This window comes from Lichenostomus cassidix, chromosome 1Aa (genome assembly GCF_008360975.1).
Source record: "Lichenostomus cassidix isolate B80296 chromosome 1Aa, HeHo_3.0, whole genome shotgun sequence".
In the NCBI taxonomy this organism is placed as follows: Eukaryota; Metazoa; Chordata; class Aves; order Passeriformes; family Meliphagidae; genus Lichenostomus; species Lichenostomus cassidix.
Window position 1 is genome coordinate 35,974,748 of NC_139480.1, and position 125,314 is coordinate 36,100,061.

The 125,314-nt window shown below is 38.6% G+C and overlaps 1 protein-coding gene and 1 long non-coding RNA gene across 13 annotated transcripts; one reads left to right on the forward strand and one right to left on the reverse strand.

Moving 5' to 3' along the window:
• Positions 1–12,025: 12,025 nt before the first annotated feature.
• Positions 12,026–108,708, reverse strand: KCNC2 (potassium voltage-gated channel subfamily C member 2). 12 transcript variants are annotated; one of them, XM_085045131.1, is made up of 6 exons: positions 108,568–108,708; positions 107,112–107,869; positions 21,482–22,412; positions 18,957–19,124; positions 14,195–14,289; positions 12,026–13,148 (listed from the first exon to the last, which is right to left on the reverse strand). In XM_085045131.1, the coding sequence occupies exons 2-5, from the start codon at positions 107,742–107,744 to the stop codon at positions 14,228–14,230; spliced, it is 1,794 nt and encodes a 597-aa protein (XP_084901257.1). In that variant the 5' UTR covers positions 107,745–107,869; positions 108,568–108,708; the 3' UTR covers positions 12,026–13,148; positions 14,195–14,227. The 12 variants fall into 12 exon arrangements, 11 of the variants coding, with proteins under 11 accessions (XP_084901257.1, XP_084901281.1, XP_084901240.1 ...); XR_014847647.1 differs by having other exon boundaries at positions 13,094–13,148; positions 14,195–15,112; XM_085045155.1 differs by lacking the exon at positions 18,957–19,124.
• Positions 33,416–36,573, forward strand: LOC146443468 (uncharacterized). Its single transcript, XR_014847673.1, has 3 exons — positions 33,416–34,845; positions 36,177–36,283; positions 36,403–36,573. It is a non-coding gene; the product is annotated as an uncharacterized LOC146443468 (long non-coding RNA).
• Positions 108,709–125,314: the final 16,606 nt, after the last annotated feature.

Here is a 125,314-nt window from a genome sequence, read left to right on the forward strand (position 1 = left end):
CATTCAGATGTGTTTTCTTATGCCAGATAGTATTTCCAAATGCTATCAATATTAACATTTCTGGAGCAGGAGCAATCTTACAAGAGAAGAAAAATAATTAGGTCCAGAATGTATGTCTGTTTTAATTTATAGACTTTAAATACATTAAAAGCATATATTATTTTTCCCCCAGATCCATTCCACAATATCATTTTCTGTGTCTGTTTATATCCTCAAAAGCAGTAGGAAAGACTGAATTTTCAAGTTAAGTCCTGAATTATTAGGTTGCCATTTATTCCTTTACCGTTTTTCACTTTCAGGGTTGGGCAGATAATCTAGCTTTCCTTTCATAGTTACATTTCTAGGACATTAATCTTTTCAGGGGCAGACTTTCGATGAGTGGATTGCAGCAAAATTTCGATACTCAGCATGTTATTTTTCTTTTGCTTCTTTGCTGTTTTTTCCTGGTCTGTACAAAGACCCCTTCATACTTCAAAAATGCCTGCTCTTGGCATACTACATATTAACCAGTGGCTTCTGATGTTTGTACATGATGGCATTCACTAGGGTTTTCTCCATCAACTCTATTTTTCTTAATCTTCAGGTTCAATCTTCTATTATAATTAATAGATATTTACTTCACTTTGCATTACTACACTTCACACATTTGCAATTTCAAAAGACAGTTTTCACAGGGTCACTCTGGTTTGAAAATCTGAAGGTAGATGCCATTTTGATGCTTTTTTGAGAAAAAGAACAAAAATGTGCTTGAGGCCAACCTGCAAGCCATGAGCACTTTCATGTGAGCTTTTGGGAAAAGCCATATTTCTAAACTTATCTTGCTGCTGGTGAGGAATACATGAAATATGGGCAGAAGCCCAAAGATTTCACGTAAAACAATATGGAGAATTCACAGCCCATCAGTCTGGCTGATTCTATCAAAACCATTTATATCTTTCTCTGGTGGCCAAGAGGGCTACATTTTTAAGTGTCTTCCCTGTTGGGAGGCAGAGTGAGACATAAAACCACATAAGTGGTAGAAGGGTTATTGTCCTTGTACTTCCACTTTATATTTCTTGGTTTTTCTTCCTGCAATTCAGCTTTGCTCTGACCATGAGCAAGATGCCACACAGTCTGTGTCTTCTCACATCTGCAGTTAGAGGCCAAAGAAGGAAAGGAACCATGGACATCCCATGTCAAAGGCAGGGAGGACCTTATTCTGATGTGTCTTTCAACTGGTCTCGAAGATTTGTAGTTTATCAGCCACCTCTTTACACTGGCCAAGATTCACCAGCTTTTTCATTCATCAAACTGCAAATGAGCTCTTGCTGTAGCCAGTTTGCAGAACACAATGTTCATAAAGTTGTGAGAACAAGCTGCACTGGGACCTGGGTAAGGTCAACAGAAAAGCAAATCTCTCTAAACTTTATCACAGGTGGAGGAGTGGGGTTTACCTTTTACTGTTTTTACCCCAGACTAGAAAGGATTGTTGACATTGCTCCATGGGAACCCCACATATGGTTGATTTGGGATTTTTGTTCTCCCCTGTCAAGTACTCCCCTCATCTTTCATCCCCTTTGTAACTGTGCAATGGGCAAACACTGTGTGCTCTCATGGTTCTCATAGCACTTTCATCAGCAAATTTCAATTCCTTAGTGTGAAATTGTACTCCTAACCCTACTTGGCAGGAAGAAACATCTTCCCTAAACTGAAATTGGCTATAATATCAAAAGAAGAACATAAGAGAAATTCTGTATTCATGCCAATTAGGAGTGTTTGAACAGTCTTTATACCATTTGGGTTTGGTTGAATATTTTAATGCCTACTGGGGTATTCTTGTGAGCATGTTTGTGTGTGTGACACATTTGCAGCAGAAGAACTTATCTCAGATCTGCAGCACCCATTGTCTGCTCAGATCCATCTGGCATGGAGGGTCAGTGTGACAAGTGACGTTTAACCTCTGCATGCTGAAACAGGACTGACGTGCTGCTCCTCTTCAGAATGGTGCATGTGCTTGCAAGGGCTACCATGTCAGAAACAGCTTACCCAGAAGCTAAAGCAGATTCAGCAAATGTGTATTAAGGACAGCTGAAAATGGTCTCAGTGAAAAGGATGAATAGATATGGAATCTGAAAATAACTTCATTGAAATGGAAATTTGACAAAGACTTTTTATGCAAGGTATTTCTTTCAGCTTTTCATCACAACTTAAATTAGTTCTGTTAAAATAACTGTAAAAATTAATTTGTGGTAATACCACCTTCCAATGGCTTTCACTAAGTGTTTGATGAACACGGGAGGAAAGCCAAAAGGTTAAGAACCCTTAACTCTGAACAGGACCCACACAACACAGCTGCTGCCATAATCTCTTTATTATTGTCCAGTAAAGACACTCTGTTATCACTTCCCCCCATGTTAGAAGTTAAAAACTAGTTCTAGATAAACTGTACCTCTCCAGCATACAGCAGTCTCTGTACTCCACAAGAGGAAGTCATATTTTGAGTAGGTTAAATATTAAAAGAAAATTTAAAAAATATTTTTCTAATTTTTATTTAGATGGGAAAAAATTAACTCAGTGTGATCAAGATGACAAACACACAGTATCAATCATTTGAGATGATTATTGAAAAGAGTTACTTTTGTTATTACTGTAGTTTTATTGTTTGTAAACAGTAAATAGGAATTTTTCTGATGAATGACAGGAGACAAAAAGTAAGGAACTGCACTAATGGACATCCATTAAACGATATGAATTTTTCCAAAGTAATTTTTTTTCTGGGATTTCCATATCAACATCATTTTAGGACAAGTATTATATTAAACAAGTGTTCTAAAACAATACAGTACTGCTTTGTAAGTATAACTTTTCATCTTTGTTCCTTTTTCTCCATCCCTGTTCATTTTTCTCCAGAAAAAAAAAAAGAAAAGAAACAAAAAAGGGGATAAAAAGAGAGTGCTGGTAAATAAATTTGCAATCCCCTTCCACTTTCCCTTTGCAGAGTACCTTACACATAAAGCAACTTTCAAATGCTCCTGAGATCCTTCCTTGAATATTTAACAAGTCTGTTGTCCACGAAGCTCCACTGTGCCAATGAAAGGACAGAATTTCTTCTGTATTTTTTCTCAGAATCCTTTGCAAGTGGAAGATGTTCACTTGTATTATTTTGTATTGCAATTTATTTGAAGTTATGTAAAATTTATTCAGAAACAGTGGTGGCCTTGTGATCCCATGAGGTTAAAGACCACATGCAGCTATGAATATTGTGAGCCAGCACTTGCATTTCAATGTCAGCTGCTGTGCTTTTGATGTCTCCTTAAAACTGCCTTAAGTTGGGCTTGAAAGAGAAAATAGTGTTACAAGAAAAGGAAAAAATTAATTTCCTATGTATAATTTAAGTTCAATAATTAAGCTTAATTGGAGGTAAAAAAATTCAAGCAAAACAAACAGGCACTCTTATCACCTTAAACACAACCATAAACAGGCTCTGGGAGTATTATGTAAATTGGAAAAGCTCATGGTTTGAGATAGACAGTTTAGTAAGTAAAATAAAAACAAAAAGGGAAAACAGAGCCAAGAAAAAAAACCCACAAATATTGCTCACCACCAGCAGACCAATGCTGAGAGACTCCAAGCAACAGCAGCCCTGGAAAGGTCCCTTCCTTACAAGCTTTTTCTACTGAGTATCATGTCATATGGTAGTCTTGGACACTCCTTTGGTCAGTGGGGGTCAGCTGTCCCTGCTGTGTCCCCTCACAACATCTTATGCACACTCAGCCTGCTCACAGTCTGGGAAGCAGAAATGGCCTTGAATCCTGTGTAAGCAAGGTTCAGCAATAGCTAAAACATGGGAGTGTTATCAACTCTGTTTTGTTTGAAGATCCAAAAAATATCCCACATGAGCTGCTATGAAGAAAATTAACACAATCCCAGTCAAAACCAGTATAATCCCTTAGGCAAAATGCATAATAACAGCTGCATCTCTAGGTGTCTAGAGTCTACACCAAGCCCATGGAGCCATCTAACAAACCTTGACTGCACTATTTTGGGCTGGTTGTGGTGACAAACATATTGAAGCCACCTTCATTGTGACAATGCATTACATAGAGCATCAGGAATAAAACTTCATTACAAATGCAGAGTGGTTTCTCAGTTTCCAGCTGCTGGGGATGCATGAGGTGCAAGGTGGGTCAGGAAGGAGAGAAACTGGTGGCTGAAATGATGCCCAGGAAACGAGGATCTCCCCACAACTAGGACACCCAAGGAGCAAATGTTTTTCTGTGCATGCATCCTGGGGGATGCTCTGTGATTTCCCTTAGTGTGTAGGAGCCAAATCAAGCCCTAAAAGAGAAAACAAGGGGACTGGGGAGGAGCGAGGTAGAATGTTGTGACAATGGGGACAGTGTCTCTGGCTGTGAGCAGGAGAGGACATGCAGTGGGTGGTGCTGCACCCCACAAGCCTGCCCCATACTTGTGCCCAGGTCCTGGCACAGCTCTCCCCACTGATCTGCCCCTCTGCAGTGTCTGTCTGTCTGTGCAGCACAGCTCATCCCCTTCAGCTCACACCTGGAGCACCAGCAGATGAGGATCAGCAGGATTTGGCCACTGAGACTGATTTGGCGTAGCCCTCACAGCATGGTCCACATCCAACAAATCCCTTGGATCTTGGTGCAGACAGGCCAGTGCGTGGACACAGGGAACATCCAGTCCACATCTGTCCTCCTCTCAGGCCCACCTGGAGCTGCAGAACACTCCAAATCCACCCACCTACTCAACGGGCAAAAGCACGAACTCCTCTATCTCTGAAAATAAAATCACCTACAGCTGAGCTCCCAAAGGCGTGCTCCTACAGAGACATTTGGAGCAGATCCCCTGCCTCCCACTGCCTTGTGCCATGTGCTACAATTTGCAGCTTATACCAAGCACATGATACTGTTAAACACTAAGATGTGGCATTATACAAATATTTCTGTGATGATGTGACTACTCTGCAAAGCCTTGGAGGCAAAGGGGACCACGGAGGGAGCTGCACCATGTTTAGCTTTCGCTGCACAGCTCTGCTTCCCTGTCAGCAGCCCAGTGAGTGAAGCCCACCACAAAAGGAGAAAACGCCCTTGTGAAATCCTCAGGAGAAGGGGACACAGACACATGCTGCAGCACCGTGGCGGCTGTCACATAACACTGCTTCTTGGACAGTTAGTTCCATCTGACTCCGTAAAAATTTTGTCAGGAACTGCAGAGCTGAATATCAACGTTTGGATACTGCTGCTTATCCCACACACCACTGCTGGGTCCTATTGTGATAATAGCTGCAAGTTCCCCACACCCCTTTCTTAACGACTGTCCTTGTCACCTATTGTCCTGCCTTCCCTACTCCACATAGTCCTAGCCACGCCCCCAGTTTTCCCTATTGGTTCCTGTACCCTAACCCCACGTGGCCACTCCCTCGGGTTTCCCCTATTGGTTCCTGTACTCCTAACTCCGCCCCTGTACCTCCCCTGTACCCAGAGGTCACTGGGCCTGTGTGCTGTCCCTGCCCCTCTCTGTTTCCCTATAAAACCCCTTACCCTCTGCCATCTTGCTGTCTGTGCTCCATGTGTGTTTATGCTCCACGTGTGTCTATGCTCCACGTGTGTCTATGCTCCATGTGTGTCTATGCTCCACATGTGCTGAGCATGTGAGGCCTTCGCCCTCGAGGCATCTCTGCCTCGGGGAGGTCATTGGCCTCTGCTGCACCATGCGAATAAACATCTTCCATGAACACAACGCATAGACCCTCCTCGCCTCCTTTATCACCGCCGGTTGTGGAAGCAGATGAACCAGAGCTAGCCTTATGGCTCCCTGGCCGGTGAGAGCGCAGTGTCCAGCCCTGGGACAGAGGGTTTGGAGCACTGAGGCGCTGAACCGGGCTGGGTAGAGAAGCTCTAGGGTAAAGTCTGCTGCAACATCCTCTAAACCGCAACAGGGTCCCAACCAGGGCAGCCAGCTGCAGGGCTGAAATCAGATCCAGAACCCAAAAGGATGTTGGTAGTGCTGCTGGCAGTGCAGCTGTAACATCAGAGCTGTGCCCTGTAGAGGACAACCATACTGCTCAGTGGGCTGGGCTTTTCAGGAAAGCAGCAAATTAAATCCCAGTGCTGATAGATAGACAGATGCTTGCACCCCTCAGCTCTGTGTGCTGAAACTTTTATGGGGAATCAGACAGCTGCAGTTCCAACCCCTTCCTTTAGCTTAGACATGGTAATAACAGCTCCACTGAAACAAAGGCAGGCCCCCAAATCTCTACAAGGACCTGCTGTGAACCACAGACCACAACCTGGAGCATCTCTGTTGCTAAGCATATGCCTGCCTGCCCTGCCAGCTGTTACAAAACATCTCACCTGAAAACTTGCATAAGCATATAACATATAGTTTGTTTTGTATTTTTTAAAAGACATGGGCAATGCAGGAATGATTGAATAAAGAAATTACTTGTTACTGCTCAAAATTCAAATACAGATAAGTGAAACAGGCTTCCTAGTAATAAGGACAATAGAAGTCTAGAAATTATGCCCTATTTGAAGAGTACTGAGGACTACGAATAAAACTTAATTCAGAGCTTCTGTCTAGGACTAGAATATAAAAACATTTCTTGAAGTAAATTCTTGTAGCTACTTTTGAGGGAGGTTTAATTCCTGACATTAATTTAGGTAATGTACTATTTTCATCATATTTATCTTTGGATCTGAAGGAAATTCACTATTACAGTTAGCCTTTAAAAAGGGCAGAAATAATCATGTCAGTATTTGTTATTATTTTTGATAGCTTATGATATATTCAGCACTCCAATCATTCTGCTCAGTACTATTTTATTGATTGGTAAATGAATAGTTCAGTGAATATGTGGTTGGAAAATCTAATTTCTGAATTTGGTTTCTAAACAATCATCTCTGTTTTTTTGGCATGTCCCTCTGCAGTGGCCCAGGCACTGGACATATTCCAGTTGCAAACTGCTCTTCATTGACAGCTGTGCTGCTTTTTAGACAGCATTTTGTGATTCCAGAATTTCATGTTCCCAACTGTGGCAGCTACACAAAAGATGCTGCAGAGAACTGCAAATTCATTCCAAGCTGGGCTGGACCCAACTGCAAAAGGCAACATCTCCAATAAGTTTTAGTTGGCTTCAAAAGGAGTCTCAGTCCTGTACTCCTCTGTCCTTGTGATTCGTGTCCAAATTCACTTACCTTTTCCCTTCCCAGCAGCTCTCAGGGAGGAACCAGCTGCACTGTAATGAGGAGACAGGCAAAGGAGGCATGTGGGTAAGTCCTGAATACAGGATGGGCAGAGTTGAAGCTAGGAAAACTGCAAAAGACAGAGAGCAGTGAAGGCACATGCAGAGAAAACAAGGGAATAATCTACACAGTGGGTTCAGTAGACTGCAGAAGGAAAAAAATAAAGCAAACTGGTAATATGAACTCTCCTTAAAGCTTCTCACATAGCCGAATGCTCTTCGAACACTCTTCAAGTGTTCTTGAAGTATGCCTGGAGCTCTCATGACAGGATGGTTTCACCAGCGTTTTCTTGCAACACCAAAAAATGAGAAGCAAGCTCAGTTATCAGTGTCAGAACATGTCTTTTCCAAGTGCACCTGAGCATGAGCCACCTCCCAGGCAGGCTCTGGTTGCACACTCCTTTGTTCTTCTCAGAAGAATGCAAATACTGAAAAAGAAACTATTTCTGAGGCAGTAGAGGGGAAATTCCATATCTTGGCACTGCACATCTGCAAGACCAAGCAAAACACTGCCATTTGCTTCCCAAGACCTAGTCTTGCTTAAGTAAGGCAAGGACAGTTTTGCAATTCATGTTAGTGAGGTCATTTGATTCTGGAACCTTGTTCAGATAATGTCCTGAATTGAGGAAACACTTCAGTAATTACAGATGAAACTATTAAATTAGTCCATGCATTCTTCTCTGAACACAGACCTCATGCTCTTAAGCTCTCTAATTGCTCCATTATTCACAGATTTAAAGCACAGTTCTCAAAGGTTAAGTAGAGGTTATAAAGAGTAGTAACTAAATAAATTTTGTTGCTGTGATTTCCAAACAAAACTAAGAGGAATTTCAGAAACTGAGTTACAGTCAAACATTGACCTGGGGAAAGCTGTGTATTTTTATTTCTGTGTGGTCACAGCTTCATGTGGCAGATTTCGTAAGAGTTCAAGAAAACCATGTCCTTCACTGCTTCCTCTACCAGTGTTCCAGTTCAGAAAAAAACTCATTTTTTATGCTAGAAAAATGCAAAAATTGCCTCCAAATAATGGCATCATCTGAAGACTTTCAGACTGCCAAACTTCATTGTACCAAAAACATTCATAGGCATAAAGAAAATAAGATTTTCACAAAACCTTGGTGCTGCATTTAGTCACAAGCAAGGAAATCCCTGTAAGGAAATGAAAATCTGTTCTATATTTAGCATCAGCTTAATAGGATAATGTGGCTACAGTTTAATATTCTTCAGATTGATGGAGTTTTTCATTGTTTCACTGAAAAGGCCAGGCTTCTTAAGGAAGTTTGATCTTTCTGTTTTTGCAAATAAGCTGTCTTAAGGTCAAGGGGAACAACTTCCACTTTTTCTTTTTGTAGTTCTTTATCTTATACACGTCGAATGGTGCTCTGAGGAGGCTGACCTAAAATTGTCTGTTTCCGTGTTTTAAAGAAAAGGTGCTCATACCATTCTGCAAAACAAAGAGTTGTTAAGCTACAGCCATCTATTGTAGCCTCAGTATTTCCCACGCAGTATCTTTTTCTGCACAGTATAATTCATGTTTATAATCCCATAAGAATTACAGAATTATTAAGTTTGGAAAAGACCTCAAAGATCATTGAGTCTAACCATTAACCCAGCACTGCCTTGTTCACCATATCCCCAGTGCCACATCCACAAGTCTTTCAAATATCTCCAGCGATGGTGATTCCACCATTTCCCTGGGAAGCCAGTCCCAATTCCAACTTAAAATAGCACTCTCTAACTTGCTCTAGTATCTCCAAATCCCATTTGAGGAGAAAACAGAGAGCTTCATGTGATAACAAAATGCAGCAATGCTCTAACCAGATGCAGAACGCAAAAGGAACGCATCCTAAAAGTTTCAGAATAGCCTAGCTGTGCCCCGGGTTTAAACTGATCTCCAGTCTTCCACCTGCAAATAATACAGGAGATATTTAATGAAATGCATAACATTTTTGTGCCAAATTTTTGAAAAGTGTCCACCTCCAACTTCTTTTTTTTAAGTATGCTAGAATATTGCCATCTGGGAATGTGAAGCTGTGAAAGCATGAATCTGAAATCTGTCAGCTGTTCATCAACATGCTCGTAATAAAAAAATGCAAGTGACAGAAGGTTGGGTTCTGGGGAGGAGGTTGCAGAGGGTGGGGGAAGTGTGCATATTTTGCCAGAAGGCAATGAGTAGATGCACCTAGACCAAACTGGGGATGCTTCTGCAGGCTGTGCTGCAGAGACAGGGGCTCTGCACCACTCACGCCTGGCTGGAGAGCATCCCAGCCTTCCCATGGAGACAGCATGTGACAGATCCCTGTCTCTAGGGCTAGAAATCAGACACCTCTGCAATTTCAACATGTCCCAGGGATATTCACTAAAGCAGAAGAGAAATGCTCATAATGGCACACCAGCTAGGTACAAAACACTCAGCACTACCAGCTCAGCATTTGCTCCTGAGCCAACTCTTGACTTTTAAAACCGACCATTTTAAAAATATCTTGTCTCTTGGGAAATTAAATAAATAAAAACTATTGACAAGGGAAAAATAACGTCTTATAACAATATTAATATTTCTGATAACTTTGACCTTATAGAAACCTTTCTTCTTTTTTGTAATTTCTTCTCATTCAGTTAGTATTCAAAGGCTCTATTACGGAATCGTTCAAGCCACTGCTTGTAATACAGCATATTAATAAATTAATTTTCTCTTTCTAATAGCAGTTTTCCATTCCAATTTCCTTTATCTGACTTCTGCATGATATTTTCAAATGATAAAATGCTCTCTTCTTTCATATAGTTAATTCATTCATGATTTTTAAAATTCATATTTCACATTACAATGCTGGCAAGTTTGCTCATGTCAGATTGATCCCTTCCCTCTACAGTTTTCAGTTACCCATCTGAACACATTCCTTAAATTTCCTATTCTTTTAGCAGCTGTAATTTAATCCAGACCTTTTGTAAGAGGGTCTTTATGAATAGTATTTTTTTCACACATTATGAGGCCCCCTGATTATACACGATTATATTAAACCTCATTAGCTGCATGCTTCTTAGCAATTCTGCCACCAGTTTACTGTTCACACCTATAAATACTCAGAGTGCAGTGCCTCAAAATTTGCTGGAACAAAAACATTTTCTCAGTGCTGAATAAGGCCTCATAAAAACAATAATTGCCTTCAAAGTCCAAACATCCCATAATCTACTCATCTCCACAATATATCACAGCTTTTGATCTCTGCACAAACCCTGCTGTTGCATTAGTATATACAACAACAAAGGGATGCTCATTTTTGACATTTTGACTTTACAATTCTAAAAGGTGAATGAGCAACAGCCTCTCCTAAATTGTCTTAGCAGATACATTGTTAATAAATTCAGTTTGTTTTCTAGTTTTGACTTCTAACCCTAAAGTTATATCAGGATTAAATAAGTTTCCACTCTCCTAAATCAAGCCCAAAGATGGCCACAACCACCCCTTGGTGGGTATTTGATACCCACACGGCATCTTCCTGCTTGCACCAAAACTCCTTTCTCCAGATGCAATTTTGGTTTTGATCATTGCATCTACTTTCCTTTAAAGGATGGCCAAAAGAGGAGGTGAATGAAAACGTGCAGCCCAATCTTTACATTGTATCTGAGACATAGGAGCCACAGTACCCTGAAGAGTGAGGTTTAGGTTCAAAGCCCTCCTCAGCCAAAGAAAGTTAAACCTTGGTGTCCCACCTCTCATGAAAATGCCCTTTCACCCCTTCCTGGGCTCAGAAGCAGGTGAGGAATGGGAATGGGCTGGTGGATAAGCCAGCTTTTCCTCTTAGAATAGTCAGAGTTGTGTTGTAGTTTCAAGACACATGAATAGTTACCAGACTCACCATCAGCTTGTCCTCCAGGTGTGTTTTAAAAGAAAGCATTTAAACATGGGCTTGGTACTCTAGGAGAAAAATACTACTGAGTCCAGGATATTCTGGACTCCAAGTCCTGTGTTGGTGCAGATCCATCCAGGCTCATTACCACCCAGAGACAGTAGAAGATGTCAGACACCATCTGGCCATCAGTGTTTTCTACAGTCTTGACCAACAAAATGCACCCCCTTGTCTGCATGCTTTCTGGGGATCATCACTGTCCCTGTGCAGCACTGAGGAAAAGCAGACACCTCTCTCTAGGTGCTTGGGGCAGACATCTCCCTGTGTGACTGAGCTGTGAGCCTCGTGCTGGCTGACCACGACACCTCTTCTTCACTTGGGTACTGCTCACAATCACAGTACAACCTTTGGGCAAACTCAGCACAGTGAGCTTTTCTGATATATCACTATAACACATTTTCTAAAACTTGAGCACATGCTTTCTGATCGTGTTTTCTGGAACCTTTCTTACATTACAGCACATAAGCCAAAATACTGCATTACAGCCTCTCAGATCATGTGTAAAACCTGTACTAGCTACCTCAACCCTCTCAGACACTCTGCTTGTGTATTTGGGGATTTCTGGTTGCCCCAAATACAGTATAAAATAAGTTTTAAGCAACCATTTATCACCTCCTTTTTAGGTTGACTTCACACTAGGGTGCAACAAAACTCCCATCAGACTTAAAATACCCAGCCTGACTGCAACTTCCACATGAGGCATAGGGTCATTAACAAGCTGAAAGATTTTCAATTGTTGCACAAGCCAGCTCATGCTAGTTTTTTAATTAGCTCCTCATGCATTCCAGGAAGCTGGTTTGAGAACTGGGATGGCCAGTAGCAGGCAGGGGACAGACACAGCTAAAGAAAGCTCATGAGCCAGTTCAGAAGATATGTTCCAAGTTCCTCCCCAGGTCTTTTGCCTTTTATTCTCCAATTCAGGTATTACATTTCCACTGGTTTCCACCAGGATTGTGCATGCACCTTGACATGTTCACAGAAGTTCCACAATACAGAGTTTCACAACTGGGACGGGTCCCTACAATTGGGACACCAGGGTGACATAACAGATTCTGGAGAATTTCCCACTGAATAGAATGGGGAGAACATAATTACCACATCGTAGCACTACAATGTCTCGTAAACATAGAATAGACTAGATCCATTTACCACAAAAATCACAGAAAGTAACTTATCAAAGAATATATATTTTATGCAAAATATACATTTGTAGAATATAATTTTAATACAACTTTTATACTTATTGATGTTGGTTTTGCAACATTTTGAATTAAAAAAAAAACACAAAATAGTCTTGCTGCCAGAATTTTATTTCTGATATACTTATAGTTTGAGGTAACAATGAAAGAAGACTGTGTGCTGTGAACAAAGTCAGTGATGCTTGTCTGCAGTACATTTCTGTTATCAAAGTGAAAAGTAAACTTAGGACTTGGCATGTACACTAGAATTCATAACAATTTAGGTCATGGTAAACCGAGAAAGCAAGGACTTATGAAAACCTACTCTGTTAAAATTTGTGACTTTTGCAATATATGCCATTAGTATGACAGGAGTCAAGACAGATGTAGTTTACATCACTATCATTATTAAGCGTGTGTCTTTGTACGATCCACAGCACAACTTACTGCAGGAACCAGGAATAATAAACACAGGGGTGTGGGTCTTTGCATGGAGCCTTAGCAATGATGACATGAATTCAGCTTTCCTTGATATAGATAAAAACTGATATTCCATGCACACGAATTTTATTTACACTGACTCATCAACAGTGACTAGTCACCCCTTCCTCTGGCAGCAGTAATTATGAGCAGTCTTTCATCTTCTTTAACAACCTCTACTTCGCACGCAAAGTCTCAGTGACCTCCTCAAGGTGTGAGCTGTTTATCAGGGCCCATTCAGCAGCAGCAGTCTCTTTCCAGTACAGTCCTTGGTATGGCTAAATTCCATTGTCCCCTTTTCAGCAGTCAAAAATCCATGATAAATTCTGTACAACACTGTAGTTAATATAACAGCAGCACCAGATATTATATTAATTCATTTGCTAAAAGCTGTTTGCAATTATCTCTCTATTGACAATATTTTACCAAAAGTAAATCAATGTACATCTCTAAATATCAGAAATTTATACTTTGATAAATACATTCTTGTACAAGAATTCTGACATGCAGGTCATGCTATCAGGTTAGGCTATATACAGAAGAACATGTTACATGGTCAACAATAAGTTGTATTTCCTTTCCTAACAAAAAATAAAAAATGACAATCAGGTATTATTCAACAATTTCAAGGATCACTTAAGATTTCAGTCATATGGTCTTCCCCATGTAGTTCTAAAACTCTAGAGTTTAGGGTAATTTTTCCTCACCAGCCCAGAACCTCAAATTTGCCATTGCATTTGTCCTGTTGCATAAACAGAGGTTAATATTGAATGAAAAAGCCACTAGAGGAGATACAGGTTCAAAATTGTAATGAATGCTGGTTGCTAGGAGGAAGATTGATGCAATAGGCAACCGGTCAGTGCTGAAAAGCCACTACTAAATCCCACTCGAAAAATCTTAGGAGTGCACACGAGTTAGTCTAGATGATACTAACTGCACTTGAAAAATACGTATATTTCTATCTATATACAGATGTATAGTCCATATGAAAAAAAAAAAAGGAAAGGAGAAAAAATGTTCTTAGTTCAACTTAAAAGAGGGGGGCATTTTAACAGTATCTCTGTGCTTTATGGAGACAGATGGAGAATACAAGGAGACAAGGTTGCAAAACAGACAGACAAACAACATATAGGACAAAGCACCTCAAAAAACATTGACTGAAGAAATTTTTGAAGCCCATGAGCCAGAGGTATAAGGCTGGTCAAAAACCCAACTTGAGAACTACTACCCTCTTACAATGGTACAAAAAAGCCCCCAATAATAGTTTCAATTTTACTTGGTACTCAGCTTCTGAAAATGTTGAAGAACCCTGGAGTAGATAAATTACTACAGTACCAAGCAGCACTTGCTAGCTTAAAATTGCAAGTCTGGATGGCGTTTACCTTTCTTGCATGTTTTGTGCCTTCCCCAAGCCATTAAGAAAGAGATCTGGCTTCTGCTTGCGTGTAACCAGTAATGACAACCTCTTTGCAGTTATCTGTGTGCAAACAACCGGAGACATTCAGAACTCTGATACAGCAATCCAGTACCGAAATAAGTCAATCACAAAATAAAGTCGTTTTATAAACAAGTAGATAGTTAAAAAATAAAAGAAAAGGTTAAACAAAGAAAAACAATCCCACATGCAGACCAGTTTATCAGTGCTTTCATTTCAGCAGGATGGTAACAATGTGAGAACACACATCCAGAGCTCTCTGTGGTCTCCACGGTCGGCAACACTGCTTGTCAGGTGATGGAGACAGGATGGTCCATGCAAATGAGCAGACCCTTCAGAGCAGACATCTTCAGAATGGATTAGAGTCACAAGAAATGGAGGTTCAATGGAGTGACAATTACTTGGAAGCACATTATTTTAAGTAAATCTCCCTGAAAATATGCTTATTTATTGAATGTACTGGACAACGGCATCCACTAACTGTCCTTTTATTGCCACAGGAAAGTAGGACAATATAGTAGATTAAAGGAGAAATGCTACCTTAAGTAACCTTTAAAAGCCAAGACAAAAATCTTCAGCTACCCAAGTGGCTTTTCTCACTACTGGCAGTTGTATCATGCAGGAGTTAGACCATATTTGTGGACCCTATGCTTAATGCTACATTTATTTCCAATATGTGATAAACAGTATTTGTTTTACTACTCTGTAGCCGATTGATGCCATCTGGTTTACAAGATGGAAGGGATGGGAGACCGAGAGCGCCTTAGAGGACAAGGTGAGCTGTAGGGTGATGTTACTGGAGACAGTCGCAGAGCATTGCCTGTCAAGCCAGCTATGTTGTTTAAGCTTCGAGATTTTTCATAGCCTTGTATGAGAAAATGCACAGACATCAGTTGAATTCAGCCAAAAAATAGACAAAGACAAACAATACAATGTAATGTAATCCAAGGAGCTATCAGGGACTCAGAGGGAATCTGCCTGCAAAAAATCTCAGTGCTGAGACACATTACGGCCAAAAGAAATTAATAAATAAAATTATTTACAATTTAATGCATCTATTTTTTCCCCAAAAAATTAAACAGACCGCCACACAAGAGGTCTGACCTGCTCTTCCACATTCCATCTTGCCCTTAGTATCACTCTGTGGGCTTCAGCAGGGTTGCACAGAGTGCAAGGTAAAGGATCCCACCAGGGTGACTGAGCTATCAGGCTAAGCATAACCAAAAACCCATTTAGACAGACTACAGAAACTGTTAGAATTATATAGTCTCTGCTAAAGTCAATTCCTAATAAAGGACAATTTTTTCTTTAAAATGAATAAACCAGAAACCAGATAAATTTTATACAGTATATGTAAATCACTTTTGCAGAGGACTGAATGATAATATAAGAAGGTTCATCTTCAGAAATATTAACCCTTAGACTTTGTTTCTAATTTTAAAGTCTAGTAAGACAACAGTGTTCAACATATTTGTAAATGCCTCCTGAATGGCAAATTTAAAACATTGAATTTGGGATTCTTTTCTAGGTGATTTGAACAAAATCAATGGTATTAATCCATATAAGCAAGTAGTAAATAATTGATCATTAAATGAGGCAACCACATAATGCTTCACAATTTGAAGGGAACATTGCACTGGCAGACATTTCTGTTCACATACACTGTGGGCTCTAGCTATCAACTTTTTGCCACTGTGGATTGTTTTCACCTTGTAGAGGCTATGCTGTAAAACAATGAAAAAAACCTGCTATTCACTGCATCACTATCTTACTATTCAAGTATTTTCAGCAACTCCCGAATAATCCCATTTGTTCAGAAAAGGATCTTCTCATCAGTCTGATGAGAGGTATCAGCAAGGAAATACATCAAATATTAAGCTGGGCAGGACCTTGCTCCTCAAGTACATGGATGCATGCTTCACTGCAAGCATCAGAAGTCTCACTGATTTCAGTGGCACTACAGATTTCCTTCAAGACAAGTATGCATTTAAGCATTTGTCAGGTTAAGATGTTCAGTGATAAATTGCTTACAGTGAAATAATGAGACTTTTTCCACAGAAACTATAAAATACCAATGACAATAAAGCTAAACACCACATGGAAGATCAGAAAACCTTTTTTTTTCCTGATTGAAATGGTTATTTGCTCAAAGTCCAGATCTCTAGGTAATAGACAGTTAACAGGACCTTTAGGAAAAATCATATCTTGGGCTCTCCCCATATGACAATTAACATATTTCTGACCTACAGAGACTTGCATACTGTAAAACTATACTTAATGCAAATGTATAACCTCATGTCTGCTAAAACATTGTGCAATGTTCTCTCCAGATGGCAAGGGCAGACTAGACTGATACTACACAGAATTCTCATACATTTCTGAAAGAGCTTCCAGTTTCTGAGTTTCTATCAGTATTTACACAGATTAGAAGGAGTTATATTTGAAAAGGGAATTGAAGGGAAGCACAATGCTAGTGTATATATTTAAACTCCCTGTAAAGATAAAGCTTATTTTAAAAATCCCAAAATAATCAGGTAACTTTATTACATAGAAACTAGGAAAGTAGTTTTTAATATTATTTTCCTGCTACTCTTCTAATGATAAAAGGAAAGAACTGATAGAGGAAGATGGTAAAAATTATAAATAAAATAGTAACTCCTAAAAATGAAAAACAGATACACAAGATGAATAGAGAGAGACACATGATCCAAAATCAGTACTTTTCAGGTATTTTAGTGGATCAGCTCTGAATCAGTATCATCTTAGAGATGGAGATAAGGTGTTAATGCAAAAAAGCTTAGAATAAAATATAATTGAACACAACCAAGAAACAACCAAGGAACAAACCAAAAAAGAAGAATGTACCAAAAGGAAGAAAGAAAGAAAGAGAAAAAATAAAATGCAAAACTAGTAGACTTGATGTGTGAATGAAATTCAAGGATTCAAACCCATTTGTATATTACTTGAAGATATTTTCCATTTATGAACTTCCCTACTCTGTATAAAATACACTCCAAAGCCAGTGGCTAGAACATTTCAGCCTCAACTATGATAATCATCAGAGCCAGACAAAGATCACATTGCTCATCAAAAAACTGTCTAATCTGAACTCAAGCCCCAATTTTCCAGTAAAAACTATAAAACCATTTTCTTTTAAATCTAGATTTACAAATTAAAATGTTCCAGGATAAAATATGTTTTATTGTTATATAAATATGTCTTTAGTAGCTGATGGGTAACTTCTTTTATTATTTCTGATCTTCTCTAGTCATGCTTACTGCCATAGCTTGCTGAGTGAAGTCAAAAATCTGATCTTGCAAGACACCATGGCAGTCTACCTTATCCAGGTGTTCTTGACCTCCTCAAAGACTATGACCATTAGAGATATTTTAAATAATCCTAGTTGTTGAGAAGACAGTGTGAAATACACTCTCAGTTGAAAATGCATTAAATCTGTGCAAAACCATGTGTGCAATGAATTTTCATTTAAGCTAAACGTTATATGTGGGAGTATGTAAAATACCGGAGCACAGAGAGTCATACTCCTTGCAAATACCATACACATGGAACTGGTTGCATATCTGCCTTCACAGGTTTAACCTACTGAGCTCATGCTTTGAAGTGTAAAAAAGAGCATTTGCAGAACTACCCAAGAGAATTCCTTAGAGTATATGGCTGGCTGAGACAGCTATGGTTGCTATACACCAAGCAAATAAAAAAAAAAAAAAATCCAGAAAAATCTCAGGCAAAAATGTTTGTCCAGTGCCACATGGCTACTTCAGATGAACTCTGAGGTGAGAAACTACACATTAGCACTCAGGAATGTAAGATCTCTTGGAATGATACAATTTCAGAAGAATATGATTTGCTAAGAAACAAAAGCAGTTCCTATCTAAGGAAATTGGAAAACTACCACTGGCATTGCTGACCTTAGGTCTATGTCCTGATGTTTGCAGCCACAGCCAGCTGTGGCCTGATGGGGTAGAAACGATCAGTCATGGGGGAGACGCAAGTAAGAAACAGTTTTGCAAATCCACATGGGAGCAGCTATCCTACTGAGCAGTGAGCAATCAGACTTGAGGAGGCTGAATAACTAGAAAGGCATTTTTAGCACCTTGCAAGGTCAAGCATTGTTTTACTACATACTTGAATTATGGTTGGGGTAGACAGTAATCTTTTAGTATCAGTGGTGTATTGCCAAGAAAAAAAACATTTCTTGGCATTATAAGCTCAAACTTTTATTCAAAAGAAATCTAAATAACATCTCAGGATATGCTTTTTTGTGTTCAGAATAAAAATGTTGCTTATTCTCACATTTCAACCTTTAAAGTGTATTCAGCTGTAAATTTTATTAAGTTGTTAAGAGCAGACCAAAGTTTTAATATGATTAATTTGTCTTTTAGAATGACAAATTATATTGAATGATGAGTGGTTGAATGAGCAATGTCTGAATTGCAGGCTTTTCCGTTAGAGATTAGACAAATGAAAACACAAGTGAAATGAGGGTCCAACATCAAGCACATTTTTTGAAGACTAAAGGGGATGGGTGTTTCTAAAAGGAAAAGAATGACTAGGAGTAAAGAAAAAAAGATACATTGTGAGTACAGTCTTTCCTCTTAGAGCATTGTGCACATCATTTTACTCTGAGATTGTTTTTCACAAGCACATTGCTGAGTAACCTTTTACGATCTAATGAAAGAAGTCCATACCTTTCCTGATCCCTCCATCAGTAGCACACGTGTAATCACCTGTGGTCAGTAGGAAACATGTTCCCCCTCTTCTGTTTTTGTCTCTTGTACTAGAACGTCTGATGGGAGGGAGCCTTTCACCAGGTGAGAGTGGCTGCTCACTTCCTGCACTGTCTTCACCTGATAACACTGGTTAAAGCACCATGCCCATTTACAGACAATAATGAATGAGGAAATGAGACATCACAAAGAGCTTATGCTGAATGCCAGATATTCCCATCACTCAAAAAATAGCTACAAAATAAATCATTAGAAGAAAACAAGATTGCAATTCATCATTAATCAGTACAAAATGGCAAAAGGTATACGTTTTGTTCAAGAACAAATGATCTTTTGACTTTCCTGTTCTTCTTCTAAAATTTATATAAAATTAGATTAAACTAACATGAACTGAGAAATAGCCAAACCAAGGCTCAGTTAGTCACCTGCTCTGGATGGTAACTTGTCAGAATATAGTCAGCCTTGGATATTTTAAACACTTATTTACTATTTTGGCTATCGTTTTTGCTAAAGAGGAGGTCAGGTTAGGCATTTTTGCTTAGAATATTTTGTTCAATATTTTAAAGACAACCCCTCACCCAGAAGGGCTATATTCAACATTTGGCACTATACACTGTTTAATAACACAGCTTTCATTTCCGTATTTATTACACTTGCACTGCTTGTCATCATAAGTACCCGACATTAAATGCTTTCTTTGGTCTCTGTACTTTATTTTGTCAAACAGCAAAACTTGTACCTCTCCTGATTTGTCACACCCAAAGGACTCTCTTTTAAAATTATCTACTATTCCAAATTCAGGCCACACTTCAAGAAAAAAAATCTCTACTCAGTACAGCACATAACTTCAGCTTTACCTTTGCATTTAAACCTGAGAATGCAAAGGGCAAAATTCAGCTTCGAAGTTTTGCACATAATTCATAGTGACTCTAATAACATTCTCTACCAGAAATAAAGCTACAGTGCATGATGTGAGCGGTGGCACTACTGAAAATAAAGATAACATTTTAAAATGGCTCCTTCTTGCATGTCTGCTTTCTCTCTAGCTTCAAGGATTATAACCCCTTGTAAATAAAGCTGTAGACACAAAAAAAAGTGTCTCTCAGTTCTAATTACACTAAGCCTTCTCCATTCAGAACACGTTTAGTAGGACCTAATGGCATGAAAAAGCTGTTATCATTAACACTTTAAAGATGTTATCTCAAAGTGGGTATCAGTCAAAGCACTGAAAAACTAACTACACTTTACTGTCAGTCTGAGCCTTTTCAAGCATTTCCATCCTCTTAAATATATTCAGGATGTTCAAAAAGCTCTGTTAACTTTGTGAACAGTAACTCGGAGAGTGAAACCAAGCTACTTTGAACATAAATGTTATTCAGTAGCAGAGCAACAGACCAAAGGATATTGTTCAGAGACCGATTTTCCAAGCTCTTCTTTTTAAAAACTAAATTTCAATTACTGAATGACACCAGTCATGAGTGGTTTTGCTCTTGTTATTCTTTAGCAGCTTTACAGCAGGAGTCCAATGACTGGTATCTGAGCTTTATAAACAGATTGTGTTTGGCTTAAGATTAAATATGCTTAAGAAATGAGGAAAAATATTCTTGCTTCTAAAATGTTTAATTACACTGAGTGGTAAAATTTACTCTTTAATTGCAACAGATTTGGAACATGGAGCAGTGGCTTGGAGGAACTGAGGCTGCCGTTTGATATGCAATTTCACTGAGTAAAGCACAAAATACTCCTTATTCATCATTTGGAACTCTAACAAATAAGGTAATAGAAATCACGAAAATCAACTGTAATAGCGATGATGGTGCTAAAGGCTGTCACTTCCTTTTTTCTTGACAAGCTTTACATCAACTATGCTAGTATAATTTAATGAATAGTAAATATCATGCAATGTCTCATCTAACACAGATGAAGGAGGTTCTTTTAGCCAGGGAAGCAGAATGCCAAATGGAAAGAAAACTAGAAAGAAATTTTCTTCCTATTTCCTTTGAGTGCTGGGCTTTGGATGTAAAGCACCTGCTCCTTTTAAATGACTGCTTCTTTGTAGGATCTTGCTTAACAGGCCACGATGTGGCACAGGCAAAGCTGACACAAGAGACAGACACTGAGGCAAAACACCATGGAGTCCAACAGGGTGGGACACGGTGGCTGCTCAAATAGTCACAGTCATGCAGAAAAACAAGAAACATCCATACAACGCAACAAACAACAGGCAAAAGAAAAGGTTGATATCATCAGCAGGAAAGCATTCTCAACAGAGCAAGCAAAACTGTATAGACCAGCTACATAGAGGTTTGGGAACGTCACTATACCTATTTTTTCCTCTATGAGACTGACACACGCAAATGTTGGAGGGGAGAAGGGTGGGAGCTACATCTTCTCCTGGCAGAAAGACTGGCTGCTTTCTGACCCCTACCAAACATACTGGTCTATAAAGTGTTTCCAGAGAACATGCATTTCCAGTGGGGTCCTACCTGATGATCTGTTGTGCTCCATCATCTGGTTGTCCTTGCCCAGGCAGATGTCACCCTGCGTGCTATTGCAGGCCATGTTCAAGTCTGTCTTGCAGAAGGTGGGTGAGCTGGCTTGAGGAGCAGGAGGGATGTGCTTCTTTCGCTTCCTTGGCAGTTTCTGCTTTGCCATGGCCAGGGAGTAGTACATCCCAAAATTGTTAACTATCACAGGCACAGGCATGGCTATGGTGAGCACTCCCGCCAGCGCACACAGGGCTCCCACCAGCATGCCTGACCAAGTCCGTGGATACATATCCCCGTATCCCAGGGTGGTCATGGTGACTACAGCCCACCAGAAGCCGATAGGGATATTTTTGAACTGTGTGTGTTCACTTGCTGACGGGTCGTTAGGCTGGGCTCCCACCCGCTCTGCGTAGTAGATCATAGTGGCAAATATCAAAACACCAAGTGCCAGGAATATTATCAGCAGCAGAAATTCGTTGGTGCTGGCTCGCAGAGTGTGGCCCAGCACTCTGAGGCCAACGAAGTGCCGTGTGAGCTTGAAAATTCGAAGGATCCTGACAAACCTTACCACCCTGAGGAAACCAAGCACGTCCTTAGCAGCTTTGGAGGAGAGCCCACTCAGGCCCACTTCTAAGTAAAAGGGCAGGATGGCCACAAAGTCAATGATATTCAAGAGGTTTTTGATGAATTCAAGTTTGTTGGGAGAAAAAATAACACGCACTAAAAATTCAAATGTAAACCATACCACGCAGACTCCTTCCACATATGTCAGTGCAGGATCTGTCTCAATCTCATACTGTAGCACAGCCTCCGTCCCGTTGATGACCTGCTCAGTTTTGTTTATAATAGTATTGAAAGCCTCGTGTGTTTCCAGGCAGAAGGTTGTGATTGAAACTAAGATGAAGAATAAAGAGGCAAAAGCGATGAACTGAAACACAAAGAGATAAAAGAGACATCAGAACCACACAGCTCTTCACATTAATATTAACTATGTCAGTGTTTATAGTAAAACTTTTACTCATTCATTCCCAAATGTCTGACAAATTCATATGCCTAAAAATTTCCATCTAGGCCAGAGGAGAGCTGCAGACCACTCTTATATGCAGGCCAGGAGTCCAGGAGCAGGAAAAGTCTTGGCAACGGACACTATGACAAAATGCAACTCCCTGAGCAAGTGGCAACAAATTCTTTAATCTGTGCTAAATTGTCTGAATTTGATTCAGTTATCAACGCGTCTTGCAAACAGCCCCTGTACACACCAACCACAGCAATATTTAAAGATATCTACCTCTCACACAGTGGAAAATGGGATTGACCATAAGGGTCTTGAGATAGTGGTTCAGAATTCACACCTGTCTTGAAGAGCACCTCAGAGGGATCTAGGAGCACATCCAAATTCTGGGCTTCGTTTGAATTTTCAACCATTCACAGACACAGGATATTTACGGATAGAAAATGCTTTCTGTGTTACAGGTGGAGCTGGTTACATAGCCTGTTATGTTTGTAGTCATCCACCACTGACTCTTTTGAGCAGCACTATAGTAAATCTAGTAGAACCTCACACCGTGCAGTGGCAGAGCTTTGCCACAGTCTTAGGATCCACAATCCTGCTAACCAAGTTACATATCCAGGACAATCCAAACAAAAAGGAAACACAAATTCAGTTCTGGTAGAGGCATGTGAATTGATAAAATACAGGTAAATAACCTGGAAACAGCTGTCACAGAGGATTGTTTAGGACTTAAAAATCATATAATGCCTGATCTTTAACTCAGCCATCGCGGTCAAGCATTGAATAACAGAGAACATCCAGGACAGCATCTCAAAAATTAACAAGGAGCCAAACAGCTAGAGCAGGAGATAGATTTTCTTACACTGAGTAAAATACACTGAAAGAAAAGGTGACTTGAGGTCAGCTGTTCCTTTGCTAAAATGGTTAACTTCTTTTCAATGACATTACCACCATATCAGCTAGCACTTGAACAGCAGTGTTGTGGTACACAAATAACCATATTTTTAATTTTGAATTTTAATCTTAATAGATATTTTATAGCCAATATTATCCTGAGAGAAAAAAAGCCTCCTGGAACCATGAAGATTTTTTAAAGTGTTAGGGGCCCAAAGAGGCAAAAAGATGCCTAAACATATTTTAAAAAAGACCTAGTGCCTATATGTTACTGCATGGAAATCTTGAATCTCATTGGAAAAAAAACTACTTGCAAGGCAGACTTAATAACAGCCATAAGCAGGAATGCCTCTGTTCTGTCACTTTAAACCAGGATACAACATTGTGGCAAAACTGATCTTGTTGTACTATGGATATCAATGACTGAATTTAGTATTAGCATTCAGATTCAGTGTTATGTGCCACAGGAACTCATTTGGGCTCATACAATACTGAATGGTTGCATTTTTCTAACACAGAACATAGGTTAGACAACAAAATATTGTCTCTAAAACTTGTAGAGAGAATTCCTTTTATTCTGGAAACAAGCTTAAATTTGAAATGTAGGCCTGGCAAATATATTACATTCAGACTCACGAGACGGATCTACAAAATATCCCATATAACTACCTATATCAGATATTTGCAGCTTATTTATGGCTTCCTTTCCTCAGTCAATGAAAAAAAGTTATTACACCATGCCCTACAACTGCAAACACGCTAAATCTGTTACCTTTCAAAAAGGACTGACTCAGGGACTGAACTGAACACTTATCATCCAGTCTGAACTTCTAGACACAAGCTAAGCAAACAATCTTACACTGTCTGATTTTTCCAGAACAGGCTTTTCTGCCTTTGCCTTAACTACAAAATTGCTGTATGTTCATAGCTCACAGCACCTGACACCAACAAACACAAAAGAGCCTCAGTTTTGTGTGAGACAACTAGAGTCAGCAAATACAACCAGATTTATATAACCTAAGTGAATTAATCTCAGCAGATCTTTGCAAAACCTCTCCACAAGATGGATAGAGAATTTATCAGACTCTAAGCCACTGGTGGGTTAAGAATGACCCTTGGGTGTCTCCTAGAGCATCCTCCAGAATCCTTCTACACAGTCAAGGATGGAAAAAGCAAACAAATCTTTGGAGCCTGACAATCACTGAAGCTAAGTTAGCACTGTAGTTTCTAATTTAGGAGGGAACTTTTGACAGATAAAATATTGGGCAACCTCTTCAACAGCAACACTTTTTCAGACAACTGTGATTTTTTTTGTCTGAAATTAAAAGAAAACTACATTCAGCCTAGCCAAAGTAAAATTTACCAACTATATAATTTATCAACAACTTAGATACAATAAGGATTAAGTGTGCATTCAACACTGCAGTGAATCTAACAATATGTAAATAACTATCACAATTGACTGGACTGTATTTCGGGAGGAGAGAATCCATTCAGGTTCAGAACCTTTCTAAGAAAAATGCCAAGTACCAAGAGATTAACTACAGGTAGAACTGCCTGACAAGCTATTTATCGCTGTTTTGCTTAACATTGACACTGCACTGACATTGCACTTGGCACTTGGCACTTGGCAAGGCAGACTGAAATTTTTAGCTGTGCACCTACATTCAGTGTTTTATTATTCCTAAAGGAAAAAGACATTCAGTCATGTCCAAAATCTGATATCATATTCCATTATCCTAAAGACAGTCGTCTTCCAGAGGTTAGAACAAAGACAAGTAAAACTATCAGTATGGTGGTAGATTTCTTGGTAAGCCTGCAAAATAACCATTCATAGAAATGTAAAATAAGATTTACACATTTTGCCACGCATATGCATGATATCACTGATTTTGAGCAAATACACACATTCCTTTTATCTCCCATTGCATTTGGTTTGAAACAGTCAGCTCCTTGGATCAGGACAGAGCTTGCATAGCACCTAGCAAGATAAAGCCTCATACATGAGACCTATGATGTTACTGCAATAATCAGAGTGTTGAGAGAACATGCAAGAAGCAAATGCAAAGATCAATGCAAGAAGGAACATTTTATCAATCCAACAAAAAATGTTTAGGAATTTATTTTACATTAACAAAGATTCTTCCACAGTATTATGTTACAGAATACCAGGAAGTGCACTGAAAAATCTCTACCATGTTTTTCATACACATCTGTGATGATGGAAATTAAATGAAGTCATGTGCTATATTCACTTTATGCTTTCCTTTTCCTTCATCCTAATTCCAGCTTCTCTAAAGTAATCAGCTTCTAAAAATACATCCACTTTTGTTCATGTGGGCAAACACCACATTTCACACAAAGTCAGTACAGATCTGAACTCACAGATTCTCTGGTGCATGTGAGCAACCAAGTTTTGTTCCTCAGTCCCGCAATAGTTCCTTAGTCCACAATAACTGGGGTAACACACACAACTTATTGTTTTGTTTCCTTTTTTCTTTTATGAAGCACAAAAATAGAAAAGGATTTATCCTGATCATTATTTCAGACAGGTTAAGAAAGAGACATTTTTCTGTTTGAATCATTTGCAGCCTTTCACTGTGGGAAATTCTGAAAACTCAGGTTATGACCAGTTGCAAGACAAGTTCAGCCTTGGCATACAATCAAACAGCTTATTCACCCCCTTTTCTAAACCAAAGATTGCAGCATAAATATATAGTTTGAAAGCCTTCCAAAAAAGCTGAAGAAAAATTTTCAAATAATATCTAAGTAATTATAAAATAAAATAAAATAAAATATATCATCCAAGTAATTATAAAATAAAATATCCAAATAATATCCAAGTAATCAGGATCCTTTTCTCCTGTCTTAAAAAGTGGAGCTTTTTAATAAATATTTTTTTTATTGCAATGTATGCAATAAAATTAACTTTCTTCATTTAAAATTAATATTTCTTCATTTTTTTTCCTCCTGAGGGAACCACTTTTCCAAGTGACAGAATGGCTGTAGACACACTCCAGGGCCACCATTTTTGAAACTTAAATCAATACAAATTGAATTAATAAAAAGTTCAGCCCATTTTTGCCAGTAAAAAGCAGTTAAAAGTTACAAAAATGTTCAGTATGTAATACACAGCATGCAGAACATTCCTCATTAAGCAGTTAAAGCTCTCAGTAGGCTGCTGATTCCCTCTGCTCACATTATGAAGACAGTCTGCACCCAATTTTGTTCTCGTGTGTCAGCATCACATGCTCAGACAATAGAGATTCCACATCTCATCTAGTTGACGGGATCACCAGCCAAGCTCTGTCGCCAAATTCTGCTAATGTTCACAGTAAGTGGATTAATCATCTATAACTTGGTTTTCAATGAAGCACACAAATCAACAATGAATGCAGGATGCCTGCAGATAACGTGTTGGAAGTAGAAAACTTTATGATTTGTACTTTGAATTCAGTGTCTCATGGGGGACTGAGTAGCTCAGAGCTTAAAGCAATTTCAAAATTGACAACCAATCCTAGAACACCAAATTAAGCAGTCTGTGGATTAGCAGAACTTTATGAGTCTAAAGTCAAGTTTACCTTGCACATAGCTACTTAAGTGCCTTGAAAAATTAAAGTCACTAAAAATTGTGGCTGCAAATGACCTGACAATGGTCTTATCTCACAGGCCATATCTGGATTTCACAGTAGGAAAAGGCACATGGTCAGAGGATGCTGTGGCTCACATCTGACCCAAGTTTCCTTTCCAAGCAAACCCAGACGTGGGACTGGCCATGGTCCTGTGATGGAGCCAGGGACTTACTGCAACCATTCTAAGGCTTAGCAGCTTAGACAGAGCCCAAAAAAACAATAACAGAGCTAGAAACTGATCCTCACACTCAGGTGTATTATACGTATTCATAAAATCAGACTCATAGTACTCCATATTTAAAATAAGTTTCATCTCTCCATCCCACACCCTTAATAGAGGCTATTTCTAAACAATTATTTAGTGTTCCACAATGGACAGGTCATGGTCAGTGAAGAGGTTAATGCACAGTGAAGCACTAATAGTCACAGTCATCCTTGCTTCTTGCTTCATATTAAAGCATTGAAAAAAATTTCTGACAACATTTCAGTGTTTTCCCCTAAAAAGTTTGTATCTTGTCTGGATACAGCTTGTTCTGGGGCTGGATCTCAAGTCCTCCTCTTTCAACTCCCCTCACTGTGTAATGTATATTTTCTAACACGAGCATTTAATAGCAGCTTTTAAGATTCACTTGGTTTGAGTTACATTCCAGGACACAAAAGGTTTGCCCTTGACACACTTGACAACAGAAAAAGAAAATGACTGAATATTTAATAAGCCCTTGAAAATACAACTCTTATTATTCTCTAATGCAGATACAGAAATGCCTTTAAAGAAATAAGATTAAAATGTTGCTTTAAATAAATATCTTCACAGGCACATTATGAGATTTGATACATGCATGTTGCTAGAATTTAAAACCATTTTTAAAAATCAATATTCCTCCCCACCGCACTCATAGACTAAAAATACAATGATAGAGCATCCAAGAAAAGAGGCTGTGGTGTTTTTTTTTCCCTAAAGAAACTAGCTTTGATGGCTTGCTCACTATTGTAACCCATATCCTGCTCTCATTAAAAAAGATAAGAGGTTACTGAACAACTTAATTTTTCCTGACCAAAAAGAGAGTAAGGGAGTTTCCACTCGAGTTTTTTTGCTTTCCCAACAAATCATTCATGCTAAACAGAACCCTCAAAACAGGGTAACTTCTGTAGGATAACAAAATACTTAAAAGGAAAGCAGTATTTTTTTAATACCATACTGATTTTGAAAAAGTAAGACAAATCCATACTTTGGAGATTGAAAAATTATTTCCAGTGACGTCTGTTCACATTTGTTAGTTTAATCCTCATCTCTTCATATTTCAGAATATGCTACTAATTGTTTGAAAAAATAACTGATTCAGCTTCTTCCTCTTACTAACCCTCTGACCACAAAAATAATCTGAACTATGCATTAAATGCACCCAATCTCACTGACTGCAAGAATTTAGTCATATATATTCACTACAAAACTCTATTTTACAAATTATCTTCACACGTATTTTAAGATTCATCAATCTATTTCTTAGACTAAAACAGTTAATAGTGGTTATACCAAAATTATATATTTCCGTCGTAAACATCATGAGCTGATATTGATTTTTTTCTCTCTCTCAAGGATCAGGAAAGAAAAGTCTTTGTTCCTTTAAATCTTCCGTATATTTGTCCTATAATATTCTCCAGAAGTCTTTTTTATTCTTCCAGGAATTCAGACTGCCAGTGGCTTTATGAAATCCCCCTAGTTCTGTAGGGGGATTGAGTGAGACCCAGTCAAACAGGGAACAAAGCCAAAATCACGTACTGTTTCTAATCAGTCCCAACTAACTTGCAATGCTGATTTTTTAATCTAGTTTTATAGCTGTTTAGTCATATAAAACCAAAGTCTTAAAAAAATCCCATCAAAACTTCAATAAATTTGAGGGATTTGGGCATTCAATGAGAATACAACTCAATTATGATTGTTACTTATGCAAAAAAAAATCTGCATTTGTAAAGTACATGGCATGCGTCACTCAAAGCAACAACTATCATTGGAATGAAATCACAGAATTAGATATCACTTCCAGCTTTAAAGAGAGTTGTCTGTGTTTAGATTTGACAGATTGTCCTAATTTCTGATTTCAACATGATGGATTTTTTTCCCTCTGTTTAATTCCATCTGGCTATCAGGAGACTGTTAAAATCATAAGGTGATTTCAGAATGAGTTCTTGTGATGAACTTATATCTCTATATAGTTTAATGTTCTTTGTGGTGGAACTTAATGTGCATTTTACATAAACCCAAATATCTCACCAAACACACCATCAGTCTCTTCAATACTCTATTTCCCACAGCTGCTATTCTTCCTTAGCTGTAAGTTGCCTTTGGAAAATTATCATTTCAGGAAAAAAAGAAAAGGAAAGGTCACATTTTTATGTGATGCATTTTCAGTGCATTGTATCTGGATATACTCAGCAAGAAAACAAACACCATCAGTAGCTACTAACCAAACTACTGATATTTAAAATATAAACTCAAGGCAAACATACTATCAATTTACTTCACTATTCATAAATCACAACATTGCATTATGTCTCTCCAAAGATTAAGGAATGGGTACAGACATAGCATTTTAAATAAATCATCAAAGGACAAATAAAAACATGATACATGAAGTATCAGGCACCAAGACCAATTTTATGACTCCAAAAATCTGTCAGTCCTCCACCTTCTTTCATAAGGGGGACAAGGTGGAACGTCAGCATTAGAGTGGGTTTTTTAATGTCTGCATACAGATTTAACAGCCCAACCTTGGCATCCTAATTGAGAAAATCTGGCCATCATAATTTCTCAACCAACATCATGCCACAGTTAGAACTGCTCCTGCAAATATTTTTGTTTTCATTCTACAAAAGGTAAGTCTACTCTTTTCAAATCCCCAGTACAGTTCTACCTCATTTTTGCTCTCTTCTGCTAACAATATTTGGCATTCAATTTAGCAGTTAAACTGCTGCTGTTACAATTCTATACATAGTCATAAATGAATGAAAAACTCTGTATGTCAATACACTTCTATTGAGATACTGTCTGAGAAGAGCCTATAGCTAATGTCCAATATGTAGATTTATGGTGCAGTAGGATTTACAGCTGAGAGTGGCTACTATCTGTATGTAGTAGTGAGAACACAAATGTCCTGTTGCTTGCTCATTCTTTCCTCATTTGTTATAGTTTTAAAAGCCAGTTGACTTTCACTACCAGCTGGAGCATGAATAAAAAGGTTATTAATGCATCTTTTCATATTCAGAAATCCAGGCCCAAAATTAAGTCACTCTAATTACGTTGTTGGGTAAATCAGCAATCTAACACCACTTCGACTCAATGTCTGACTCAACAAATCTTAGTCACACCTACATTTTAAAGCAGATCATAATGAAAACCAGAGTTACAAATCATGCTGCAATTTAATTGCATTTAATTGATATATATCTTCCCAAAGAATTCGAAATGGATTTACAAAGCTACCCTGATTTAGATAAATGTTCTCCTGCTCAGCATGGAAAACTTTTTCTCTGACAAGTAACTGGAAAGAAGGCTTGAGAATGAATTTCAGTGGCAGGACCACACTTTATGCAGTGGGAGTCCCGTGGACAGGTCTCATCTTCTGCCCAGCACATTCCCTTGTACTCCATCCCCGATTACCTACCATGCAAGATTACAAATTTACTAAATGACCAGTGCTGTTTCCCACTAGGCAAATCAAAATCATCTCACTTTGTCATCCCATTGAGCAGCTAAGTAAAACATGTCATACCAACACACAACATACATCCCACTGCACACTATTGCCAATTGAAGATGCAGCAGAAGTCCTTGAATAGTAATTATGCTGCCTCCAAAAGCTTCCTTTGCCATTCACTTGAATTTATGAAGCTTGCTTCACTTGTGATTTTTTTGAGCTGTGACTATTGCAGCAATGTTTTTGTTTTAACAGCCAGCTGTGCACATTATTTTAACTAGACTTGGCATTTATATTCTAGCAATCACTTTTTAAAAAGGCATCAGCAAGGCTCACTTTGCCCTTGTCTTACTGAAAAGGTCTCCATGGCTATGTGGCTTGATAAGCAAACGACTGCCACTCATTCATTAAACATTGCTATAAATCAAACAGGCAAAATATTTATAGCAGCTGCAAAAACGCAATAGATGTTCTTCCTGGAGTCAAAGCAAAGGTGAGAAAAAGAGGAATTCACAGTTTGTATTCTGGTCTGGTATAAGACATTCAGAGGTTTATTATTACTAAAAGAGCATATTCCAAAATGAAGCTAAAATTGTCTGAAGGGAAGAAGAATGCAGATTCTGAAGCATGCATTTCAGCCAATCCCAAATTTACATAATGTGTCAAATTAGCCTCTCTGTTTGCTTTGTTGCCCTTCTCTAGACTACCTGCTGTTCACATCATCACAGCAAAGACTAGGCTCTGGGACCTGGCAACTTGAAATACTACACAGGCAGTATCTTTCTTTCTGCACTTGATTTATCATGAGAAGTTCTCATTTGGCTCAATAGGTCAAAACTAGAAAAAAATCTTCAGTATAATACTATTTATTATTAATAGACTTTCACACTGATGCAGACAAATGGAGAAAAGAGAGACATTTTTAAGACAAATTAATGAAAATTCTATTATAATGTAGTTTGCCTAGTACATAAATCTCACATCCATTAAAATTACAGAAACATTTTCATCTGTATCATCTCTTAAGCACTCAGGCTCATTTATGTCTATGTTTTCTCTCACTGAAAACAAGTCTGATGGCCTAATTTAAACTTACACTCGGGTGAATTTAGAAGAGATTTTGAGGCTTGACGTTCATTAAGATTTGTCATAGAGCCCATCTTAGCTTTCATCAGAGAAGCCTTATAACCAGCTCATGTAACCCTTTTTTGTTATCCCAAAACTAATCAAAACATTCTGGAATTATTTACAAGTTTTCCAGGCCTGTGTCTTTACTGTAAAATATAATAAGACTTCTACTGGAAGTGCTGGAATGAAAACTGCCAAACTACTTCTTAAAAATTGAAGGGACAGAGCCATTTCCAAGATACTAAGAAGTGTATGCAGAACCCTCAAACCACTGATTAACGAGTCTCCTTTGACTGGAAGCTTTTCCTTCTTTACACTATTTAAGTAGCATTGGTTTAATTTTTCTCACCTACGCTACAGTAATAAAATAGATTTGATATTAACTGGTACCTTTGCTTCATGACTGCAACTTAGTTACGGGAAAGGAGAACCACAAGGAATAGGATACCCAGACTATGGCATTGCCTAACCCTTAGCTGTGTGGTAGTCTTAATAATGAGCTTCCAGTGGAGCAGGTTTTGTGGAGTAATCAAGATTTAATAAAAGAAATCATGAACACAGAAACTTCAGTTTGTGGCTTCTTACAATAACTGTCACAGCTGCAATGTCATAATAAAACTTCTCTGCCATTTGCACGAACGGGGTAGACAACAGCAGGAGTAACTTAACTGACTCATGGCAGAGCACACAGTTCCAAGGCTCAGAAGTTTCCAACTCCCTCGTTCTGACTTGAAAATCCTCTAGGAAGCACAGATTTTTTTTTTCCCCTCAGGTGTCTGCAGTTTCATCCTTTCTGCATTTCCAGCTTCAGTGTGTCCCTGCTCTGGTACTGTCTCTCCCCTGTCCTTCCCTCCCTTTCTTAGCTCCAGCTCACTTCTGGTTTACTGTTGGATCCCAGACTTTCTTCCTTTCTTCTTCTGAGCAGTCTGTCCCTACCCTATTTGTATATTCATGTCCTATACCTCTAATCATTCTTTATTTTCGCATGCAGCTCTCTTTCCAGTGGTGATGTGCCTCTGTTCTTCCGGGCTCTTCCAGGCTCCAGCCTCAGCCTCCACTTCACATGCTACCCTGGATATTTGTCCCAAACCATTCGCTCAGTTAGTTAGTTTGTTCAGCTTGTTAGTCTCAGTTTTTGTATCTTTCAACCGCTCTCCACATTTCTGGATCTTTAAGCCCTTGTCCTTTGACATAAATCACCCTCCTGTATTCCATCTCCAAAAGCAAGAGATCTTCCTTCTGCTCCAGTGCTGATACCACTCCATGGTCCCCTGCTCCAGCCACTCCCTGTCATGTATCTTTTCTCCTCATCTCACAACCTCATCAGGATTTTTATGTCAGCCTACACTCCCCGTGCAGTTTCTGTGACTTTTTAATTTGTATCTGAAGGGCATATGTGTGTGGAAACTCATCTGCTTTTCCCAACCAAGTTACTGGTCTAATGAAAGATATTTTTTCTTTTAAACCAGATCTCACTTTGAGATTGAAGTCTTCCTCCTCTGCATGAACAAGTTTCCAGGAAAACGGAAGGAAGCATATATGCTGACCCTAACTAAACAAATCTACCTTCTAAAAAAATTAAAACAGCTCCACTTCAGAGAGATATTTACACCTTTCTATAGTTAAATCACTGGACAGTCCATAAAATAGAAACAATATCTCATCTTTAACCTTTTCCTAGGCCAGACATGACAGTGTCCTTGCAAGTCCTCCATGATCTCACACGACCCTCTGAAGTCTTAATATTATTAAAAAAAAAAATCTTTGAGATACTTAAATCAATGCAACTTAACACTCTGGTACAGCTGAAAGAGTAATGCACTTGGGGAAGAATTTCAGGTCAGAAGAGTATTTTTATGAGAGGGAAGGGTAAGGCTGCTGAAACTCCTATGCTTGATGTACATGAGTATGTTTCAAGTTCACAACACAATCACATAGATCAAAGCTAAATTTAGAGACAGTGAATTATTCATTGTAACAGTAGTCAGCTAGGCTTATCTGGACCCTGAGGAACCAAGCATATCACCCCAGACAACACTAGTTCACACAGACATGGCTTTTTCAGGCCTATCTTTTGACCCCACAGTGCAAAAAAGTTGCATTGGTCAACCAGTTGCCCAGAGTCTTGTTGAAGGTTTTTCTGAAAATAGGTAAGTAAGTGTATGTAGCTTACATCCAGTTTTTAATACCTTAAAATTCCATTTACCCTTGTCTCCAGGAATGCAGAAGTGACAGTTCAATTGAACTGAGAAAGCAAATGTAAGAAAGAGAAAAGCCACCAGTACAACAGTTATTAGGATACCCAGACAGCTGTGACATTCAGATTTCATTCCCTGTTCAAAGCAGACACTTGAACTGAGATGAAAGATAGTTCAAGTCCCTCCTCTAGAACCTGAGAGAAGCATGTTTAAGCATATGAAAAAGATTACACAAGTTTATGAGAGGGATTATGTGACACTGGGCCTGTGATAAGAGAGGATTGGACTCAGAGACCCAAGAGGCTCCCCCAGCCCCTTGTCCCCATGAATATTTCCAAATCCAATTTACACATTTATTTAATACACAGATTATGTTCTAAGCTATTGCCATTGCAAGCATTAGCACCGAATCTGCGAATAGCACCATTTCAAATATATTCCTATTATTTAGCTTAAACATTCTCTCAGAGCTTTATCACCAGCTTGCCCTAGGGACTGACACTAATACTTACACTCAGGGCTGGACTAATCAGCACAAGGACAAATATCAGCAACGTTGTGCATCATCCTGCTGAAGATTTCTTTATTCAAGAGCTTGGTATTGGTGATTAGGAGTTTGCTAGCAACAGAGGGGAAACACACAGGACTTGCTTCGTGACCTCAGGAAACATGAGGAATGAATTCCTGTGTCAGACCTGTCAAGCCACAATGGCATATATTTCTTCACAACCAGGTGCTGATATGGACAAGAATATTCATCCCAATCCAGCAGGCTTCAGAAGAAGCCTCCACAACATGCCAGGTAAAGCTACCGTCTACTACACTTTTGCTTTTTATGACAACTCGTCTCTTTCAGAGGTAGAACAGTTATTCAGAAAATAAGTATCTTTATTATTTTCCTTGTGATTCTAAACCCCACTTATTTTTTAACTTACATTATTAGCTTACTTATGAAAAAATCAATACTGAAATACACACAGTAGACCCATTCCAGGATCTTTTAAATTACATTCTCCACGCAAAGGGGTGTGGGAAAAAATATAAACTTAATATAAACATTTGGATCTTCTGGATGTCTAAAATTCACCTACAGTAAAGCAGCCAGCAATAAAAAATACTCTGATTGTAATGTATGTGTCCAAGTGAACATGCCATTTGAGTTGGCTGGTGCAGCTGCTTTTCTGTGCAACTAGGGTTTTCGGCTAGCTAAAGGCAGATAACTCTGCGTTGGTTATCTTTTCAATGGGCTGGTATTTTTCTTCATTTATTTATATATTTGATTTATTAAAGAGCTGGTGCTTTTACAATGATTCTCATAGCAATGAAAAGCAACATTTGCAGCATTCAGTGGAAACTGTGCATTAAGGGAATTCTCTAGAGAGCATTTCTGTGGTGAAGCCAGAGTTAGGAAATCAGGCAGTAAAGGAGATCTTTGACATGTCTGGAGATCTTGCTGATGATTATGCACAATGGGGACTATGGGAGAATGAATTGCCACTGCTGCCACTACCAGGCAGATTATGCTCACTAGAGACCTTTTGTGAATGTAATCTGCAAAAGGAGTGGCACGCAATGCCGCACTGGGGCACATTTTGCAGTTTCTACTTCCACTTTAAGGTCTACATGGGATATTTACTGCTGGCACTTTCCTTTCAAGACTGGTTACATCTGCCTGCATACTTCTCTTAAAAAAAAGAGCAAGTTACTTGTACATGGAATTAAAAGTGTTGTCGCTGCTGAAATATGCATGTGACATACCAGCAGAAGTCGGTCGCTGTGATGTTTATGAGGCAAACCAAAAAAATTAGCAGGATACCAGTGTTTTATGAGCCTCCTAAATCCACTTCGTAGTGGATTACAACTCTTTGTCCCTAAAGATGTTCAGATCTATAACAAAACTGCATTAAAACATCAGCTGTGGGGGTTTTCTTGGGGGGGTTGTTTTCGGACTGAAACTGCTTGGACAGATGATGATCATTAAAATGGTTTAATAAAAACTTATCACTTGCAGTGTTCAGGATTACTTTGCCAAGCAAGAGCAGAGACACATTGATAGACTGTATGTGACAAATCAGGAAGGCTGTGGGAAACAAGCAAAATTAAATGCATCAAAGGGTTCTTTCTATTTTGCAGCACATGACAGAGAGAGATCTTTTTCCTGCTCCATTTTAGGAATAAAAGGCTACTTCTTCTTTTACTAAAAGAGATGCTATAACATAAACGTTATCCCAGCCAGCCAGGTATTTCCCCTGCCCTCAACAGATTAATAGCCCAGAACAAAATCATTTGTGTGCAAGATTTACCAAGTATTCTAAGTTTACAATTATATTTGCAATACATAATTGTGTTTGATCCACAGTTTTACATCAGGCTGCTCTGGTCCATGCGATTATGAATTTGGCCCCTAGGGAGAGACAAGGGGTGACTGGTGACTGGTGCCAGGTGAGCAGGACCCACTGGTGCAGGACTCACACAAGGTACCAAGGTTGAGAGTAGCATCTCCACCCAACAAATGGAAAAATGGTGTGAGAAAGGCAATTTTTAGCATTGCAATAAACTACATTCATGTGATTTCATGGCAGCAGTGGTGACTCCCATCTGTGAACCCAGTCCTCCTCTTCTCTAGAGGAAAACAATGAAAAGAGAAGTTACTTTCTAAATTATTAAATAGATTCACCTATACAGAATATTTTTCACATACACACACACCCCTCCCCCGCCCCCAGCTCAAGGACCCCAGAAAGATCCAGGATACCACATGTACTGTGTGGGCTTACATTTTGAATCCCATCCATGTGCCTATCCTTCCTGATCCTGAGCACAATTCCATCCCACCATAGCAAGAGCAAGCAGCTCCCAGGCCACACCACTGTTATAGATTGCCCCAGTACCAAAAAGGGCTATTTCTAGCTTCCTCATATAGAACAGAGATGAAAACCATCAAAGTTCAGATAAAAATAACCTGTCTCCCACATCTCCTATGCAGTCTGGCTGCTTCCCAGACCTTCAGCCCTCTTGCTTCTCTGTCACTGCATTAATTTAATGCAGAAATGAAAAATTCCTAAACTGTGAATGACATCCAGTTGTCAGTGAAGGTGTTTGGATAAATCATTGTGCTTTGGTTTGATTTTTTTCTCTTGCTCCTTCACCTTCATTCATGTGAAGCTGAACCCTCAATGCCAGGGCACAAGTTTTCATTGGACACAAGAGCAATGCCCAGTAAGTTCCATTAGCAATTCCAGTACATTGCCACCTTACTGTGAACGTTTGGAAGGACAGCACACTGCATGACATGCAGGGTCTTTCCCTGCCAAGTTCTTGTGTGGAAACAAAGCTTCTGTCTCAGGCCCTCCAAACATACAGACATGAGTAATATTCTTCTAGTAATATCTTCCTTTATGATGAATGTGGACATTGATATAGTCTTAATGCATGAATAAGGCACTTATATCTTTTAAAACTTTCTGTGGCAGTGGATCTTCCAAGAGCACTGAAAAATGTCAAACTTCTTCCTCCCATAAGTCTCAATATATTTCTGGGTGGGAGGACATAAAGGAGCATTATACAACCTCTGGAAATGTTCCAGTGTGAAAAATCATAATGTCTGGTCAACTCCCTTAGTTCTAGCACATCATTTGCATGCTGCCACTTCAATTTCTAGAATAATGTAATCCAAGAGATGAAAAATTGCTGTTATTAAGACAAGAACTGCTTGTGAAATTTTCATTGGGGATTCCAGTCTCCTCAGGAGAGAATTTAACTTCTAATCTCCCCCATCTAACACCCCACAAAAGAGGTTTCCCTCAGAAAAAAACCTGGTAGCTGGGGGTCCAGATGCTCATAGGGGAGATGAAAGACCATGTTAAAGTCTCTAAGGAGTCAATGCGCACCCAAACTACAGTCTTGGACTGATGTGGAGTCCATCCTTCCCTGCCCTCCAGAGGGCTAAACAAGCTTTAAACCTCAAAATTTAATGTATTTGTTTTCCAGTCAGCCAAAACCATTATTTCATCCCAGTTCCCAGTGAGTAAGATTTTCTAACTGTAAGACTCCAACACACTCTCTCTCATTCTTTTCCTCTCCATCTCTTCTCTCTGCATCAAGCACCATCTGAAGTGACAGACAAGCAGACAATGCACCAGCCTTTTCAAATCCTACTGGGAAACACACTTGAAAGAGAAGTATCAAAACCATCCAAAACCACACACAAAATATAATGGCATGCAATTAATTAACCTGTCAAGAGAAAAGCAGACATTATTGTTCTGATGAGCTTTTTAGATTGTGGGTTGCTTCCTCTTGCCAGGTGCAGCTGCAGTGATAGCAGGAGGGAGCTCACAAACATACTATACTGCCAGTCCAGAACAAAAACTGGCCTTCAGACAAATGGCCTGGCCAGGCACTCACTCAAGAGCTTTGCTCCAGAAGAAAACAGACAAAGCAAGGGTGAGCTTTTTCTATGGGTTTGGGTTTTTTTATTTTCCATTTTGCATAGCTGGCACCAATACTGGTTCTATTTTAAAAAAAAATTTTAAAAGGAATTTGGAGCACAACTGGAACCAAATTTATGTAACTATTCAGGCTCAATCCTATGAAATACTGAGTACCTCCTGCAGTGGAAACTGGGGATGCTCACTAGAGGGAGAGATAAGCAGAACACAGGACTGGTCTGGTGTGGGCTGTTTGCCCAGGCTGCCTGTAGCAAACACATGAATGTGGCAATCTGACAAATGTCTTTAGCTTTATGGAAAATAAACCCAACAGAAATACCAGTTTTTATACTCTGTTTCAACTGACACTCTTGCGCTTTCACCTTCATTTCTGCATGGGATTTATACCAATAGTTACATTCCTCTTTCTAGAGCTCATGCCTTACTGTCACAGGTTTCTGTAAATTTTTTTCACTTAATTAACATTTCATCTGTTTCTTTGATTATATATACGTTATATATATGTATATAAAATATAATGTCCAAATGCAGCTCTTACTGTTACCCACACTGCCAGAGACAGCTTTCTTTTGTGGCCCAGTCTGTAAAAAGTTTCTGGGATTCAGAAAATACCCAGTGTTATGTGAGGTTAAATTAAGATTAAGAGGGTTTGTTGAATATGGCCATTACACAAGCCTCCTTATTGTGGGGCCTTTCTTGTTCATAAGTTCACTGTAGTTTATTCATTAGATAAATGAGTAGGAAACAGCTAATCCTTCAGGTACAGATAATTGTGGTGCCAAGAGCAGATAGTTATTCATGTATTATTCTTTTTTTTCCCCAAGACTTCAGCCATAAAATTTCAGCTGAATCTCAATAGGCATCCTAGGGAAAAAATACTCAATATACCCTGGGAAAATATTCTAAAAGCTAGAAGATTATGTATAGTAAGAACTTGTGAAGCAGACTACCAATATGGAACAGGTTGTAAAAGTATTTTTGTAAAAAACAGTGCTGTGTCTCCAACTGAAATATATGTCAGGGCAGCTAAGATGGAGTTTTGATCACCAAGGCCTACATTTAAAAAATAAAGGAAATTTTATTTCCCATGTCACTTGCAGGGATTTCATTAAATATTTTGGCTACAAGCATGCTATCAAGTCATATAATGCTTCAGATATGAAGTGATGGGCAATGCGTGAAAATGTATGTTTCAAAATAACAGTTTATTTCAAATGCATGAAAAATTACACAAAATATGACCAGAAAAAGCACTCAAGTGTCTAATACTAAATCCTTTTCTATCTACCACTGGCTAGTGATCCAAATATTCATATGTTAGAAACTGAGGATGAAGAAACCTGAGAAGGTTTTTGTGCACTTGTGGATAGACCTGTGCCCACTCCAGAAGAACTGACTGCTGATATATGACCTTATCCAGTGTCACAAATCCATGACCACTTTGGATAACCAGAACAGGAGAACATAAAGTCACTACCTGTCCTGGTTGAGTTGAAGTACTTTTTATTTTACTTAATCTAATAATAGTAGAAGACATTATTATTTTTGTTTTCTGCTCTTTGTGTTAGCAAAATATGCACATTGGAAGAGGCTAAAGAGGACACAATGTGACATTGCCATACCTGGTTTGGCACGTGAGGTTCTTGTGCTTTCCAAGGAAAGAATATAAGGTAGGTTGAAAACTTCCAAGCAAAATGGGCCAAATTCTGTGTAAATAGAGCCAGATATTAACACATTTTGGTGGTTTCTTGGCTCAAGAAATGACAGTGTATAAAACTGGCTCATGCAATATATATGGTCGATTTATATTTATGAACAGATGCACAGGGACATCAGAAACAGCCCATTTGAAAACTTGGGCCTGTGAAAGATCATAGAAGGCAATAAGGCAAGTCCCATGCAAGAGCAGAAGAACATTTACCAGCTGAAAGTGCATTTACAAGGCACACTAGGGAGGCAGTAGGCGATTAGGTAAGACTTAGTGTTGTGTACATGGATCCATGTTATAGTGCAGCAACAGCACACACAGGCAAAGACATCTTTCCCTCCTTTCATTCAAATCCAGGCTGCCTGTAATGCTCCCAGTATCAGTGACACTCTTCCAAAAATATAAGCTGGTTCAGGCTTGTAGTCCTTTAGTGCCTGATCCTCACCATACAAGACCTGATTACAAATGCAGCTGCAGTGGTGTAGTAACAAAATAACTTAGTACAGCACAATGAAGTTTCATGCTGTTGGAATGGAGAACAGAAAAAACCCAAATCTCATAGAACTGAGGAAATGAGAGAGAGAACCAAAAAAAAAATAACCTAGCCTGGCAATGTCAGACCATCTGAGACAGTGACTGTGCAACTCAGAGTTTTCAATGAAGCACATGCTTAAGAACTTTGCTAACATAACAATAAGCAGATTGATTTGGTAATGTGACGCTGACTCTACGTGCCCACATGTGCATAAGCTCACTCGATGTCCACAGATTGCTGCTGTATTGTTCTGCAGCTGTGAGGTGTAATAAAGTTATAGAGAAGCCATAAAACAAAACCTGAAATCCATTACTTGGGACAGGGACTTCAAGATCTTTCTTTCACTCAAACTAAATCTGGAAAAACTCATGTAATTTCAAAGTACCCAACAAATATATTCAGCCCAGACTTGTAAGATATGCAGACACACAGCAAGATACCGATCTATGAATCATTAATTATTATTCTCGTACACATTTACCTCAGAAGTAAGCTTGAAATGAAGTTCAAAATGGTGACAGAGTATGTGAGAAAGCTCCAATTCTCCCAGGCCCCCACTAAATATCCCCACTAAGCTAATGCCATGATAAAAGTGTTTATTGAACTAAATCCGGATGATACGTATGCATCAAGCCATTGGAATCTTTACATACCAAAGCAGCCAAATTTAAAGTACTCAGCTGTCAATGTAAACCAGGCGTGAGTGGATAGGTTGGTGTAACAGAAAAGATCACTAAAATAAAACTTACCCATCTATCCTCGAGGCACTTTTAAGACTATGACACTGTCTTTTTAAAGATTACTAGCTGGAATGACTTATAGGAGAAAAACAGTTGATGCTATTTCCAAACATCAGTTTCATAAAGTGAGTCCTAATTTCTAAGAATAGTGCTAATAATTATGCCACATAATGTAGCTCAGTACAAATGAAAAAATAAACACAGCCTTATTCAACCTCTGGTGATATTCTTATCTTAGATGCAACAGAAGTCGATGAAATGCCAGCAGAAATGTTTTGAATTAAAGGCATTTGTCTGATTAGATGCTTCATTTTGATCTTCAGCATGAATTTACTCTAAACCTCAGGCTAGACTTGAGAGCTGCTATTGTATGTGGGCTAACTAGCTCACAGAGGAGACAGGAGGAATTCCCAGGTTAGGAGTCAAAGGAAGGCTCACATACTTGATACAGAAACATTAAACAATTTTTCAATTCGGTGTCTGATTAATTATTTTTTAATAAGGTACCTGCAAATAGGGAAATATGATTTATTTCAGAGGCTTGCTGCCACCATGAAGTATTGAAGTAGCACTTCTTCAGAATTTCCTGTTTCTCAGATACATGTAATTTGGACAGTTGGTCTAAATCACAGATAAAAACACAGTGAGGCAAAGGTTTAAATTTTCTGAAGTTCTCCCTGTTCTGGGTATATAAGTGTTCTCATGTGTGTTTGAACATTCTGTGCAGTTCTGACGTATTTTGAATTTTCAGCCTACATTTTGACTAAGGAGTAAACTCTAAGAAATTAAGAAAATGTAAGATCCAAGAAAAGGTAATAACCTATTCCATGTTTTGACTACTGTCAAAAGTAGAAGTGTCCTGATTCCTCAAGTAGACATCCTGGTTCGGGAACAATGGGGCACGACGAATGTATGCTGTGATCATTAGTACCTATTTAACACAATTAGCCATTCACACATGTTATGGCAGTCACTTGTGCCACAATCAAAACCAATTTTTCTACAAACATCTACTGCCTCCCACAGAAAGACTGGGTTTAGACATGTAGTTCAGACTCAGACCACTAGCTGTGTGTGTATGAGATCAGACCCTTGTACTGCTGTACATGCATGTATGCAGGTGGTGAATTAACATTGAAAAATCTGTGAGGAAGGAGCCAATCACAATCACCACAACTGGAAAACATTGGATGAAAGAAGTGTTTCCTTCTGCCAGTATAACAGTTTTGGGAATTGCTCTTGTACACTTGGTAACAAAGGACAGGGAGAAATAGCTGCTTTTTAAAAGACAGAATCTCTACCTGGCAAATGTACATAACTGAAAATATGCCATTGCTACGGGTTGCTCTGTAAGTTCCACAGGATGCTAGATCCTCTATTAAGGATGGTTTTAGAGTACATCAAAAGAGAGACCATGAACAATTAAAAAATCATCTTATCTTTAACCTGACCTTGCATTAGGCAATGAATTTGTTTCCTTTCCTAACAAAAAGGCAAATAAACATGCCATAAACATTTATCTGCAATCTTTCTCCCTTACCAATATGTAGTTGGTTTCTCATAGCAACAACAGCCGTGCCATTGTCAACAATAAGACACTTAAGTTACTGCAAGCCTGGACTAATTGCACTGAATGTAACAGTCCTACATCTGTCCTTCATTGTAGCTGCTCCCCTGCTGCCAGATGGAAAGGCTTGCTCATGATGGTTCAGCAAGCCAAGGGCCAGCAAACAGTCCTAGGCATAAGGTCCTAGTCCCCAGTGGGAGGTCCCAGTCCCTCTCACCTTCCCGGACTCACCTCCCTTGGATGCTTCCCCCACAGGGATGCCAGAACATGTGGAGATAAACACAGACAGGTACATGCGTTCCGGAAACCACTGAGCAGAAGTAGCTCTGCAATAGTAAAAATCAGGGGGAACAGAAACCCATTTTGGTTCAGCCATTTCAGAAGTCCAGATTCAAAGTGGCGGAGCTGCATCTGACCCACCATCAGCTCACTGTGAAGACTTTAAATCTTTTATCTTGTAGCCCCTACTGGATTCTTCCTTTCAGCCACCAGTCATGCAAAGTCCCTCATTTCATTTTGCAGATAATCAGGCCATTTCTTGGTAAAACAATTTTCGGCATATGACCTTCTCCTTAATATCTAGTTCACCTTGGTCAAACTCCCAATTAAAAATTTTTCCTTCATCAATAAACTGTTTATATACCATGTTTTCAGCAAAATAGTGCATCAGTCAAGATGCCAGCTGTCACTAAATGCAGGTTTCATGCTCCACACCAGGTAGCTGTTTGTTTCTCTAGCTGCCTGCAAATTTCTCAGCAACTAATAATGCATGAGAGCAGCTAAATATGAGGAAAATTATAACAATATGAACTATAATGAACTTTTTATTGCAGCTTACATTGCCAGTGTCTGGAGTTCTGGAAATATTAATGATCAAAACACTATTATTTCAAATAATTGTACACAACACAGTGAATTATTCCCTCTTAATATCTGACTGTAAAAGAAACTGTCTAGATAAACTACACAGAGAATTCCTGAAGACAAGGATTTAATCAAAAATCAATCAGCATATATGCCCTTTGAATTTAATAATGAGGAACTGTCAGTGCAGACTGAAAATTTCCCAAGTTAGATTTCACCATAGTTACTAGCCTGTTAGAAGAATATAAAATATGATCTTTAAAATCCCTGTAACCAATTGACTACATGTGTCAACTTGCCTTGAAAGATTAACTTAATTATGTAGAAAGGGGGAAACAGAGCTTGTAGGATTGGTGGGATTTAAAACTCTTTGATGTATGTTTCTTAAGTGCTGAGATAGGGCAGTTGAAACCATATATAATACTATGAAAATGTGCTTTGAAATGCTTTGAAAGTATAAAGTGCTACATAGCCGCTATTACAATTACTGTACCTAAAACGTGCATGCATACATCATCTTTGAATGGCGAATGTTATGAAATCCATAACCAGGCTGGAAGTTATCTCAAAGAGGTGTTTTTAAAGGATGTTTTCTTACATCTTGTAAGTTCCTGCTATTGTAGAAATAATAATTCTCATCAAAGTTAGTGGAAAATAAGCTTGCGTTGAAAATTTAGCACTTGCCTATTTTTCTAAATTGGCATCTATGTGCCAATTCCTTCCTAGCTAAAAATTTCTGCCTTTCTCAGGTTCCCAGGTTAATAAGGCCAAATACAGAGGTATCAGATACCACATGAGACTTATAGTCCTCAAAACCCATCAAAGTTATGATCTAAAAGAGTAACCTCATATGTCCTCTGAGCTTGGAGGTGCCCAAAATTACCAGCTGGCTCCTTACTGCGTCTTTATTATCTTCTAGGAAATATACATGTTCTCTTTATTCAGAGCTGCCCCACTTGGGCAATTTTAAGGTCTATGTTCTCCTTAAGCTCACTGGGGCTCCAGAAAATAGATGTTCTCTGACATTTAAAATGAATCTGCATAGAATTCCTACCTCTTTGTATAGCCAATAGAGAGAGTGAGGCAATTTTAAGCTACCATTCATCTGGCCCATGAAGAGGTCTCCTTTAGAACTGAACCACATGGCATGAAAGTGGGCATTTGACTTTGTGGATTATGAAAGATCAGTCTGAGCAAATCTGTGCACACTAACATTTGAGAAAATGCTTTCCATCTTCACTTCTAATGCACTTGGGATGCTAATACCATTGAAACAACTTGAGAATATGTCCTACACAGAGAGCACATTTCTTAAGACAGTAGATTTGATAGTGACAGCTATTCTACTTAGAACTGTTATGCTTCAGTTACCCTAGTTTTGAGCAGAGGGAGATGGAGAGTACAGATGTAAAATTCACATAATGTGAGGAAAGTCTGAAACATTGAACATGAGATTTTACACTAGAGAGAAAATTCAAAATGTTCAGACTTGTAAAAATTCATTAAAAAAACAAATAGGTGAGATTATTTTACCTGTGAAATAATTTCATTATGACTAGACTGCATCACATTCTTCACATATCTTTGAAAGTAAATTAATTTTTTTTATTTTCAAATCTGCATGTTTGTCTCAGACCCTGAAACACAACAGAATAATTTCTGCTTGTTGCATCTCAGACTATAGCTATATAGTAGATTTAAAATTATGTCCAAAGAAATTTCTGCTAAGTCAGACTTTAAAGAAAACTGTAATATAAGGACAGGTTTTAAAATAATTTTCCCAATGTATTGTTAAAGCCAGATCAGAAGAAAATTTTAGCAAAAGAATAACATTTCAGTTTCATCAGGAAAAAGTGTGCCATCTTAATTTGATCATGAGAAACACTCTAGTTGGTTGAATGACTGGCCAATTCTTTCTATTTAAAAGAAGGTACACAACCAAGGGTAGGGAAACAATAGTTAATATTAAGTCTACAAATGAACCTCTATCCTAGAGTGACAATGCAGTGTAATGAACAAACCTTCCTATTTTAGATAGAAATTGAGAAATATTTTGCTCTAGAAAAACAATGCACAGGAAAGTTTAAGAGACAAGCATCTTTGATACAGTATGATTTGGAGAGTGCCTATAACCACAGGGACCAGTGATATTTCCTGTTACATTAGCAAAATTCTATTTTACAGGGGCAAACCTGGATTTCCTTGCTATTGTTCAAGCTAAACATCATGATTCAGAGAACATGAGTTCTGAAGGTCTCCCCAGAGACCTTCCAACAAGGCTGGATTTTCAGAGATTGCTTTATCAGAAATTCGAAGGTGTCTTAACACACACACTCACGTGAAACCTTTCAGAAGACTTCAGGGCTGAGAGTGGGCTCTTCAGAGGCACTGAGAGCTGCTGAGAGCAAGAGAGACTGTAGCATAACAAACCTTTTTTTACAAACATTAGCAAACCATCACAGCACATCTCTTCTTCATCTTTGTTTTAAAAATTAAGAAACTGACGCTTAATGAGGAGAAATGAGTTTACTTACAGGACGTCAGAGCCATCCTTACCCTCCCATCCCATGCTGCAGCTAGGTGTAGCATCCTCACTAGTCACTTATATAAATTTTCAGAAGAATGTCTCTAATTCACTAAAACTGCCATCACGTTTTTTGGTTTACCCAAATCCAGTCTAACCTGGCTACTTCCCACTCTGAATACAGAACTAACAAAGCCTAAACCTCCCTCATGTTCCCAAGGTAAGATGCCACTGAATTAAAAGATAAGAAAAGTAATTATAGACCACACCATTTCTTTTATGAGGAAAAATAAAAAAAGATCACTTTCTTTTTCAAAAAGATTTTTCAAATTTTTTCCATTGTATCAATGCTTTGAAAATATACAGTGCTGCATAGCTGTTACTGCAGTTACTATATCTAAAAATAACCTATTAAGGTACCATAGAAAAACTAATTTAGAAAAAAAACATAAACCACAATACTCTAGCTCTATTAAAAATGCACTCTTGAATGTTTTTATGAACTTGTTTCACAAAATACATACACATAGCCATGATACACAGAGACCAACGCTAATATTTCCCTTCAAGATATCTGATAAATGAGTCAATAATATTCACAACCAATTTCCTGTTTCCTAGATATTTTATCATTAATACATATTCCTAAGTTAGATATATTTTACTGTAACATATTTTGCATTTCTTGTTTCAGGACTTTATATGCATGTAATAATTGCAAAAATGAACAGATGAATAGAAAAGAGTAACTGTTTTAATATACCCACAACAGGTGGATGGTTATTTTTTTGCTTGGTGAACTCTTCCTGTGTAAGAATCAGCAACAGGTATAAACTAACATAAGCAGATTTATAACCACTGTGTGTAAGCATTAACTGAGATAATGTCCCTATAAAGTGAAAACTTAATTTTTCAAATTGCCGATCTTCAGAATCACTGATAACTGCATCTATTTATACCTCTAGGTTTTCAGCATATAAAGAGAAAACTTTGATTTGTTGCCTGGCAGATGCACCTTTAGCCTCTATATTCTTTTTTGTTCTGAAACAAACGAAAAAAAAAAGTTCAAAAGAAGCAAATATTGCATTGTAGATAACTCTTTAAATCTTCAAAGCTAAGAAATTATTAGCAATTAGGAATTAGAAGCATTTAAATTAGTAAAATTCAAGTAAAATAAATCAAAAAACTTTGACAGCCTTTGAAGGCATTAGTTAACTTCATACTCTAACAAATAAATATGCTTTGCATATAATTAAAAAGTATCTGTGATACTTTCCCTTTTATTTTTACATGTTTAGTTTACCCATATACAGACTGCATCTTCCTATGGAATTATAAATGCAAGACAAAGCAAAGTAAAACAAAAATCTAATAACTACTGCTTAAAATAATCTAACACATACTCGTTACAAGAGGAAAATCAAAGCAAAAATTTAGTACCTGATTAAGTCCTTTCCCTATTGCTTCAAAAGTAAGAGTACAAAAGAAAGGAAGCACTCTGTCTTCTCATTTGATTCCATCAGTAAGCCTCCCAAGGGGAAAGGATGTCTGACTTATGAACTAATGCCTTGGGAGCTCTCAGAATCCTTGAAGTACTTAGTTGCTTTACTCTCCTTGTCCTTCATCCCTAAACATCACATAATAATGTTAAAAAACTGCCTGAGTCTTAACAGGCAGGTTTACATGTGATTTGAACTCCTATGGCTTTCATTTTTTGCCTTTCACATATCAAATAGGGATTAATTACCACTATGCTGCAGAGACATAGAAACAACTTCAATTTAAGAAAATATTTTCCTAGAGCAGTGGTACAACATTGTTTGGTTTGACTTTTAAATTTGTTTTCAGATAATGTAAAGTTCTTCAGTGGCATTAATTTTCATTTCAACTGTAAAGTTAAATTCCCATACATTTATGATTCCATTTTTTGAAGGGAAATATTTTTCTCTTTCCAAGAAGGCTTATCTTTACCTCCCTTGTATAGATTGTCTCCATCTGTTTACAAATATTTAACTGTAATTAATTAGACATAAGAAAACCAGGTGCCTTCCTTTTGCAGATGAAAAAATAAGCAAGTTGTGGTCACCCTTTGAGACACTATGTAGTAATGCAATTTTCAGATCTCTATGTGCTCCCTTTGGTTCCCCGCTCGGTGTACTATTAGTTCATTTTAAAATATGCTCTGCTGTATCTGAAAACCTACTGGTGTATACCCTCTTGGCAGTCTTCCCTTCATCCTCCTGGGACTGGCTCAGAGAGACCCCGCCCCTGTCCCCTCTCCTTCCCCTTAAAAGACAGAGCCTGGATCTGGGAGAGGTCTTCTCTCTGGGCTGGCAGCCCCTATTCCACTCCTGCTTCCCTCCCCTTCTCCTTTCCCTGTGACCCTCTCCCCTGTACCCCAAATAAACCTCCCTGCCAGAACAGAGATGGAGTCCAGTTCTTTCCTTCATCTCACGATATTCCTGCTGAATTGATGTGGTTTGGAGACTGACGCCATGCCACGGAACCTCGGGGGCTGGGCGCACCAGATCCGGTGGGATTACACGGACCAGAGACTCGATCCGGGCGAGAGCCACCCTGTGCAGCCCTCCCCGACCCTGATACATCAACACTATATATCAGAAAGGCTCTTTGAGCATGCTAAACAAACTATGATCAGAATGTTCTGCCCAAATTTCACATGAAGAGCTATGATATTTGCACCATGCTTTGTTAGCCTGCTTATTATTACCTTTCTCAGCTTTTGTGGGGTTGAGGCTGCTATGTCTGACTGACCACCAAAACCAGCAGGAAGCCAATGGAAAGGAAGAATTCCATCAAACCTGTTATCATATAATGCTAAAACAGCATTCCTTCCTTTGTTTCATCTGCCACCACTCAGTAACGGGACTGAGGAGTCTCTATATTTCACTGTTCAAAGATCAGAAGATGATCAAGACAGAGCCCTCCCTGAAACCTCTCCTTATTTTCCACCTCTGCAAGTCAAAAGGGCGAATTTGTTTGTTTCCACACAGACTATGTCTCTTCACCTTCAGGCACCTCCCTCTTAAAATACAATGGGGGGAAAGTAGAGGGCAGGGAAATAATAATTGTTGTCCTAACCTTCAACAAAACCCTGGATTTTACACAATCTTCTCCAGAACTGTATTTTTCTTGCAGGTCTTCTCAATGAAACATTGGGATAGTTGAGAGTCAGGGAGCAGTGAAGAGTTAAAGGAAGGTCAGAGAAGCCAGTAGCAAGAAAAATTGCAGCAAAAGGGGCACTGTCACGGAGCAGGAGGGTGTAACTATCAGTACAAGTCCACGACTGTCATTTTGAAAGTTCATGCAATGAGCAGTCACTGTGAAAAGCACGTCTCATGAGACAAGCACACAGGAGGTGAGGCACACTTCAGCCCACAGAACGCCTCCACGAATGCCCATGATGTGTCAGCATCTGGCCCTCAGAGTACATGACTGTGGCTGAGTTAGATAATTCAGCAGTAAGGTTTCCAATTTACAGCCATTGCTTTGCAGCATGGGAACAACATGGGCATGACACCAATTGGAATTCCTTACACAGGAGACCATGGAAGTTGAGACGTTGCCACTCTGAGAACATACATTTGACTAAGGGGCTGAAACGGAAGATGTTAGATGGGGAAGATAAGTGAAAGAAAAAATTAAAATGAGGCAGAGAAGCGTTTTTGCCATTGACTATGAAGGTAACATATAAGATACCATTAAGAGAGAGTTTCGAAAGACAACAGATGGTGCTTGCACAATTTCAATTCTACGGGACTCTTTTGTGGATCTATCATTTAACTATTGCTCCATTTGCAATGTACACAAGGAATAAAGGAAGACATTCAAATACTTAATTTGACTGCATTTTCTTTTTGGTGTTGAAATGGTTGCTTTACTCAATTTCATACTCAAGTGGACCCACTATGACACTCATTATGAATTATTCAAACTATGGAATAATGAGTTATACAAAACATATATTTCTTCAATAGTCTCTTAAAACACATGCTTGGGCCTAGCTATAAAATCATAATTCTGGCTTTGCCAGAATTATACTTAAGGTTGAATACTTTCATCTAAATTATTTGTTAAGGCATTGACGTACACATAACCACAAGGACTAAAAAGTTATGTCTCCATTCTTTCCCCATACCCTCTCTGCAGAAAAATCTATAACATGCATTTGAAGTGACAGTATGTATACCATATCAAACAAAATCATTTCAAATTACCACCTCCATACAGACATGAATACAGGCATATTTCTCACTTCCAAATAAACTTCTTCTCTAAGTTCTAACATAATATTTGCAATCCTAAAACATTTCTATCTGAAACACAGAGCTATGCCTCTACTGTATTAAGACAGATCCCACAGTTAAAAGAGGAGAAAGAAAAGAAAATAAATGCTGCTGTCTTATCTGAAGTTATCAAAGAACATTGACCAGGATGGACCCATAATTTCACCTATTAGGGAGTTCCTATGTACCCTATGCAACCCACAGAGTCAAGTGAAGTCTTCCTTCCTTCCTCACAACTGATCTAATAACACTCAAAAAGGTCTGATAATTGATTATGGTGAATAATAACCCTCCTTCTGACAATGTGGAAAGAGCTGAATCCTCAGGCTCTCAGCTGTGCTTCCAGCAGGGAAGGTCGCATTTACCATCCACTCACCTTGGACAGCGGCTGAAAGCCACAGTTTATTTTTAAACACTTTAATAATAGAAGGCTGAAATAACCTTCTGAGGTCTGAATGGGTCAGATCCAGCATGCACATCTGACAGCAAGATAACTCACACTGCCTGCACAGCTAGTCAGAGATACTTTGAAATAAATTTGATTGAAGTCACCAGCCAAGTGCTAGGTGCATTTTGAAGGCAACCCCTCAGGCTGTGGCTTCTCACTTCTCCTCTGCCCAAAGCACTGGCTCAGTGAGCAGGCTCTGAAGCAGCTGCAGCCAAAGCACAGTGACTATTAATCGCGAGCAGGAAAAGCCATTACAAGACCTAGGGGACAAGGAAAATCTCAGAAGTCTCAGGCATGCGGAGCTGCTAAAGGAGAAACACAAAATATCTTTAAGTTACATTATTTTCTCTCATAAAGCACAGAGAGAGCAGGTACTGCTGAACCACTAAATGTAAAATGAATAAATGCAAGAGAAAGATCCCGTTTTGCTCATATCATTGGTAGCAACTTGGTTTGCACAAGATACATGACACTTCATATTTTGTGAGCATAGGAAGGCTTGTTAAAATGAAATCCATATTTACAGCCACAAAGAAGGGCAATCCAGACTTCGGGCTCCTCTGCTGTTTTATAAGGTATGAAGACACCATTTAACTTCCAACCACTTCCCTCTGTAGAGGAAAGAGAATTATCAAGGAATCACTCTCTTCACAGACTTTATAAGGTTCCTCAGAAGACGATCCTTTGAATTTGCCTGTGTTTTCATGAGAAACACTGTTTTTCTGACTCAGATTTTCCCAGCTCACGCACTTCTTCAGTCATTCATTTCCAAAACCAATTCACAGCACAGCTGCACAAAGCTTTGTGGCAAAACTGCAAAGGGAGCAAAGTGGAAGGGAAAATGATGGGTCCACGACAACACAGGACTGCCATAGGCCAATATCACATATGGCTTTGTCTGATAAACCCTTGGCTGTGGCTGGTTATTGAAATGCCTGAATTTGGGTGATGAAATCTCCTCTCTTCTTTCACAACTTAGTGATTACAGGTGGAAAACAACAGCAACCTCAGGGCAAACAAGAGTTGCTGTATTAGGAAGTCACTCCTCCCTCACCGTAGCCAACCTGTACAACCTCTATGCCTTTCCACAGCAACACACATCCTGAAACACCTAGTAATCAACTAAAAAAGGGTCCATTTTCAGCAATAAAACTTTCAGCAATATTTACTAGAATAATCAATCTGCCACAGAAACTACTTGTGCAAAATACTGAGTGTGATATATTCCCTAAATTGGCAAGGAGGCTAAACACTGTGTTTCCCCCTACAACAAGCACTTAAAGCCAGTGAGAAATTGTAATTGTCCAAAGGAATATGACAGAGCAGAGTTCATGAACAAACAAACATAACCAGAATCTTCTTTTGTCCAGGATAAACCAGATATGATTGTGACTAGGAGTCACAGAGGTCTTAGTCCTGATTTAATACAGTGAAAACATCATTATCTTGCCAGGCTCTAATCAGAAGAGATGGAAGGACAGAAAACCACAAACAAAATCACCCTGAAAACTGCACAGGGCATCAAATGGTGATTTACAAAAGACAATTATCTTCGCTTCATGCAAAGGTATCTTTCCTTAGGTCTGTGTGTGGGGAGATAATGAATAATCACACAGCTCCTTTGGGTTTCAGTGCTAGCTGTTAACACTCAACACATTCAAATTGGAGCCAATCAGAATGGAAATGGACAGCTAAATCTGCACCTTTTTTATTTTACTTCACACTGCTTCCAGCAAATAAGGCAACACCTCAGAGGTTGTTGACTCACCTTAGCTGTACAACTGGAGATGGGACAGCGGAGAGAAAGATTATTTTTCCTTGCTAATGAAATTCAGTAAAGCCTTCATTTGCATCAAACTGACTTTTCATTGATGAATAAATAGGGAATATTTAAAAAATCCAGCTCAAACAGCTTATTCCAGCAATGGAAAGTGACAGCATATGCACACATATAATCACATGGGAAATAATAATAGTACGTCCCAGTGCACTGCATAGCATAAGAAAGCCAACTGCCTAAGGGATATGTCAAGAATGATTTATTTGTATACAGGGCTCTCTTTCCATGTGTCACTGCCTGACTTCTTCAATGGAATCACCAAAACCTTGGTGGAAAAACAGCTATAGTTTCTTTCCCTTACCTTATAGCTTGTCATTTGAAAATAACTTACATAGTCCTATTAGAGAAATATAGGATCTTCCCCAGTAGTTGAAAAATTGGAGGAAGCTGTTTAAAACTACTTTGCTTCTAACTTACATTCACACATGTAAAATGATAAAATGTTTAGATTCTACTGAAAATATCAGTATTTTTATTTGAAAAACACATGCAAATTCAGAAATTGATGGGGGGACTTTTGTCCTCCTGTAGATGTTATCTCATGTGACTTTCTGTCTCAATATTTTTCAGTTTCTGCAATGTAATTGTTTTGCTTCTGTATATCCATTATATTATTTCAAACCAGTCAGAGGTATAGGTAATGTATCCACACATAATAGTCAAAAAGCTTTTATCTTCTCACAAGACTACTCTCTCCTTACCTTCTTTTACGCCTTTGTTTCCCACATCCTCCAATGCAACTTCCCTGGAAAGTTTAAAGAAACCAGAATCTACTGGACAAGGAACTGAAAAACAGACAACATGAGGAGTGGTAACATGTGCCTTTCCCTGTAAGAATTGCTTCTGGAAGATGGTGGTTAGTCAGAACTTTAACAAAGACTTAGCAACACTATCTGCAGTATGAACTTTATCCAATCCACAGGAGCAAGCTGCTTATGAAACAATGGTACCTCATTCAGTCATCTGACAGATGAGTGAATACTGTGTTTTCAAATGTCCAGTAGTATTAACCCCTGATATTGTCAGAATTCTTCCAAAGGCAAAGGCATTGCTCCAGAAAAGGGTCCTAAGTGTTCCCATTACATCTACCAGCCACCAAAGCCCTTAATAACAAAATCCTGCTTCTAATTTCTAGACTTAGTGAAATTTTGAAAAACGTACAAGTCCTTATCAGATTTCCAGGTGACTTTTGAATGTCAGTGAGCTTTAACTTTGGCCAGGCAAAGTCTGGGAAAAATTAACAAACGCATTATGAAGCAAGACCACCTATTACATAAAAGTGATGGGATGGTACGTCATTATGGTGAAATAGAACAGCCTGCAAGAAGACAAAGTCAGTCTTAACACATTCAAAAATGTGTTTCTGTATGAAACACATCTGTTGGTAGCATTGAATGGGATAGATGACAAATGCATTGAACAGCTTTGTTTTCAATGATTTTCTTGTTACTGTCAGGAAAAATGAGAACAGAAACTATAAACAGACTCAGAAAATGACATAACATTGATCACATGTTGACCTAGTCAACATAGATGAATGGAAATGTTCAATTCTTAATACCACAGAGCATTTTTAAACAGGATGCATTTGGTATTCTTGTTGATGGTCTGCCTACATTGTCCCAGAGATACAAGCAAACGATTGCTATTGTTTCCTTGACAGCACCAAAATTGTCATCAAAGAAATTTGTGGTCAATAGTCAACAGAAAATTTTATGAGGCAAGTTGCACATGTCAAAGGGAAGGAGCAATAGTGCTCCTCTATGAAGTGAGACAGGTAAACACACGAGGAGTTACAGTCCAAGGGCACACAGTGAGTGCACAAGGTATGTGCTACAGCACAGAGCATAGCTTATCCATGTGGGAGCTGAAGAGTTTTCTGATTCCCAGAACAAAATTTAAAGGCTTGTTCAGCAAGGGAGGAGGTGTGATTTACCAGAAAATCTAAAGGCAGAAGGAGCACAGCAAATAGAGGACACCCTCATGGTATTTTTCAGAGAGGCAGTGCAGAGACATTGCTCCCTGGATGTGAAATGTACTGAAAGGCAGAAGTGGGAATCTCTACATAAGCATCCACATCCAAGTACTTCCAACATTACTTTAATGGTATATATGACACGGTGTGATTAGGTAATAACATATCTATTAAAGCAGAAACAATTATTGCCATTCTCCATGCTAAACCACAGAAAAGAAACCAGACAGAAGCTGCCATTCAGGTTTACTGATGACCTAGAGCTGTGCAGGGTAAAGGATTTCAGTTTCCCTACAGAAAAAATACTGCATTCATTTTTCATCAGCCAATTTGCATAAAGAACAAAAAAAGCATAAACAATAATCATGCATTTTATTTTCAAAATGTTGTGGCCACAAGCTTCTCTTGCAAATTTCATAACCTGAGTTATTTTCCATCCATATTAGATAAACGAGACAGGGATGACTATGCATTGTACAAATTGCATTAGATAAACCTTTAGAACAAACTATATGTTCTGAGCTAATGCTTTTTAATCACAGGCCTACATCAGCAACTAGGAAAAATCACCCAGCTGGAGATAATGACTGGGATAGGTGTCAGGAGACAGTCCCCAAAAGTCACCTTGCCTCCTGGACTGCAGAGGCTGTGTTGAAGAAAGTGAGAAAACCTTCCCAGAGCCCCTTAAAAATGTGTGAGATGCTGAGACTAGCAGCAATTTCTTTCTGCCAGGTTCCTGATGCTCTTCAGCCTCACAACAGTCTGGGCTATGTTTTGCCTCCTTTCCATATGCCCAAATAACCTGAAAAGGTTACCTGAAAACCTGAAAATAAAACAGATGCATGCAACTCTCCTAAACATGCAAACATCACAGAGATTATGCCAAGGGCTAGCACTATAAATGTACCACAGTCAGGATGTAATCAAGCACAGGTTTGCTTTATTCATAACTGGAATGTCACCACACCATGCAAATGTGAATTTATGATGAAGAGAGAAGTAGTCTGTGCAGCATTAGTTATGCTTAATAAGTCATTTCCCCCTCTTCTTAAGCTCTTTTTAAGAAGCTTGGGAGAGACATCTGTTCATCTTGTTATTTGACTGCTGCTAAGTAGACATTAAGGATTTGTAAATACTCATAAATACTGCAGTTAACAGTTTCTTTAAATACATTTTTGAACTGCCACCAGTTCAGTACAGAAAGCTTCAGAACCTACAATTCAACAACTACTAAGCTCTTTCTCTCTATAACTACCAGGATTCATTCAAAAACAAAGATGTGCAGACCCAGATCACTGCCTAAATGATTTTTAGGCTTTACATTCAGTTTCTTTTTTTTTTTTTTAATGTGTATTGTCCTTGCATTTAAAAGGGCTTTTTATTTCCCTGATAAATATGAAATATTTCTCATAAGAAAATAAGCCTGTATAAAAGTAACATTTTTCAGAGACAAACAAATGTACAAATTTTACAGTTTTACAACATCTACTGCATGGGAAGATGCAAATTAACATGTCATATTAGTAAAGCATGTGTGAAAGTAAAAAGAGGAAACAGCTAATTTTTAAGAAAGTCCTTGTAAAATTTGCCCTATTCAGAATAAGCAAAGTAAAAGCATCAATATATTACTTAATGCACTTCCTAAATATATGAAATCAAAAGATTCCTATATTCTATTAACTCAGCTGTGGTAGTACCGAGGCTTCAATTGCAATGAGGGCAGAATTTCACAAACTCTGAAGTGACAAGTCCCGGCCCCAGAAGTTTTAGCATAATTCAAGTCCAAGAAATTAGTAATGGCTTAATTGCTTCAAAATTTTAGATGAATATATCTATTTGATGTAAACATGTGAGAAATTTCTGAAAAAGCTTAGAGAAAATGCTATTTTGGTAATTCATTATAAAAATAGAGCTTTGCATATAGTTATTTCTACTTGCATCAACTTGGATAGCCAACAAGCCTTAATTAGTTGCAATTTTCACAGAGCATGATCTGCAGGGACACTGGAGTCATTTTACATTACAGCAATTAATCTGTTAAGCCCTGTAGCTTTATGCTTAAAAGATACACAGTGTCTAGTACTCAGGCAGAATGGAAGTAGATGGCATGGATTATGTGAAATTAAAACAGTTACATAGTAGTTGATTCCTTCTCTCTCTAAAATACATCAAAATTACACATAAGCATATACACATTATAATTTATGTGTTATAAATGAATATATGCATTACATAGAAATTATACACACACAACCACTCACTCATTGATAAAGACAACATTCCTTGCCATTTCAATGAGCTAACATACTCAAAAACAAGAATATGGGTTCTCCATGCTCATTCTGAAAATATTCCTAGAACTTGCTTACATGAAGGTTGGCACTATGGAAACTTGCCTTCCTCTGAGCTACTTTACCTCTCTGCAGTCAGGTAAAGCAAGGCTTTGACAGTGCTCTAACATAGCGTTTAACCAACAGGTCCTGCCAACCAGTTTCTTCCTTTTCATCCTTAGACCTCATCAATGAAGTAACATTAGAAGAGTAAATCTGGAAGAACTACTCTCTCTTTTATCCTTATAACTAATTTTATGTGGAATCCAAAGAAAAGACAATTAGCATTAGGCTGACATTAATGATTAAATGTAGATGCCTGGACCATAGATACCTTAATCCAGGTTCCCTTTATAGATAGTGGAGAGAAATAAGCATTCTTAAAGGGTGCAGCATCTCAGCCCAAAGATTTTCTTCTGTCATTGTGGAATGGTCCCGGAACATGTAAACTCTTTGACTTAGTTCTACAGAGAAAAGCTGGGAGAAGTGGGAAGCTTTGCTGGAGATGTCCTTCCTCTGCATGTGAAAGGTACATAAAGACAAGTGCAAGAAGAAGACATGAAGGAACAAACTAAAGCAGTTTCAGGAAAAAATTCATGCCCTTAGAAACACCACAAAGAGCAAAGCACAATCTAGGGCCACAGCGGTTTCATTTCAGCAGCTGCAGAGGTTCTTCTCTGTCTTGTCAAAGGAGAATGCAATACAAATACCAGCAACCACCAGGCAATGTACCTTCTAAAAGGACCTGAGGATTAAGGATGATAAAGAAACTGGATGCATTAGCATTTCCTTTCATTTTTTGGTAGATGGACCTTTTGGGCCTTACTGTGCTCCAGACAGCACCAGACAAGCCCAACAAGGAGGGTGATTCCATAACATTCCTCCCACCAAGTAATAAAGACAGGAACAATTTTGCCTTTTCATCCTCCCTCAGAATTACTCTATGCAGCCACAACAGCTGAGTGACAGGCACTTTGAGTGCTGATATAAACATTAGCTTCCTTATTTTTATGAACTGTGTTGCAAAGGGATGATCTTGTGCAATTTTTACAACAAGGTTACAACTTTTATTCTTTCCCTTTTTTTTGTGAATTCTGAGTTCTCACTTGCCATTGGACCCATGCCACAAACTTCAGTGCTTGGCCTTGAACCTCTCCCAAGCCATTGGGCTAACCAGCTTTCATCTAGAAGCCTCTCTGCTTGATATGAGTTTAAAGAAAAAAATTCAATAGGCATTTTAATAAAGCACTAATCTTAATTCATTTACTGAAACTTTTAACTTTGTTCATTTAGCATAACCAGTGCAGGTAGGAACATAGGCAGACATCATGCATTACGATTCAGGATGAAATGCTCAAAATCAGCAGGTAAACACGGAATGGTTTCCCCATTGATTTATTTTAGTCTGCAAACAAATGACTGAAGGTCAGTTATACTTTTCTAATGCCATCATGAAGAGGGGAAGTACACATGGAAGTTCAGTGACCCAGTTTAGTTTCTGGTTAGATACACCACTTGGCTATTTCAAAAAGAAACAGAAGATACTCATTGTTAAAACATAGAAGAGCTCACAGCCCCATTTTTTTTCCACAGCACTCCGGAAAGGAGAGCAAATTATTTCTTAATTCCTGCAGTATTTTGCCTACAGAGTAAAAACATTGTCACTAAGCTCCACTAAGATTACTCCAAGCCTCATGTTCCTAACGATTCTTATGGGAAATTTCAAAACAGACATTTTCATGAGCTGTAAAACTATCATTGAAGCATTTTTCCAAATTAATTGTATATATTTTTGCTGCATCAACTCCTACATCTCTTTAGGTTGTCTGACTGAGACTTGGTTTTGCACTAGCACTTCGCTACAAAACACCAATAATTTTTCAAAAGGCTTGAGACTGTATGAGACTGCAGATAGGTGGACATATATGCTAACCAATCCTCAATAATTCCTACAAAATTTGCCTTTAAATTGTTTTCTTAGGAACAAAAGCAGCTGAAATGAAAATTACAAAGTCTGCATTCACACATTTTTAACAGGTCTTTTCAATTCAGTATCAATATTTCAGTATTTAGATGTGAAGTCTGTCAAGCAATTTACATAGTCTATAGGCTTATCTGAGGGTGAACTCAGTATTTGGCATGGCAGACAGCCTTAGAAATATTAAAATGGTTATTCACACATAACATTTACAGCTCATTAAATAAAATCTACAGAAGAGAGTAAAAGTCACAGCTTCCATGCATAGCCCAAGCCCGAGCCTTGGAGCAGAATCCCTGCTAAAAGTAGCACTACCCTGCCAGTCCTTGTTTTCTTATTAGAAAGATTTTCTAGCTAGCAGAAATCCCCAACCATCATGTGTTTTTGCTCTAAGCTCAGATTTTCACAGGCAACATCTCATTTTGAGTCTAACTTTAGCCAAGCGTTACCTTCTTTGTGTTCTAGTCAATCCTTGATTATTTACCACAAGGTTGCAGGCAGCATCTTTCCTCCAGCACTTACTGTCCTTATCTAGTGTAGGCAATTAACATTTGCTTAAGGACTTCAAGAGAGCACTCAGTTGTCCCCTTTTGCAGTAGACTGCAGTCCAGCTAAATATCAGCCCTCAGGAAAGTTTCATAGAAGTAAATCCTAACTAAAACTTTTTTTCAAAAGAAAAGAATCATCTAGTTTGGTTTATAGGCTTAACAATGTTTTGAAGAAGTCTACAACCATACCACATCCTGTATAGGACTCCACTAGGACCCTATTCAAAATGAGCAGAGGACTTTCTCATGGAAGCTCTTTCTGAAAGGTTTCATGGGTTTCAGAGGTACCATAAGCAATTAATCTTGTTTCCTAAGATGAATCTTTGCCCTGGAGAATCCAGGAGAGTTGGTAATTCCACTCAGAAGCCAAGCTGCTGGAACTTTAAAAAGCCAGACTCATCCTGTTTCCCCATGAAGCTAAGAGAAACATGGTGAAATCACCAATTCTCCAGCATAGGTAACTACCTTATTTACTGAGGTAGCATCATATGCTGTTCAATCCGTTAGGAACAAAAAGGAAGAAAGATAATTGAAAGCTAAATTTGTCTTTCAAGCCCAATGTGAATCTCTTACTGTAGTTCTGAAAGAGTAGGCGAAAGATGTTTTACAAGCCTGACATAAATTGCTAAGAATAATCCTACTCCCATTCATAAAAAATTCTTGCATTCTATTTCCAATAGCTGTCACCCAGATATCTGCCTCTTAATTTTTGTGTTTAAATAGTGGGGGGAAAAAGACTTTGTAAGAAAGCTGAAAATCTTCCCCTGATGGATTTCTTCCAAATTTCTCTAGAGATATATCAAAAACCGTAACTACAGGCAACTGCCTATGAGTTTAGATTATCAGTCAGTTAATTTTCCATGCCTATACATAACTAGATGATGCATATGGTGCTTCAAATCTTTCTGCCTGGATAGTCTTCTGAAGTTTTATGTAACACAATATAAAATCAATGTGGTTTAACCTACACTTCATAACTACCCTATTTAAGGGCAAGGTCTCTAGAAAGCATTTTAACTTGTGTGATTTTCCATTTAAATAATTGCTTTCAAAAGAAAATCCATAAAAGAAACCACATATTACTGGCTAATAAAAACTGTTCTACTCAAACAAAGACCTTTATGTGAAAACATGGATTTTTATGTGCAAATATTATTTTTTTCTGAAGAACTATATCTTTTCAAATTCCCATTTTGAAAAGCCAATTTGAAGTTCACTTGTTATGGCTCTTTTCCAAATTCACTACTAAACAGGACAGAAATAAACATTTTTAAAGCCAAAGTTTGAGGAATTAAATTTTTTCTTGTCTCAATTTTTAAGACATTTCTGTCTTTTGCACAGTTAGATTTAAGTAAGAAGAAAGCAGATCATTTATTCCAACTAATTTTTACATAAATGAAACAAATCTCCACAGTTCTAAAGTAGAAGTAACACAGACAATTAAGTATTTTAATTCTTTAAGTCACAGAGCCACATAAACCACCATCTTTAGCCTATTATTTACACTGTGATTCTTTACTTGATTCTGATTTAGTTGCAGTAAGCAACTTAGCTCAAAGGCAGCTTTTTGCATCTATGAAGCAATCACTTTTATCTGGGCAGGACTGTAAAATAGCTTTTGAAGTTGTCATGCAAAAACTGTAAGAACCAACAAGTAAAACAGGCAAGACGTTAATAAAAGAAGTATCTAGGGGAAAGCCTCAGATACACTTGATCAAATTTTTCTTTAAGAGTTGACAATGTGGAGATTTACAAAACTACAGATGTGTAGGGATGCCTTGTGAAGGACTGAGATTAGTAGCTCAACAGAGATCTAATATTCAAAATCACATCTTTTCTCCTCCAAAAAAAAAAAAAAGCATTGGCACATTCACTCTTATTATCACCATGAGGCTGGGCGAATTCACTGGACTAATTGATTCCTATTATTCTTATCCTATACGTTGTAATGTGTGTGGACTGCATAGCCTAAAACTCAAAGTTAGAATCAGGTATGAAGGAGGCATCCTTTTTTCTATAAAGGTACAATATGGAATCACAGAATCATTTAGGTTGGAAAAGACCTCCAAGATCATCAAGACCTACTATTAGCTCAGTACTGCCAAGTCCACCAACAAACCACATCCTCAAGTGCCCCATCTACACCTCTTTTAAATGCCTCCAGGGATGGTGACTCAATCACCTCACTGGGCCACCTGTTCCAGTGCTTAACAACTCATTCACTTAAAAAACTTTTCTTAATATCCAATCTAAACCTCCCCCGGCACAACTTGAGGCCATTTCCTCTCAATCTATCACTGGCTGCCTGAAGAAGAGACCAACTCCCTCCTGGCTACAACCTCCTTTCAGGTAGTTGCAGAGAGCAATAAGATCTCTCCTGAACATCCTTCTCTCCAAGCTAAACACCCCCAGCTCCTTCAGCCACTCCTCATCAGACATGTGCTCCAGACCCTTCCCAGCTCTGTTGCCCTTGTCTGGACTTGCTCCAGCACCTCAATGTCTTTCTTGTAGTGAGGAGCCCAAAACTGAGCACAGCACTTGAGATGCAGCCTCAGTGCTGAGGAGGAAAAGGTGGAATGAATTTGGTTACTACTTGTTTTTGAAATCTGCACTGATTTTGTATTCAGAAGGCCTGCACTTTGAAAGGTTGCTCATTCCTCTCTCTTATATAATACCTTGCAAACAAGTCCCTTGAGTTCTTGCAAACTTGAAAAGAAACATTAGAAGTTTCCTTTCTGGATCTCAAATAACTTCCTCCTTTCACCTGCTTTATGTATCCATATTTCTTAGCACAGCAAAATTAGTTACTAAAATAATATGTTAGGGATACAATTTCCAAATCCATGGTGCTTGTCTAACTTGATAAAAGCTTATCAATTAATTAAAAGAAGGTTAATCCTGCTACTCTCAGTATTTTTTCCTAGATGAAAAATTCATGTGGTTTCAGATTTTTCTTCTCTGTATTTGTTTCCAGAGAGGTTACCCATGGCAAAGACAGTATCTTCCTGATGACTGATTTTCCACCAGAAAAATACACATGGTATTTAATTTTCTTTTCACTAAGGCAATAAATCCTTAGAGACACTTTAGTAAGTAACATGCATCTTATTAATTCATTATTCACTTATTTTTAGCTGTTTGTTTCATTTGCACAGACTGGTTCTTAAATATTTCACCATGGGACAATAAATGTTCTAATCCAAAATAAATAAAAACTAATGGTATGCTCGATCCTAATGGGATACATATTTTAAAAATAAAGTTGCTTTCCAGTAGAAAAAATAGGATTAATTGAAGACAGTTGTACTGAATAATATTTACTTTTCACCTTCTGCTGTAACATGAAATTAAACCAGATTCAAATGTCAAACCCAAATGCTCTCTTTCAATCATCTCAACCAAAGTACCTCCAAAGAACTTCACCTGTATATTACCCCAAAGAGTAGGATCTCTGGAGAGCTCTAAAAGCATTTCCAAAGTCAAATAGGTGGGATAGCCAGGAAGGACAGAGACCATCAATTAAAAACCTGTGAAATTTAGTTGATTCAGGGATTTCCAAATAAGCTTTTTGAGTTCAAGCAATCAGTGCTTCCAAATGTTACTTTGATTGCAAATCTATAATAATTATACTTGTTTTGGATAATGTCTGGAAATTATTGCTGTAGCACATTTCTGGTAGAAATTCCACATTCTCTCAGAGTCGAAATGAACTAAATATAGATTTTCAAAGTGGTCTCTCTTGTACGACATGAAAATGAGATTAATTTCTAGTTTTTCCACCATTTTGTATGACTGATAAAAGTTATGACCTAAAAAAATGAGCTACTCAATAGCTTTATGCTTTAGATAAAAAAGTAAGTAGCATGGTGATTGAGTCAATTTAAATAAGGGAAATTCTCATGTTGAAATAAATTGCATTTGTTTCCACCTGACACATCCACAGGTCTCAAAAACTCTGCAGCCTTAGCAGAATTAGCTGAGTATTCCTCTACACCTTTATCATGCCATTTTCAGACAAGGAAGCAAAAACATACAAAAATATTAAATGACTTCTTAAATCTTCTGCTAGAGCTGGAAATAAAGACCATGCCTTATTTCTTTATTTTACTCATAAGCCATTTCCTTTTCCTTGTAAAATATTTTTTCATGAATATAAATACCAGACTTTTCAAAATGTTCTGTCTTATCTCTCTTTCACTGTTAACATCCCAGCTCACCACTAGCTTTAGCATTTCTCTGTTTAGGGACACAGGAGTGAAAACCAACATAACTATTTCATTTTAAAAAATTAGCCTGAAGGGCAGCAGCCACATCAAAACCTCACAATTCAGTGATTGGAAGTAAATTTTCTTCAAAGAAAAGTGTGCAGGGGAATAGAATAGCTCATGAACATAAATTCAAATATTTTAATATAGCTTGTATTTGCAGATTTGACATTACTGTATGTCTGTACTAACTAGTAAGTCAGCAACAGCTAGATCTAAGGTAATTAGTATGTGTCAAATCTATCAAATTTCACCTACCACTTCTGTCCAAAGTTTAAAAACTCAATAAAAATTTATTTAGACTATTTTGCCTTATCATAAAAATCCTTTACAGTAATATTTCTTACCAGTTTATTGCCTTTATCTTTATGTAAAGTTCTCTGTAAGAAATGTAAATGTCAAAAAGCACTTATTTGAAGCCATTACATTGAAACTACCTGACTCTATAGGGATAAAGACAGTGCAGTGCAGTCTTGGCTTTTTTTCGAGGTCACATTTAAAAATTGGATTAATTTTATTTTGCTAGAGACAAGACCTCAGTCCTCAAATGCAGAACACTTCCACATGTGGCCTGACACCACTGAAACCAAAGGCAAAGATTGGTCTGTGTATTAAATGAGGCTGCATGTTCTCACTGAAAACACAAAAGTAATAGTAGTAGTAGTAGTAATAGTAAGTAGTATTATTATTGTCATTGTTTTTGTTGGTTTGTCTGTTATTTACAGTATAAATCTGTATCAATACTGATACATGCATTTTCACCTGCCTTTATACTCCCCAGAGAGGCCTTCAACTACACCAGGTTTAAGCATAGTTTAAGCAATGTCTCTGCATCATGCTAGAGTAATTTTTCTGGACACACAAAGTTCAGACTCTAGCCCTAGAAATAAACCTTATGTGTTTTAAAGAAATATGTTGCTCTTCTCCATAGAAATAAAATATTTTTCATAGATGAGATTAAATATTGGTAGAGGGTACTGTTCATGTGTAATTTTTCTTTCAGCTATAAGAGCATATAAAAATGCTACCCATAGACCAAAAAAACCAAAAAGTAAATTATGCACCATATAGACATTTGAGAACAGCATCTTACTTTGATACACATGGGAGATCTTTAATAGACCAGATCACAGTCCAAAAAACAAAATTATTGTAAAGGCAAAGCAGCAGTAATGAAACAAAAAGTCTGAAGTTCTACTTGGCCAAAAAGCTCAATATCAAAAAACAATTTAAGAACCCCATTCATACTTAGATCATCAAATCTCTTAACTGCTAAAGGAGATGCTCCAAAGAAATGAAATTGATTGAGCAATTATATGCACTATAATGAGCAAGCAGAAGGGGGGAGGAGAATTTACTTGGGCTGCTTGAACTTTTGCATGCCCTGATTTTTGAAGTGTGCAAGCCTCATGACTTTCTTCTGCAATCACACACAGCAGTAACTCTGAGCATCCCTCTAGGGTTTGTGCATCCCTTTGAAGCATCACAGAACTTTTTTGTGCATGGCACTATTAATAGTTATCTCTGAACAATCTTACAAATCTCAGTGCATCTCCAAAACTGAAAATTGAAAATAAGTTATCTGCTGCTATGCACAGGCTTTATTAGAACAGCTTAACAAATTTCATCTTACCGATCAAGATGACAGGAGCTTACCCTTTCACTAATCTGGGCTTGTTAAGAGTTGCTGGTCAGGTCTTCCTCTCAGCACCTGTTCTGGGGAGGCTCTCCTTGAAAAGCACCTGCAAAAATATTCTCACAAAAGATAACTAAAGCTGAAGCAGGGAGGTTTTTTTTTTTTTTTTTTAGCTGTTTCTCACAGTTGAGATCTTAAGCTGTGTAGTATTTTGTGGCAGTCTTCAATATTTTGTCTGTCTATTCTGTATTTTTTTTTTTCTAATTGGAAAAATATATGTTGCTGGTTTTAAAAGAGATGGAAAAGCTGTGAAAATGAGAGGAGACATCTAATTGACTTACTGGAACTGAATTGTAAAAGAAAGAACAGAGCAACTCCTCTTTCCAAGTAAAACAAAGGGTCTGATCTCATGACTTTTTCAGCACAATAGTACATATCATGGCTGAGATAGGAGCAAATGAGAACAAGTATACTAGTACTTACATCCTTTTTTTTTTAATTATTATTTTTTCCCCCAAAATCCCAAATCTGAAGAGCATGGTACAGTAACAGGTGCAATGCAAGAACTAGTAAATTGTATCTGCTTTGGCTTCCTGGCTTTTTTTTTCCTTTGTTTGCTCCCTTTCCTCTTCTACTCTGCCAAAAATAAATCATTCATCATTAGAAAATATCATATACTGATGTCAAAACCCAAACTCCAGTTTTCTGTCATTTGAGAGAAGATAATTCGACTGTATAGGAACATCCATGGAAAGAGTATACATGGAGTTTGAGACAAAGTAGAAAGTTAAAGCCAGCTTCCAAGCTACTTTCTACAAAAGTTCACAGAAGTCTAAATATACAGAAAAGTATTCTATTTTTTCTCTCAGAATTAAGTACAAATTCTCTCCACAAACTATCCATTAAAGACCATCAACACGATAAATTACCACAACATTATTTCCAACATGCTATGCACAGCTGAAGAGAAGGAATTTGAATAAAATATCTGCTTTAATTACTGTCTCATTTCCTCAAAGCTGAAATAAGGTTCATTTCTGCAAAGCAGTTTTCCATTTTTCCCCTTGCTTATTTTATCTCAACAGCAAATGCACAATTAAAAATTTCTTAGAATCAGAAAAAATGTGTCCTGTTACAGAAAGATTTAACAAATCCTATGAATCATTTCTCAGGTGAAAATGAAGAGGGAAAAGAATAAGAAGAAAAAAAAAATCTATACAAAAGAAGAAGCTGTTCCACTATAATTGTTGGAACAGAACAGGTTCATTTTAAATACTATAAAAGTACTGGAAATAGAAATTTTCCTAACTATAAACGTGGCAAAATCACTTGGAATGAAGGTACTTCTGTATCTGGCACACAAGGGCAGCTAACTACATTAGCAGACTGGTTCACATATCTATTTCAGATGTTTCATCCACCTTTTTATCCTAAATCCCTTGCAAATAGCAAGTGAAAAAGGCTTTGAAGAGGCTAGAAATGCTCTGCACACATTAGGAAGTTCTACAAAGTCTGAATCATCAAGTCTATATTTTGGTTGAAGATCCTCCATGAATCTAGTACCAGCCAGGGAAAATGACTAGTAGTTTGGCACTTTTCTCATGTCAAGATTAGAAGGCTGCATCCCTTGAAACAAACTGAGTAAACAAAGACAATACAGAATTAGAGGCTGAGCATGAACTTAAGCCCCAAGCTAACACAACTAAAGAGACTTCAAAGCTTAGGCATTACAGTACAGATGCAACAGCCATAGACTACTGAAAAATGTATCACACCAAATAAGATGGTGTGGATATATTTAGTATTAAAGTCAAGTCACCAACAGAAGAATACAGGTGGTCTTCATGCCTGAAGTTAACTTCTTGAGTTTGGGAAGCAGTAAAAGAGGTTTGCATTAAATATAGCAAAAGAAAACATAGCTGACTTGTAGCTTTTTGCCTCCTAGCAAAGGCACAAGAGGAGGAAAAAAAGTAGATTCTTCAAGGTGGATTAAGAAGAACCAGAAGAAAGGCTTGGCAGCAAAACATAAATAATGCAGGCATGTACAAGGAAGACTTTGTGTCACTGTTAGAAACATAGAGGAGGCTAAGGAGGACTCCAGGCTTGGGAGAAAATCTGTAGCTGTTTGCTGGTGCGTGGTACAGAATTGCTCATAGGGTACAGACTGGACATGCTGTATGTTGATACCAGGTGCTACCTGACTGTGTGCACCACAGTGAGTCATTCATTGAGCTCTGCTCCAGGGGGACAGCTCTACGGACCCTGAACTGGTGTCCTTGTACTTCCAAACACCTTAACACAAAATCTGCTCTCTCAGATAAGGGAGATCAAATGTAAACTGCAACAAGAATATTTTTATTTCTGATGTGTTGAGCATTTGATGAAAGAAGGTTAAACCAAAAATTAAAATTACTGTTCCCTGCACCCATCATCTGGGACATGTAGTCACAAACTGTTCAAATAAAGGTTCTTCTACTGCTTCATAAAACTGAATAGAGGTGGTTTTTTTCCTTAAGTACAATGTGGCACAGAAGCTAATAAACATCACAAAACTGCACAAAACCTCTTACTGGCTAATTTATTGCTCCTGGGGAAAATCCACACACAACAAACATTTTTATATGCATGGTTATTTTCTATTTATATTTAGGTATTGACTAAATGCACTAATCACATTTTAAATGGCCTGTGATAAAGAGAAAGATGTCTCATATTGTGTCACTGTCAACACAGAGCAGTAAATCTCTCAGCCCTTGTCTGCTGCCCTGTTTAGGCACTGTGCTGCAGCACTGTTGAAGCAAGCATCATTGCTCTGTGATGACTCTCACTCACAGGGCATGAGGAAAATTGAAGTTTCAGTATTATTTTTTAATCAAGACTCATAGTCAATCAGTAATTTTGACTAAAAATTTTGAACATTACAGCAACCTAATGCCTGTGAACAAAACAAAATCCTTTTGCTGTAGGAACTGCCTCAGCTGTTGATCACTACAGTATTATTGTATACTGGCCAATATGCAATATTACCCTGCTGGGTTTAGACCACTGCTAACCTAGCTGAGACTTAAAAATAAGGAGATAAGCTTGCAAAAAAAGCACTTAAACAGCAAAGAGGTTAGAATCACAGAACAGTTTAGGCTGGAAAAGACCTCCAAGATCAGAGTCCAACCATTAACCCAACACTGCCGAATTCACCACTAAACCAGGTCCCCAAATGCCCCATCTACACCTCTTTTAAATGCCTTCAGGGATGGTGACTCAACCATTCCTCAGGCAACTGTTTCCAATGCTTAACAACCCTTCTGGTGAAGGAATTTTTCCTAACATCCAATCTTAACTTCCCCTGGCACAACTTGAGGCCATTTCCTCTCCTTCTATCACTGGCTGCCTGGAGAAGAGACCAACTCCCTCCTGGCTACAACCTCCTTTCAGGTAGTTGCAGAGAGCAATAAGATCTCTCCTGAACATCCTTCACTCCAGGCTAAACCATCCCAGCTCCCTCAGCCACTCCTCATCAGACTTGTGCTCCAGACCCTTCACCAGCTGTAACTGTCATTAGGATTTTTTAAAATATATTAAGCTGGAATATTCTCATGGAAAATCTCTTACTAACTGGACAAAAATCACTCTATCTTGTTTCCAAACTACACTGTATTGCAAAGCACAAAACAGTTCTGCTGTCCTGCTTCAGATTAGTCATTACTCTCTTCCTTCTATTCTGGCCAAACGATGCTTTCATTACCTATTTGTAGAATTCTAGAGCTTGTATTGTTGGAAAAGCAATATCCAGGTCATCCAACGTTTCTCCCAAATATAGCACTGACGTACAGAGTGAATATGGTATAAAGGCCACCATGGTCAGTGGCAATGTTTGAAACAATTTAGATCATCAGGTTTGTTCTTCACTGCTGAATGTTCATTTGGGAGCACAGCACCAGAAGCAAGTCATGCAAATTGCCCAGCCAAGGTGCACCAATTTTGTCTGAAAGCCAATCACAAAAGGAAGAAGCTGAGTCTATGACCATTTGATCTTTCCAGCCCTGCTGAAGCTCGGCTCAGCCCAGTGGTTGATATTCAGCAGAGCTCTTCTGCTTTTCATTCGGACAGCGCTATTTCTGGCAGATGGTGGTTTACATAATGATGACAAATGTGAGTGAGCAGCTGTCATCAGTGCTCATCATTTATGCATCATGCAGTATCAGCAGTAAAATACTCCCCTTATGAAAGGGGGAAAAATTTTTCAAATCACCAAAATCAACACCTAAAATCACTCTCCCTGGCACAAAAATAGCAACAGGAAATAGTAATCACCAAAAAGTAGTGACTGGAGAGTTAGGAAAAATATATCCTTTAATATTTTGGAAGCTACCCGAGTGGCTCAGTTTTACAAGTCTTCAACAAGCTGCCTGTTACTTGTCCTCTCCTGTGGCTTATCTGTCCCATACAAAAAAACCCAAAAAAAACTCTGTTAGCACCTTCATTCCATTACAAAGGAAAGCTTTTCATTTTAGCTCTAAATACCTTCCTAAAGCATTTTGTAAGACCTGGATGACAAACAGATAAATTATTCTTCCTTGAAACTATTATTCTTGAGTCATAGTAACCTCTATTGTGGTGATAAAACACAGGTAACTGTCAATGTTGTCTTTGATGTCTGCAGGAAAAGGCATCTGCCTTTGCCCTTAGCAGTGGAGGTTTATCATTCGGGCTCCCTCCTAACAGCCACATTTCAGCATTTGCTACAGCTCTGCAATCACACTGAGGCCAGTGAACTGGCACTACTGTATATAAAAGCTTACTTTAGCCCATCTTTTTAGTTTCTGACTCTCCTACACGATGTAGAAGAGGAGCTATAAAACTAACCACTAAACATTAATTTGCTAATACCTACTATTCCTGTTTCTCTTTACATACTGTTTCTTTTCATTAAGCCATTTATATGGCTGTAAACTCTTTGTGTTTATGAGAAAACTCAAAGTAATTTAACAGATTCATTCTGCCATCTTAATTATTGCCCTTTTCTGTACTACCAGAGACTCTGTAATATAGTTTCTTGCACTTTGGGGTTAATATTTTGAGACTGGCTTGGTGCAGTGCCTTTCAAAATCAAACTCGAAGATGATTTTTAAAAGTATCTTGATTCAAACTTTGTCCAGCTATAAAAAGATGCACATCTGTCTGTATGTAAAGTAAATAAAGTTAGGCAAGAGCCAAATAACACACCTGTCATCTGCTGCCTCCTATCTTTTCCAGTTAATTCCCTTTAAATCAAAAAAGTCATTGGAGTTTCATATTTAGTCTCTCACAACATAAAAAAATGGAATTTCAACAAACTGCCATTTCAAGCCAAAATGGGTTCTGAATAAATACAATCTGCAAAATTTAAACTGGTGCCAATACACTTCACATATCTCTCATTTTCTTCTCTCATCATCCAGCATGCAATATGAAACTCTACTTTCTAATTATCCTTATATTCCTCAACAAATAGTTGTTTTTGTTATCAAGTTCCATGAAAAAGCACTTTCTTTCAGCTGAGAAAAAAGTGTTTTGACCTAAATTTAGAGCCATTCTTTTTTTTTCTTTTTTTTCTTTTTCTTTTTTGTTTTTTTTTTTTTTGTGTTCAAAACCTAGTCTAATTCTAGATGGCAGATTTTTCCAGCCAAAAACCACAATGAAGAACAGGTGTACTTGAAAGTATAGTTAGTGAATTGAAGCAATTGTAGTCCATCTATACAGTTACACACTGTGCAGTTACCCAGCCCACCCACATAGACATGGGCTCATTTGTCCATTAAAATGCAAGAACTTCATAAACTATAATTTTGCATAATTCATAAGCAAACAAATTCCATCTGTCTTACCTTCAGAGACAGTGTTGATTAGGGGGCATGAATGTAATGAAGTAATACTCAATGGTACTCTACTGGTATAAACATACGCTGAGGAAAAAGCCTAAAGGCTTTGAAGATTTGCAATAGTTTCAAGCTTATGTGCAAAAACAAAAGTGATCAGGACTTGAAAAACTGCAGAAGGACTTGGGGAGTTCCTGCCTATCTTGCAATACTATGACACAGCACTTAATCCTCATGACCACCCTTGCACGAAAGGTAGGCACATACACAGGGTGGGGGGAAGCAAGAGTGCAAATGGGAATATGTAGTAACTAATTGCAATGCTCATCTTGCTTGATAGATCTGAGAAGCAAAGGTCCCTTCAAGGGAGGCAAGGACAGGCCCATTTGTGCAGCTTTCTTTTTTAGACTATGCAAACAGGAAGAAGGGCAGCAGGTTCCTTGAGTTTTCTGTTCCAAATACAGTTCTACTATACACTGTCTCTTCAACACTATCTCTTCCAAACCTTCTCTTCTCTCCTCTGACTGCCCTCTGTATAAACACACACAATTTATTACACACAAGGCACAGGCACAAGCTATCCTGAACTTCTCTTATGTATACATTAAATGGTGTTTCAAATCCTCAGTTGCAAATGAAGAGCTATGGATACTGTACTTATTTTCTGTGTGGTTTGGCTTACCCTTTTTAAGAGATAACACACTTAGAATACTATTGTACCTTTTAGGATTTACAGAAATAAAACCCTGACTGATGACAAATCTTCATCTGATATAAACTGTCTCTTCCATTGATTTCTACCCCCTTGGACAGCCATGAATTGCTCAGGTGCTCTTGGCTGTCCTACTGCTATGTTCTGCTCCAAGGGACCATTTTGGAATTGATACCAGATCTTCCATTCTTTTTAGAAGAGTTATTAGGTTGCTGGCCCCTTACAGAAGATCTCCTGGCCACCTCAGAACTACAGCTGCAGAATGATTGCCTGGTTCCAGCATCTGTACTAAATAAAAGCCGGCAGCTGCTGAAGTTTTTCCATTTCTCTGCCTCCAACAACAATGCATACAGATGATTTCTTTATGATTTCTGAGCAGTCATTCTGTTCTAGATACCATGCATGTGACTTGATATCTGGGGAACTTGCACTGGCATGTTCAACTTCCCTGATATCTTTTCACAGAAAAGAACTCCGATTAACAAAGAAAAAAGAGAGTGAGATGTAAGCTAAGCAGATTGATGAAGGGAGAGAGGGACAGAGGGAAGAAAGAAAAACTTCTTTTAAAAAAAATGAGGGCAGAGTGCAACAGAATCAATAGTCCTGGGGGAGGAAAAAGAAGACACAAAACAGTATTTTAAAACTGCATTATAATAATTTGAACAGATGCCTGTCAACAAGCAGTAAAAGAAATTCTAGCATAGTGACAAAGTAATTTCCCAGACAAAAAATGATTATGCATTCCCCCTAACGTACTTGAAGGAAAATCTTTATGTCAGCAAATTTTACCAGCCTAAGGCTTTCCTCCTCCAGATCAAACAATATGATCCATCACAACAGCACTCTGCACCACAGGTAGGAAGAATTCTCTGACTTGTCTAGATGATCTACATAATTAAATTCACAGCCATTGTTATCGACCTACTATCTCTGCTTTTACTGTTTCTCATCTGACAAGGGCTTACACAGCCAAAGTCTTTCCTATTTCTTCCCTCTATGCCTTCTGATCTAACAAAAGATATTATTTCTACCTGTAAATTATGTTTCTCTTCAATCTTTATTCTAGCAGAACTACAACAGCCTGAACACCAGAACTAGGACAAACAGCTCATATAGGACAGCTCACTTCTCTCCAGCTAGTTGCTATCAAAAAATCCATTTGCCAACATCCCAGGTTTCTACTTCTGCCCCCAATTCAGAAGGTTGCAGAACACTACAGTCCCCAGCAGCAAAAAGGGTTCACACTGTATTTCAATGTTGAAATTCAGCATTATAATTTCAGAACTCCCTATTTTTTAATTCATCACAAACTGCCTCAAGACTAAAGAAACAGTCATGCTCTGCAGCTTAGTTCACACCTCCACAAAGGGAAACTCCAGCTGATAAGGTCTGCCTCAGTAATAAGTACTACTAAGTTGATGGGGATAATTTTGGAAGGTTTTTTGGAGAGAAAATGCTGATTCATCCATATGAAAACAAAACATACACGAATAAAAGCAATAAACAAAATAAAAATAGGTCTTATATGTTTGCTGCATGGTTACTTTTCATCTCATAGAATTAAATATTCATGAACTTTCCAAAGCTAGCTGCCTACTACTCAGGAAAAACTGTTAAATATGTAGTAGGATGATATGCTGGGTGAGCTTCATACACTTAGATATTCAATTTTTTATATGACGGCTTTAGGATTTTCATGTATTTCACAGTTTTCTGCACCTCAGTTCTTTGTCAATGCCTGTCACAAAAGGCATTCTATCACATGGAAAACAGACAAAGACTGGTGAATTTCCTCTCTCTTTCCAATTCAGGCAGAAACACTGCTAAAAACATCAGAATTCATGTCAGACAGCAGGGCAAAATGCAATTAAGGAAAGGATTTCTTTAGAAGAGAATAAATACTGTAAAGTAAAAAATAAAAACCACGTGAGGAAATGTAAGCTGAGAAGAAAATTTAGCAACCCTTTAGTTTGAAAACCAGAATTAAATATCTTCATCCTAATTCTGATGCGAATTTCAATTGTACGAGGAATACAGGAGGAAATCTGCACTTCTCACACTGCTATCTACTATCTATCCATGTTTAAAAGTCTTACACGGTAAGTACTTTAAATAAACTGATCATCTTATCAATGTCCAGACTGATCTCTGGCCCCAAGTAAGGCCCCAAGACAGCCTGGTCCCTGTCCTGACCCCAATGAAGGACCAGCCTCGAGACCCTTCCCAAGACATCTGCATGTACACCCCCTGCCAATTCACATCAGCTCACAGCACACTTCTTCTTCAGCCCAAGAGCTACTGTGATGCTGCCTCCCATTCTTCAGACATTGTGAGAGATGGCAGTTTCCAAGAGCTTTATAGCTGGGACTTACATGGTATGGTAGGTATATTGCAAACTTTCGGAAGGAAGCAGCTTTATTTCCAAACACAGCCTGGGCCAGTGCTCCACTCAGAAGATTTTGAAGCAGTTTCTTTATTTCTTTTGCCACTGGAGTCCACAAAAAAAGCTGTGTGTAATGCATAAAAACAGTGATCAAAAAAAGGAAGACAAGGATCTCCTTGTATCTGAGCATTTCTCTCTTTTCAGCACTACCACCCATGGCTGTCTTCTTCATAAAAGGTCCCCAACTCATCCCAGATGAACAGCTATTCAAAGAATGCCATTTTTTTTTACTTCCTTGTAAACAGAAAGTTTTCACTCTCCCCTCAGCACTTACACACATGCCTGCACAGTCCTGATCAGCCACAAGGGAATATGCTGAAGCATAAGGGCTGTTTTCAATCTCCTGGTACCTCTGCTCTTAGGAGTCATTTGCTGTAATCCCAAATCCTGACAGAGAGGTATAATCAAACAGCAGGCAATTTAAAGGACCAGATTTTCAGGCTCAGCAATCAGACTGGTTATAATCCAAGGCAATGCTTCATGATACCTAATCATATATTCTGCAGCTGCCGAAGAGAGGGGATTTTTACTTCCCAAAAGAACTGTAATTATCCTTCACAAAGCCTGCAGACTTCTTACAGTACAACAGCTGCAATGTCCTGTTGCCTTAACTCTTGGACAATCTGAGTATGTATATTCTTTTCAAGAAAGAATTGTCTCAAAGCAGATATGTCCCATTAGGGCACCAAAAATTATTTATATTAAGGCTCACGCCCCTGCACAAACCTGCAGGCTTAAAACAAGCAGACCATGATACTTCTACCTAATTCTCTTTTTTCCTCTTTAAGTAATTATCATGCCCTGATTTCTACTTATCTGAAAAGAAAGTATGTAAACTTTATTCATAATGCTGTTGGAGATACAGGGGAATGATTTAATAAATAAATATTTTTCTTTTAGCAGAGAACATGAACTGGCTAAATCAGCAAACCATGTGTTTAAATGTCTTAATAACAGAACTGTGTATTTTCCACTAAACTGGCCTCAAATTTGACATTTAGTTGGAATGAAATTAAAGCTGTTTTTCTTAACCGAAGCACTTAGAGGAGAAAAGCCCTCACAGCAGCCTTTTATCCTTTCACCGTAATGCAAAGACTTCCAGAGGAAAAACAATGCATGGAAGGCTGGGGTTGCTCACTGGGGTAAGGCAACACAGCAATCCATGGGATTCACACAAGCTTTGAACCCAAGCCAAAGTCATCAAGAGCTTTCTGTTAGAACAAATTAATTAAAACCGAATCTTGTTACTGATATACCTTGTCCACAATATTTCTGAGCAGAAATAATGTAGTGACATCCTGAGAACCATGAACTTAATATAGAAACAATTTCATAACCTAAATTGTTTGATGACACAAGGAACATTGTGGTAGCTAAATAAGCTTTGAAGAACTGTTTTAGTAGCTTAGGAACAAGGGTAGAAAGTAATGGTAGAGTTAATAATTCCACACAAAAAAAAAGTTGTCCAGACAATATAATTTTTCTGAAGACCACAAAGGACCCCAAATACAAGAGATCAAAAGTCCTGAGCTTTGGAAACAGACGCAGTCTCTGAGTCCAGTCTGCCTCAAATTGTTAAAATTTTCTGCATAACAGGAAAATGGCTCAGCACTGAAGAAACTATAAACAAAACCTCTTCTTACTAATCCAGGATGGATTTCTATTGCTGGTGTGCTGTGCTCATAGTTCAATGAGATTTATTGAAATGTTTGCCACTACAAAACTGGAGATTTCACATGTGTTGCTCAGAGCAGGCAATTATGAACTCACGAAGGCTACACAAGCTTAAACAGGGAAAAATGCTCTCACTCTTTGGTGTGGCAGGCAAGATTAATAAGATTCTTCCCCATGTTGTGAAGTAAACATCTGGAATTCTTCATTTCCATGCTGTATTTCTTCCTTGCTGAAAGTAAAATATCCCACTATCCCACCAGCAGAAAACTATAACCAGCTGCTTGTGCAATAAGAAGGTGCTACTTCCTCTGAAACAGAAATTTAACTTTCTTCCAATATAGCCAGTGTTTGTTTATTTTCCATCAAATGAGTGATAATTTATTTTAAACACTGAAAAATCATCAAAATGCAACACTAGTAAATCACACCAAATAGAATATTAAGAATACTGATTTCCCATATGGTCTTAGAAAAAACCTGGATCTTTATATTAGTGCTTTAAGACTCTCCATACAAAAAATTTGACACAGGTAATCACGATGATTCAAACCAAGTTTAGGGCTGTCCCAGCCCAGCCATGCATCAGTGAAAATGAACGATGACAAAAGCCTGACTTCTCAGATGTGCCCAGAGACAGGACAAAAGAAGCTGGCCAAAACTGGAATATAGGAAACAACATTTAATGCAAGAAAATTGCATTTTACTGCAAGGATGGTCAAGCACTGGCACAGGTTGCCCAGAGAAGCTGTAGAGTCCCCATCCTTTGATATAGTCAAACTGGATACAGTACTGAGCAGCCAGGGATTAGACTAGATGATCTCCAGAAGCCCCTTCCTACCTCAGCCATTCTGTGATTCAACTGGAATTTACTGGGATCTCTGACTCCATTTGTATGTGTGCCATGATCTCAGCTCTCCTGCTAGCCTAAACAATGGAGGCAATATGCAAGCCTACTGGCTTAATCCTGATTTAGAAGCATCTTCATGATCTTAACTGGGCCAGAACTGTAAATAGGGCTGTATTACATGAGCAAGATGAAAAGAAGCATGGCTTAAAATCCTACCTCTGTCAGAAGAAAATAAATATGTAATCAGTATGGCAAAATGACTTATTGTATCTTTAAAACACACGAGTAACTATCAAGGTAAGAAGAAAGAGCATAAAATCAAAATCCTAATCAGGTCTAGGAAATACTTTCATCAGTTGTGACAGTGACATTTAACAAGAAGTTGATACTACACCTAGAATTGTTCAGTCTCATAAACAGCACTATATTTTGGCTTCCATCCCACACTAAATTAATTTCTGAAGGCTTGCAGATATGCCCAGCAGAACTCCATGCCAAACTCTTAGGCAATTGCCTCTCATGCACTTTGTTTTGGACTAATATAAAATAATCATTTCATGACCCCTCACAAAATTAAGATATTCTCTAAAAAGTTAATTTTCCACTGAATAATCAAGAAAATAAGTACTTTTCAACATCTGATCCACAAGCAAAAACCTAAGAACATGAATTTTTATTAAAAGTTTAGCCATGGAATTCTTGCATACAAAACTTTTTAGTTTTGTATGCAAAAAAGTTTTGAGACTTTTTTCCTGCTTAACAAAGGATAATGATACTGAGGGGAAAAAAATCCTGGAAAAAATTAATAAATAGTAATAAGAGCTTTCTGATGCATTCAATAAAGGAAAAGGTCAGTTTCTGTTGTAGTGTAAACAAAGAGTTTCTCCACTGAACTAACCAGTTCAGCATTCATTAATCCCAGTTTACAGCAATTTACAAGAAGGGTGATAAATGACTATTGACATATGTCAAGCAGAAATCACATAGCAGTTTAATAAGCTGAAACATTATTCTCATGCAATACAATTTGGCACAAATTTTGGATTTTCTCCTTTGAAAACCACAACTCTGAGCCATGGAGAACTTCAGAAACAAGAAGACAGAATATCATTTAATTATTCTTTTGGAATGAAAGAAGTTGCATATGACAGCATTTTTGTTCATTGAATGTAGGATAAAGGCAATCAGTTGATACTTAAGTCCAGAAGTGTGGATAGTGTGGATTCAAAAGATCCAAAACTTCCTTTCTCAAATACTTCATTCTCAAACACCTCAGTGCCAAAAAAACCAAACCTGTTCCCAACACATACATATGATCCAGACCAAAAAAATACAACTACCACAAACCAGAACTCATGCTGCACTCAGAATACAAGCAAATAAAACGTGAATTATAATGTGACCCCTCTTGCAATTTCACTGAAGATAGTATTCTTTTCACATGTTTCACAGGCCTAAAAATAATTTTAAAAATGGTCCCAGGGGAATCTCATGTGGTTCAACAAGACCAAGTGCTAGATGATGCACCTGGGATGGAGCACCTCTCCTGTTAGGAAATGCTAACACAATTGGGTTTGTTCAGTCTGAAAAGCAAAGACTTCCAGGTGACCTAAACACAGCCTACTAGTCTCTGAAGGGAGCCCACAAGAAAGATGGAGTGAGATTATTTACAAGAGCAAGGAGTGACAGAACAAGGGGCAAAAAAACTCCAAATACTGAAAAGAGAGGTTTGGATTGGAAATCAGGGGAAAATTCTTCACTGTGCAGGTGGTAAGGCCCTAGAACAAGTTGCCCAGAAAGTTGTGAATGCCTCATCCCTGAAAGGTTTTAAACTGGATGGGGCTTAAGCTGGATGGGTTGCTTTACTAGCAACCTAGTCTAGTAAAAGTTGTCCCTCTCCATGGCAGGAGCATTGGTTCTAGATTATCTTTAAGATCCCTTCCAACACAGACCATTCTATCACTCTGTGATACTGGGAAGACCAGACCATTTGTCTCTACATCAACAGAGGGCATTCAGTACTCCTGTGTACTGAATGCCCTAACCTCACTACTTGTCTGCTAATGGAAACCTAACAGGCTCTAAGCTTGAAGACAGTGATTAACAACACTTATTTACAAACTGGGCTTCTCCTAGACTTTTTCTCATTCCAATTCTCCCATCAGCTTCAACACGTCAGATGTTCTTACTTTGCCTCATAAAGCTCCAAGGCATCCAAACTGACCAGTAACACGTTCAAATGTCACAGTTTCATTTTCAGTTGTGTCTTGACACACTTGGCACTTCACATTTAACATTTCCACATGGAAAAAAGAGTCTGGCATGATTGATCAAATATATCATTTCACAGCAACTTGCCTTTCTCCCTTTTTTTCCGTTCCATTGGCACTTCATCTGCTATTTAAAAAAAAAAGATCATTTTGAAAACCTCAAATACTTGCTCTGTTATGGTAGAAGTTTAATTAGACCTAAAACTAATTTGAAAGTGTCAGCAATATCTTTCTGAAGAGCATTTAGGTACACTCCATTGAATAATAACATGACACGAAGTAAGTAGTGAAATTATGACTGTAGGAGTAAAAAATTGTTTTAAAAGAAAGACTATTACTCATACTAAATACCACATGTTTAAGTGACTGGCATTGCATTAATAATTATAGTAGTTATCACTCTTCATTGAAGAGAAAATATATTCAGATTACTAGCTGTATTTAACACAGCAAAAAGGAAGACAGATTTAACAAATGTTATTGTGGAGTTGGGGTAGTCACCTGCCAAATTCTATTCCCATTATCAGTAGCCAACTTGTCCTGAAGTCGCTAAAAATATGGCTAAGTAAATTGTTATTCATACTAACATACTTTATGGCTAAAAACCCAGATAGATAGAGAGAATTTAAGAAAAATGCCCTTTTTTATCTCTTTTTGTTCTTCTTACCTTATTCTATCTGTTCCAAATATCACAGATGTTAAGAAAAACTAAAAGTTTATTCTAGCTTCCATTGTTTTATGACAAGTAAAGTTTCCATGTAGAAGAGATGGACATAAAACCCCAGTGTTTCAAGTTCTGTTTACTAGCAGTAATAGATGAGCTAGAAGTGCCTTTACCTTGGCAGACTTCTTCAAATAACCATTTACCATGATTAGCACCCTGGTTTCATCAGGCTTCAAAGATCTCTGTAGTGCTTTTCCCACTTGTCCATTAGACTGCTTGATACACTTTAAATGCCAGAAAGTCATGATCAGAAGAATGACTACCTTGGATATATCCTGAAACTATATAGAGAGAAAAACATTCATTTCTACTAAGAAAATTAATATAAATCTATTGTAAAAAAAAAAGCTATTGATTGCAGCCAATGAAATCTTGCATTCACTGGTGCAATATAAGATTCTTACAAAAAGAGTTCTAGTTTATAATCATACTAGAAATGCTATGAAGCCAATTCTGTCTATCACTCCCAGAAAATCTGCCTGGAACTGCTTTTTACTCATGGGATGGACAGAAGGAGTCCATCTGTCTCCTTCTGTGGTGTCCCATTTTGCCCTTTCAACCACACATACATATTTTCCAACTACCTTTTATGCTCCTTCCTCACCACAGGTACCACATCTTCTTCTTCTAAGGAGTAAGTCTCCTTAACACAGAACACAACCATGAGGTTCATTTTGCTCCAAGAAGCCCCCCATGATGGATATTCTGGCGAGACAGTTCAAAAGATCCTTGTGTGGGTCATTGCCCACCTCCCTCACTACTCAAGGTTCAATTGGATTCAATATCCAGATTTAAATGGCCAATTATTAATTTCCAAGGCAGTTAAATCAGCAAATAAAATATGACTTAAAGATCATGTTTCAAATCCCTAGGCAGAAGACCACTAGCTGAGTGATGACACTGCCCATTTTTGCATCACTGTCAAAATAATCTTGGCACTGCAAAAATTCTGGGCTCATTTGAGAAACAAACATATCTGGTCATATAGTTATCAGGGAGGGCTTGCTATTTTCAGGGCTTCTTTCCCCCCTTCCCCTTTTGACTGAATTATTTGCAACTTTGATCATTCAAAGACCTTGTGAACCTTAAATATTCAAGACATGCTTTCATTAGTTTAGCATTTCTTTAGCAGAATTGCTCTGACAGGAATTTTTCTACAATGTGAGTACCAGGAAAAAATGCAGTTATATAGACATCAGATGAAAACCTTTCAGCAACATCAGGAATGTAGCACTCCTGGTAAAACATCTGTTGGAGTCAGTTAATCTTGACAGTCCTGTGAGCAAAAATATTAATAACAAAATGAGCCTACATGGTGGGCATATGTGTCTGCTGATGTTCCGGTACAAGAGGCCTTCACCTCAGACTCTGTCCCTCTTCATTACTCCATCAGACAGATGATTGAACTGAGTTAACTCATATTTCAACTCATGCTACAGTGACTGAGAAACAGCATTGAGTATAGTGCTCATAAGGACTGCAAAAATTTCTCTCAACAATGGAAAAAAAATTAAAATACTTAGGGATTAAGTAGCTCTTCCTTCACACAACACACCTTTTATGTCATACTTTTGCAAAAGGTTCCTTGCACAAGGAACACGTAGCAGTGCATTCCTCTTTTATGAAGCTGCCAGCAAGTTGAACAAACTCTCCTCAGAAGTTTATTTACCTGCAACCAGTAACTACAGTAACTGCTGTTGCAAAAAACAGTTCTGGTCTAAATTTCTGACTCATTCAGAACTTTTTCATTTTGGTGAAAAACTGCCATTTATTTGAAGTATTATTACTCTTGCTTTGAGTTTCTAAAGCAAAACAGTCATTCAAACTTTGGAAATGGGATTGAGACTGATAAGCTTCACCTACGAAGCAAAGTCAAAACTGAGTGCTGTGTAAAAGACTTCAAATCACATGCAGAGAGAGAGTACATGGGCTGGAGTTCCCAGTTCGCCCATGTATGGGAAAGTCCCTCACTGTAGGTACACAAGGTTCTCTAGAAGAGGAGAAAGACTCACTCAGGTCTGCAGGCTGACAACACAGCAGCCAGGTGGTGCTCAACAGGAGAATCTCGCAGCAGTGGCACTGGGTACCTCAGCCCCTGCAGGATAGCTGACATTCACAGGACAAGGACAAGCCTACACACTTGTACAACAGCACAGTGGCACCTGGACAAGAGCACTAACACAAACTTTTTACAGTAAAGAAGATACATCGTGGCACAAATTACAGGAGCATATAAGAATAAATTCTCAGTAGGCATTCCAAATAGCAGAGATGCCTTCTAAAGTGGCTTTTTTTGTTTGTTGTTTGCTGTGGGGTTTTTTTCCCAGTGGTGTCTGTAAGGATAATACTTACTTTGTTTAGAGGAAAAGCCCTTCCCTTGCCTGCATGCAGTCGCCCTCCATTAATTCAGAATAGCTGCTGTTACAGCGACGTTAACTGTTGTGATTTCTCACATTGAAACTTCGTCATTCTTCTCCACTTAGAAGAATCTAAAGTGATAACATTTATTTACACCTTATTTAAACAAAGAAATTCTGTTCCATTTCTGTCGCTAATTGGGCCATTTTCGTTAAAATTCACTTACTAATTCAGCAGAACAAAGCTCACCTTGGTAAGTTATGCACATTAATAGCAGTCTATTATCCATGTCGCCTTCTTATGAATCAATTAAGTTTAATGTCCGAACTTCAAAATGAGCAGAAGAGACATATTTTTGCATAATAAACTCTAAGAAAAAGCCAACAGATGCTCATAATGTCTCACTACATCTATCTACACAGGCTTTTAATGGAATATATTCATGTTTATATAAGAAATCTCATCTACTATATTTTTCTAAAATTTGTCTCTACTTGAGCCTGAGATTTAATGAACTCATCAAGGCTATCAACCATACCAGGTTGGGGGTTCTTTTTTTAATGCCTTGCACATCTCTCACTTCTACTGAAATTTTTAGCCAATGTTTCCACTTTTCCTTTCCCAGGACAACTATTATTCTGAAATTACTGAGCCTTCTGACAGCCACACAGAAGTTGTCTGAAGTGCACATGGCTCAGACGTGCTGGTACACGTTTCAGGCAGCCTGAACCCACGACACCTTCTTCTCTGACCCGAGCAATCTGTCAGTTTTGCTTTGGGTGTTTGACACCCAGCATGGTTTTTCCGTTAATGCTGCTACTGTAAAAGTCCTCTAGAGAGCTCTATATTCTGCCTGTTTTCTTCTCAGTTCCCCAGAAAGCCTTAAATGCCTAACCAGGGAAAGTCACTTCAACAATAAAAATAATGGACTTTTCAGTTTGAGGAACACACAGAAAACCTCAATGTTTGTAGAGATTAGTCCACAGTGCACATTTTTCTTGGTTTATTTAGGGTTTCATTTTTTGGTTGGTTTTTTTTCTCTCAACATCAAAATATTAAACCTATCTTATTCTTTTTTTGTTATTTTTAATGAAATTTCTACTGAATATGACATTTCAGAATTAGCCACTGATCTAAAAAAAATTAAAAAGTTGCCCCTTCCCATTATTTCTCCTTCCCCCTATCTAAATTATCCAACAATTACAAGAAACAATTTATGAATACATTCTCTCTCCTCCAAGCTGCAGTTTGGACAAATTTATTACTAGCCAAGTAATAAATACTACCCAGCATTTCAGCTGCCTTTCATGCATTTGAATGTGCTTCCACATATAAAAGGCACTCACTACTGGAAAACATTGCAGCCCTGATTCAGGAAAGCACTTAAGAGCATTAAAAAGGCATTTTCCCACATAAACAGTAACAACAAAAGGCACAACATCACAAGGCATGACAAATTTAGAAGAAACAGTTGAACAAATATAAAATACATGGAAGAAAAAGTCTGGCTGAGTTCAAGGTTTTGTAGGGTGTTTCAGAAGGCTTCTGTTATTATTTTCAAGTGCTTCAAAACCTATTTTCAGGTCTCATTTCAGGTAAAAACCTTGCTACCATTTTCCATGAGAAGACAGACCTCTCAATAAAGATGAAGTATTTTTGGCACAGGCACAGACTGTAAATGTTTCTATCTTCCCTGCACTTATTTAGATCCCTTACTCGATTATTAATAAACTAGTGCAAGTCTTTCATATGGAGTCTAGATACAGGGGTACAAATTCGTTGGCATCTTCTCTTATGTAGAACAGGCTTGTAAATCTTGATTTGTGTGACAGAAACCATAAATGATGACTCTGAATTTGATGTGGCCAAAACAATAGGATCCTGCACCTCCTTAGTCACCTTTCAGACTACTTGTAAAAAAGCCTAAAGCTTGCTTCGTGACTAGAATCTCTGGAGCAGGAAATCATGACTGCACACAGAGACTGTAGAGCAAAAATGTTCCAACCTCCCAGCCAATTCTTCCTGGTGAACTGCTGCTCTCTTCAACATCACTATTTTTACACAGTTATTTAAATATGAACACAAATAACTTCTCTCATAGGAGTCATAGGGAACTACTTTTGTCACTTTGTGCTTTTAGCAGCTACACACGACAACATGGAGTAAGAATGTATTAAAAAAAAAATTAATCAGGACAACACAAAACCATAATCTATAATTTGAAACCACTCTCTTCTTCTGTAATTCACTGGCAAATGCACATTTCTGAAATTTATATGACTAGAAATATATAATCTCCTAATTATTAACAATTTCTACCATTTTTGAAAACTCCTACAAAGTACTACTGCAATTAAGAACAAAACATAAAACAAGCATGGATGGGAACAATTCTTTCATCCAAGACAATTATTTGTTGTTCTATAACTGTCCAGCTACAGAAGTACAATTTGAACTTTAAATCCTAAAGCCTGTTGGAAACTCCATAGAATTTGGAAAGGTGCAAGGAGACAGGAGCAAAATAAATCTTGAGGTTTCATGCTTATAGCTTCAGCGCAGTATCATCAGAATCTGTTCTGGCTCAACTAAGGCTCTGGACTAAAATTAAACTAAATCTATACTAAATCCTTGACCCTCCAATTTAATCCTGGTATGTTTTGCTCTCTTATGTGTGGGCACTGGAAAAGCTTACCCTTTCCTTTGTAGCAGCCTATTTGAGGTCTCCTGTGTCTTTCTACATTATGCTGTTCCCTAAGATGAACAACCTTAAGTTGTACCCTTTCTAATAGGCCACCATTTCTAAATTTCTCACTACTTTGGTGATCTAGACAATATCCCCTAGTCCATCTTTCCATCTTTGCTCCATAATAAAAACAGACATGCTTAAAAGAACAGATATTATGAAGAAAAGGTATACTTCTATTCCTGGAAGATTTGATCACAGTAAGTCATTACATTCTTGCCTAGTCTTCCATCTTTCCCCAAACATGTTATTGGTTATCAATTCAGAGCAGTTTAGGGGCACTTGAGAACTTGACCAAGATAATCAATGAGAAGATAATACTCAGCATTTAGACAATGGATCAAATGATTTATGCAGAAATGAGCCTGGCAATGAGCCAGGAAATTATGCAGGCAATGAGCCTAGCCCGCCCACTGACACAAACGCCCTGGGAAGAAAAGCAGCATCACCAAATTATTCCTGTGCCTGGATGGCAAGATTGAGTTGTCATGAGGTGGAACTTTGTTGTTGGCCCTGGAGAGCCCTCCAGAATGGACTCATCAGGAGGAGGGTAATAATGCACTGGCAAAGCTCAAGGGACAGAGCTTTGTGTATTCTCAGAAGGGAGGAATACTGTGGTGTGTTTACAGCCCAGGGTAATATAAACAGGTATTTTTCAGTCTTCTCTTTTTTTTTGGTCTGTCAGCTATTGTTGAAAGGGAGTCACTGGGAAATATTTATACCGCTGTTCAATTGAAGATACAGTTTTTGTGCCTACTAAGACAACTGTGTTTTACAGAAAAACAACAAAACCTTGCAAACCACAGCACAAAAGTCACATGGGTTCTATAATGTTGTCTTCATAATATTAGAGTTTCACAATTTTATTAAAGTATTATCTTTTATGACATCAGTCTATCTGAATATTTAGTTTTAATCTTAGTCCTTAAACTACAATCTTTTGAAGTTAATGGACTTCACATTTTCAATACGATTACATAACCAGATAAATAAGATTTTTATTTTATGTGTTAATCAGTCAAAGGGTTAATCATGTTGATGCTTATTTGGTCAAATCCTGGCTTCAGCATCCACTGAAGCAAATGAGACAGTTCATGCCTCTTGACATTACTGTTTACCTTGCCTGACTCCTGACTAAACAACACATCATTTCAGACCCAGAATTAAACATAACCAGTAACTCTGCAACAGCCAAACCCTGGAAGTTTGCATGTCCTCAGGTCCAAATCATGAAACAGAAATTTCTCTAAATCATATCTTACTGTGAGTATAAATACTTAAAAATTTAATAAATTCCAATTTACTTAGGAACAAACTTAATTAAAGAAATACATCAGTATCAGGTTAATGTACCACATAAGCGTCTACCGGCCAGCAAAGCAGCAGACCTAGTTCTCACAACTCTTCTCATTTGCTAGTAGCTATAATACCATAAAGTATGAAACAAAAGATGTTGAAGTGATGCCAAGCAGCCACACACTGCACAAACAGGTTAGGATCCCACTGGCAAGAACTGTTGCTTTGAAATTTAAATCAAAGGTGTTTTTTCATATTTACGACACTTCCAGTGACATGCAGACAAGTGATCTCTTTCTAGTGAACTACGAGACAGTTTTCTCTGAAATGGGTGAACTCATTAACTGAAGTTAATAAGAGTTGGCTTCCAGCTTCTGGGAAAAAAAAAAAAGCTGCAATAGGGAGCTGTCCTTCAGAAGCAGTTTTTCCATAATACTTTATTTTGGCAATATTTGGAGGGCAGTTCTTGGTCTTTGACAGAACGTCTGTATTGGTACTCTACTCTGACACTGCTGAACATTATGCAGTAAACTGTCCATACAGACCAGTGTATACATTAGTACACCTCAATAAAAAGTCAGCTTGGATAGATACAAATCATTCTGATGCCCCCAGCAGTGTTGAGAAGGCAGCTAAATATGTACTGAGACAACCAAGGTCATCTTTACAGCATCATCTTGTTATTCTTCATTCAATCACGGAACCTGATCCTTTCATCTTCTTAATGACTTTGGAAGTTACAAGAATATTTACATTTCCCCCAGAGGTAAAATAAATATAATCCAAAGAAATGGAAATCCTTTTAGCACAAAATAATGCACAGTAATCCTGAATAAAAGAAATGCCCAGTCCACACTGGGATCCTTGCTTTTGATTACACCACATAGCCTGTTCTGCAGATACTGAATTAATTACAAAGTTTTCAAGGAAATATAAGACCATTACAAACCAGTAACTACCTACCAAAATGACTATACCATGCAATGGAGTTTGGTGAACAAACTGTAGAGGAAGAAAAAGCCTTCACTGTCTAAGTAAATAGTATCACTCAGGACTACAATCTTAAACATACATATTGGATGGTGTTGCTGTTAAATGCCGAATTTTAGTATTCTCTAATTCAGGGAGCTAACTGTACAACTTTAATAGCTGCCTTTTACAGTAATTTCTGCATTTAAAGGCTATATATTGTAGGTATACACAATATATAACAGACCCACAACAAAGTATGGGTCTGTTACCTGCAACAACAAAAAGATCTTTCAAAGATCTTGGTGTTTCTGTTCAGGCAGACACAGACAGAGGAAATTATATATAAGCGGCAATTGTATAACCTACTAGCCCACACAATACAGAGGGCCACATTCATTTCCTCAAAATGAACAGGGATGCACAGCAGTTCAAATGTAACACTTAATGAAGGAGAGGGCAATAGGCAAAATTCAGCCCCAGTGGTTTCTTTCACCAAAAATTAAAACAGCAGAACTAGAATTTACAGTTACAGAATTTTTCCAGCTTCATAAAATAAAAAGAAACTAAACTGAGCTACCATGATGCTGCATAGGCACATTGTGCCTTCCACTTGAACATCACTTCAGCACTGCTGAGCAGGTGTGTGCCTGCTGCAGCCTCCTCTCAAGCTTCCTGCTGCGCCCGTGCTTTACTTTCCCTTTGAACAGAGACTATTTACATACCTCTTAAAATTAAAACGTGCTGTCGTCCATTTGCATTGTGATTGCCAGTCTTTCGTGTAGAAAAACAGCTTTTATGGTTGCTGGTGTTCTGGTCTGTCTCTTAATCTGTCACCAAAAAAAGGCCTGAAAGACAAAAACAAGGCTGCACCTGCATGGACCTCCACAGGTCTATCCCAGCAGCTGCCCATGGCAGCTCTGTCAACACTGCTCTCATTGCCCCACGTGGCACAGGACAAACAGACCTCACTCTGTGATCCTTCTGGGTGCAATCTACCACAAAAACACAAGCCTGTTTACTGCAAGAATTTCTCTGCTGGTCCTGAACAAATCCCAGCCTCATGTAAATCCTCTCATGCAATGCAGCCATCTCAGCCTCTGCCTCCCGGCTTGGAAATGCAGAAGGTGGGTTGTGCCGAGGGGAATGGAAATCACTAATGTTGGAGTAACAGAGGTCTGCATCAACAGGGTTCCTGCAGCCACAGCACATACCAAGAGCATTCAATTGCTCTGTCGTGCATTTGAGGCGCATGGCAAACAAGGAGGGAATTAAGCACAAATGTGAAAAAACATCACTTGGTGATTTTGTGGTGTTATAAATTGCAACAAAGTATGCTGGCAGCTGTCACAGTTCCTCCACATTAACATTAAGAAGATAGGCTAGAATGGAATTAAGACTTTACTGACGTGATGAAAAAGAACATCCAAACTCTCTAAAATATGCTAGACTTTGATGAGGTCACAAACTTGACAGTGAATTGCATTGGGAGCTCATTACTCTCCCTACTGCAGTAACAACTAGGGAAGCCCAGAACTGATCCCAGGGCTCATGCTGTGCAATCCAAAACATACACACAAGCCAAATATGTGCAGATATGTGGCGACAGCAGTCTGTACATATGTGGAATTTACAGCCTGAAGAGAGTAAGGCAAGGACCAGAAAAAGAAAAGTACTAAACACAAGCAGTGAGTGTCTCAGACGTAACTGAGTAGGTAAGAGTCAGTTCAACCTGATTTCACTCAAATGCTTTAATTTCAACCATTGCATACTGAAATCAAGTGTACTTCAGACATCTCAGGCAGTCAGGACCAGAACTGATAGCTCCTGACATGCAACAGTGGTTTCCTAGAATATCTTACAAGGGTCAGAACACCGTAATATCACACGTGACCTTAAGAGAAATCACAGAGAAATATCTCCAATTTAGCTAAACTGATTTGCGAATTTAACTTCTTTACATTAGAGACAGCCTCTAGTGCATTCTGTTAAGCATGGAAAAATGGGTCTGGAAGCCAAACTAAGCTAAATGAGTACTAGGCACTATTAAACTGATTGAAGCATAGTCACAGAAGCTTGCTACATGGATTTAGGCAAATCAGCTTTAGTAAACAATTTAGTTAGATCCATGCCAATTCTATATTTAGGTCACAAATACAATTTTCACTTTGCACATTGTTTAGTTCACAGTAGTAGAGCTTAAGGGAAAACAAATGCTCTTCAATGAAGCAGATAGCACAAATGCCCATTTCAGTCACACATATAGCAGGATTATATTTAAAACACTCAAAAGAGAGATTACTGTGACCAAATGGCTGTATCTCTCTCAGCTATTTTTAATCATCACAGCCTATATCTCAAATTATTAAAAATATGGGGAACTTAGATTCCTAATATCAGGCGCACTGAATTGCACCTCCAGGCCACACAGCTGAGAACTTATATACAACAACATTTGAGAACTTTCCAGGCAGCAATTGTATAGAGGATTCTGTAACAGGGATGTAATGGATCTGTAGACAGGATTAAAAACTAGAGGCAGTTCTCTCTGCAATTTTGAGATTGTTAAGTCTCACTGTGTTTGAAAAGAGAGTAATATTGTTCATTACATTTAACAGTTATGAGCTGTAAGTCTATACAGATTTATGGGGTTTTAAAACATTACTCAATAAAATGGAAAAAGAAGGAGGTATTGACTCTACCCATTCATTCTGTATTACAGGACCAGATATCTCAGCTCATGAGATGCACCTAGCTCTACAAAGACCCATATTTATGGGAAGAAGCCTTGCTGATTAATCTTTCTACAGAGGAGTAATGGGTTATCTAAATTTAGAGAGTCCTCAAATGATAAGGGGAAAAAAAAGAGGGGAAAAATGAAGCAGAAAAACAAGTGAAATAGAAAAAGTAGAAAATAGCCCAAAGAAAATTAGTTTGTTCCCAAAATTAACAAATTCATGAAATAAGGATGATGATGATGATGATTCATATACTCGAATTAAATACAGTTAAGAAAAATCTTAATTTAGTGCAGAAATAGAACTGTTTCTCACTGTGCATATCTAGGCAGAGTTTTCCTTTCCACACAATTATCAATAAGGCATTCTAAAGTGAACCTGTGATGAAAGGTGTCATAAAATCATCATTCACACATACCAGTTTTCAGATGTTTGGTTGTTCCATTTCTTCCTGTTTGTTCCAAAATAATTCAAAATTTCATTAAGTAGTCTGATTATGGACACAGACAAAGCAGTTTATCAAGATTGTCTGACACTTTAATTGCCATCACTTATCATTCAGGAAAAAGGGTATTACAAATCTCCAAGCTTCATTTTTAATTTTTACTGTTCTTCCTTTCCCTGAATCTTCACCTTAATTGAATGGATACGAAAGTCTCCTAAACCCAATGATAGAAATGTATCCTAGGAATCTTTTTTTTTTTGTGTGGTAAATTTATAATATGGCAATAAGAAATGTTTTTGTTATATGTAGTGTTTATGATTTATAATGTCTTCTTATACCCACAGCAAAAAAGAAGAGGTGGTTTGCTTCATCGTTCACATGACATGCCTTCCTAAATCTGCATAAAGAAGTCACGCTTCTAAGTAATCTAGAGCTGGAAATCCTTTTCTTGGCTGCAGGAGTCTTACATTATTTTGAAGGGGAATTTCAGAGTGAACTGTTTATGCTACGGATTAGTGCCACACAAAAAGTGGAATTATCATCCCTAGTATCAATGTTCTTTCAACAACAGGTATAAAATAGGTTTTGAGATGGAGAAAAAGCCTTCATTTGAGTATATCAGCTAAGAATGTATAAGTCAGTCCCTTTAGGATAATTTTATTCAAGGCCATTTTGTAAAAAAAAGTTTGAAGTTTAAAATAAAACTCTATGCCACTTAGTGGTTTTCCTGAATTTCAAATATTAAACATTTATCTTATTAGCCTCTCTTCTCCTTACATGACCTGTGAACTGAAATAGAAAACAACTCAGTGTTCAGTCTTCTTTGAATTCACCATATAAATAATATTCTTAATATTGCTCCATACAGGTACATACTTAACTCAGAAACTTTTGCCTAACACCTCAATGCCTCATATGTTATATATTTTCAGACATTTAACTTCAAAATCTCCTATCTAAAAAGCTACAGATACTGCAGAACAAGCACCAGGTTTGATAGCGAGTTATACACAAGCATCATGTCAAGATTGTGAGCTACGAACTCTCCATAAAATAAAAAGCAAATGCATGTACAGGATTACATTCTAAAACTTACTGAGGTACACATAATTCTTGCTATTCAGACAAATCTTCAGAGAGAATCATGTAAACTCCAAGATTTTATATATTGCTTTCCAAAAGTACAGAACCAACTGTATAACTAAACCTAAGAAGGCTAGCTTTGTACAAATGGGCATTAAGGCTTCTCCCTACCCTCCTCCTTTCTCTTCCCCCGTCAATACGTTATTCTGATCAGCTGAAGAATTCCCAAGGACTGCGATAAATGCAAATATTTCACCCTACAAAACTGTTACCATGTATTATTTCTTCCTTAGGCAGCAGAATAAAACAAATGCAGAAGCAACTATAACCAACTAAACCTACATTTCAGGGCATCACCAGTTCCTAATTTCTGGAGCCTTACTTAATTTATAGTCTTCAAACAAAACAGCCCTCCCCAACAGGCCTTTTCTTCTCTCACTCTTGACTTTTCTTTTTATTTAACTGGCCATTTCAAATGCACCATTTTTCTTCACCACTCCCCAGTTAGATTTCTCCTCTAAGATCCTCTCTGATCAAGATCTTAATGTATTTTTTGCAGAATGGTTTCCTATTTATAGGTGCACTTCAAATCTCTAGCACGCTTACGTTTTCTATCTGACAATGCTCCATTTGTCCAGTACTCCCTGCATATTCTGGGAAATCCTTTCCTGATGCAGAGATTGCCAGACTAATGCAGGAAGCAGTGTACTTCTTTTAAGCACAAACAGCCTTGACCCCACAGAACAGTACTATGAACTCAAATCTTTACGACAAGCGAAATGAGTATCTTGGTAAGTCTTGAAAATACTTCCATTCATTAGGGTTTTCACTCTAATGAATATCACAGGAGTGAAGGAGGACCTTCTTAACAACTAATGCCAAACTCAGTTTAAAATGCACTGCAAATCATTATCATGCCTACCAGCTTGTAGCTTTTTCAGGATCAAACTAGTCACTCAATGCCAGCAATTTGCAATGACAACTAGGAATAAACAAAACAATTTATGTTAAACTCCTATGATGGAAGGTTTGGGGTTTTTTAAGTTATGTGGTGAACATGAAACCAGATCTGTCCTACTGGTTCAGAACCAGTTTTGCCAAATTCAGAACAATGCACAACATCAGCACAGTATACGTGCAAAAGAGGAAGCATGTGTGACAGGCAAGAAGTTATAGTTCTTTAAATTTTCTCTTGCCAAATACTTTACAGTTGGTTTACTGCTTGGGAATGTGCACTGAATTCTAAATAAAATGTATGTTGTTTTAAGTTTTGACATTACTTTGTATAATTTCAACGCTGAAATCTAGCCCTGCACTACAAAGCTATTAGCAACACAGTAGAGAATTTTTCAAACCTCAAAAACCTCAGAACAAATCCCCCAAACACAGCCGTTCTCTGTCAAGAGTATAGGCAGTCATCATTTCAGGTAGAAAAAGAAACTGAGCTCACTTGTTTATCCTGCAACTTTTTTGTTCCAAAGCAATTAACTGAATGAAGAAATTGCTTGCCTGTCCATGATCACAGCAGACTTAAGGCTTGCCAACTGCTGTCTTCTGGAATTAATTCAGCCAATATTGTTACGTGCTTTAAACACATCCTCAAATCTTGGCCAGATACAACTAAATGTTAGCTTTGTTTTGCCTTGTTTTTTCCCAGCAGAGAAACACCACAGTTAAACTGTTAATGAATTTCCTGTAATGATTTAGTATAGCATCCCTACTATAAATTTCCTGATATAGTAATTCAGTATAGCTTCCCCCTGTGAGAGAAAAGCAAAAAAAAAAAATCAAAATAACATCATTAGTGCTCCCAGGAATCTTCAAAACACTTCCACACTTCAATTTTGACAGCAATGCTGTTCCTCTCCATGGCTTTCACATTAGATAACAATTCACATTTCTGATCAATAAGCAAAGTGTTTGGCTTTCTTTCACAAGAAACTGTTAAACCACATGTTAGACATATTGCTCATGAAAATGCATTCACCTATATAGGACAAATTCACCCATCTCTATAGGGAGAACTTACAGCTACAGTTCATGTACAGGAAAAGAAGGACACAAAGACTGGTGCTATTTCAGAATTAAGGATTCATTTCCATTGAAAAAAATGTCATACAAAAATTTACAGTAATTCAATTACAACACTGCTGTATGCTTAGCCAATAATGACCTATATAATTAAGCACAAATTATTAACCTATTAAAAAGCAGCAGAGAATAGCAAGTAGCTTTCACTAACTAATGCAAATGCTCCTGAAATACAAAATTAAGTGCTACCATAAGTATTGATGACACTGGCCATACCTTTGGAATCTTGCCCTCTTTTTCTTTTAAAGCTTGATAAAATGAATCCCCTAGAAAGCATCTACAGAACACAATGAAGAACCAACATGAGATCATTCAACACATTTATCATTCTAATATACTGCTGATCAACTTGACAGCAGAGCAAACTGTAAAGATTAAAAAATATTTCTCACTTTGAGACTTTACATTCTGTTGTGCTAGAATTCAACTGCACAGGCCAAATACCAAAGGTCTTTGCAGACGTTCAGTGAACAGTATTAAATTCTGGAAGTTTTTTACTGAATAAATTTTTGGAGGAAAAACTATGGCAGATCAATATGTGCCAAACTCCACTTTAATCTGTGATACTAAAGGTCTTTTCTACTGTTCTATCATTTTAATTCAATCTCCTTGTGTTTATATGCAAAAAACCAACTTTCACTTACAGGACGGAAGAATTTTTTCCATGTAGGCCTTGCCTCAGTTCACAAAATGGTCACTGTTTTCTTACAGAAGTCAAAGTTTTCTTTTTTCTGTATTCTTCAGGAGTAAGATCCATGCTTTCTCTGAATACACTCTTCCAACTCTCCTCTGCAAACACTATTATAAATATATTGAGACTATCCTCTCATTACTGCATATATTCAAATTACTACACAGTCACACTTCTACCATAGATCCACTGAATGAAAAAAAAAACCACCACCAAACAGAAAAAAAAGAAAAAAGGGACCATGAAATGATTACGTATGATTAAATTTTCAGGCACAGAATCAAGCAAACAATCCCCAACCTTCTTTAAAAATTACTCAAGTTCTCCTTTGAACTATATTTGACAGTCATTAACAAAAATACAATTCCCTCCTTTTTTAAAACTCTGTTATCTGAGCACTAGGTTTTTTTAAATGCATTTATTTTTATTTTCTAAGGTAAGAGAGCATTTGTATCTTCTCAGTTTCAAGGGTGAACCATGGGAGACATAAACTTGGATCTCTAGAACTCCCTGCTAGCACTTTAGTTCCTGATCTCTCTTCACTCTCAATATCCCTCCTAGCCTGACCAAATGAGTTCATCATGGCATAATCCCTACACCATTCCCAGGTTTCACTGTATTATGACATTCTGCATCTTCTGCTTAAATGTTGGTTTCATGGTTTTATGCTTCTCTTTAGCCAATATTCCTCACAAGATACAGAAATGTATGAACTTAACTTGAACTGATCCTCCATTCCTTTCAAAAACAGAACTAAATGAAAAAAATACAGATGAATAATAAAAGAGGCTGCAATACTTCAAAGATGAAAAATCATTGTGTGTGTTATCAGCACTACCTGAGGTAAATGATTGCCAAATCTGATTTTATTTAATATAACCCCTCACTAAAGCTGAAGAAGGGAAAACTGCATCCCTGGGAGACATGACTTTCTTAAAATGTCTTATAAAATATTATAAAGAACATGTATGTGTTGACAAACAGGAATAACTTTAATAGGCCCTGAGAGTCACCTATGAGATGGTAATTCACAGAAAATAAGATGTCTTAAGTTATGTAACTCCTTCAGGTTTCTCCCATGTTTAGTGAGATAAAATTTATGAAGAATGGAACACTACTTCTGTTATCAAACACAATTAATTACTGTAAGCCAATACGGTAATATATATGCATATCTAGTAAGGTTGATCCATCATACCTTAAAAAAGCAAGATATTCATACAGTCCACAACATTCTACTCAAACTTACAGCCAGGAGCTGAATTAAACATGTAAAAGCAACAACACTGAATTAAGTAATGAAATCTAGGATGCAGCCTTTTTCATTAAAATCTTCAAGGACAAATATGAAAAAAAAGAGAAAATAAAACCTTATTGACTATCATAACTACACGCTAGGGAGACCTATATATTAATCTGTTTATAAATGTATGTATGTGCTCGTGCATACGTCTATACACACATACACAAGTATTTGCAGCCACATTAATGTATACACAGATAAGAACATCTGAAGTCTGAAAGCACTAGGATCCCAAACATTCTCTCTCCTGTCTCACACTCACATTTCACCCCTGTTTCTGCAGGGCACACATTTGTCACACTACTTGTCTGAACAGTAGAATTGCAACGAAAAATTTAGGTCCTACATTTTCCTTTAAGACTCCACTTTTTCTAAGACTTTTCCAAACACAGAACAAGGCTTGGGTTTCTGGAGGCAACATATTACTCACAGTGTGATTAGGAAACTGTAACAATTACCTTGCTATTTTAAAATTGCTTTGTCAGTAAACAAACAAAATAACATTTGCGAAGTTTGTTCATTGTAATTACTAACACGCACCTCCTGATCTCTGTTTACAAGGAGCACACAAACAGCAGCAGCACAAAATAGGAGTTTAATATTTCTTCACATTATTTTAGCAAATTAGCTCTGGATATTTGAAGAAAGCAGGTACCATTTCAAAGAGGAATGCCTTCATCTCACGAATCTGTCAGGACTGCAGTGCAAGAAAGGTTACTGTAATGAAATACAAACCTGACATAAACTACATCTGCACTTCTCTAGAGACTAATGGGTACATTTCTGCTACCAAATACTAAATTCAAATGTCTTTAAATTGTTGAGAATACAAAGTCATTGAAATTTTGCAGGGTTGTCATTTCAGTAAGTGAGGCAAGCTATCATACTTTCAAAGGAAAACTGCTAACACAGATACTAAAGTAATGTTAACAGTAGATAGGTATCATTACACTTCAAGCTAAAGCGAAATGGTAAACTTTGTGATAAAAGCATTGGAAAGGGCATTGATTCAGAAGTACTGGAATCACTAGTCATTGGCTCAGTGACTGTGCAAGATACTGAATGCAATGTGGTGCAGCTGAAGAGTGAAGAAACAAATAAGAACCAATTCTGAGAGCCTTCAGTGATGGTTTTGAGACAGTTATTGCTGTCACAGCTAGATGCAGGTGGAGATTGTACCTACTTAACGTAGCTGTTTCAAAAATGTCCTAACCTAGCCATTAGGGGAGTAATATTGAAAAGATCAAAAGATCAAAGTTCCCATCTCACTAAAAGATTAAGGAAGTGGCAAATGGAGACAGAAGTTTAAGTAGATAAACCTGCAGTTCATAAAAACCCAGCATCTTCCAATCCTAACAGAGAACATCAGTCAAAAAAGTACAAGTGCAACACGAAATATCTTTGTCTGTTTTAAGACTTGGCTGGATCTATTGTGATAAACCAAAATACTGAAAATATGTTCCTTGCTTCAGTCCATAATGGCTCCTTTTTCCCAAAGATGTCATTTTCCCTATTATTAAATATTTATTTTCATTTTTAATTCCCCCAGTTCATTTTTTCTGCTATCAAAGCATCAACTTAAAAAATGCAATGACTAACCAAGGAGACCCTGTAGCTGCAATGCATCAAACCAGTTTTGTTGACCATTCACGGGTCACTGCAACATTAATTTCACACGCCTGTTTTGGAGACAAATGACAAACATTTCTTTTCCAAGCTGCACAGGTATATCACCTAGGCAATCAGGAAAATAACTCTGTCCTGCTGTCAAAAGTCTTGATTCTCAAATTTGAAACTATATTCAAATAGTCTCTAATACAGCCAGCAATAAATTTTACCGGCCAAAGGATGAAGATGCCTAAGGTGTTTAAATCAATTTAACATACCAGATAATGAAAAGATAATGAGTTATATGGCAAAGCTGATGTTCAATACCTACACTGAAATCGTACCGTGCTTGCTTTCTACCCTAAAAAAATTTTTGATGCTGTTTATTATGACTATTGCTATACACACTTTTGTTTTTTCACCATGAAAATATGAAACGCAATCATTATTGAATCAAAGAACTTAATTTTCCATTGTAAGGGAAAGAAGGCTGGAAGATCACAACTTATTTCTTTAGAATAGGATAGATTCTTTCAGTTGGAAGTGACCTACAACAATCATCTGGTCCTACTGCTTGACCACTTCATGGTTGAGTCAAGTTAAAGCATGGTTTTACAGGCATTGCCCAAATTCCTCTAGAATATTGACAGGCTTGGGATATTGACCACTTCTCTAGGAAGCTTGTTCCAGTGTGTGACCACCCTCTCAGTAAAGAAATGGCTCCCAGTGTCCAGCCTAAACTTCTGACGCAGCTTTGAACCATTCTCACACATCCTGTTACTGGATACCAGGAGATCAGCACCTCCCTCTCCCCTTCCCCTTCTCAGGAAGCCACAGAAAGACAAAGCTCCATCCCCACTGAGTTATTTATAATTTTTTTAAATAATTTTGCAGACAAAGGGAAGGATGTTCAAGGTGAAATTCAGATGTGCTTGTGCATCAATTATACCTTAAAATTCAAATCAAAATCTGACTGTAGGTACCAGATCTAGAATTGCAAATGCAAGAAAATTTATTTCCCAATTAAAATCAGAAACCAGGAAGACAAATTAGGTTCTTCTCCAAATCGTATCTGCATTAAGTTTAGAATACTGAAAAACTTCTGTCACAAAAAAGACCTGTGTAACATTTTGATGATATTAATAAAAAATATCAAAATTAACTCCTTCAGCTTTTAACAATTCTCCTGTGAGAATTAAGATATTCCTGAAACCAATTATTAAACATAATTGTCATTCATATTAGTAGAGGACTACCAACTGCCAATAAAGAATATTGCTCACTCGAAAAGTCCAGAGAATTTTTAAATACCTATGTAAAAATAAGGACTAATGAGGACATCTCCTTTGATACTGTCTAAAAACTACAGAAAATTTATACCCAGACATTTGTTTACTTTAAAAACATTTTTACATTTTCCTGGAATAATTTTTATCTCTACATTTAAAAAAAATAAAATTCTGTTATTGCACAGACTTTATACAAAATATTAATTACTACATATTTCATTACCCTCAGTCTTATCATGGACAGCATATAAAAGCCTAATATATTTTGTGAATGTTTACAATCTGAGAAATCACTTAGGCCAACAGAAATATGATTAGAAGACATTATTCTTCCCCATTAAGAGTGGTCACCAGCAGGGTGCTGTTGGGGATGGTTAAACTCTCGCTCAGAGCTGCAGCAGGCAGCTGTCCCTGCAGCAGGGACCAACACAGTCCCCTTGCAAAATTGTTGGGAACTCAGCCTGTGTTCCTCATTATAACAACAACATGTTCTTCACAGCTCTGTTCTGCAGCCCTCTCCTCCACTCTACTAAATTTAATCTTCTCCAATGCAATTTTCTCTGCCATTAACTGAGTTTCAGCATTTGATTTCTGTTGTTCTAAAATCCCAGGTACTATCAGATCCCTAGTATTGGAATAGCCTTGTGCTTTTATCAAAGATAGCATTTTAGTGTGGTGGAAGTCATTGCCAAAGAAGAATTCTTTCTCTTAGGATAAGGATTAAACAGTTAAAAAGAAGTTTACTGCTACATATCTACTACATCTATAGTACTCTCAAAATTATCCAAGCCAAATGCACCATTTTTAAGGGATACTCACTCTTTTATAAAGACTAGGCAAAGTGAAAAAATATAATTCTGTATGCTATACACTAATGAAAATGTAAACATTTAAGAAACTATATTTATTGCATAAGTAAGCCTAGATCATATTGCATGTCATATTTCATGCATATTAATGAACTTTACCACATTATTCTGCATTGGGCTAAGATGCTGTTCTCTGTTTACAGCATTTTGCCGGAATATATCAAAGACCTGATATCTAAGGTTCACCTAGAAACACTAAGAAACTACAAAAGGCTGTTTGTAACATGAAAGAACTGAATTATCACACTACTGTAATAATTAACCTACTGGTAAAAAGAGCAAAACCACAGCAACATCTCGGAATTTTCAACTTAAAAGCAGCAGGGGGAATAACAACACACTGCTATAATACGTAATTGGATAATTTGATTTTTAAGCTTCAAGCCACCACTTCAGTCAAGAAATCTGTAAAGCAAATCACAAATCACAAGAAATTGTATTTCATGTGATTAGACAGCATTCTATTTTTATCACTACTGATTAACAGATGGAAGTGGAGTTTTTCCTTCAAAACTGCTTTAGTAATCATAAAGTACCAACAAAGATGTTAATTAAACACATTAGTAGAACAAAACAAAAAAACCCAAAAACCTGTGATTTCATGTTCATTCTCTACAGCATCAACATATACACGTGTATATCACTACAGGGAAAAAAATGCACCAGGTCATCGCTTCAACTTGAATCCCTTTTATCATGTTGATAAATACTGCCAAGCTAAATTTATATTACTACGTCCTTGCACATTACCCCAACTGAATATTTTTTCACCAGTATAAATTATTTCTGTTGTGTGAAATATTCTCATGTTTCAGCCCTTGCGTCAGGAAAAAGGCTCTTTGGAAGTAAGGGCATATGCAAATAAGACTGGACATAGTTCCTCTATTTCCTCTTTTTATTTTTATATAATTCAATATAAAATGATTGAATATCCTTGCTTAGCATTTCTTTAAAATGAAATTTTTGTTCCTATGCAATTACTAATTTGTACGGGAAAAGTGTCTGCTTGTGAAGGAATGCCAGTGTGTAAAGGAACTGTGTAAAAAATACACTAAGTAGAATAATAGCTGATAGCTTGATATTCTGACTATTACTATACCTGTACTTTGTTTGAGTAACTAATTTACCCACAAAAAAAAAAAAAAACAACAAACCAACCAAAACCCTGCAGAAATCCCGAGTATTTACACTGAATCAGTAAGTTTACGTAAACCATGCTGATAGAAGTGAGGTCTAAAGAAAAGTTTAGTCAAGAGAATTAAGAGAGACCATACTACCTGGTGCTAAATATAGAGAGTATAAACCCTTTCTTTCCAATTGTAGCTGAAGGAAACTGTATTTCCCTAAGACAAGCTAAGTGTACAGGACAAGCAGGAGTAGTCTCTGGAGAAATGAACAGTGCTGAAACAGCACTTGATAATGAGAAAAACTTGTTTCTTCCATCTTAAAACTAGTGGACAGCACTTTTGTAAGAGATTATTAAAATATTAAAAATTTATAGAAGGAGCCTTTCCTTTTTCTTATTCTTCTACCCCAATTGCAAGGCAACTTCATAGGAACAGAACAATCACATTTGGCCAATGATCGCTGAGGGAGAAAAGTATAGGCAAATTTTACACAAACTTCTCCTACAGTATATTAAAGTCCCTACAGTGATATCAAGGATATGGAATTTGTCTGAGTGCTGAACTTTTTTGATTATGACTTAACACAAATTCACCAAATCAAGCAAAAATGCTGATTTCTTCACAGGGTATTGATTGATATATTTACTTTGGACTAAGTACCAAACACCCTAAGAATAAAAGGACCATGATGACACCAGTTTTCTTGCATCACTTATTTCGCATTCTGACAGCATCACATGATGTGCATCATAACGTGATACCTCATCTGACAGTAGCACTGAAACCTATACAATATTCATCCCAAGTTGTGAGCTATTCCTCCCACCACTGTCTTAATCAGTTTGAGGATAAATTCTCATCCTCAAAGTAAAACATGTAAGAATTTTACCACTATAAACAAACATGACAAATACTACATTCTATATTAACTATGTAAGAGGAGAAAACATGGTCTGCCAGATTTCTCAATCAAAAATTCTTCTCACGCTGTTATTATCTTGGGCTGTGTCTAATAAGCTTTCACTTCCAGTTACACCAATGCAAATTCAACCTAAGTCCATTAACCAAATTATTTTAGAGTCACTGAAAGACAAATCTGGCTGTATGCACGTGCACATACCTAATAGCATCTATTTCTGAAATGATACGACAGATCATCTCTGTGTCATTTATGTCAGAGCCATGACACAATCCTTTTCAGATGAATAAGTGACAGTGAGAAGGCTGTTTTCAATGGGAAGAGGAAGCCAAGAGCTGGCTTGTTTCCATGGAAACACTAGCAGCATCAGGCAGAACAGCTGTAGAGGAAGAGGCAGAAGTTAGAAGGCAGAAATCTTGCTGATTTTACCTCACTGATATGTCAGTACCATCAGAGACCATCTACACTTAAGGTAGATCAAGCTAGTTTATGTTGATACATCATGTGTTAAAGCTAGAATTTCCAATAAAGACTTTTAAAAGACAGCATGCCAGAAGTAAATTAATAAAAATTACTAATAATGTGATTTAGTCAGCCCAAGCATACATGAAGCTATGGAGTGTATGAATATCTGTAATGGTCATGCATTATGACTTTTGTCATTAAGAACACATCTTGATATGTCTTTTGAAAAGACAGCTCCCACAGTATAAATGCTTCAAGAAGAATGACCATTTTTCACCAATTTAATGTAAATGATTATTTTCCCACTTACAAGTAAATTCAGTGTTTTGATTACCAACAAAAAGGAATACCCTCTTTGAAGTTTCTGTATCAACATTACTATTTTCTTTGTACCAGTTTCAGACAGAAGATGTCTGCCTAACTAATAACTGATTGGGAAAATCTAAAGGATACCTGCTTTTCTCATTGAATAAAAGACAGAGTAAAGATTTCCACTTATGCATTAAAGGGCTTCCTATCCATTAAGAAAGCATACCTTTGCTATTCACTATTAATCTACAAACATATATTCTGAGATTAATGTACCTTCACCATTCCATTCACAGTATTTCACACTACTGCAGCAGTGTTGTTTCCACCAAAAAGAAAAGCTGTCTTGCATCAGAAGAGGAAAGGCCCTGAAAATGTAACTCACTTCAGTCATTTGCAACAGTACATGACAGGCTTCATAAATCAAGGCTTTCTTTACAGGTATCAAAACAGGCATCTGGAGAAAATGTAAGCAAGCAACCAAATAAAGATGTAAGTTATCTTTGATATTAATGTTCTCCAACGTTATTTCTGTATCTTCAGCCTCTTGAGGGAATCTATAAAATCGTATTTTTCCCCTCTCCAATCTTACTCACTTCAGCTGATTCTTCACCTCACCGAATGTTCAAAGCTGGAGCAGACGCAATGGGACACTGACAGGAATCTCTGACAATTTAACATCATGTAAAGCAGTAGACAGGAACTTTGTATTTCCCTCCAATAATACCACCCACTGCTCAAATACAGGTCCCTATGCCACTGTGAAGCAGCTTCAGTATTTTTACGAACACTTCCAAGATGTAAGTATCTTGATACCTAGACTGCAAGGGTTTTGTGGGTTTATTTGCATTGCAGGGAATATTTACTTACAGCAAACTTGAAAAATACGTGCCAATTAGGATTTATATTTCCTTGTAAACCAAGTAATTATGATCTTTTCTAGAGAGAAGATCCATAGGAAAGGAGTTGTGTAAGTTGCCTTCAGCTGCTGGAAATGGCAGTGCTGGCTCGAGTGCCCTGGGCCACGCTGACTCCCACATGCTTAACTCTCCAAGTTACTGTCCCCTTACCCCTGACCAGATTACAGTCTTCTCAAAACATTAAGGATATATAGCTATGGACTTGGTGAATCCCAGGGCCATTTTTGCATTCCTGCACTCAGTACAGGAGAAATTCACAATCCTGAGGAAAAATCAATGACAAATACTAATTACTTCTTTAAACAGCATCATTTTTCAACTATTAATCAAAAGTAAAAAGGCTTTAAAGGTAATTAGTTTGAAATATGATATCTGAGATGAATACTGGCATTCCAGTTCCTGCTGAATATCTGCGGACACTTTTTGAACTCAGCACTTAATACTGCCTCTTGTAATCCCTTACAAACTACTTAGATATACCCTTGCACTTCACTAAAGCAAACAAGTACCTGGACACCAAAATCACTTACAGATATTAACTAGCAAAACAGAGCACATGCTTTAGTCAGATAAGAATCAGGTGTCTGTTTCAGAGATGTTTAAACCAGCACACAGAAAGATTCAGTTGCCCAGCACTTCTCCTCCTAAGACAGTACCTCATGCTAGTAGCTTTCCATATCTACATAACAGCCTTCTGTCAAGGAGCCTTTTGTGAATGATCGTTCCATTAGCGTGGAGTGAAAGGAGTATGGCTGTACTCTTTAATTGCATTTCACGGTCTATGAAATCCGAAACGATAATATGAAAACAGAAATAACATTCAGACCTAACTCCTGAACTTGGGAAAACAAAGTGTTTCAGGTTTCAAAGCAACCATATGTATGTGGATTACATTTTATATTTACAAGCCCAATGTTTAGTAGATGTTGCTATCTAACTATCAAAATGCATGCACTAAAAGTTGAATCTTTTTAGAATCTCAAAAAAGTAAACCTTCTTGTCAACAAACTAGTTCCACTATTTATATAACATCACTGGATGGTCTTGCTAGAATAATCTTGTGCGTGCACTATCCCCGAAGAGGTTACCATGGCAACTTATATTTGAATTTCTATAAATTTCTATTTTTAGAGATCACAGTTTAGAATAAAGAAAATCACAAATATTAAGTACCATTTCATTAATAGAAAATATCCCATCTTTATCATCATCATAATTCCCAAAAGAGACACTGGTGAACCTAAATCAGTAATGCTAAAAGAAATTATCACAGTTCTTAGGGAAGTTTACCACTAAGCAGCCCCATCATAATCTAAGCAGTGTATGAGTCAGTAACTAACACTGTGAGGCAAAGACTGATGCTCACAGAGTTTTGTCTTGATTTCAGTAAGCCCAGGATTTCACTCAAGTGTTTTTAGAGTTAGTCATCATCTCAGCTGACATAAAACAAGAGTGTATTTGCCAGAATACTCAGAAAATAAAGGCTCTTGTTTCAGGTGTGGAAACACGTAATGTCTCAGTTTCAAACTAAGGTTACCATCACCTTAAATTACTGTGTTCAAGAGTGCCTACTAAGTGCATGCGAGTCCTTAAATACAAATTCACTTTAATGTTTTAAAACTCGCCAGAAATTCTCAAAATTATCTCCCTACCTGAAAGATCAAGCACATATCTTGAGAAAATGAAAATACAGATTTAAATGCTGCTGTTATGGTTCTGACACTGCCTTACTCTGGTTGCCTGGGTTTGAAATCAGAATAAAATGTTTAAAACCAGTTTCCAAGCTATAAAAAGGTAAATACTCTAAGAGATTAATATTGCCATGTTGCAATTTCCTACTATAGTGTTAATTAATTTTGCAAACTTGAAATATCTTCACCCAAGCCATTTAACAGTTCAGGATGATCTAGCATAGATGGAAAATTTGGAAAGTAAGTGCCTACAGGCTCTCAAAGACAGGGAAGAAAACCCAACTGCAACTCCAGGATGCAACAGCATGCCTACCTTCCTATTTCTCCTGGTATCTTCCATTTAACATTTACTCCATACTTCTCAGTTCTCCGGCAAAGTTGAGGAGGAAGTTCCTCTATTGTAAAAGCCACAGTTTTGACACTGTCAGCAACTTTCCACAAGACAGTAGGTGAAAGAAAACCTGCAGGGCAATCACCGCATACACTACAGTTTGTCAGGAAACTGACAGCCAAATTTTCTTTAGGATTCAGACAGATAAGATGTGAGATGTGGGTATGTCACTGATGAGCAAAGATAGACACTTCTGGTAGCTTTTCTTCAGAACCCATTCTTTATTAAAAACATATTTTAAGAATCAACTGGAGCCAGCTGTCGAGGAAAAACATACTTATAGGAAACCTTCAAAAACATAAACAATGTTGGCACTCAGCAAGTGACAGTAGTAACTGTGAAGACTTTTACTTTCTGTTTAACTTACCTCACTAAGCTCATGGGGTGAGAGGGCAGAAACTGCATCATGCCATGGGGTACAATTCCAGAAGTCACTAAACCACACAACTTACACACACATCTATGAGACTACCAGTGGAATAAGTGGAACTGATCAGGAGATTACACCCACCATAACTGCACTTTCTGCAGAATGCGCTTTAGCTCTGAATACTTAGTGGAAATCCTGATAAATATGCTACCAATTACTTATTGCCATTTTATAACCAAACATTTCCCACGACAAGTTCTATGTCTTGTACTGCAGGGAGGATTTGCTGGTGGTTGCTTTTCTGGTTAAATTACAGACACCATTGCAAATTCAAAGGAATTACAACCATTTGTTTGCTCCGAAGCCCTGGGTTAGAAAACAAACCTGCATCACCACTGACAACTGCATTGAAAGGATAGAACTAAATTCCAAGTCATCAAAGTATAAAGTAGTGAGCATCAAAATCTAAAATCCCTACCTAAATAAAAGAAAGTCAGTACGATCACTTACTGTCCTTGTGCCCAGACCCTCAGTCACTGAGCCAGTCAGGGTCACCCTGAGAAATCAATGGAGGAAGAGCAAGGGTGACCCCCCCATCACATTTACTTTGTTGAAGCAGGATCACCTACCAGTGCAGACAGAGTAAAGCTGAGAAAGGGCTGAGGTCTCTCTCCTGTGTCGCTGTCACCAGCTGACCCCAAACCCGAGCCCTCAAGCCAGCTGCCCCGAGCCCAAACGCACCTTCATGCAGGAGCTCAGGGAGGATGAGAGTGCCTCGGGGCTGCTCCTGCTCACACCCACACACACAGGGTCCGTCAGTGAGTCACCCCCTCCACACCCCCGCACAGCCCAGGGGGTGACCCTGGCTCCCTTGCGGGGCTCTCGGGCCACAGCTCCCGCCTCACCCCACGTACGCTCCCACGGGGAGGATGCTGGCACAGGGGAACCCCCGTGCTGCCTGGCATCGCCCGCAGACGTGGAGGAGACAAGCATCACCACCCCAGGCGGACCGGTGTCCCCCCCCTTGCAGCGGCCCACCAAAGCATCACCTCTGCACGCACACCCCACGCCGTGATGCCGACACCCCTCAGGGCCCCCGGCAGCCCCTCGGCCTCCCCAGCCCGCGCTGGGAGCGCCGCCGGCGGCGCTTACCCTGGCGGCGCGGGAGGAGTAAGGGTCCTCGAAGAGCGCCCAGACGCGGGGCTGCAGCCGCCGCCAGCGCCCGCCCTTGCCCTCGGCGGCCGCCCCCACGTCCTCGATGCCCAGTCTCTTGGCGGCCAGGTCGTCGTCGTCGCCGTCGGGGGGCGGCTCGCCCGTCAGCAGGTCGGGTGCCTCGAAGATGTCGAGGGCCTCCTCGGCGTCGCGGTGCTGGCGGTAGGTCATCCAGCAGCAGGGCTCCACGTCGGTCTCGTCGATGCCCCAGAAGGCCAGCTCCTCCTCGAAGAGCGGCCCGCACACGTCGGCGGGGCAGTGCAGCTTGCCGGTGCGGTAGTAGTTGAGCACATAGGCGAAGACCCCCGGGTGCCGGTCGAAGAAGAACTCGCTGGCGCCGCCGCTGCCCCGGGGGCTGCAGCCGCTGCCGGGCTCCGGGCAGCCTCCCGCCGCCGGCGGCGGCGGGTTGGGGAGCGGCGGCGGCTCCTCGCCGCCCGGGGACTCGCTCTGGGACTCGCTGGCGAGCAGAGCCAGGCGGGTCCCCGGCAGGGTCTTCAGGGTGCTGCGGTAGGTCTCGTGCCGCGTGCCCCCCACGTTGAGGATCACCCTCTCGTTGTCCTCGAGCTTCCCCATCGCTCCGGGTGGGACATGACTGGGGAGAGCGCGGGAGGCGGCGGCGGGGATGGGGAGGGGGGCGCGCCGGTCGCTGGGCGGGGGGCAGCCGGTCGCCGGCAGGTCCGCGGGGGACGAGCTTCTGCCTTAAACGCAAACAGAAGAAATCGAGGAGAAGCCCCCCAGGCACCACCGTAGGAGGGCTATTCCCCGCGGTCACGGCCTGTCCCAGACCCCTCCATCCCCAAGATCTCCCGCGGACCCGCGCTCCGGGGAGAGCCCTCCCGGCCCGCCTCGCCACCCACCGCCGGCCAGCTCCGCACGCTCCTCCGCGGAGGGCTGTGCCGCCTGCCCGCTCCGGGCACAGCTCCGGGCTGTCTCCCGCTTCCCCTGGAAGCAGGCTACCGAAATGGCACTGCTGCTGCTTCTCCCGCGTACGGATCCGCCACCGTCCCCACCCCCTTCTCCCTCGCGGGGCTGTGTGAACCGAGCTGATGGAACAGAAAGTGTACGGTTAATTATTTAATGGGCATCTATCTTTTATTATCCTAACAGCTTAATGAGGGGGAAAAAAGAAGGCTTCGATATTTTTCTCTTCCCTCCACCCCCACCGTGGGAAGGAGGAAAGGGCTGCTTTTTGGGAAGAAACATCAAGCACCCCATAAGCGCAGGCAGCAGGCACACCCTGGGAAAAGCTGTCTGTGTGGAGCTCGGCTCGCTACTTTCTGAGATAAATCACGAAGGCGAGCCGCATCTCGGGGAAGGGCAGGTGGGATCAGCGCCGCCGCGGGTCCCTCCCGCTCCCCGCCAGCCCCGCGGGTCCCTCCCGCCGCCCCGCCGCTACCTTTGCCGGAGGAGCTTCCGTTCCCGGGCGGGCTCCGGCCCCAGCCGCTCTCTGTGCCGCCCTGCCAGGCGAGACTACTTGTTGTCGGTTCGGTGTTTCTCCGCGTTCAGGTGGCTGTTTCACCTCCCTCCATGCTCAACTCCGACAGGCGTAACAGCGGCTCCCGCCGCCCGCGCGGAGATCCCGCTCCCCTCATTTTACAGGGGGGATGCGGCCGTTCCACGTCGGGGCTGGGAGCGGGGACCACCGGCGAAGAGCACAGCCATGAGCGGGGGACCGGGGCGCACCAGGGACCGGGACGGCCGCAATTCCAGTGGCGCTCCGGGAAGACGAACCCAAAGGTGAAATCGTACCTCATTTGGGGCCGGAGCTCCTCCCCGGGGCGGGGGCAGGGGCAGCCGGGCCGGCCCTCCACACCCCTCCGGTCCCGCGCTACCAGCTTGGGGGGCGCGGGGAGGCGACAGCGAAAACAAACACCGCATCTTTCCGAAAAAGGCAACACCACCTCCGCTCCTGATACATGGACATTTGGTTCACTTAAGTAAAACACGCGGGAAGGGATCGGGGCCGAGAATAGCTATTTTTCGGAGGAATGCAGAAAAATCAGCGCTAGCTACAGGTGACTGCGGAGAGGAGCTGCTCAGGCCCCGGGAGAGGGGCACAGAGCGCCCGCACAGCCCCGGCGGACGGGCAGGGAATGCGCAGGGTGCCGGGGGACCGCGGCGGCGGGGAGCGCCCCGACTTCGGGGGAGCATCCAGAGCAGCTCCTGCTCCGGCCGGCAGTGCGGGGCTGGGGATCCGGCTCAAAGAGAGGGAATCCAATTTCCATGTCAGCCAAGAAAAATAGATAGAGAGTAGTGGGTGCACTTCACACTTGGTACACTGCACACATTTGAGGTTGGGTGTGGCGTAGGGGATGGAATTTGAGAGTCCTCAGTAATATATGAGGGAAACCAATGCCTGTGCTCTATAAGAGATTCCAGTATCTCTGCCTCCAAGCCAGCTGAGTAATTTTCTACAGCCTACACTGATGCCTGGTTTCAGCTGGGTTGGTCAAAGGGAAAGAAGCTTCCAGCCACAAATAGAAGATATACAACATGAGGTGAATCCCTCTTCTTGCTGCTTCCTCAAAAGAAAAAAAAGTCTTCCTCCACACAGAGGGTATTCCCTGGCCTGAAGGAGGGCAATGAGTGGAATAATGGTATCTGAAACGTCCTCCTTCCGCATCAGAGCCTTCGGCTGGGCACTTGCTGGCGTCTGGAGGGCAAAGCTCTGCTGGAAGCAATGCTCAGAGGACACTCTGCTTAGACCAGATTGCTTTAACCCAGATCTGTCTATATGTGGCATCCATGATGTAAACACAGACTCCCAAAGCAGCAGCAACTTTAAGAAATGGGTTTTGGAAGCTTTCTCCAGATGTACATTTTGAAGTTCCTAAAAAATAAAAGAGCAAAATCTATCCTGCCAAAGCAGATATAATCAGTCAGTGAAAACCCTTGGAAGCAAAATTAATATTCAATGACATAGTTGTAAATACAGTGGAAAAGACTCTACCATCCTAATGCCACCTATGACCTCTCATGCCATACTTGATTTTCTTTGCAGATGGGATTTTTCTGAAAAGGCAACATAGAGAAGGAGGGAGTAAGACAAAAGGAATATTCATTGTCTTCTCTCTGATCTACAAGAGGTTTCTGGAGAAATGCAACACATTAGAGCTCTGCAGCATTCATCCATTATGGAAAACCATGGGGTGGCAGTAGTTGCCAAAACACTACACAAACTATCGTCACAGAGTACCAGGACATCCTTCTGAACTGTCACTGTCTGTTCAAGTCCCACATCTCTGTTCGAGTCACAAGACAAGCCAACCCCTCCAGAAAAAAAAAAAACCAAAAAAACCCACACAAACCACCCCAAAACAAAACAAAGAAAAAAAAGAAAAAAAACCAAAATCAACAAACCCCCCTAAATTCAGCCTCTCTACCCTGCCCCCCTCAAAACACCCTCACAATCCACCTAATATCCTAAGAAACCTAAGCCTAACAAGAATAGTATCTCATAAACAAAATCTTTACAGTCATACCCTGTAATGTCATTGCCATGAAAAAGGCATATATTATGAGCAACCTGGTGACACTTCAGACTTGTGAAGCACACAGGGGGTTTTATTGCATGGTAAAAATAAGCAACAGAAAGAATTTTTCCAATGGTAAGAAAAGGAATGGTCTCTTCCAAAATATAATAGTCCTTCAGTCATATAAAATTTTCACGTTCTATAACTTGTCTGTTACTAAATATAATGCTGTTAATTTCTCTATGTGTCATTCTTCCTTGTAGTTTCATCATGTGGCAGACTTCTCAATGAAGGATGAAATTATGTTAGATGTTGACTTTCCAGAGCTGAAATTTTCTTGAATCACAATATTCTACATAGACACAGTGACATTTATGAATTAATTTCCTCCCTACAAGAGTTTGACCTGAATTTTTGCACTCCTCAATGCTTCCAGTAAGAGTGAAAGCATGAGACATATGTAAGAGAGAGAAATGTGTCTGCTGAATGAGCCTTACTATGAAATATGTCTGCAAAGGGGGAAAAAAAACCCAACAAACCCAAAAACTATTTACACACACACGTGAACATATTCATTTAAAAGATAAGTGTAAACATTTCTGTAGCTCAGAATTTGGGACTTTATTTGAGGAACTGAGTTTTACTGAGCAGCACACAACCAATTTTTCCTGCTGGTTAATAATTCCTTTACAAAGGGAAAGGTCCTGTGTTATTGTTTTAACCAGCAAAGCAATAAAATTAGATATGAAGATCACTATGGGAAACATAAGGCAAACAAGCATTTTACTTACTAGGAGCAATCATTCTTGGTGCAAGCTTGAGTACTGTAATGCAAAGTCATTGGGTTCCTATCTAACAATAAGAGTAAATGGAAGAATGGACGGGTGCTAAAGAAAAGCAAATTTGAGGACAAATGCAGTGTACTCCAGCTAAAGTCATGCTCTGAATCACCTTCTGGAGGAGGTCTGTCCCTGTTAACTAGTGGGTCCCTGGGAGGGTTAACCTGGCAAGATAACATCTGCCCTCCTGAGGAGGCCATGAGAGGCTGAAGGCACCAAGTTTTCTCTAGTGCAGATCACTATTTCATATTTTTCATATGATGTTGTAATTCGGAAACAAAAAATAATCCATTTTATAATCCAAAACTATAACTGAAGATAGTTCAACAGATAAAACATGATCTATTTATATAAATTTAGTTGATTATTAAGTAAATTACCTAATTATTTTAAGTATTCCATCATTCACATTTTATTAAGCTTCTACTTGCTTCTTTCATGTATTTTTCTATTTTCCCTTATTATGTATAATAATTTCTACCATTTACATGCACTAATTCATTACACATCTTGCAGAACATGGCAGCCACATTATACTGAAGTACACTGATGATCAGTCAGAATCCTACTCTGAAACCACAACAATCCCTGAATTAATAGATTAGATAAACATCTCTGAAACAGAACTGTAACGAGCCATGGTGTAGTTAAATTTGATGAAGCTCAAAACAAAGCCAGCAAAAAGTTGTCATTATTTTTTAATTCCAGTGCAGGATTGCATTTGTAGTTAATGCAGTTGAGATATAATCTTGGTTTGATCAATAACACAGAATTGTTGAAAAAGGTCTTATTGTAGAGGATTATGAATAAAAGTAAGATTGGACAAGACAGATGTACAAAATGTGAAAGCCATGGTGAAATCAGCCAACTCTTAGTCCCACATGAGCATGCATCAGTTCCCTATATGAGTGGCTTTACACAGACAGGTGTGCTTCATATGCCTTCCCCCAAATTTCAGCTCTTTGCAAAATTCGGGGGAATGTGGTGTGTCTCATTAAAAAATGAAAAAATTGGAAAAGATCCTTGTATATTACATTGTTCAATGAAATTAAAAATAGTGAACCCAAGACTGGGGTCTCCCGAGAACAGACATGACACAGTAGTAAAAACAGGTGAGCACTAATTGCACTAATGGTTAAATCTTTGCCTTCCCTAGTGGTGGGGATGGAATTGTGAAGTGCGTGTATATTAAAACAGGCTTTGGGTTTCTCTCTTAAAAAGAAAGGGAGAGGTTGGTGTGCTCAAGGGTGAAAATCACCCATCCCAGGACCGTTTTGCCTGTGATGCTACAAGAACACACATACAATGCAAGTGATCTTTCCAATAGATCACCTCCTCCAGGCTCATAGGCTTCCAGATCCAAAATACCTTCTCTCACAGGTACCTGCTCTCACCTGCTTCTCCCTTAGAAACTGTCACCCTTCACTTTTGATTCCACTGTTCCGGTAGCTCAGGGGTACATTACACATGGCCTTTGCCCAAATGTCAACCTCTCCAGAATCCTCTAGTCCCTGCCGTTTTCCTTCATGACCCTGGGGTGCCCTTTGGCACCCCCCGAGTTACTAACGCCAGAGGTATTAGCAATGCAAGATGGTGGAAGGCAGCATTACTCACCTGATTCTGCTGTGATTCAAGTAGTTTTGTCAGTGCTGATTCACGTTTGTGGGATGCAGATTTTCTCAAGAGCTTTAGGATATTACATTGTGCTTATAAAAGGAAGTATTGCCTCAGGCTCTGTCCACACTTACATTTTTAGTGCCCAGTGCTAAAATAGTTGAAATTAATTTTTGATCTATCCTGAAAATTTCCTTCAACTTCACATGAAGTGTTTTTCTCATTCACAGCTTTCCAGCACATGATGCCACTTCTGAGGGTCTGCCACCTCCTAGCATGACAGTGTCTTTGTAAAGACTCATTAAGCAGTGAGAACACTACTGAGCCCCTCAACAGGCATTTACTCTTTAGTTCAAGTAGAATGTAAATACATGGACTGAGCTTCTTCCAGGTGCTCTTAGTACTTACAGAGACTGAAAGAAAAAAGTCTTAGAATGTCCCAGTCAAGCATACAGAGTCCCAAGAGACAGGGAAATAAATGCACTATCTGCAAACAGCTCTCAGGTGCAAGCTTCCCTCATTCAAAAGGAATAAATCTTTCCATTTCTATTCAGAAAGTGCAGAGAGACAGAAAACAGCGAAATGCCAAAGCCACGTATCTTGTCTTGCAGCATGACCAGCAGTCAAATTGGCTTCTGTTTCTTGGCAGTCTCATGAATTTTGGGAAATTCTATTCCTAAAATTTCTGTGATTTTCTATTCTTTATCCCTCTCATTAATTTTAACTGAAGTTTTTGGGCAACACATCAATAATAAAACTTTGTGTCAGTATAATGAGGGCCCCATCTGGTTGCAAGTCTTAAGCATTCACATAATATAAATAATAAACAATCACCTAGAAAATTGCAGGACAATTAGATTTCTTCAGCAACAGAACAGTGTGCCCTGAAAGAACTAAACCTGCCTGAACAGAAGCGCCTTATTACCTAATTTTAGAAGTCTCTTCAGAAAAGAGACAACAAAACAACAACAACAAAAATCAAACAAAACAAAACAAACAAAAAAACAAAACAAAATAATCTATAACATAGTTTGCTCTGAAACATCTGTCATTTTCATTTCATTGGCAAAAACTGTATTAAGAAACAGCCAATTTACAGGGGGACTGTATCTGTACCACTAAATGTCACAAAGAAATTTAAAGTGATATTTAATTTCTAAGTCTTTGAAGTGATCAAACTGATCTGGACATAATTTGACTCCTAGGGGGAAAAAAATGGAAAAGAAACCTTTACACTTTTATTTTGGCAAATCATATTATCTATCATCCAGCATACGCTCCATCTACTACCTAACTGAAATTCAAACTATTATGGAAGAGCTAGTCTGTGTTTTTAAAAGATTAGGTCCATTCAATAAAATATTCTGGAAGTAGTCTTATGGTTCAGTTAATGCTAATTTTTACTAATCTTCTAAAATCAGTTCAAATCTGGTACATAATCCACATAGGACAGTAATTTATTTGAGGAAGTCAGCACACCTTCCCTCACATGCCACCAAAATCAATGGAAACACACTGTAAGGACTACAGAGGTTTTCAGATGACTGGTGTTGTTACACCTAGCTTCTGTGTTTCACCAAAGCTCAACTGGAAACCTCATCTATCGTCTTCCTCCTTCCCATGACTAGCAAACCCAAGTCTTTTCATTAATTTTTAGGTGAGCCCATAACACACATACCCCAAGAATGCAGGCATATGCTATAATAGATCATCTTCTGAAGATGATTGCACTGATGATCTACAAGGCAACCCTGAAGCAACAGCGATTTAATTGATTCTCAGTGTACAGAAGATATTTTGCAACACTAATTTTCTACTATTGATTCCAAGTTTAACAATTTTGTTTTGCACCACTTTTGTCTTCCCACTGTGAGTAGCTATAGTTTACCTATAGAGTTAGAAAGGCAACTCCTAGAGTTCAAGGCGCAGAAGTCTCCCACAAACCTTTGCTGACTGAGGCAGGCAGATTTGAAATCAGATGCCTGAGCAATGCAGGAAGCAAAGACGTTTCTTCTTAGTGTCTGCAGTCTCATATAGCAGACCCAATCTCAGTGTATGCAAGCTTGATTAATTTTGACTGCCTCCATTCAGCTGCAGTCAAGTTTTTCCTCTCCTAATCTTTTTCATGCTATTTTGCAGACAAGATTGCCCAAATCTGGGCTGAGCTGTCTACTGCCATGGAAACAGAACAGTATTCTCAAGAGAAAAACACTGCATCTCCTCTGCTTGTGCTTCGGTCTTGCTTGCTGAAGTTAGAGGTGCAGATTTCTGCCATGACCCATAAAATGGAACCATCACCCTACCACAGAGGGGAGAACCAGACAGGAAATACCAGATCCATTGCAGGTAGCATCATCAACATTTCCTCCTCAGAGACAAGGTGCCAGTAGGCCTTAAACAGCTGTGCAAGGTCATGCTGAGGTAAGAAGTCTTGGCAGAAACAGCCTAACTGTGAGATAGTAGCCCTTCTTAGTACTAGGAAAATAATACAAGGCTTTAGAGCTGCAGGTCTTTGAACAAGTTAGATTATGCACTTAGTCACAGAGTAAAACCACATCGGTCACATCGACTGTTACACTTAGCTGTCAGAGAACATGCCGTGTCCACGGTGATCTTGTAAACATTTCAGCAACATTAGATACCCTTGAGATCTTTTCCCAATTTGAACTGCAATGCTCTAGGAGCAGTATGCCTTCCTTAAAGGAGAAAAAAGAGCTGGTTTGGAGCAAGGGTGGGTAGGTGTATGCTTAGGAGCTGCTGTTGCAGCAGATTCTGTAGAGCACACCACCTGGGCTGGGGACAGGAGGCACAATACAACCAACAAAACACCAACCCCAGCCATCTACCTGTCCTGTCCTGTGGGTTTGAGTGGAGCTGTGGAGAGACGTGCCTGGACTGAAGGAATGGGGCTGTCAGGGCATCAGCAGTCTTGGCTGAAGCCTTACACACCACTTGCAGCAGGAACCCAGAACAGACAGGTGTTAGCTCCTGGACTGATCTGATCTGTCCAACTGCAGAACGAGGAAATGGAGATCAACCTCTAACATCTGTGTCCAAAAGGGAGAGGGAATGCCCTCTTCACTTTTGCTAGTCACTGTAGCTATGCTGATTTCTCTAAACTTTTACATATGCAGAAAGAGAATTATACGTGGCTTAAAGTTCTGGAAGGTTAATTAATTCCTTTGAAAGTGTATATAAGTTGGAATTAATTAATAAAATGATCTTCTTGATGCCACACTGAGAACCTGGACTTCTTCTCTCTGCTAGCGGTTCAACAGCAACAATCTGCTTTTTCTCAAGATCAAGGTTAACAACACACACACCAAACCAATAAAAATTTTTCTATTAGGTTCTTTTTTGCAAATGTTGACTGTCAAAATGGAAAAAGCATTCTCATATCATGTAACAATAGATTTTTATAAAACTTTATGCAGCCAGGAAGTATCACATGGGAGATTCAAAGGATGTCTCTAAAAAAAGAATGGATTCTAAAGACCGGCTTGTGAACCTTCTAAACAAAGAAAATCTTCATAATATTTTAAACCTCTACCATAATGTTCCTGCTAGCCTATGCAGAGTTGAAGATTTGCTCTGACTTTTCAATTATCTTTTCATTCTACAAATTGCTGTCACTTGTTAAGCAAGATGCAATCTGAGACGTTTGCCATTACATTAAATGTGAGCTGTTTGTATCATTAACATAGTCTTCCCTGTCTCCCATCCTCATCTCTTTCCACTCTCATACCTTTTTCTAACTCACACTTTACACTTTCTGAGGCAAGGATTATATCCCAGCATAGTAGTATGCATTGTACCCAGCTCAGGCCATGACACATCTTTTAGGCTCTTCAAAGCTAGAAAGCACATTAATGAAACAGTCACTGACATGTCCCAATTCAAAAAGATTCAGCATCAAAAGGGGAGGCACAGTAGAAGACAAAATGCAAAAAGAGATGCTCTGAGAGCAGAGCTGCCAACTTAAGTATACCTTCAAGTTTCTCCCACTACTGTGACTAAAAGATTGCTACTCCTCCTCCATAAAAGGAAGCTCTAATTTAAAATCTAGCAGTATCATAATTAAGGTGAATATTATGCTAATCTTGGGCGGGGGGGGAACAACTTCTTATCAGGTTCATTTACATTTTTTAATAACTCCTTGGCTTGGGCTTTTAATACTAATTTTGAAAATTTTCTTAGGAGGTTTCCATGTGCCAGCCCACACCTTACAGCCAGCCAGCTTTTCCCTTAGGCACAATGCATTGAAGAATACAGATGGGCAAGAAGACCTATGGTTCATCATCTCTCCTAAGGGAAAAACATCTCCACATCCTATTTTGGCAACAGGACAATCAGCTTCATGGTATGGAGTGGACATAAGACATTTCCAGAAGTTCAGATGTGACACCATCCTCCACATATATATTTTATTAGATCACTAAACTGACACCTACCATGCCAATTCTTGTTTGATGCTTCTGAACACTTTTTATCAAGACAGGTATTACAAACCAGCAATTAAAATTCAGTCTAAGCTGAGTATTGTTATGTTGTCACAATTCTGCGTTGACATTTTAGGTGTCAAAACCATTTTTTTCACTTTTAAATTGCTCACAGATACAACATTCTATATATCATTCATGCTGCTATCAAATAGTCCCTACAGCCCAAGAGTATAATTCAATGTAACAAGTTATCAAAAAGATTGTCTTTGAAGTCGAAATGCAAAGGAACAGTTTGTAGTCCATGTTTATTTGGAACAAATACACCTACAGTTTTTAGTACTCGTTTCATTTTAGTGAGAGAAAAATGCAATTAAGCCAAAAAGAATACTAAAAAGTTAGTAATCTTGACATAATCCTGACTAGTGTCTAAAGCAACCTTATGCACTGCTCCTTCAGGGTGAAAGGCAGTTCACAGTTTTATGTATTATTTATGGTAGTTAATTCACCAGGGAGGAGGAAGAAGGCACTGCAGACATTTATACAGTAGCAGGTTGACAAGGGGGCTGAAGAAAAATCTCACCTGGAAACAGCAGTCCTCCACTATGTTTACTGAACAAAACCTTTCACTTCACCAGATTAGAGGCAGCCTAACTTAAGTAAAAGAAGAAAAAAGAGGAGGAAATAATAGACCTCCGACATCTTGAACACTGTTGTAGAGAAGCAAGCTTTGGCTTGCGAATTACAGTAAAGTAGTTGTAGACTGAAGGTTGTCTACCTGCATTTCTATGCATCAGACAGTAACAGGGATTACTACACATCTCAAAGTCTAATAAAAATATTTTCAGCTGAGACAAAGTATTTTCCATATATTCCATTTCCATATGGTATAAAAAATAAGCAATGGTAAAACTTATTCTAATAAATACCTGCAGACATAATCATATTACATTTATGAAATCCATAAGAGACCACTCACATACAGTGTCTGAAAAAAGCTGCTGTTAAACACCTCACATTTTGGTTCAACTTCACTTTTCCCCCACCCCTGCTCTTAAAAAAATAATAGTTTCTTTTTTCTTTATTTTCCATTAAAAGATTCCATGCTTATGCTGTGGATTTCACTGACATGTATCTGATGAAGCAAAACTAGGAAGGCGAAATAACACTTCTAGTCAGGTAAAGCTGATGTCAACCTGTTAGGAGCCTGAAAAGAAGCACAAGAACAAAGTTACCACATAACTGAGACCCTCAAGGCCAGGTTTTCCAGCAGGAACATCTCTCCATATCTCAAAGCATTGCAGAACTTCACCATTTCACTTCAACTGAAATGATACAAGAAAAGTCAGCTCTTGAGAAGAAAATTTGTGGGTTAAAATCACAATATCAGCAACAGTTAATAAAATCATGTTGTTGTGAAAGGAAAGAAAGAGGAAAGATATTGGATATAAAAGTAAGATTTGTAATGCAAGTGCCTCACTGGCAAGACCTTAACCAGAGCACTATGCCTCATGTAGAACATTGCATTCAACACAAGGAAAGCACCAGCTGGCACTTATGGGTGAAGAATGAGAATGGTCTTCAATCTGTCCAGTTAATGCAATTTTCCTAAACATCCATATTTAGCAGACTTCAGATCAAAAGGGATGTAATAATAGTTTTCAAAGCTGTTACATAAGGAAAGGATGGGATAGAGGAAACAGTAATCAGCTTAAACCATAGCAAGAAATATTCAGGTCAATCAGCAGGCAACTTTTAACAGTGAAGCAATAGAACAGATTACCTGGGAATGTGGTGGAGCCTCCATCACAGATGAGAAAGAAGCACAACGTTTTTTTTCCAGACAATACAGGATAATGGAGTAGACAAACTTGTAAAATCTCTTCCAGACAGATTTCTTCTGACTTTACATGAAGGAAGAGTATTTACACTTACCAATACAACATGGTAGGCTTTGCTTCATGACTGGTGTTCCAGAAAGAAGAGGGAAGTCAAAAGATATGAATGAACAAAAAAATATTAAAGACTAGGAATGCCATTGCAGCTACTATTTGCTTTTATCTTCCCTGTCTCCTATCCTTTTCTCCAGAGATTTTTCATACTGGATGTTTCTTCATATTTTGATTTATTTTGGAACATATTTTAGCAATATGGCTGTTACTGAAGAAGCTAATTTCCAAGAAGGATGCTCCCAAAAGAAAAGTTTGGAGGTATACCAAGATAAAATTGGAAAGAGAACTTAGAAATCACATAGTCTTAAATAAGGGGCAAAGTATCAAAAAAGAAACACAAGAAATAAGGAAATTTAGTTATCTGGCACTGACAACTGATTCCCTTCCCACTGTGCTGTTTTTATTAAATAAATAAATAACGAAGGTTACTTGGATCTATGCAACAATATCTAGAACATATATCTCTCAAAAGCATATTAAACTGATAAAAAGAAGATTATAACTTGGTTTAAACTGTGTTGCTACATCAGGCACTTCCAAAATGTTTGTTCTAAGGAAAAAATTAAAGTGCTGGTTTGACTTCTGTTGCTGTTTCCTTTGGTCATGAAACACTGAGAATGGAGAAGAATTCAAGAATGGCTAGAGGATGAAAACAACTGCAGTATCCTCAACTGAAACCTGTAGTTTATCACTGCATCTGCAAGGCAAATGTTATTGTCAAAAGAAATTACTTCAGGGGAACAATTTTATCACTGTGAGTGCAGGATTTAATTCATGCCAAGACAAATCACAGGATCCCAGAATTAGACACAGGACTGATTAAGTGTTCACTTACTCAACACAGATTGTAAGAAAAAAGGAATATTGCTTTAAGATACATCTCCAAAGCTGTTATTTTAGCTTCCACTGATAATAACTTGTGCTTTACTACAGCAGAATGGTGTTTCCCCACGTGAAGTACAAAGCAGTGTAAAGCAGTTTTCATCCAAGGCATGCTCCTCCCAAAGCAAATTTTGTGACCCCTCATCTGGGCCATCCAGATTGCTGAGGACCTCAGCCCCCAGCCACCATGAGGATTATTATTAGGGTTTAGAAAGCCACAAAGCCTTCAGCTCCAGGGACACCAGCACTAGAAAAGGCATGCCAAAGGGAGCCCAGCTCAGCACGAGCATTGTTCCTTTCACACCTTTCCAATTTGGGACTCCCATGTTCCTGGGGTCCTCAGGCTCACCCCAAGCTGCTGCTAGGATTAGGGTTGATTACAGGTGACCACACTGGAACAGACTGCCAGAGAGGCTGTGGAGTCTCCCTCACTGGAGATACTGAAGAACTGTCTCGATGCAATCCTATGCAATGTGATCCAGGATAATCCTGCTTGAGCAGAGAGGTTGGACCACAAGACCCACTGCAGTCCCTTCCAGCCTCACCCATTCTGTGATTCTGTAGCTGTCAACAACCACCCTAGAAATGAGTTAGATAAAAACAGGACACCAGAATACCAGGAGTTATCCTTGGAATACAGCCCTTTGAGCCTGAATTAATCAGATCTTGTCAAGTTTCCCTCCTGATATGTAATCAAATGTGAGATGTGGCATAAAAGATGGGGAAAAGGAAGGGTTGAAGTGCTCAAGGCCAGGCTAGACTGGGCTTTGAGCAACCTGGTTTAGTGGAAGGTGTTCTGCCCAAAGCAGAGGATGTGACAGACTGAAATGTTATGGTTAATGGCTTAAACCCCCTTTCTATTTCTCTCTGTCTCTCTACACCTCACATTTACTGTTGAATAAAATCCGTACTATTGACTTGGGCATATGGTTTTGTTTGCACCTTAATTCAGGCAGAAGCATCTCTAACAAATTCAATAACGGGATCATAACAGGGGGTTTGTAACTGGATGATCTTTAACCCTAACCATCATCCAACCCTAACCATTCTACAGTTCAAAGAAGCACTACAAATCCCTGCTGCAAAGGAACTCTTTGCCATGCCCTGCTGTTTCATCTCCATTTTAAGTCTGCTTGCCATTTCTTCATGTCTTCCCTCTAGTTTGTCTCTGCCCAGCCCTGCCCTCTCCATTACACTTGCCTGCAGCTAGACAGTATTATTGGCTGATGTTTTGAATAGTTGTTATAAAGAGCAACTTTTCAGTGAGAGGGACAGTCCTTGTTTTCTACCCTGGCACACTGGTATGCAGCTAAATGTCTTCTTGCCACAAGCCTTGCCCCACAAGGGTTACAAAAGGAGTCCACCATCCCAGCATTTACCAAAGAGCCCAGCGGTGAGGCAGGCAGACATCAGCACTGAGACCAAGGCAGGAACCTTCTCCTCTGCTACCCACCAGGGCAGCCCTTCTCACCACTGCTTGTGCCTGCTGACCCCAGCTGTCCCAGAGGAGAACTTCTCAGGTCTTTGTCTACTGGGAAGGAGTCCACCAAAGAGGTTCTTTGAGATGACTTAAAAGGGCAGCTTGAAAGCAGTGTTGAGTTTCTAGAGGGAGAATTCTCATTAGTTAGATACCTAGAGACCACACCTTCTTAAAAACCATTTTTCCTACCTTTTCCAGAGTCTCCCAGGTTCTTCTTTTCTCCTAAAACTGGGAGTGAAAATGACAGTAGAAGGTCAGAAGACAGGAGCAAAAAAAAAAAAAACATGCACAAGCCAGCAAAAAAAAAAAAATTTAAAATATGAACATCTTTCATGAGAATGCAACCTGCAAAAAATAAAACCACAAAGAAATGGCTATTACTTTTCTTATCTTGAAACTGCTTCTCTGAGGAGGACCGGACACGCCAAACTCTGACAGTGCCAACAAATGCTGATCCTGAAGTTTCTGTGCACATATCCCATTAATTCCATCCAAAACATAATGCATGAGAGATGAGGAAAAAATAGCCAGAAAAAAGGTAACCAGATACTATAAATTCCAGGCAAAAACAACAGATGCTCTAAAGAAACCTGTGATAAACAGATCTAATTTTTGGGTTTTTTTACTTAGAGGTACTTTTTATCAATTTTAGGCTTCAAGCTCCTCACAGTCAAAAAGATGTACCACAAAAGTACAGGAGTCACAAAATAAAATATTTCAAAGGGTCATCATGCAAGAATTTTCTTACCACATTTCTTTTCTAAGTACCTTCCAGTTTGGTCAATATTTTGAAATGTCTCCTGTGGAACAAATAGCCTAAATAGACTTCTTACATCACTGGAGATGTCTGATGGTTACAACAGAGTAGTTCTGACTCAACTTCTCAAAGACAAGATGGTTAACAATATGAAAAGCAAGTACTGAACTATCTCAGTCTCTAAATTGCTAAGTCTGAAGAAGAAGGATAAACTACTAGAGTAATATGCAGAAAAAAATGCATGTGATTTTCTACCTTCCTTTTTTCTGCCACAGAAACTTACCTGTTTTCTTTGACACATCAGAAGTCAGTTCTAGGCTTTTATACTATGAACGATAGCATAGTAGAGATAGCATGCTCAAAACCAAACCGAACCAAATATAAAACCAGAAAAAGAAACCACAAAAAACCCTTACACAATAAAAAAACAAAACACACAAACAAAAAAACCCCAACCAACAAATCAAATAACCAAAGCCCCTAGAAACAAAAATCAGCACCTCCCTACAAACACACAGTGGTAGATATATTTTCAATCTTTTTGTTGTTCTGGCCACAAAGATAATTTGATCAGCTGGCAGTAAGTCTTATGGAAGAGAAATGAGCTTCGGAGTGTGAATCAGTAAAAATGCCTTCTCTCAGCAACAAAGCCATCCCTAGCTTTGTATTTCCATTAGCAGACAAAGTGAAGCTACTGAAGGTTTTGCTCTGTGTGCCTGTGCTTTGATTTTTCAAAGTGCTCTCCAACATTCCAACTTACAATGTCAGTGCATATTCATTTCATGTAGTAGTTACAGACCTGAAGAATAAGGAGTTAAACCACTTAACGAATTTCTACTTGTCTTCTGGAAGCCTGCACATCTAATAGGACAAAATACGTTCACACCATAATGCACTTCTGATGTTCTCAATTACAGCAAGTTGCTAAAACTTTTTAGCAGAAGTGTAAATCCTAGTGGCATGAAGACAACTAGTTCATTAAGCAGTGAGTTTCAGTGACAAAAAGCTCCTTTGCAAATCCCACTTTAACTAAGAACACATTCTAATCTGGAAAACATGGGTGATTCTTTAAAAGGTAACACATGTAGAAAGTTTTGTTTGAAATACATTTAAAGGCAGTAAACCCCAGCAGACATTTCCAGAAAGTTTAAAAGCTACAAAGCATTGATTAAAGAAAGTATTCAGGTTCATTAAATGTTCACAAGTAAATAAGAGTAAGTCAGAACACAATTAATCAGGGCACTGAGACTACTCTTAATGAAAAGTCAGACACCACAGATTGAATAGTTGGTTTGAATAGTTTCTGTGGTTTTCTACCAACAGTAAGCATGGTGGACAAACCTTGGGTAGAAGTTGGTTTGAATTCTTTGCTACCATCTGAAGTTTAGACAATGAGAAACTGCAGGCAGATAAAAGTGACTTTTGTGAATGCCATTAAAAATTCACCATAGGCTTTGTATCTGATGTTTTGAGGCAGCAACTGATCACAGAATCACAAAGGTTGGAAAAAGCATTCAAGATCACAGAATCCAACCTTTGACCAAAAGCCACCACGTGCTAAATCATTCGTGAACACCTCCAAGGACGAATTCCAGGTATCACAAAATTAGCAGAGTACTGCTTTAATTTTCAGCCGAATTTTGGCCTTCAGAATTTATCTTAGATTATTCTGTTAATGATCTGTCTTCAGATTAAAAAAAAATAATGCAGGACTACCAAAGCCATGTTCTTATAACAGCACCTCATTTATGTGATAACAAAAAAACAAAGAACACTTAATTTGTGGCAGATGTGACCTATACAGCTTCTTCTGATACAGGCCCACTTAGTATACATCTACTTGTCTTGAATTTTTCCATTCCATAGGAAAATGTGGAACAATTTTCCTAAAATCTTCGCAATAGAATTAAACATCGCAAAAAGAAATATGCCAATGCCTCATTTCACAATCACTTTCATTCATGAACTTGACCTACAGTTTTATCTGTTGGTACAATTCTCCTAAGTGAACAAGTCTAAATAGAGCACATAATTCTTTAAAAAACTAACAAAAATTCCACTTGATATTTTTTCAGTTATTTGAATGGACACATCAACAAGCAGATACCCCTACAACCAGCTAAAGTTGCTCTTCCCAGAACCACCTGCCCTTCTCTGAATCACCAGTGCCAAGAATACTAATCAACAAAACCCTTCCAGTGAGAGAAATTCCAGCAGGAATGGGGAACAAGAAAATCATAATGAGTCAGAATCCTTGCTCAGAATAAGCATTGACAAAATCTGCCTTTTTCTGTAAACCAATATCTACAGACTTTTGCAGCCCCAAGAAAACCCCCCAAAATCCCTCATTTGAGGATTTAAAGTAGAACCTCCAATACTTGTTACAACTGAGGCTAAGGTCAAACAATCCAGACATAAAAATGCACAAGCCTTTAGAACAAAGAAGTACTATTTCTAGACTATACTAGTCAGCCACAGAGGAACCAAAGTCCCTCATTTCAGCACCCATTCCGGCACTGCCCTTTAATTCCTATGAAACATAAATTCTGTCTCAGAGGAAGGTTCTTTTAGCCACAGACCATAAATTCAAAACCAGGCAGATGAGCTCAGAGGAAACTTATATATTTTAATTGCTTAAGAAATGCAGTTCACCATACAGTTAATTTCAGTGACAGGTCTATCAAAACCAAACTCTCTCTCCCTCTTT

Excerpts from the sequence above, each read along its gene's own strand:
- KCNC2 (XM_085045087.1), bottom strand. The coding sequence starts at position 107,744 with ATGGGGAAGCTCGAGGACAACGAGAGGGTGATCCTCAACGTGGGGGGC. Across the intron at positions 22,413-107,111 it reads ACTCCTCCCGCGCCGCCAGG|TTCATCGCTTTTGCCTCTTT; the intron begins GTAAGCGCCGCC and ends TTTGTGTTTCAG. Across the intron at positions 15,113-18,956 it reads TGATGGAGGGATCAGGAAAG|GCTATGAAAAATCTCGAAGC; the intron begins GTATGGACTTCT and ends TTCTCATACAAG.